General features: G+C 37.5%; 1 long non-coding RNA gene across 1 annotated transcript; it reads right to left on the bottom strand.

The window, feature by feature from the left end:
* Nucleotides 1-4067: 4067 nt before the first annotated feature.
* LOC107649295 (uncharacterized) lies at nucleotides 4068-114455 on the bottom strand. The gene is made up of 5 exons (XR_001622807.2): nucleotides 114393-114455; nucleotides 106071-106203; nucleotides 61170-61325; nucleotides 57597-59061; nucleotides 4068-6530 (listed from the first exon to the last, which is right to left on the bottom strand). It is a non-coding gene; the product is annotated as an uncharacterized LOC107649295 (long non-coding RNA).
* Nucleotides 114456-121896: the final 7441 nt, after the last annotated feature.

The raw sequence follows: 121896 nt of genomic DNA, 5'->3' as shown, positions 1-121896 counted from the left end.
TCCCAAATGGGGTCATGAAGAATCCGGCACAACTGAACAATAACAGCCATTTGGAGGGCATCTGGATAGACTGAGGATCAGTACAAAGAAGGAGTTCTTTTTGTCCTCAGGTCTAAACAAATAGTACAGTGGGCCATTGCCAACTTTGACTAAAACCTCTGAAACACCCAGGGATAGATCAAGGCTATTTGCATGTGCCTGGACATTTCTAAAATCAAATGCTGTGTAAGTGAACCCATGAAATCCAGTATTAAAGTTCAGCCTAATTTCGTTCCCTAAATTAGCATTAAGTTAATCCTCTAAACAATAGTTTCTTCATTTGCTCTAGTCAGTGTTGACATATCTGCCTGTGCCTTGGGTTGAGCAAAGGGCACTCATGGGCAATGTATGCCACTCTTGGTGACACGGAACAGATATCTGCATTTTTCTTATTGATCTCAACAGCAAAGTCTGGTAGGACACAGAGAAAGTTAGCTCTGGTTTACTGAAGGTTTTAGGGAAAAGAAAACCTCAATGGATTAAAGTAAAGAATGGAGATTTTGTTGAGGATCTGGGTTAGAAATGGTTCCTCTCCTGTTGTCTTCACTCCTACTCTTGGCACAAGATATTGAGTGAGACGCCACTGTCTCAGAGGCAGAAAAGCAAAAAAATTGCCAGCTCCTGGTCATCAACTAGAGCGCTGTGTGTGTCAATATGGATGGATAGACCTTTATACAGTATGGTTATTAGTTATATGATCTATACAGGAATAGAATCTAATAATAAAAATATTTTTATTTAATTATTAACAGATAAAATTTATATCTAATATATAAATATATAAAAATTAGTGAGATGTTTATTTATAGCTATAAAGGCAACAAGAGGTTCAGAGGGGCAGCTGGTTGGCTCAGTGGATGAAGATATGGTCTCAGGCACTTCTTAGCTGTGTGACCCTGGGCAAGGCTGTAGAAAAGTGAATGCATTTCAGCCCAGGGTAGAGTCTGTACAAAGCCACAGAGATGTGGGAGAGAAAGTTTGTGAAAGAGTTTAAAGTAGAATAAGCCTGGGAAGGTGGATTGGAGCCCACTTATAATGGCAAACAGAAGAGGCATTTGACTCTGGAAATAATAGGACTCACTGGAGTTTATTGATTATTGGAGCTTTGGCAGCTGAGGAGAAGATGGATTGAAAGAGAGAGGAGGCAGGAGTGGGGAAGGGCATGAGCTAGGGTGCTGGTTGAGTGAGAAAAGGGACAAGAGGAGATGGATGTTGGAGAGAAAAAAATAATAACTGTTGTGGGGGGCTTGAGGGGAACCCCCAGGGCCCTTTGGAGGAAAGCAAGTCTCCAAAACTTAGCTTAAAAATAAAAAGAGAAATGTATTGATTTGGAAAGTAATGTTGAATCTGGCCAGGAGGACAGCATAGGTGGAAGCCTGCCTCCTAGGTGGAACAGCATGGGTGGAAGAGCTGCCCTTCCCATGCCATCAATTCTGGGGATTTACAACAGTGAGGGTGGGATGGTTTGCCTGAAAGCATAGGGGGTGGTCCTAGATTTGGAGGACAGATGGATGAAGTGTCCATCTTTGTCCATATCAAATCAATGGGACCATCAAAGGAGGGTAATCCTCTCTGGGTCAGATGTTTGGGGCTGGGAGTTAGGAGGGTGTAAGGGAGCCAAGGCATTTCCCTGATAATAGTGTGCCTGGGGGTACAATGCCCAAGCCAGTCTTGGCATCTGAATGAAGAAATAGAATAAGAGGAAGAGAGATGGCCCTATTTCTTTGTAATTCTCCCTAGCACCTGGGGTAGAGCTGCATGTATATTCTATTTTCTATATAAAGATGATGCTGGTGATTGTATTGATGGTGGTGTCAATAATTAGACTAAAAGGACATGGCCCTTTGCCTATGAAAATTTAAAATGATAGCAGTTGGGAGCAGCTGGGTGACTCAATGAAATGAGAGCCAAGCCTGGAGTCAGGAGGTCCTGGATTCAAACACTTGCTGGCTGTGGGACCCTGGGTAGGTCACTTAATTCCCCTTGCCTAGCCCTTACTGCTCTTCTGCATTAGAACCAATACACAGTGTTTATTCGAAGACAGAAGATACAGGTTTTAAAAAATAATAATTATAGATGACATTTCATCCTCTGACTCCTGAGCTGTTCCTATACATTTTCAGAATGTTCTCTCTCTTCTTATTCCTCTTGGAATTCCCAGCTCCATTAGAGATGCTCATTTCAAGTATTGCTTACTATAAGAGACCTTTCCTAAACTTTCCCATTAATCACGCTTCTCCCATTAAGCTTGCTTTATGATTATTACAGACGTGTTTTGTTCTCTTGTGAACAAAGTAAGTTATATCTATTTGCTGTTTATAATATATAGATACTAATTAATTAATAGGTCATATATAAAATACAACATGATCTTTTTTGAGGGCAGGGATTGTTTTAATTTTTAATCTTTGCATCCCTAGCATAATAATTGGCACATATGTGTTTAATGAATGTTTATTGCACTTAGCACCTAGCACACATAGTACCTGGCACTGTAGGAGTCTAATAAATGCTTTTCTTCTTCCTTCCTTCCTTCCTTCCTTCCTTCCTTCCTTCCTTCCTTCCTTCCTTCCTTCCTTCCTTCCTTCCTTCCTTCCTTCCTTCCTTCCTTCCTTCCTTCCTTCCTTCCTTCCTTCCTTCCTTCCCAGAGTCACAGAACCTCAGTTCAAATCCTTTCTCAGCCACTTGTAACTTTAGGTAAGTTGGGTAAGCCCCTTAACCTCAATGGGCCTCAGTTTCCTTATCTGTACAAGGACCAAATGGAAGTTCCTTCTGGTTGTACTTATATGATCTCAACCACCCATCATTTTACCAGATCATTTTACCACTCTCCTAAGGCTATTAGGTATTTTCCCTTTAATCAAAGACTCCCTCCTATATCTAAAGATGGTAAAATATTAGACCTTCCCTGCATTGTGAATACCACAAAATGAATTTACTGTGTGAATGCTGGTCTGTGTTTAAAAAACAACAACCCAACATCTTGGAAATCTACAGGCTAGTACTCCTAGGGGAGTGCTAAAATGAGTCAGATTCTGGTGTTCCCTAGGGAAACCCTGGCGGAGACATAAGCCAAAGAAGTATGAGTATAACTAAATTCATTATTTAAAAGTCTTCAATATTTAAAAATTTGTGAGATTTTGTGAATTGATGCAGAGCAAAGTAAGCACAAACAGGAGAACAATTTATATAGTGACCACAATAATATAATGGAAAACGTCATTGAAAACTAATAATTCTTCCATGATTAATTGTGATTTCAGAGACTCAAAAGCATGGCAGAGAGATGGTAGACTAGGACCTCAAGAGAAAACAGCAATGGTCAGATATGGGATATTGATTTGTCAGGGGGAAGGAGGTTGGGGGGAAGTGTCATTCAAAGGAATAAAAGCAATGTTGAAAAGAAAAGCATCAACTAATAAACAAATATATAGTTTTGTTTTTTAAACCCTTACCTTCCCTCTTGGAATTAATACTGTGTATTGGTCTAGGAAGTGTCTGAGGTCATATTTGAACCTAGGACCTCCCCATCTCTAGGCCTGGCTCTCAATCCCCTGAGCTACCCAGCTGCTCCCTCATGTATGTAGTTTTTAAACATAATACCTGGAACATTGCCCTTTACATCTTCTAGAGTGGTTAAGTCTCTATGAACTGAGGAGTAGAAGGTAATTCATATTTGGGTTATGTTATAATGAATTTGTGGATAGAGTGCTGGCCTGGAGTCAAGAAGACTACTCTTCCTGAGTTAAAATGTGTCCTCAGACACATCCTAGCTGTGTGACCCTGGCCAAGTCACTCTTCCTCCCCCCCCCCCCCCCCCGTTTGCCTCAGTTTCTTCATCTGTAGAATGAACTGGAGAAAGAAATGGCAAAACCATTCTAGGATCTTTGACAAGAAAACCCCCAATAGGGTCAGGAAGAGTCAGAAATGACTGAACATCAAGAACCCCAACAGGGAAATCATGAGCACCATAGCCCTGTCTTGTGATTGCTCAATCGAGATAATACTTGTAAAGTTCTTAGCATGGGTACAGCGCCTGGCACATAGTAGGTGCCATAGAAATGCTTATTCCTTTCCTCTTCTCCTCTCCCATGTATAGGCTCAGACCCATTTCCCTGGGTTTCATCATGGATTATGACCACCTCTAGAGTTTTAAAATAGGGACCCTCTGAGGCTCAGTTCCTGAACACCCTAATGATTGGTGACTTGAAAAGAAGCCTCAGGAAGACCTAAAGCCTTGTTGGCTGGGGGCCATTGGTGTGCTGAAAGGTAAAGATCCAGAAACATTTGCCTTTGGAAACTCTCCATTGCCTGAGGAAGAAAACCAGTGTATGGGCATCATGTTCTTTTTGAATGAATGGTATCAGGTATATGCCCCAAAGGTCAATGCCTGTTCTAACTCCGCTGCACTGGATTATATCACAAGTGGCTGTGAAAGCCTGATCTAAGATAAAAGACCTCAGGAACCCCCCTGAAGAAAATTTAATTAATGAAAGACTTCCAAACTCTAGAAGTTACTGTGACCAATTATAACTTCAGTTGACTAATGGTCAGTTATACTTCTGTTTTTTTTTTTGTTTGTTTGTTTGTTTTCAGGAATGACTGGTTAGACCATGGATACAGAATAAGGAAAATATTTTCAGAAATGCTCAATGTATTTTGTTAAATGACTTATAAGTATTATCCATTTTGTATGTGCTATTATTATTTCCATTTTACAGATAAGGAAATCAAGGCATATGGCGACTCATTAACTCGGCCAGGGTTCGTTGTTGTGGTGTTCTTTCAGTCCTGTCTGATTCCTTGTGAACACATTTGGGGTTTTCTTGGCAAAGATCCTGGAGTGGTTTGTCATTTCCTCCTCCAGCTCATTTGACAAATGAGGAAAGAGAGGCAAACAGGGTTAGTTAAGTGATTTTTTCCCTGGGAACACACAGCAGTTAGTGCCTGAGGCAAGATTTGAACTCTCAGGACTTTCTGATTTCAAGTTCAGCTTGTGCTGTGCCACCTAGCTGCCTGAGGGCATGAGTGTGAGTGTACAGGTACATACAGGCACCTCTGGACTAACTGGCATGAGGACCAGTATTCTGTGCACTATGGTGCCACTTAGCTGCCCAGAGTGTAAACCTTAAAATTTCTTAGACTTATGAATGTTGGAAATTTCACCATTGGGAAATTTCATACTTGGAAAGAATTTCCTACTGATAGTAAGAACTCTATTGGAATGTGAACCCCCTTGGCATGGGAGGATCTTTCTCCTCCCTACCTAAGACTACTTTAGGAAAGAAACCTTTTGCTAAACAATGGAAAGGGCTTTGACCTATGCTTAAGCATAGAACAGGAAGTTCTTTGAGTCATGATTGATTTTAGAATTGATACAATAGAGATACTTGGAATGACAGAACCAGGTCTTAAAACTACAATCTCCACCCTACACAGAGTAAAAGGATTTAGGAAGGGCTGCAGCAAGGATCAAGATTTAATTATTTGAGAATATGACCTTCAACAGACATGTGCAAAGGGGCAGACCTCTGGGCAGTCCTGGGTTAAGCTAGAGCCACCATTGGCACAGGGAAGACATGGACAGTGATTGGTAGATGTGAGAACTGAGGGGAGGAAACTTAGATGGGTTCCTTAAAGAGAGAGGGGTCTGAGGACTGGAGAGGTCGAGAGGTTTTGCTCTGAGAGGTTGTGCTCTGGGAAGTTTTGGCTCTGAAGGAGGCTGGAGGTGGAGGCCGCTGAGACTGTTTCTCCATTTTGGTCACGTGAGTGATAGGGACTGATGATCTTTTTTCTTTGCCTCAGCTATCTAAGGGCTTGGGCCTTTTGGCCCAGCCAAACCAGAGCGGGTATTTAAGCCCTATTCCCTTCTCTCCCCTTTCTCTCTCTCTCTCTCTCTCTCTCTCTCTCTCTCTCTCTCTCTCTCTCTCTCTCTCTCTCTCTCATACCTTTCTCTAATACCTTTCTTCCTCCTGTTTGTAATTAAAAACTCCATAAAAGGTTGACTGCTGACTTGAGTTTTCATTTAGGAATTACATAGCTGAATTCCTTGGCGACCTTAAATTAATATATATCAGTCTTTTAAAGTGATTTCCTTGTCACAAGAGAGGACCAATACCTCCGGTGTGAGGGCTTGCTGGGACATTTTCAGGGATGCTCATTTTCTTTTGAAGTCCACATTTCACCCAACTCTCACCTGTGACTCCAAGATGCTGGAGCATAGGCAGAAACCACAGCTTAGTAAATCCATCTTAGCAGACTGGCTAAACTAGGTTGAGGGGAACTGATGGACCTCAGAGCTATTGTTGAGTTAGAGGGCTGTCTAATCTCAAACTTTCCCCAGCAGAATGGGTAGATGAGAATAATTTGTTCCAGCGACTGGCTCTGAAGGTAGCTGAAGCAGGCGTGTCAGACATCGAAGATGCCAAGGTCATCCACTGCATCATCAGCAGTCATCTTGACTTTTGTCTTGCCATTGGGCTTGAATAACTCTAGAAGAGAGCATGAGAATGACTTCAAGCAACTCTGCCTCACTTAAATCCATTTTATACTCATTATGTCATTTTGGCTCCAGTGAGTCCAAAAGACAACTCCCACCTCCTATAGATAACAATACATAATGACATTTGTGGTATCCTATATTGTAATTGATAATAAATAAAGCATATCAAGCCACATGTTTAAGGGATCTATATCATTTGTTCTAAGTGGTTAGACCTACGCAATGGTATCATCAGCTACTCCTAGTTTTCAACAAAGGAAAGAGCATGGAGCCTACAAACTAACAATGGCCAATGAGCTTGACTTCTACTCCTGGAAAAATTCCTGAACACATTATTAAAGTAATGAATTGTAAGCACTTAGCAGGGGACACAGTGATCACTAAAAGCCAGCGTGACTTTATCAAGAATAGCATGCCAGGCTGGGATAATTTCCTTTCTTTACAGGGTAGCTAGACAGACAGATAAGGAGCATAATTGTAGACATCCTGCGCTTAGATTTCAGCAAACCATTTAAGAAAGTCTCTCATGTTACACTTGAGGAGAAAATGGAGAGAGAGAGGTTATGTGATAGTAGACTTGGAACTGTTTTGAATGACCAGAGAAACTGAGTGACTATGAGAGCAGGCAATTTGGAAGGAGATTTCTAACAGAGTCCTAGGGTTCTCTCCTTGGTCTTGCTCTATTCAACATTGTTATTAGTGTCTTTGTTGAATGTATAGATGGCATACTTACCATTTTTTCTGATGGCATAAATCTAAGAGAGGTGGCTAGCATATTGGTTGTCAGAATTAGGACCCCCAAAGAAGAACAAGAAAAGACAGTTACCCAAACAGAATTTGATGAAACAATAGGAATAAATGTAAAGTTCTACACTTGAATTTCAAAATATTAGCTTCTAACTAACTAGTTTAACTAACTAACTAAATAAATAAATAATTAAAATTTTGGGGAAAGTGTAGCTTAACAACAGTATTTGAGAAAACTCATTAGGAATTGAAGAGGAGTGTGAATTTTAGATCTATTCCACCCTGCTTAGTCTACACCCCTACTTAAGGATTAAGTATTGAGAAGGATGGCCCATGACATGTGCTAGCAAATGATAAATCAGAAACAACTGACAGACCTCTGGGCTGTCCTAAGTCAAGCTTAAGCTACCATTGGTACATGTGAGACACAGGAAAGTGATGTAAAAATGGTATATATATATATTTCACATCACTTCCACTTTCGGGCCTCTTTTTTGGCAGAGAGGTGGCTCTGGTGGCAGCATGCTGAGCATCTTTGCATCTTGGCATGGTGGCATCTGTTGTCCAGGTTTGGCGGTGAGTTTCCTTGATACAATACTGGGAGAAGCTTAGTAGCCTAGTTCAGGTGAGGCATCTTCACTGAGCTCTCAGAGTTTAGGCTGATTCTTTTCTCCTTTACCTTCCAAACACTATCCTCTTAGGAAAGTCTCTAATCTTCTTCAAAGACCTTGTGGCAGAGGTTTTTTAACTCCCCCTGGCACAGGCCAGGGAGGAGAAATCCTATACCCTCTCCCTCTCTCTTCTCCTTAATTCCTTCCCTCTATATTAATTAAACCACCATAAAATTTCCAAGTGGACTTGGATATTTTATTTGGGATATTCTCTGGTGACCAAATTAATTTAGATTAAGTCACAACCCTAAAATTACCCTTACAGTCTGAACTGACTGAATGATAAAGAAAGACACTGTTTTTTATGACCTCTGGTCAGTCTCTTACCTATTCCCATAAAACTATAGTGGTAAAATGAATAAGAAAAAAAAAAAGATGTTTAGCAGCCAATGGCTCAGTGGTAGTTTAGTTGGCAACCACAGCAAAAGAATGTAAAGGCTTAAGAGACTGAAGGATATAACTTGAAGATATGCCCACTTACTGGTTAATAAAGCACTAGTATTTATTGCCCTTCCATAATACTCTATGCAGATTATCATCTCTCTGCAGATAACTCCTGGATCTATATTTCCAGCCATTCCTCTTTCCTGCGGTCCAATCTGGTTCTTCCTCTGGATCATGTCCATTTATTAGACATATGCTGCAGAGCTCTTTCCTGGACTCTCTTTTGTCTTCTCCCTTAGTGATTTCATCAACTCCTTGGGAACACTTATCATATCCATGCAGATGATTCTCAGATCTACTCATCTAGCATGTGATAGGACCAGAATTTCTCCCCTCAGGTTGTTTTTGCCTTCTTCATATGGGTCAGATTAGATTTTCTTCAAGTGTTGACAAAGCTGGCATTTGTTTAGTCTAGGAGTGGGACCAGGGGCAATTTGTGCCTCCTTGATACAGATTCTTGAGAGATTTTGGCTCTGTTGACATGGATTCCTGGCAGTCTTGTAAATGGTTAGCCATGGTCTACCCCCCCCCCCCCAAATGTATACTGGGCACACATTTAATTTTGTTCTTCATTATTAACATTTTCTCTATCACTTTCTTAAGTCCACATGATAAACAAAACAATCAATCAAGCCATGATTTATGGACATTTCCAATTTCCCAGATATAAATGCTCACCTTAAAATTTAACAATCATTTCCTGAGCTGCTCTAAGTTGGCTCTGGCACATTCCTGCTTCTTGGTCACCAGTAAGCATAAAGGGTCCCATCCACATGGGGTGCCCTTCAGAGTTGGCGAATGCCAGAAAACCATAAGAGTCACTACAACCAACACTGCTTAAGACTTATTTGTATACCTGTTCAGATGTGCTTACATATACATACATACAAGGATACACACATATCCTTGCTACAGTAGGGCTAAGTAAACTTCTTTTTGTTAGTTGTCCAGGGACTTACAAGTGCTTTATCTCATAAAAATATTGAACCTGAACTTCAAGCATCTAAGCCATTTCCTGACATGGCATGGTCCCTCCTAAGTTCCAGTCTTGCATCACTCAGTTAGGGTTAGATTTCGAGTTTGAGAACTTTGGCATCAATTATCAGACATGGGAGACCCTGGGACAGGATCATCTAGCATGGCATGTCCCCATTGTAAATTTTGAAAATTAATATTCAATACTTCAAGTATTATATTTAAAATATTTATTAATAATAAATCCTGAAGCAAAGGGAAATAAAAAGCTAGAGAAACAGAGGGAGCTATAACAGGTGGGTTAAAAGAAGGGTTCAAAACTAACTAACTATATATATTTTATATATATATATAGCATATATATATAACTATATATATATACACTAACTATATATATAAAATTAATAGGTTTATTTAGCTAAAGGGGGGGGGAGGGAATTAGGGGACATCTAACTTCTAACCCAAAACAGTAAAACCCTTATACCTTTTATAATTATTCTAAAGCAAATTCTTACAGTAGTAATTAAGGCTAGGGGGTTTTGTAGGAATAAGGACAAAAGTCAAAGAATCTCACAACCAGGAATCCTCTTTGAGTCAAGCAATAGTCCCAGTAACAGCTCCATTTGGCAAATTCATTTGACAGCAGCAGCAAGGGCAAGAAGAATATCAAGAAAGTCAAAGAAGAGGGAATCACTGGCTCTCTGGGTCCACCCCAGAAATACCAAGGAAAAACCCTCTTGGCTCTCCTGACTGTTAGGGAAAAAGCAGCAGCCTCTCTCTATTCCAGAGGAGTCTACCAACTGCTCTCAGAAACTGCCTGTGTGTTCAGTTCCCCAGCTCCTGAGAGTTCTGTGTGGAATGTTGGTTTGCAGGATCTCTTGCTTACCCAGTTAAAATCCCTTACTACAGAACTTACCAGCCTCACATGTGAAAAAGAGAAAGAGGGAGGTTTTATCCAAAACTTATATACAAACGTAACAAATGCAAACATGAATGAAGGGGAAGCCAAATGTAAATTTTAAAAATTAATATTCAATACTCCAAGTAGTATATTTACAAGATTTATTAATATTAAAACTTGAAGCAAAGGAAAATAAAAGACTAGCAAAACAGCTCACCAGCCTTGCATGCGAAAAAGAGAAAGAGGGAGGCATTACCCAAAACCTATACAAAGGTAACAAACACAAATATGAATAAAGGAGAAAAGGATTCTTGGGACAAGAAAAGAATTCTGGGAGATGGAGTTCAAATTTTTCTAATTATGCACCATCAAAGAAGGTTTTGTGCTCTATGAACAAAGCAGGATTGCAGTAGCCCAAAAGAAAAGTGAGATGTGCAAACTGAGAGACATATCCATCCCAAATGTTCACATAGGTTATTTGTGCCCAACTTATGGGAGAGCCTTCTGTGTGCTCTTATTGGTCTGGTCTGCCACAGTAGAACACACTGTACATTGACTTGGACAAGTGATGTCATTTAGTCCTCTTCAAGTATGAAGGACAACCACTATCACCACAACCATCATCGCCGCCACCAGCTGACTCTCCTGGATGTCCTATAAGCATTTCAAACTCAACACTTGTAGAACAGAATTATCTTTTCCCCTAAATCTCCAATCTCCAATCTCCTTATTACCATTACCATTACCACCACCCTCCCAGTCATATCCAATTTCCCAACCTCAGAGTTATCCTCAACACCTCTCCTAACCTGCCAAGGAGTGTTCCTATCTTACAACATCTCTCAACTAGCTCTCCTTTCCTCCACTTACTCAACCATCACAGGGGTACTGACTCTCAACTCCTGATAACCCATTATTGCACTAACCTGCTGGCTAGTGTCCCTCCCTGCCTTGTATCTCTGTGTCTACTCAGCTACCAGTGTGATCTTTCTGGAATACAGATCTGACCATGTCATTATCATACTTGTTGAATTCCAGTGACTTCCTAATACTCCAGGATCAAATATTAAATCCTCTGTTTGGCATTTAAAGCCCTTCATAATCCTGTCTTTCTAGTCTTACACTTGACTCTCTTCCATGTATGATAGAATCCATCAGCATCGACTTTCTTGCTGCTCTTTGCTCAAGAGACTCCATTTCTGTTCCTTTGCCATCTCTTGTTTTTTGACGTCCATGGTGTGGTAGAGACATGAAGAGAGAGAGGTTTTATAGGACAAGCCAAGATGCAAGAACCAAGGCTGGGGACCTGGCTGTCAATCAAGAAGAAAGTTCTAAACGGAATGTTCCCAGGAGTTGGCAGTTGAGCCTGACTGAAGGGGAAGAAGCTGAGAACTGATCCCTGTTAGTTTCTGTCCATGGGTGAAGGACCCTTGGAGGGCTGGCTTGGTTTTGGGCTCTCTGACAAAGGGAGAAACCTCTGCTCTCTCTCTGAGATTTGACTGACCAAGAGTTGGAGGAAAGCCAGGCTGAAGGAGAGACTTTGCTTGGTGGCTGGCTGAGGGGGAAGAAGCTGAACTGATTTTATTTAGTTTCTGTCCCAGACTGAAGGACCCTTGAGGGGAGACTTCTGAAATTAGGCTGAGAGACCTTGGTGGCTTGGTGAAGAAGAAAGATTTTAAACAGTTGTTCTCCATCCATCTCTCTAACTGTCCCTCTGAATCACAATTGTGACAAGACTGACTATTTCCATAACCCTCCTAAATTCTTATTATAGATTAGGGAAACCCTCATCCCTCTTTCCCCAATCCTCATCCTGTTTGTTTCCAATAAACCCCTTACCTGAGAGAGGAAAAAATAATATCTTTATAGTCCACTCAGGGGGGGAGGGAGGAAGCCAAAAGGCTTCCAGAAGTGGGTGGTTAAGGGAGGGAGGAGGAGGGTAGGAAATAGATTGATCCATTAGGCTCACACAGGGATCAGTAGCATCCCCCTGTGGCAACATCTCTCTATCCCTGTAGCAGCATCTCTCATCTGTTGCAGTATCTCTCCGTATCTCTCTATCTCTGTAGTACCTCTATCTCCATTTTAACTAAGCACCATCAGGTGTGTCCCCTGTTAGCAGCCTCTAGTCACAAGCCAACATTCCAGTTGGCAACAACAAGAAATAGTTCACAACAGATTACCTATTAATACAATGGCCACCTTTCAGATCAGATTCCACCTCCTGCATGGATCCTCTCCCACCACGCTCTCCCTGCTTTCTTCCTTCTGAAACTACCTTCCATTTTCATGTCTCTCCTACTGGTTTGCAAAGTTTTTGAGGACAGGCAACATGAGATTGCCTTTCTTTGGGACATAGCAAGCACTAATCTGCCTTGACTGCCAAAGTTGACATGATCAGACCTCTTTACAATCTGGCCCCTTCCTTCCTTTCTAGCCTTCTTACACCTTAATCTGTGTTCTGGCTTTACTGGCCTATGCATTTGCTTGAACATGACTCTGCTTTCTACCTCTGTGTTTTTCCTTTCTTTCTTTTTCTGAAACCCTTACTTTCTGTCTTAGTAACAACTCCAATACAGAAGGGCAAGGGATAGGGGGATGAGGGTAAGTGACTTGTCCAAGCTAGGAAGTGTCTGAGGCCAGATTTGAACCGAGGTCCTCCCAACTCCAGTCCTGGTGCTCTCTCCACTGAGTCACCTAGCTGCCCTTTTCTGCCTTTTCACTGGCTATCCCTTAAATCTGAAAATGCTCCTTCCCCCTTCATTTACTTAGTTGCCTTGGCTTCCTGCAACTCAGCTGAAATCTTATCTTCTTCAGGAGACCTTTCTCATTCCTTTGAAGTGGCAATACTTTAATTTTTCAGATTATTTTCATATTCTCTGAAGATATCGCATATGTTCCTACTTATTTACATGTTGTATTTCCCATTAGAATGTAATCTCCTTGAGGACAGGGAATTTATTTTTGCCTTTCTTGTACCCCTATTGCTTAGTTCAGTGCCTGACACACTGTAAGCATTTAATAAATGCTTGTAGGCAGACAGACAATCTGACTCAGGGTAGATATGCCTTGTCTTTATATTTCGGGAAGAGTGTGTATCCCAGGAGGGAGGAGGCAATTAGCCTTTGTGTAACAGTAAATGGCAGGAATGGGATTAGAGTGAGATAATATGATTTAGAGGCAATGGTAATCAGGATGCTGAATGGGCCCCAGATAGATTATTATCAAAGATTGTGGTTCTCTCCATTTCTACTTCTAATAAAAGGACCCTGGGAGAAGGAAGTGTTCTTGTCAACCCAGTACCTTGGCTATAACTTATCATTTCATTAAAAAGTCCTCTAGGGCCATTGAGAGTGGATGGAGAGACTCCAGGCCTGGAGTTAAGAGGACCTGGGTTTAAATTAGACTTCCTAGTTGTGTGACCTTGGGCAAGTCATTTAATTCGAACTGTTCTTTTGCCTTGGAACCAATACACAGTATCGAATCTAAGACAGAAGGTATGGGTTAAAAAAAAAAAGAAATCAGATTTAGAGGAGATTTACCAAAAGAGTACAAGAGATGTAATCATAATAACTTTATGGGTATACTATGTTTATGCTATTTTCAATTGCTTTAATGAAAACTATACAATCCTTAGTCTACTCAGTATCAATTCTAAGTAAGGGTAAAAAAAAATAGTCCCATGAAATGCCTTTCCATTTTGCTCCTGAGACAGAGAAATGAGTTTTGGGGAAAGTCAAGTTGCTAATTTTCCCTGAGAAAAGATCTCTGTGAATTGACTCACTATTATTGAATCTAGTTTTTTGAACATCAAAATAGCCATTGCATAGCCATCAATCTGTAAAGAGCTTATTTAGACTTCTGTAGTCACTGAATCCACGTTTTCAAAGAAGGAGGCATAGATATGTTTTTCTTTTTAAAAATTAATTTTTATTGATTCTTTTTGCTTTTACACCACATTCATTTCCAAATATATCTTTTCCCTTGCCCCTACCCAGAAAGCATTCTTCATAATAAAAATCTTAAAAGAAAAAGAAACAATTCAGAAAAACCAAACAGTAGCTTGACCATCACTGACAGGATATGAACTATTCCATATTTATACTCCTCCTCCAAGGAGTCCAGGAAGGTGCATATTCTCTATGTCCAAATTTAGTCATTAGGTAGAAGTCTCTTAAGTCATCTACCAAGGACTTTGAAGTTTTGGGGGGTTGAGAAGATTCTTTGAGAACAGAAGTGGGATGGGGACCAAGATTCGCAGACAAGTGTGATGTTCTTTGCAAACGTTGACAGTGACGTATGTTTACTTCGAAAGATTTAAATAAGTTGTTAGGATTCCATTCTTTGAGTTCTTGAAAACTAATTCCTGAGTGTTTTTAAATTAAGTACATGTTTCTTCTGAATATATTTGACCAGATTCAGCCATCTCTCCTAACATTATCTTTTAGATTTCTATTTCTACTTTCTCACATAAGCTGGGATTCAAGCATGGTACATTGGAATAAGAGTCCCCTTATTGGTGGAGAGAAAACTACTCTATAATTGTGCCTATGCAAGCTCCTCAATAAGTTCATTTCTTCCTAGTCTTTCTCTTCATCCTGTGATTTCTTTCTCAAGAGACCAGTGAAGACCTCTCTTGAAGCAAGACCTCTTGGTTCCACTCTTTCCTAATTTCTTGCCAACTTTGCTCCCCAAGCAGGCATGAATCTCAATAAGAAGAGCCTCATGCAGATATGCCAGGTTGATATTCATACTCACCGAGTACTAAGATGGTAGAGTCCCAATGTGATGCTGCCATGATAGTTGCCAATGGAAAAATATGACTATACAAATGGGATCTATTATATTTCATGTGTTCACTTTCCAATTTCATCTAGAAACACTTTCTAAGCCATCTGACATCTAAATTATTTATCAATCTTCATCCAGGCTTGTTTTCTCCTTCTCTCCTTTACCCTGATTTATGAGACAATATTGCTTTTTAAAAACAAATTATTTGGGGGCAGAGTCAAGATGGCTGAGTAGAAAGTGGCAAAAGTTCAGACCTTGCAGAAGACCCTTCCTTACTGATTACAGACTGAATGCTCCTAGGGCACTGAAATTCAAGCTGAGCAACAGGACAGAGGTGGGGAACCCTCCTTCTGGACTCAAATCAAAAGGTACGCCCCCCAAAAGCCCCCTAAAAGCTGGAACCTGAGAATACTCGGGTCTAAGGGGAAGACAGAGGGAAGGTCCCAGGACCCCTCCCCCCCAACCCAGAGGGCTGAGCCCCCAGCAGCAGCGGGAACCTCTGAGCTGGCAAAGGTGCTGGTTTGGAGGGTCTACCTTGTGAGAAGCAGGGCGCCAGGCACCAAGCATCCAGCATGGACAGCGGGGAGGAAGCCAGGGAAAGACCGAGGCTGTGGCTGGGTCCCTCTAGCAGGCTCCAGTCTCACCATTGCCTCCGGGCACATCCAGACCAATCCAGTTGAACATAATCCCATCAGGGCTCCTCAGAGCTCAGGGAGGCAGGCAAAGGCACTGGGGAACATTACAGACAGTGGAGAAGCAGCTGGAGAGAACTGGAGAGAGCCTGGGAGGCCCAGTCTTCCAGGAGTCACTCAGTTAAACTTAATCGATCAAAAGCCTCCAGAGGACAGGGAAGCTAACATTCCTCCCCTAGAGACTGTACCAAGAGATCTGACAGAGCTCCAAGAGGGGAGACTGACAGCCCCAAAACCAAAACCAAAAAAAAAAATGAGAGGAGCAAGAGCACAGACAAATACGGGGAGCAAAGAAGGGGTAAACCTGAGCAAACAACAGAAAAAGAAGAAAGAAATTACAATAGACACCTTCTGCACAGGTAATGAGCAAAGAGCGAACAAAAAAGAGGGGGAGGGATCAGCAAGGAAAAATCAGAAATCCCAGCGAATTGGATACAGGCTTTGGAAGAACTTAAAATGCAATTCAAAACACAATTAAGAGAGGCTGAAGACAATTGGGAAAAGAACTTAAAAACTAAGATAAGTCATCTGGAAACAGAGGCACTTGAACTAAAATAAGAAAATGGTGTCTTGAAAACCAAAATCAACCAGCTGCAAAATGAGGCAAAGGAGATGAAAGATGAGGTGAAGAAGATGAAAGATGACCTCCAAAGAAAATCAGACCAAAAGGAAAAGGACAACCAAAAAACTAAGGATGAAATCCAGTCTTTAAGAACCAGAATAAAACAACTAGAATCAAGTGACCTCACAAGGCAGCAGGACACTATAAAACAAAACCAAAAGAATGAAAAAATTGAGGAAAATATGAAGCATCTCATTCACAAAACAGAGGATTTAGAAAATCATTCAAGGAGAGACAATTTAAGAATCATTGGCCTACCAGAAGACCATGACAAAAGAAAAAGCCTGGACATTATTTTATGGGAAATTATTAAAGAAAACTGCCCTGAGATCCTAGAACAAGAGGGAAAAGTGGAGATTGATAGGATCCACAGATCACCTCCTGTACTTAATCCCCAACTGACAACACCCAGGAATGTTATAGCCAAATTCAAGAACTATCAGACCAAAGAAAAGATATTACAAGCTGCCAAGAAGAAGTCATTCAGATACCAAGGAACCACAGTGAGGATAACTCAGGATCTGGCTGCATCCACACTGAAAAAAAGAAATTGAACAAGCCATCAAAAAACTCCCTAAGAAAAAATCCCCAGGTCCAGATGGATTCACAAATGAATTCTATCAAACATTCAAAGAACAACTAATCCCAATATTAAACAAACTATTTGACAGAATAAGCCAAGAAGGAGTTCTACCAAATTCATTTTACGACACAAACATGGTACTGATCCCAAAGCCAGGCAGGTCAAAAACAGAGAAAGAAAACTATAGACCAATCTCCCTAATGAATATAGATGCAAAAATCTTAAATAGGATACTAGTAAAAAGACAACAGCAAGTCATCACAAGGGTCATCCACTATGACCAGGCAGGATTCATACCTGGAATGCAAGGATGGTTCAATATTAGGAAAGCCATCCACATAATTGACCATATTAACAAGCAAACTGAGAAAAATCACATGATTATCTCAATAGATGCAGAAAAAGCCTTTGATAAAATACAACACCCATTCCTATTGAAAACACTAGAAAGCATAGGAATAGAAGGGCCTTTCCTAAAAATAATAAGCAGTATATATCTAAAACCATCAGCAAACATCATCTGCAATGGGGATAAACTAGAAGCCTTCCCAATAAGATCAGGAGTAAAACAAGGATGCCCATTATCACCTCTATTATTTAACATTGTACTAGAAACACTAGCAGTAGCAATTAGAGAAGAAAAAGAAATTGAAGTTATTAAAATTGGCAATGAGGAGACCAAGCTATTACTCTTTGCAGATGATATGATGGTTTACTTAAGGAATCCTAGAGAATCAACCAAAAAGTTACTCGAAATAATCAACAACTTCAGCAAAGTTGCATGATACAAAATAAACCCGCATAAGTCATCAGCATTTCTATATATCTCTAACCCATTTCAGCAGCAAGAATTAGAAAGAGAAATACCATTTAAAGTCACCCTAGACAATATAAAATATCTAGGAATCTATCTGCCGAGACAAACACAGGAACTATATGAACACAACTACAAAACACTTACCACACAGTTAAAACTAGATCTAAACAATTGGAAAAAACATGGATTGCTCATGGGTGGGACGAGCTAATGTAATAAAAATGACAATTCTACCCAAATTAATTTACTTATTTAGTACCATACCCATTGAACTACCAAAAAACTTCTTTACTGAATTAGAAAAAACCATAACTAAGTTCATTTGGAAGAACAAAAGATCAAGGATATCCAGGGAAATCATGAAAAAAAATTCAAAGGAAGGAGGACTTGCAGTCCCAGATCTCAAACTACACTATAAAGCAGTGGTTATCAAAACAATTTGGTACTGGCTAAGAGACAGAAATGAGGATCAGTGGAATAGACTTGGCATAAATGATCTCAGCAAGACAATTTATGACAAACCCAAAGACTCCAGCTTTGGGGACAAAAATCCATTATTTGATAAAATCTGCTGGGAAAATTGGAAGACAGTGTGGGAGAGATTAGGTTTGGATCAACACCTCACACCCTACACCAAGATAAATTCAGAATGGGTGAATGACTTAAACATAAATAAAGAAAGAAACTATAAGTAAATTAGGTGAACACAGAATAGTATACATGTCAGACCTTTGGGAGGGGAAAGACTTTAAAACCAAGCAAGACATAGAAAAAAATCACAAAATGTAAAATAAATAATTTTGATTACGTCAAATTAAAAAAGTATTTGTACAAACAAAACCAATATAACCAAAATTAGAAGGGAAGTAACAAATTGGGAAACAATCTTCATAACAAAAACCTCTGACAAAGGTCTAATTACTCAAATTTACAAAGAGCTAAATCAATTGTACAAAAAATCAAGTCATTCTTCAATTGATAAATGGGCAAGGGACATGAATAGGCAATTTTCAGTCAAAGAAATCAAAACTATTAATAAGCACATGAAAAAGTGTTCTAAATCTCTTATAATCAGAGAGATGCAAATCAAAACAACTCTGAGGTAGCACTTCATACCTAGCAGATTGGCTAACATGACAGCAATGGAAAGTAATAAATGCTGGAGGGGATGTGGCAAAGTTGGGACATTAATTCATTGCTGGTGGAGTTGTGAACTGATCCAACCATTCTGGAGGGCAATTTGGAACTATGCCCAAAGGGCGACAAAAGAATATCTACCCTTTGATCCAGCCATAGCACTGCTGGGTTTGTACCCCAAAGAGATAATAAGGAAAAAAACTTGTATAAGAATATTCATAGCTGCGCTCTTTGTGGTGGCAAAAAATTGGAAAATGAGGGGATGCCCTTCGATTGGGAAAAACTGAACAAATTGTGGTATATGTTGGTGAAGGAATACTATTGTGCTAAAAGGAATAATAAAGTGGAGGAACTCCATGGAGACTGGAACAACCTCCAGGAAGTGATGCAGAGCGAGAGGAGCAGAACCAGGAGAACATTGTAGACAGAGCCTGATCCACTGTGGTACAATCGAAGGTGATGGACTTCTCCATTAGTGTCAATGCAATGTCCCTGAACAATTTTCAGGGATCTAAAAAACACTATCCACAAGCAGAGGATAAACTGTGGGAGTAAAAGCATGGATGAAAAGCAACTGCTTGACTACAGGGGTTGAGGGGATATGACCGAGGAGAGACTCTAAATGAACACTCTAATGCAGATACCAACAACATGGAAATGGGTTTGAATCAAGAACACATGTGATACCCAGTGGAATCGCGTGTCAGCTATGGGAGAGGTGGGAGGTGGGGGGAGGGAAGAAAAGAGAATGATCTTTGTTTCCAATGAATAATGTTTGGAAATGACCAAATAAAACAATGTTAAAAAAAATAAATTATTTTCCCAAGTACGTATAATAACAATTTTCAAGATATATTTTCTGAACTTGTAAGATCCAAATTCCTCTTTTTCCTCTCCTCTCCCAGAGATGGTAAGCAATTTGATTTGAGTTATATGTGTATTATCATGCAAAACAAAAAACTATATATTGGTCATTGTGGCAAGGGCATTATATCTTCAAGCAAACTAATATTAGGGAAATTCCTTTCCTCCCTTAGGCCCCACCCAAATCATCTGACTTTGAGGACTACCCACCCTCCTTTGATTGTCCCATTGATTTGAGATAGACAGAGAGATACACCTTATTCATTCGTCCTCCAAATCACCAGAACCACCCCCCCCCCATGCCCTCTGGTAAACCTTCCCATAACCCCTTGCTCCAGAGTCATTTCCTCACTGTTGTAAAGAGTATAAAACCCCCCAGAATTGATGCCTGCTGGGGGACAGTTTTTCCACCTATGCTGTCTTCCTGGCCAGATTCAACATTACTTTTCAAATTAATAAATTTCTCTTTTTATTTTTTGAGCTGCCTTTCAGAGTCTTGCATTCTTGCAAAAGGTATCCTTCCTGAACCCCAGGGGTTCATCCTCTTCATTCAACAACAATTGTTGTTAGGGAATACTCACATAAAAATGACAAATAAGCTGACGTGGAAAATAATACACTTTGATCTCTTTCTGACTTCAATAGTTGTTTCTTTGGAGATGGATAGCATTCTTTGTCAGGAATCCTTCAGAATCATCCTGATCACTGTATGAGTGTGAGAATTACTGCCTTTCACAGTTGATCAATATAGCTGTTATTGCCTGGTTCTGCTTATTTCACTCTGCATCAGTCCATGTAGGTCTTGCCAGATTTTTCTGAAATCATCCTCTTGTTATTTCTTATAGCACAATAGTATTCCATCACTAACATATACCACAATTTGTTCAGTCATTCTTCAATTAATGGTGTGAGGCAATATTGTGCAGAATCTAAGTGCATCTGACCTAGAGTATTCTTGACTTAGTCCAACTTGCTATAGCCCCTCTGGCACACTGTCTCAACCTCTTTTTAATCCTCTCCAAATGGGTAGAATAATCTCTTTGCTCATAGCTAAAGGTAAACATTTCATATCAAAATATTTTCAATTGAGGTAAAATACTGTCCATGGCAGGGTCCACATCATTTACTTTTTATGTTTAGGAAGAGGCAGATGAAACCAGAGGAAAGAATAATCCTAATCTAATAGTCTGCCAAGCCCTAGGATCAGATTATCCCTCCTTCTCACACTGGCAAATACATTCTCAATTTAAAGACGTTTTTGCTACCCACATCTAATGCAATGTCATTGTTGCCAAACAAGTGAAAAGATGGAACCTGGGTACAAAAGAAAAACAAAACTTAGGGATTAGAATTACCCCATACTGAGTCACCTCAAGGATTATGGCTCAGAAAATTTTCACATCCAGTTTAGATTGAAAATTCCATAGAGAGGATTAAAAAGTGTCTTGTACCTTCTTGTCTCTAGAAGAGTACAATCAAGGAAGAAGGTTGGTCCTGTTCTCTTGTTCTCTTTTCTTTCTCAGCTTGAATTGTTGCTTTTCTTTAATAAAAGTCATTCCCAACTGGGCCCTTTTCACCCTAATTCCCTCCTACCTTCATATAAGATTTTAGTGTAATGAACTATCAGGTGGCATTTATTTCCCCAGGCATTTAAAATGTGGTTTACACCTGATCTGGGTTAAATGTTGAATTTTTAGCAGGATTCAGGGCAGAAATTCTATCCTGTAGAAATATTCAAGGAACCAGTTCTCAATAGAACTTAAATGAGTATCAGCTCTCTACCAGTTCATGGTTTAACATTTAATTTTTACTTTTATAAATGGCAATAGAAATAAGCTTTACTTACTGTTCTGTGAATTAAGTATTCATATCTTTTTCAAGATATAGAGAACAATGGGAAGAAGGTAAAAGTCTATTGTATAACTAGAATTTGAAACCCAAGACTCTAAATCCCAGCTTCCCATGTTCCTTCTCACATTAGGTAGCTCCTCCCTCTCGCTCTATTTTCCCTTGAACATGGCTGGGAAAGCTTGTTTTACTCAGGTTTTTACTTTTGTTCTTGTATTTTTTTCTACCTCATGATTATTAATGAATCTTATAAAATATAATATTCAGAGTTATTGGATATTAATTTTAATCTTACACAAGAAAACGTCAAGGTCAGTGGCTCAAGTAGGAATAGAAACTGAGATGCAGGCGAGCCTGAAATGGAACAAATGGAACTAACAAAGGAGAATCATTTATGGAAGTCATTAGTGCTCAGAGGTTTGGTGATTATAAGGAAAGGCAGATTTTTGCATGTCAAGAATTTCTTTTTTCTTTTTTTTCCTTTTAAACATTATTTTATTTGGTCATTTTCAAACATTATTCATTGGAAAAAAATAATTTTCTTTTCCTTTCCCCCTCCCACCACCCCTCCCATAGCTGACACGCGATTCCACTGGGTATCACATGTGTCCTTGATTCAAACCCATTTCCATGTTGTTGGTATTTGCATTAGAATGTTTATTTAGAGTCTCTACTCAGTCATATCCCCTCAACCCCTGTAGTCATGCAATTGCTTTTCCTCGGTGTTTTTACTCCCACAGTTTGTCCTCTGCTTGTGGATAGTGTTTTTTCTCCTAGGTCCCTGCAGATTGTTCAGGGACATTGCATTGACACTAATGGAGAAGTCCATTACGTTCGATTGTACCACAGTGTATCGGTTTCTGTGTACAATGTTCTCCTGGTTCTGCTCCTCTCGCTCTGCATCACTTCCTGGAGGTTGTTCCAGTTTCCATGGAATTCCTCCACTTTATTATTCCTTTTAGCACAATAGTATTCCATCACCAACATATGCCACAATTTGTTCAGCTGTTCCCCAATTGAAGGGCATCTCCTTGTTTTCCAATTTTTGGCCACCACAAAGAGCTCAGCTATGAATATTCTTGTACAAGTCTTTTTGTCCATTATCTCTTTGGGGTACAGACCCAGCAGTGCTATGGCTGGGTCAAAGGGTAGATATTCTTTTGTCGTCCTTTGGGCATAGTTCCAAATTGCCCTCCAGAATGGTTGGATCAGTTCACAACTCCACCAGCAATGAATCAATGTCCCAACTTTGCCACATAGCCTCCAGCATTCATTACTTTCCTTTGCTGTCATGTTAGCCAATCTGCTAGGTGTGAGGTGATACCTCAGAGTTGTTTTGATTTGCATCTCTCTGATTATCAGAGATTTAGAACACTTCTTCATGTGCTTATTAATAGTTTTGATTTCTTTGGCTGAGAACTTCCTGTTCATGTCCCTTGCCCATTTATCAATTGGAGAATGGTTTGATTTTTTGTACAATTGATTTAGCTCTTCATACATTTGAGTAATTAGACCTTTGTCAGAGGTTTTTGTTATGAAGATTGTTTCCCATGTCAAGGATTTCTTAGCCTTGACTTCCTAGTGATGACAATCCAGGGCTTGCTGCCCCTACATCTTCCTTTTCTTCTTTAAGAAGCACTGGTTTATTGAAAATAGGATGATGATGTGATATAGTCACATTTTCCTTTCTTTTACACTTCAATTCCTTAAAAAATATTTTTTTCCAGTTAATATTCTTTAAAAATTTTTTTTTTTGATTCTGGGATGAAATCTCAGCAATACAGTGATCCAAGACAATTCCAAGGGACTTATGAGAAAGAATGCAGATCACAGCATACCATTCTTCACTTTAGTTTATTTGTGTTTTTTTAATTTCATGAGTTTTGGTTTTATAAGAGTATTTTCTTACAACAATTGTAAAAAATATCATTATTTTAAATTGCAAAGTTTAAATTCCTTTTGAGAAGAATTTTAGGTAAAGAAAGATGCTACTTCTCTGAATCCAGAAACGGAACTGTTGGAGAAGATACCATGAAGAAGCCTCTAGACCACAAGCTGCACCAAAATGAACTTTGGGTGTGGTTGATTGAACATTTATTTGTATGTATACTTTCATGCCAAAGGGGACTGCCCCCTAACTGGCTTTTTGTCTATGCGTCCAGCAATTATTGGTTTTGTTCTTTTTTTTTCTCTTATCCTCAAATTGTTGTAATGTTTAAGTTGATTATGTTTTCATGATCCTTTTTGGGGAAACTTCTTTCCCCAATAACAATCAAATGGAGAAATGTAAAAATGGATTTGAATCCAGGACTTCAATCCGCAGAAGTCCTTGCTCCACTTCCCCAAAATGTTTTGTAATCTCACTGAATTCTCACCTGGGCCGAGAGCAAATCATTATTTAAAGGGTCTCCACCCACAGTGGGCGCTCTTCTCTTCCTGGCTCCACTGGCAAACAGATGGGGCTCATGATGTGAGTGAAATTTGGGTGGGCCTCATGGCCCACCTAGCATGTGCTTTCTTATCCTGTATTTTCAATAAATCTTCAATAAACCTCTAAAAATATAATACTCTTTGCAAAGAGAAACTAATTTCTACCTGCCTCAGTTTTCCTAAATTTTAATCTTTACACAATGACCAATTAAGGAAATGTTTTGCATGTATAACACAGATCAAATTGCTTACCATCTTCAAGGGAGGGAGAGAGACAATTGGGATCTTATAACTTCAGAAAACCTGTGGAAAATTGTTACTACATGTAATTGGGAAAATAAAATATCTTTTCTAGGGCAGACCATGTTCTTCCACTCATACAACTGTTAACTTGGAAAATACCATTAGAGTAGTCAGAAAAACCAAATCTTTAATTAGGAAAGAGACCAGTCTTTAATAATTGGCTGCCAAGCACTAAATACCACACAGAGTCAAAACTCTGGGGCTCTGGGGACAGCGTCTCTGAGAGAATCACCACCAAAGATGATTCTCCAAATAATTGAACATAGGGATTTTATATACCTTTTGGGGAACTGAAGACAGGGAAGTATGATTGATTGGCTTTACAGTGGCTACTGGGAAAGGAGAAGTCCAAGACAGAATTATCAGGGAGAGGCTGATGCTTTACAATGAATACTAAAGAAAGAGTCCAGCCAAGGAGTGGGCTACCAGGGAGGGACTTTTATACAGTGGGAGAAACTTCTAAGACAAATTAAGATTTGATTATATCTACTAGTCCCACCTAAACTGGGATTATTAAATTCTTTAAAGTTTATCATTTAGCCATAGGGAAGGTCAGTCTGGAGCTTCCCTCAAGGCAAGTTCTTAAGGGATAGGGGTAAATTTGGGGTTCCCCAAAACCCAGTTGATACATGTAAAATGTTAATTCATCTGTTTTTTTTTTTAAAGCATTTTACTCCCAGAACAAAATTTAGTTTTATAGGCTTTATTCAAGCAACATTACCTACAAATGAGGAGATGACAGTCTAACCACAGAGATGTTTGATTATTAATTTCAAAAGAGGAATAAGACAGGGGAACATATGTTCATCTAGGGAGTTTATCGATGTCTTGGAAAATATCCTGAGTGAAGTCCAAATAGAAATATTCTTTGTCACAATGTCTAAGTACTCATGTTCAAGGATATTTTACTTATTGCACTGAGCCTCAATATACTAATTGGCCTCCTTAATGAATTTGATAGTCATTTGAAAGAAATAGGTTTAATCATTTACCCTTGGAAAAAGCAAAGTGGATGAAAGAGGCATTTCCCCAAATTGTGGCATTGTATAAATGGAGATTTTGAGCCTTTAGACTTCATCCCCCAGAAATCCCTCAGTATTTCCCGAAGTTCCATTTTCCTTCATCCCCGCATTTGCATGATGGTTTATTTAAGTGGCTGTAATTCCTCCCTCTTCCTCTCTTGGACCTGCAACCAGGCTGAAGTCAGGTAGTTCTTTTGTTTTAGTTATTATTAATAAAACTTTATAAAATATAATATTTAGTTACTGATTGTTAATTTTCAAACCCACATTTTGGCTTACCATGAAGCGATTACGAATTCTCAAAAATGTTTGAGCAGATAGCCTTACAGTAAAGATAGTAAGTTTGCCTGGTCGCTGCCCACCATGAGGTCCAGTGGCAGGGCGTGCCTGCAGTCCTGCCCCACCCTGCTGCCTGCTGTTTCTCCTGTCCATTTGCTTGGCCAGCATTCCTCACCTCTCTCCGCCCAGCTTGGAGCCTCCTCTTGTGGAGACCAGACCCGCCCCAAGAGCCTGCCCATCCCAGCCATTTTTTTCCACAGAGGGTCAGGTATAAAAATTTCAACACCCCAATCCCTTTCCACACTCTACTTGTATGTTTCTAGCCTGCCCTAGCCATTTTTTCAGCGTGGAAAAAAGAATCCCATTCAGCGTCTTTCAGGAAAAATGCTATTGCAAAGCATGCTTGAAACTCTGAAACAACAGCTTGATTTGATAGAGCTAAAAAGTACAGTTTGGATCTGCTTAATTTTTTTCCTGGGACTTTTTATTTTCATTGGAGATTTCCCACTTTATTTCCTCCTCCTCAAGAGTATGCCACAAGCTAGGCTGCTTATGCTACAAACCAACCTGAAATATTTTGACAAAGTTCTAAAAGTCCTAACTGCTCTCAACTTGCAGAGTGGAGATTCTGCCCTGTGCTTCTATGAGGAAATTCAGACCTCTAACAAAGGAAATCTAAGTGGATAATAAATATGGGGGGAGGGGAAAGAAACTTTAAAAGAGATGTGGAAGTTTCTTGCTAAATATTTTGAGTTTATTCTTCTTCTATAATAGTCAACAAGTCTGTTGGGATTGGTGAAAAGGATTTTGACTGCATTGCCTGCCTGCACCTTTGTTTATATTATTGTATTTACTGATTCCTTTAAGGTTTAAAATTTTTTTTTTGTTTATCTCTATTAATCTAGTCAATACCTTTCTGTAATATTGAATCATTTTAAGCTATTATGTTTTGCCTATATTGGTCTTTGATTTGTACCTTTACCTCTGCTGAAGAACAAAATATCACTGTATAAGCCTATGAACATCTTGCCTAAAACCCTTGTCACTAGATCCATTGAAGATCACATGTTGCCTTTGTTAATTGTCACATAGATGATGATGGATGGATTTCAACAAAACTGGTTAAATTGTGTGCAACCTTTGGAGAGTTTAATGAGCTAAGAATTTAAATGGTAATTCTAAGGGGTCTTCAGAAATAATTTTAGAAAATAATTTTAGTAACTAGTAGTTTTCTGAATGGATGATTTAAAACTATTTTTATATATGCATAATAAAGAATAATATATATGCATAGATATAATATATATGCATAATAAAGAATGTTACATTAAAGGTAGAGAAACAAAGAAATGTTCCTACCAAGGTGTTTCTGTGAATCAGGAAGCCAAAAAAAAAAAAAGAGCTCCTGCAAAATTCTTCAATTTAATTTACTTCTAGCAGAACAATCTAGATTTCTTGATGATGTTCTAGACCTAAATAAGTTTTACTTTGTTTAAAAACATGTTTGCCAAGGTTGAAAGATTTGCTACATCTGTAAAAATTGTGACAAATATCCATGAGTTCGTAAGTTTTTTTTTTTATGTCATACAGCAATTTATGTGAAATATGATAGTGGGTTTGTTTGCTATTATAATTAATTGGGCTATTGTGAATTTTGGAGACTTTGGTACTTCTTTGAATGTGCATTATCTACTGTGTTACTGTTTTATTCTAAAAATAATTTGTACTCACACAGCTGACACAGTGTGTCACTGATTTTATATTTTTGATTTTTAAAACTTTTATTATTGTTTTTCCTTGCATGTGTAATATAGTATCTGAGTTATTTTTTCTCTCCTTTTTTGTATTCGAAGCACATGTCAACAGTATTGAGAAGATTTTTCTTTAAGTTTGTTTTTATTTTGCAGTAATATAAGTTTTAAATACATTTGTTCTAATAGTAATGCATACCCAAAAAACTTCTCATTGATTGTTTAAAAGAATTATGGGGCTTTGCTTCATGATAAAAAGGGAATATACAAAATAGCCACTGTACAATGCTAAAGAAGCACAAAGCACCTGCATAGTGCCTATGGAGCACAAGGTTAAAGAGATCAGATCCCAGTAGGATTGATGAGATTTTGAGCCAAGACAAGAGGACTTGAACTTGTTTGGGCTTCGAGGTTGCAGCTGTTTTGACATATGTCAGAGGCTGGACTTCCTCTGAGCCACATTCTATAAAGCACCTACTTTTCACTGCCATCCTGGCTCCCATTTGCTGTTGAAAACTTGTCCCTTTTCTGTCTTTCATAGTGTGGCAACCTTCCTATAATCCTGACTACTGATTGAGTAGTGCATAATTTCTTAAATCATTTTAATTGGGCCCTGATTCAAGAACCTGTTATAGATTTGTTTTTCCTTTACTTAGATTTTTTTAGACATAAGACTTTTAGATTTTATATTTCATCCACAAGTTATTTTTCTCTTTTATTTGGATTTTTTCATGTTTTTGATTTTCTTTTGCAAATTGATTCATATACCTCATAACTCAGCCATGTATCCCTGAGTGATTCTTGTGTTTGTTATTATTCACCTCAGGGGGTGGGGCAAGTTATTGTTGTGTACTTTGATTTAAATTTGAGCAATTTTAGGATAAGAAACTTGCTACCTTCCAGAATCCAGAATGCACCATGAAGATAGATGACTGCAGAGACCACATGCTACACCAGAAGATCCAGAGTGAACTTTAGGATGTGAATTGAACTATGGGGGGTTGAATGCCTTTGTTTTAAGTGTATACTCTTATGCCAAAGGGGACTGCCCCCAAATTGGCTTTTTGTCAACCTAGTAATCATTGGTTTTGTTCTCTTTTCATTTTATCCACAAATTATTGCAATTTTTAAGTTGATTGTTTCCAAGATCCTTTTGGGGAAACTAGTTTCCCAATAGGATCACAGGGGAATATGTATAAATGGAGATTTTGAGACTTTGGACTTCATCCCCCAGAAGTCCCTTAGTATTTCCCAAAGTTACATTTTCCTGTGTCACTGCATTTTGCATGATGGTATTTAAGTGGCTGTAATTTCTCCCTCTTCCTGTCTTGGACCTGTGACTGGGCTGAAGTCAGGCAGTTCTTTTGTTTTAGTTATTATTAATAAAACTTTATGAAATATAATATTTAGTTATTGATTATTAATTTAAAAACCCACAACACGCAGCCCTATAACTCTTTTTCATCCCTGCCCATTTCTGTCAATTTGGTTTTTTCTTTCCTTTTTTTAATTAGACTGACTAGTACTTTGTCAATTTTATTTGTTTTTTCAAAGTACCAGCTTCTAGTCTTATTTATTAAATCAATAGTTCTTTGACTTTCAATTTTATTAATTTCTCCTTTGATTTTTAGGATCTCTAATTTAGTCTTCATCTGAGGGTTTTTAATTTGTTCACTTTCTAGTTTTTTAATTTGCATTGCCAATTCATTGACCTCTGCCCTTTTTAATTTATTTATATATGAACTCAAGGATATAAATTTCCCCCTGAGTACTGCTTTGGCTGCATCCCATAGGTTTTGAAAGGATGTCTCACCATTGTCATTTTCTTCAATGAATTTATTAATTGTTTTTACGATTTGTTCTTTAACTAGCTGGTTTTGGAGAATCATATTGTTTAATTTCCCATTAATTTTTGATTTATCTATCCATGTACCCTTACTAATTATTATTTTTATTGCATTGTGGTCTGAGAAGGTTGCATTTATTATTTCTGCCCTTTTGCACTTGTTTGCAATGATTTTGTGCCCTAGTATATGGTCAATTTTTGTGAATGTACCATGTACTGCTGAAAAGGTGTATTCCTTTTTATCCCTATTTATTTTTCTCCATATGTCTACTAACTCTAATTTTTCTAAGATTTCATTTGCTTCTCTCACCTCTTTCTTATTTATTTTTTGATTTGATTTATCTAGTTCAGATAGAGGAAGGTTCAGGTCTCCCACTAGTATAGTTTTTCTATTTTGTCCTTGAGTTCCTCTAGTTTATCCTTTAGAAATTTGGATGCTATGCCATTTTGTGCATACATGTTGAGTACAGATATTTCCTCACTGTCTATACTGCCTTTTATCAGGATGTAATTACCTTCCCTATCTCTTTTAACTAGATTTATTTTTACTTTGGCTTTGTCCAATATCATGATTGCTACTCCTGCCTTCTTTTTATCATTTGATGCCCAATAGATTTGGCTCCATCCTCTTACTTTCACCCTATGCTTATCTACCTTCCTCATGTGTGTTTCTTGCAGACAGCATATGGTAGGGTTTTGGATTCTAATCCACTCTGCTATTCGCTTGCGTTTTATGGGTGAGTTCATTCCATTCACATTCATAGTTATGATTACTAGCTGTGTATTTCCCAGCATTTTGATTTCTACTCCTGGTCCTGCCTTTTCTTCTTTCACTATTTCCTTGTACACCAATGTTTGCTTTTAAACAGTTCCCCTTGTTCCCACCCTTATTTTACTTCCCTTTCTACCCCCCCTTCTTATTCCTTCCCTTATTTTCCCATGTAGTCTTTTTAAAATTCCCCCCCACCCCCAACCTCTCCCTCCCTTATACTGCTTCCCTCCCCACCAGTCCATTTTTTACCCTTCTACTCCCCTATAGGGCACAAATCTATTCTTATCCCCAATGGATTGGATTGTTCTTCCCTCTTTGGGTCAGTTTCAAAGTATGTAAGAGTTGAGTATTTCCTATCTCCAACCTCTTTACCCTTCTAGTGTATTGATGTTCTCCTCCCTCCCACCATGAGCTTCTTTGTGACATATAAATTTACCCCCATTTGTTTCTTTTCCCATTTCTTTTAGTCATAACCTCTTTTTTTTAGCTCTAGTCATGTATATATATATATATATATATATATTATATATATAACATACACATGCATATGTATTTATGCATGCATATATCTATATACCTATTTATGTCTTGTCCTTTCATCCTATACAGTTTGTCACTGTTCCCTCTGAGTGTAATTCTTCTAGCTGCTCAGGTGATAGCAACAGTTTTTAAGAGTTACCAATGACCTCTTTTCTTATAGGGATACATATCATTTTAACTTATTGAGTCTCTTAAAAATTTTTTGTTGTTGTTTTGTTTGTTTTTCCCCTCTCTTTTTTAATTACCTTTTGATGATTCTCTTGAGTTCTGTGGTTGGACATCAAATTTTCTGTTCAGGTCTGGTCTTTTATTTTTGAATGCTTGGACCTCTTCTGTTGTGTTGAATGACCATACTTTCCCCTGTAAGAATATACTCAGTTTTGATGGGTATTTTATTCTTGGTTGTAGACCTAGTTCCCTTGCTTTCCGGAATATCGTATTCCATGCCTTTCAGTCCTTCAGTGTGGATGCAGCCAGATCCTATGTTAACCTCACCATGTTTCCATGGTATCTGAATGGCTTCTTCTTGGCAGCTTGTAATATCTTTTCTTTCATCTGATTGTTTTTGAATTTGGCTATAACCTTTCTTGGTGTTTTCAGTTGGGGATTAAATACAGGGGGTGATCTGTGGATTCTTTCAGTCTCCACTTTCCCCCATTGTTCTAGGATCTCGGGACAGTTTTCCTGGATAATTTCCTCTAGTATTATTTCCAGGCTTTTTCTTTTGTTGTGGTCTTCTGGTAGTCCAATTATTCTTAAATTGTCTCTTCTTGAATTTTCTAAATCATCTGTTTTGTGAATGAGATGCTTCACATTTTCCTCAATTTTTTCATTCTTTTGGTTTTGTTTTATAGTGTCTGGCTTCCTTGTGAGGTCACTTGATTCTAGTTGTTTTATTCTGGTTCTTAAAGATTGTATTTCATCTCTGGCTTTGTGGTCATCCTTTTCCTTCTGGTCTGATTTCCTTTGAAGATTGTCTTTCATCCTCTTTACCTCATCTTTCATCTCTGCCTCATCTTTCATCTCCTTTGCCTCATTTTCCAGCTGGTTGATTTTGGCTTTCAAGACACTATTTTCCTGTTTTATTCAAGTGCCTCTGTTTCCAGATGACTTATCTTAATTTTTAAGTTCTTTTCCCAATTGTCTTCAGCCTCTCTTAGTTGTGTTTTGAGTTCTTCCACAGCCTGTATCCAATTCGCTGGGATTTCTGGTTTATTGTTTGCCGATCTCTCCCCCTCTGTTCCATTTGCTGAGTAGTAGCTGTCTATTGTAGTTTCTTTCTTCTGTTTCTGTTGTTTGTTCAAATTCACCCCTTCTTTGCTCCCCTATTTGTCTGTGCTCTTGTTCCTCTCATTTTTTTTGTTTTTTGGGGACTTCTATCAGTCTCCCTTCTTGGAGCTTTAACAGAAGATCTCTTGGTGTAGTCTCTGGGGGAGGGTTGTTGGGGGTTTGAGCTTTCCTGTCCTCTGGAGGCTTTTGATTGGCTTAAAGTCCAGCAGTAAATGAGGATGGTTGGGGAGCCTGGGCTTCCCTGAGTTCTGGAGACTTTTGATGGAATTATGGTCAGCTTGGTTGGGCTGGGTTTACTCTGAGTTTTAAACTTCCTGGAGGATCTCCAAAGCTCTGGCCAGGCTGCCAGGTCTATGTTCCTTCTAGGCTGCCATCTTGACTCTGCCTCTAGGTTTCTGTTTTTTTTCAGAAGACCCTGCTCTCTAAGGGGGGAGGGGTCATGGCCTCCCTGGGCTCTGAGGGCTCTTGATGGGATTAGGTTCTGCTGGTTTGGGCTGAATGAGCCCTGAAGCAAAAAACCTCCTTCTCCACAATCTGTGTTGAATGCCCGGAGACTGGCCCAGGTTGCTTTCAAGGAATGCCCTTTGGAGCAACCCCTTTGCCAGCCCTGAGGTTTCTGTTCTTTCCAAAGACCCTGCTCTCTATGTGGGGAGGGGTCCTGGCCTCCCTGGGCTCTGAGGGCTCCTGATGGGATTAGGTTCAGCTGGTGTGGGCCGAATGATCCCCGAACCAAAAAAACCTCCTCCTCCACAGTCTGTGTTGAATGCCTGGAGACTGGCCCAGGTTGCTTTCAAGATAAGCCTTTCGGAGTCAGTCCTTCGCCGGCCCTGAGGTTTCTGTCCTTTCAGTAGCTCTGAGGGTTCCTGATGGGATTGGGTTCAGCTGGTGCCCTAAAGCTGGAACCTCCCTTGAGACTCAGATGGAAGGACCCAGCCAGGGGGCTACAGGCTTCTCCCTTCTCTCTATGTTTCCCTGCTGTCTGTGTTGGGTGCCCTGGAGACTGGCTCAGGTTGCTTTCAAGGCGAGTCCTTCAGAATAGCCAGCCCTGAGGCCCCTTTGCTGGCCCTGAGGTTCTTGCTGCTGCCATGGGCTCAGCACTCTGGGCTGGGAGGGATGGGTCCTGGGACCTTCCTTCTGCCTACCCCTTAGATCCAAGTGATCTAGGGTTCTGGCTTTTGGGGGGGCGTTACCTTTTGATCCAGGTCCAGGAGGAGTGTTCCCCAGGTCTGTCCTGTTGTTCAGCTTGAATTTTGGTGTCCTAGGAGCTCTCAGTTTGCGATCGGTAAGGAAGGGTTTCCGAGGTCTGAACTTTCGCTGCTTCTAAGCTGCCATCTTGACAGGAAGTCTATTTATCCCTGCCCATTTCTGTCTGTCTTTTGTGATTTATTTTTCTTAGGGACTTAACAGGGGGAGATGGGGCTTGATCTAATTCAGGAAATTGGGTAGTGTTTTATTCATTCAAAGCTGCTGCCAGGTTTTGAAAAATTCAATTTTCTCTCAGTGATGCTATATGACTGAAAATCATGGTAAATGCTACACTCTCAGAAGAACCATAATTTTGAGTGACCCCAAGGTAGAACTACTGAGTGAATGTCAGGAATCTGTAGCATATTAATTGCGTTAACTTTTTCATGAAAAATGGCATGAAGGGTGGCATTAAGGCTATATAGGAGGCTCAAAGAACAGAGATCCAGATCTGAAAGCAGGAGATCCTGGGTTCAAATCTGACCCCAGACACTTCTTACTTATAAGAATAACTGGGTATTTAAATCACTTAACCTTAATTACCTAGTCCTTATGACTCCTCTGTCTTACTTTTAAGACAGAAAGTAAAGGTTAAAAAAAAAGAGGATAAATATGACTAGAAAAGTAGGTAGTCATACAAGAAGAATAAGAGATAATAGACATTTTGCCCGAATGCAAAATTGGTACCTTCAAGATATTAAAAGAACTAGAGCAAGCTTTCCATCATGTTGTATAATTCTTCAATGGGGATTTACAGATTGACCTAGAATGAAAAAGTACAAAGGAGTTGTGCCTGGCACCATATGAAGGAATATCCATCTGTACCAATGCATATAGGCATCTAAGACTGGGTTGTAACTTGTCAATCAAATAAATGATTAGAGATTTTATTTGGAGCTATTAAGGTAGTTGGTAATTACAACTGGTTTTAGGAAAGCAAGGAGAAAAAGGAATAAGCTTTTAAATAGTGCCTAGTAAATTCCAGAGGTGGCTAGGTGGTATAGTGTATAGAGTGCTGGCCCTAGAATCAGGAAGACCTGAGTTCAAATCTAGCCTCAGATACCTAGTAGCTGTGTGGCTCTGAGCAAGTCATTTAACCCTGTTTGTTTGTTTGTTTGTTTGTTTTCCAGTTTCCTCATGCATAAAATGAGCTAGAAAAGGAAATGGCAAACTATTCCAGTATCTTTGCCTAGAAAAACCCCAAATGGAATCACAAAGAGTTTGGCATGGCTATAAATTGACTAGACAATAACAACACTACATGGCAGGCACTAAGCTAAGTACTTCACAGATATTAGTTTTCTTTAAGGAGGGTTTCATGCCTTCCAGGGCAATGCTTCTTTTTGTTTGACACATTTTATATAAACCAGGAGAATATATCTGAAAAAAAATGTCTTTCTTTGTTTGAGTCCCATCCCCTCCTCTAACCCCAAACTAATATGAATAGAAACATTTGGGACCGAAATGAAAAATTAAACTTTTCCCACATAAAATCTTCCTTGTTAAGAGTGATCACTTTATTTTCTTAACATAGTAGGGCTAGATAACAGGTAGTCCCTAAAGTCTTTGTGTAGTTTTAAGTTTTGAAATCCTGTAATACTTTAAATAGTTTAGATAAAAAGAGAGAATTGCATACAACTGAACAGTTCTTGTCTATTAATTATACTAATTGGAAATAGGAGATCATGTTAATAGGATGGATGAAACGTCATTCTCTAATGGAAAAGCTTCATGGGTAGATCAAAAGGAACCTAAGTTACTAAGTTTAGGAGAGTGGTAAATATAGTAGAATGACTGTCACATGAAGATAAACAAAATTAAGTAAAGATTGTTTTTAGCCCAGAAACAAAATGTCTAAGGATAACTCAGTGGAGAAAAGCTTCCATTGGTAGCCATAGAACCAGAATAAAAATTAAAAAATCTTCGAATTTCAGGAGTTGAAGGGATCTGATTGACTCTCTAGTCTCTTCCATTGTGGGGAAGGAATCCTGATTATAAAATAGCCCCTCAGTAATTACCTTGTATCAGTAAGGAGTCAACCATTCCTGTGAAAGTAGCCAGTTAACTTTGGGATAGCTGTCATTGATAGAAAGTTGTCATTTAGGCTAAATTTGTCTTTACCTGGCCTCCCCCATTTCTTCTAGTTCTATCCTTTGGAGCCAAACAGAATAATGACTCTATTGAACAACAATCTTTTAAATATCTGAAGATAGCTATTTTGCCCTCCTCCAGCCTTCTCTTCTCCAGTTAATCTTTTCTTTATTCCTGGAAGCTGTGTTTCTCAAAGCAGTTCAGGATTACATTGCCTATTCTTTTTTTTTTTTGGCTAGAATTATTATATTGATGACTTGTATTGATTGTTCAGTCCAACAAAACTTACTGATCACTTTCAGATAAACTGTCATCTAACCATACTCCCTTTATTTTGTAGGGATAAAGTCAATTTCTTAAGCCTATGTCTAAGATCTTATACTTATTCCCATTGAATTTTGTTTTATTATATTCAATCCATTCTAACCTATTGAAATCTCTGGGTCTCATTACCAGAGTCCATTATGTTAATCTAGCCCTCCTCAAATAGGGTCCTCTGCAAATCTGACTAGACTCCTTTCTCATGCTCACTTGCTTATGCAATCTGTGGCCAGATCTTATCATTTTCTGCCTTCTCAGCATCTCTCATATATTTCCTTTTCTCTGTACTCCCACTGCCAGCAATCAGCCCTATCTGTGATCTCCTCATTTCTGGAATATTGCCATAGCTCTCATGTTACCCTCTGGTTTATGGGTGATAGGTTACTTCTGTGCCAGGAGGGAAGTTCTGAGCTGAGCCAGAAAGGGAATAGATAGGGCATGGTTTTGCATTTCAGAAAGTCTACCTCGCCTGCCTGAAATGGTCTCTGGTCCTACCTTTACCTTCTTTCTGCCTTTCCCAGATTCCTTTAAGATGTAGCTCAAATCCTGCCTTCTCTAAGAGATGTTTTTTGTTTTCTCCCAATCCTGGGTGCTGGCTTTGCAAATACCTCCCCCTTCTTCAAGTTTGTGTTCTCTCTTCTTTTTTCTGTGTCCTTTCAAATATCAGAAGATTTAGGTCATCTGGATTGGGTGACTTGAATTGACTTAAGAGCAACTAAGATTATTCTTCCTATCTCCATACTTATCTTAGGTATCCAGCCCCAAAAGGGAAAGTTTTTGTTAAGTCTGAAAGGTCAACAGGAGCCAACAATGTGAAGCACTAGTCAAAGAACCTAAGGTGATCTTGGGCTTCCTGGAGAAGTAGAGCTCCCTGGAATAAGGAGAATATAATCTTGCTGAACTTTGTCCTGATTAGATGCCCCTGGATTATTGGGTATGGTTCTAGGTACCCTGTTTTAGAAAGGTTGTTGATAAGATAGAGCTCCATTTTTTTAGTTCTTTCCAATTCTCGAAAGGATAGGCATTCTCTTTTACAGAGAAAACAGAAACTACCAAAACGTTGCTCCATCTTTTCTCCAGTATAATCCCTCCCCGAGAGATGTATTTGAAATACAAGACAAATACAGAGAAAACACAAGACCACAGCAAGCCCTTGCTATCTGGCAGCCTTGGAAGGGGCGTCTTCAGAGAAGCCATGAGGCTGAGAGATGGAAGAAGACAGTGCTGCTTCCAGGATCCATGATGCCTTTCTCCATGGCTATTTGGGATATTCAGGCAGGAACGAGAGTAATGACCAGTAATTTATCTTGCTTATGGCTTTTTTAACTTAGAAAAAACACAGAACTATGAAGTAGTCAGAAAAAACAAGTCTTTAATCAGGAGATAGTGTTCATTATTCAGCTGCCACTGGTATCTCTGAGAGGATAACAGCACTAGATTATCCTCCCATGAACCATAGAACGTGGGGAATTTATATACCTCTAGGGGAACGAGGGACTGAGAAGTATGATCCATTGACATTACCATGGTTACAAGGAAATGTGAGTGTCCAAACCACACAGACAGAATACTATCAGGCTTGGGAAAGGAACCATAGGCAGGGGCAGGTGCATTAGGGAGTAGCTTACTTATAATGGGTACAAAGCAAAGGGTCCAGCCTAGGACTGGACTGTCTAGAAATGGACCTTGATACTTTTGGAGAAACTACCAGGACAAAAGGATATTTAACATTTGATTAGCTCCTGTTAGCCCCACCTACCTGGGACCATCAAATACTTTAAGGTCTAGAGTTAGAGATCTCACTCTGGGCAAATTCTCTTGGGACAAAAGGGCAAACTTGGGGTTTCCAGGTTCCAAGTTGACAGCTTCAATTTGGGGAACTATCTATCACCATTTCAGGCCATTGGTTTTACTGTTGTCATCTCTCTTGGGGTTTTTCTCTGATTATCTTGAGTTTCTCAACACAGCCTACATCGTAAAGTGGCATCATTGTGTGGTATTTAACCTGGCAGTTATGAGGGTGGTCTTCTCCCTTAACACCTGTCAACATGAAATCTAGGAACCCCAAACTTGTGGCCTAGTGGGAATCTGGTGAACCCCAATTTTCAGGACTAGCTTGTAGATTGGAGACCCCAAAACCAAACTAGTAATTTCAGACTGAGTGGCAGACCCTCAGGGGAAAGACTATCCTAGTTGGGTGAGATAAGCATATGCTAAGGATCCTCTTTTTTTAGGTTGTCTCCCCATTGTATCACAGACCTTTTCCGTAGAAGATCCACACCTGGGCTGGAACCATCCTTTAGTATCCATTGTGAGCAGCCCCATCTTTTACACCCTAGCCTGTAGCTATGATTCCTTTCCCAAGCTGGATTGTATCCTGTCCATGTAGTTGAAACATTCCCATTTTCTTTGTAGATATAGCAAAGTCAATCATCTTTCCCTGCCCCTGGACTCCCCAAACGGTATGGAGGTTCCCCAAATTCTTTTGTTCTCTGGAGTCCATCTAGCATTGTGGCACTCCCAGGGGTCAGTGACCAGAGTGGCTGAGTTCAATCCTCAGACTCTGTGCAGCAGCTCGTGCTGAACCCCTTTTTGCCCTTGAGTAAAGAGTGTTTTTTCCCAGTCAACACACCCCATCTTTTAAAAAAAAGTTAGAGGGTCATTTGATTAGATTTGCTTCTTTCTGAAAGTATTATTGCTATGGTTTATTTTCACATTGCAAACTTTTACAAATTGCTTCTATACCAGGAGAGGTTTCTTGGAACAAAGGAAAAAAGAATTAAGCAAAAGAAACAACACAAAAACTTCATTTGAAAATGCAATCCACATTCCACATCGGTAGGACCCCTTCAACTCCTCTTAATTAAAAATTAATTAAAAAATTGATGAACATAAATCTATTTTCTTTACTTTCTACTGTGCAAAGTGAGAAATTAGTATGTTATTCTCAAGTTATGAAAAGTTATTACTATCTAAAGGTTGGTTCCTCCTACTCCTTCCCATTCTTACCAAAGTTTGGCAGTCTTAAGGAAGTCTGTTTGGAAATTGCCCCAGGCAGGAGTCTGAGGCACCCGACCAACTCTTAAATCCCAATCTCGAGTATTCTTTTGTCCTATTCAATCCAGAACCCTTCCTCTCTTTGTCTCTGTCTGCAATTCCCTGGTCATTCCTATAAGATAGGGATTTGCTGATGTATCCATTATGAAGCTATTCTCCAATTTCTTAAAGATGTTAATGAGCTTGAATGTGTTCTTAGGAAAGCCAAGGTCAAATGATTCAACACTATTTTACAATGAAAGAATCCCTTTGGGGAGACTTGCTTAAATCTTGGCTCTCCTAAAAAGGGGATTTATCTGTGAATGGTTGGGCATTTGTTATTCACCATTAGAGGAAGTTCTCAGCATTTGTTAGTCACAATTTGAGGAAGTGCCCTGTAAGCCAGAAGGTAAAGGTTTACACAGGTGTGTATGTATGTAAGTATTCCATTTTCCCCCTCACTGTCAGGAAATAACCATTACATTTCATCTCTGATCCTTTGGAGTCCTGTTTGGCCATTACTTTGATCATTGTCCTTATAGCTTTGAAAGTTATTTGTCTTTACAATGTTGTGTTAGTTGTAGAAATTGTTCTCCCTTTTCCTATTCATTTCATTTTTCGTAAGATTGTACAATTATTCAAAATTCGTCATTTTTATAATACTGAATTTTAGCACAAATCATTCTTCTGATTCTGCTTACATTATTCTGCATGTATTCCGACAAGCCTTGTTGTTGTTCATTTCAGTAGCAAATACTGACATTCTGGCTAGATTATAGATCAGGAGGAGGGTAGTGATATATTAAGAATACTGTTGTGATACTTGTGTACTTTTCACCCCTGTCTGACTCTCATGAGCCCATTTGGGGTTTTCTTGGCAAAGATACTGGAGTAGTTTGCCGTTTTCTTCTCTAGCTCATTTTATAGATGAGGAATGTCAACTAGAAAAAACACAGAACTATTAAATAGTCAAAATCACTCTTTAATCAAGGGAAAAGGGGTTAGCGCTACTAATACGACAACAGAGCTGCTTTCCAAGACTGCACAGAGTCAAGACGCCCTGGTCACCAGCCCCTGGGAGTGCCACTGACTCAGGATGGACTCCGAGGAACAAAAGAACTTGGGGAACCTATATACCACTCTAGAGGACCTGGGGGGTTTAGGATTAGAGGGACAGTTGATTGACTTTACAATGGTAAGAAAGGAAAATGAAGAGTTCCAGACAGGAATAATAGTGAGGGGCTGATGCCCTACAATGGACACAAAAGGGAAAGACCAAATTTAGGACTGGGCCACCTTGGTAGTGGACCTTAGCCTAGGGGGAGAAGCCATTGGGACAAAGGGGATGCTTAATATTGGATGGGATTAGCTGTTCCCACCCAAACTACCAGGAAGTTCACTGTCTGGTGAAGAGGGACCTTCCCTCAGGGGGAAACCTCTCCTGTGACAAGGTCAAAACCTGGGGTTTCTACACTCAAACTAAATAAACTGGGGATTGCTAGATTTCCACGTTGACAGGAAACTGAGGCAAAGAAGGTTAAGTGATTTGCTCAGGATCCTGCAGCTAGCAAATATCTGAGGCTGGATTTCAACTCAGGAAGATGAGTCTTTCTAACTCCAGGCCCTCATAAAGTTTATTTACCATGCCTTTAAAATAATCTATTTCTTCATTTTCTCCAGCACAATAGTATTCCATTACATTCACATACCACTCCTTATTCTGCCATTCCTCAATTGATAAGCATCCCTTTAGTTTCCAGGTTTATTGACATCACAATAAGAGCTTCTGTAAATTATTTTAGGGCACAGAGGACCTTTTCCTAGTTCTTTTATCTGTTTTGGGGCCTAGGCCTAACAATGGAATAGCTTTATCAGAAGGTGTGTTCTTTTTAGTAACTTCTTGTGAATAATTCCAAATGGTTTTATAAATGGCATTTCAATAAAACACCAATAAATCTCCGAAGGGACAGAAAGAAAAGTGCCATTTAAAATAACTATAGGAAGTATAAAATATTTGGAATTCTATTAAGATAGCTACAAGATCCATGTAAATTTAACTATAGGGTTAGAATATGTAGAAATAAAGACAATATCAATGTAGAATCTGATTCCACATTGAAAACAGACATAAACAAATGGGGGGAAATCTATTTTCTTTTCAGCTCTGAATTCTTTTCCTCTCTCCTCTTCCCACTGAAAAAACGAAACCTGTTACAAATATTTATAACAAAACAACCATGCCCCCCCCCCCCAAAAAAAAAAGAAGAAGAAAAGCTTCAGTGTGTATTGAGTCCATCAGTTCTTTATCTGGAGGTAGGTAGTGTACATCATTATGAATCCTCTGGATTTGTTGTTCATTACTTTGTTGATTCTCAAGTCTTTCAAGGTTGTTTGTCTTTGTAGAATTTCTATTATTAATAGCTGATCCTTTTGGTTCTTCCTATAGATCTTCCCAAGTTTCTCTGAAATCTGTTCTGTCCAGCACAATCCTATTCCATCACATAACTTGTTCAGACTTCTTCTAATTGATTGACTATCCCCTCTGTTTCCAGTTTTTGCCACCACAGAAAGAGCTGCTCTAAATAATCTTGCTTCATGCAGAATCTTTTCTCTCCTTCTTTGATCTCTTTAGGATATAAATGTTGTGTTAGCATCATTGGTTCTAAGACTTTGTACAGGTTAGTAGCTTTTTTTGGACATAATTCCAAACTGCTTTCTAGATGGCTGTTTGAAATCTACAAATGGAGTTTATTACTCCAGCAACAGCTCATTATTTTAGCCTGTTTTCCCAAAGGTCCTCCAGTATTTGTCATTTTCCTTTTTTGTGAACTTTACCAATCTGAAGGGTCTGAGATAGTACTTTGAATTATTTTTAATTTGTATTTCATTTTTTAAAATATGGTTACATTCTTCATTTGGATTTTATTCTTATAAAAGAAGATATTCCTATCCTTTGACTATTTATTAGTTGGGGAGAAAATTAGTGCTTCTTAAAACAATTTAGTATTGGTTAAAAATAGAGAGATTGATCAGTTGAACTGATGGGGGTACAGTAGAATTGATCAATGGGACAGATGGGGTACATAGCATATAGAAGTCAATATGTCTAGTAGTCTAATATTTTATAAGATCCTACCTACCGGGGTAAGGATTCACTATTTGATAAAAACTTCTGAGAAAATTGGACAGAAGGTTAGACTCACTCTATACCAAGATAAATAAACTCTAAATGAAGATTTGATCTAGATATAAAGGGTCACATCATAAATACATTAGAAAAATAGAGAAAATTACCTATCATATCTTTGGTTAGAAGAAAATTTTATGACTAAACAAGGCATAAAGAAGATCATAGAAGACAAAATGGATAATTTTAATTATGTAAGATAAAAAAGGTTTTAGAGAAACAAATATAATGAAGCTAAGATTAAAGGAGAAGCAATTAACTGAGAAAATATTTTTAGCTAGTTTCTTTGATAAAGTTTAATTCCTAAAAAAAGTGATTCAAATTTATAAGATTAACAACCATTCTTTAATTGAAAAATGGTCTAAGGATATGCAGGAAGTTATCAAAGGAAGAAATCTAGGCTATTTATAGTTACATGAAAAAATGCTCCAAATCATTACTAATTAGAGAAATGTAAATGAAAGCATTTCTGAGATACCACTTCACATTTATTAGACTCGCAAAGATGATATGATAATGGTAAATATTGGAAGGGTAGTAGGAAAAATGGTCACATTGATACTCTATTGGTGCATCAGTGAATGGGTACAATCATTCATTTTATTAAACTTTCTTGATACCAGGCATATAAGAATAGCTAGATGGCAGAGTGAACGGAACACTTGCCTTGAAGTCAGGAAGACTCATCTTCTTGAGCTCAAATCTGGCCTTAGACACTTAACAGCTGTGTAACCCTGGGGTAGTCACTATTTGCCTCAGTGTCTTGATCTGTAAAATAATATGGAGAAGGGAATGGCAAACCTCTCCAGTATCCCTGCCCAAAACCCCCCAAATGGGGGCATTAACTGAATCAGACTGAACTTAAATTAACTGAACTAACTGATAGTTATTTTTAGATATGTAAATTCCTAATCGTTTTTATATTCATTCCATACCTGCCTAGGAAACAGTCATTCTTATAGAGCAGAAGCTATTGTACATATTCCTCCAAAGATAGTTTCTCTTGAATTGTTATTCAAAACTTACCAAGTGCTTGGATAACCTCCCAAAGGTCCAGTGTGACTTTTTTTTTTCTGGACTTCTGCCAATATGTTGGAAAATATAGAAGTAACATAAGAGGAAGGATAATAAAAGGGCTTTTTTGGGTTTCCAAATCTTTCTAGATCAGAAACGGATTAATTATAATTTATTCAAAGATGGCTAAAACAATGAGTTGTGAAGGAAATGTACTGCATTCACAGAAAGATAAGTTAAACTATTTTTTAATTTTTTGTTTCTTTTGTTTAACTGTGTTTTTCTAAATATTATCTATATTTACTATTTTTACTATATGTCAGACACTGTGTTAAGCACTTTACAATATTATCTTTTCAAGATGGAAATCTAGAAACCCCCAGTTTATTTAGTTTGAGGGTAGAAACCTCAGGTTTTGACCTTGTCACAGGAGAGGTTCCCCCCACCCCCACCCCCACCCCCTCAGGGAAGGTCCCACTTCACCAGACAATGGACATCCATTTCAGCTTTGGCACAGTAGGTAGCCTCTCAGTCTCACAAGCTAAAGGTCCCTAGTTCAATCCTTGGAAGGGGGGGTGTGATATACCCAGAAAGGCTTCTGGGAACAAAGAGTCACTTGACTTCAGATTGGGTTTATCTCCCACCTGAAGTGGATGTCTATTGTCTGGTGAAGAGGGACCTTCCCTCAGGGGGAAACCTCTCTAGTGACAAGGTCAAAACCTGGGGTTTCTACCCTCAAACTAAATAAACTGGGGGCTTCTAGATTTCCATGTTGACAATCTCATTCGATCCTGGGAGATAGATGCTAATATTATTCATTTTATAGATGAGGAAATTAAGGTTAAGTGACTTGCCCTGAGTGTTTATTGGGAAATAGACAAAAAACCATTTGATATAGTCTTGAAGTTCAGGAGAGACTATAGAACTGTTGAATCAGTTACATAAAGGTGAAAATTAAATCCACAGGAGTTGATGATGGTTCCACGTTCTAAGTTGCCTCTGCACTTATTTTGTATTGATTCCAAAAAGTATTTCATTTAGAAGGACAAAACACAGTTTTAAGGGCTTATCTCTATCAAGGAACCTTCTAATCACATATGGAAATGATCCGAGATTTTCTTGATAGATGTGAACACAGACATACTTATATTCATCAAAGCTCTGATAATAGGTATCAGTCAATGCATAGAACAAAGATATATATGCTTGCCAAAGCTTTGGAAGCTACATTTCACCCAAGAGGATTATAGATAATTATTCAAATGTGTATATCATTTTTGTGTATGCCACTATGCTGATAATGTTAAGTCCTGCAACATTACTACAGAATCTTGCAATAATAGCTATGGTAGACATAGGGGGCAGCTAGATGGTCCAGGGGATGGAGAGCCAGGCCTGGGTTCAAATTTGATCTCAGATACTTCCTAGCCATATGACCCTGGGCAAGTCATTTAACCCCAATTGCTTAGCCCATACGGTTCTCTTGCCTTGGAACCAATACACAGTATTGACTCTAAGAAAGAAGGTAAGGGTTTAAAAAATAATTATAGATTTAGTTCACACAAGAAAAAGCAAGTGGGTGATAATTACCTCACACCTAGCGGGTAGTTGTTTGGGTAGCCCAGTGAGTTAGTACATAGTAAATGTGTATATTTTAGACAAGTACTGCAAATGCTCAAGGGAATGGGCCACAGGAGAACTGACTGGTTCAGTTTGGTAAATTGAATAGTATCTTGAAAAAGAAAATAATTATTGATGCCTCTTGTCTTTATGCTGTAGTAATTTCTCTATAACCACCATCCATTTCTTCCTTCTAACAAGAAAAACAACTGTGCCAAATCCACCAATAGTGACTTCATCTGACAACATACATGTACTTTAAAGAGCAGTAATGTATGTTTAATCATCTATTTTCCGGTTCTGAGAATGAGCTTGAGTTCAAAAACCCTTTAATATTGATTTTGTTTAAATTATTATATATATTGTTCTGGTTTTGCTAGCTTTGTATCAGTTGATATATATCTTCTATATTTCTCTAAATTCCTCTTACACTAATCTAATTACATATTATCTTATTACATTCATATGTTATAATTTGTTCAGCTGGTTTGATACTCACTCTCTTCCCTCTCTCTCCAATAGGTTGGTTTTTTTTTTGAAAACAGAAAGAAAGTTGCTGCTATGACTTTTTTTTTTGGTATATAGAGGGTCTTTCTATCTCTGATCTCCTTGGGGTATGTGTCTAGTATGGTAGTGGGATTACTAGGTCAAAGGGTATCTACAGTTTGGCTAAAATCCTTAAATGATAAGAAATGTTTACGCAGAATAGGTGGACTAATTCATAGTTCTATACATCAATCTATATATAGGTATCTACTGTGTGTTGGAAATACTGAGACAAAATTAAATGGTCCCTGCTATTCTATTGTAAGATGTTAATAAATGAACACCATTTGAATGTGCCCATATTTCTACAGTACTGCCTCCAACTTTGTCTTCCATCTTTTATTATCTTCTCAAATTGAGTTTGAAATAAGAGCTGTGTAGTTTTAACTGACATTTCTCTGTATTAGTGGTAATTATTATTATTAGGGATTTGGAACTTTTTCCTTCTTATAAACCAAATTGCCCAGAAGGAGCAGGTTGTAATGAACTTTTCCTTTCCTCTACCACAGCCTCCATTACCTAGGTCCCATCAGATACTAGACAGCCCCCACTGGCTTGGATGCTGATCTCCTCCATTTTTACTATGACGGGAGAACAATGCTCCATTTTAACCCTTTGGCTGACTACATGCTTTCTAATAGCCATTGATCAGAGTCATGGCTGCTTACACTCTTGGTCAAAGTGTCCCTGAGCCTTATCATCTACCCTGCTGCTGAATCCTCTTATAAATACTGTCATCTAGCTTCCCCTGAAATTATTCTTTCTGAAACTTTGCTCTTCTCCTTTGACTATTTATCTTTTGGAAATGGATTTTGATTTTCTACATGTGAGTCCTTGTTTATTTGAGATAAATTAAAAAAAATCAGAGATATTTGATGCAAAGATTTCCTAATTGATAGTTTGTTTTCTTATGCTTATGGAATTGATTTTGTCAGTGTAAAAGTTTTTGATTTTATGAAATCAAAATGGTGCCTTTTTGTGATTGTCTTTATTAACTTTTTTTTGTCTGTTTCTTTTATATTTTATTACATGTAGAAACAATTAAAAAAAAAAACCCTTACCTACTATCTTAGAATCAATACTGGCTATTGGTTCTAAGGCAGAAGAGTGGTAAGGGCTAGGTAATGGGTGTCAAGTGACTTGTCCAGGGTCACACAGCCAGAAAGTGTCTGATACCAGATTTGAACCCAGGACCTCCCATCTCTGGCCTGGTTCTCAATCCACTGAGCCAACCAGCTGCCCCCTAGAAACAGCTTTTTCACAATATTTTTCTGATATTTTGTGATCCAAATTCTCTTTCTTCCTCTTTCTCCTCCCCCAAGACAGTAAATAACCTGATATAGGTTGTTCCAGTGCTGTCATATAGTACATATTTTCATATTCCTCTTGCTATGAAAGAAGGTATATACTGTACATACAAGGAAATGTCATGAAGGAAATAAAGGTGAAAAATGGGTGCAGACATTCCTGACCTTTTTAAACTAAGTAGGGTGGAACAATGTAGGGTTCCCAAGGCCTGATTCTGTTAGACCAAGAATCTCCATTGTTACAAATCAGGAAATAGCTAAATCAAATCTAAAGTACAGTCTGAGTAGGGTGGAGTAGTTTTAAAATTCACAGTGTGGAGAAAGAAAAATTCTGGTAAATATTAGTCTTATCATAGATGACAAACTGCTCTCTGTGTCAAAGTATCATTAAAAACAACAAAATTTTAACATGCTCCTTTGTTTTTGGAATGAACCTTTGATTGCAGTGGTATAATAAATTACTCTATTACAAAGTAGATCTGTTCTACTTTGAATCATGAAGTCTTAGAGATAACCTGGGGATGCCAAGAGGTTAAATTATCATATAACTAGTTTTTGCCAGTTTCAGGACTTTGATCCTGACTTCCCAATTCCAAAGCTAGTTCTCTGTCCACAATGTTTTAAGACCTCATTATGCTCTTAATTGTGTTCTATGACTATAAATCATGTAATGGCACAAGGTGAGAAGAAATGAAATCACAAGTTTCTGAAGGGCAACAGAAAGGACCACAATGGCAATAAGCCATTTGTGCCACATTATGAATGAGGGTGCATGCTATGGTACTAGAGACATCAATTTTGTATTGGTTTCCATAAAACATTAAAAGACTCAAAGGATAACATTTAGTACATTGGGTACAGTTTTGTGGAATGTTTGTCATAAGATTTGAGCAAGAGTCACAGAGAATGAGATGTGGATGATTTCTGATCTGGGTTAGAGAACAGCTAAGTTCTTCAACTACCACCTCTAAGATTATGACTCAGAGAGCCTTGTTGAAGGGTACATCCCCCATTGAAGTGATCAAACATTAATTGATATTTTGAAGTAAGTCCTTTAAAACTTAGGTTATAAATAGCTCTACCCCACACCGATACTCTTTCTTTAAAAATAAAAGATTCAGAAGGAAAAATGTAAAGAAAACTCACATAAAATAATTTTTGATAACATAGATAGAATGAATATCTAGATTTTTAAAAGTTATGACATTATAGAGGATATTAAAAGGTTTTTCTTTTCATTTAAAAATAATAGGGCTTTCTAGAAATAAAAATCTCACAAATTGACTGTCAAAGATCTATCATCTGAATTCCAGTCTTTGCCCTCCTTAACTTGACTAATTCCAACTGATGAAGGCAAGGAATGATATTGAACAGTTGAACTAAAAGTTTGAAATGGACACTGTCACCACTGAACTGAATTATTTGAGCACTTTCATTTATTTTCTTTTTTCTACTTCTTGTGGGAAGTTAAACAAAATGAGCAGTAAGATGGGCTATAAGAATTTATATGGCTGGGTTTGTACACCAAAGAGATAATAAGGAAAAATACTTATATAAGACTATTCATAGGGGGCAGCTGGGTGGCTCAGTGGATTGAGAGCCAGGTTTAGAGATGGGAGATCCTAAGTTCAAATCTGGCCTCAGACACTTCCCAGCTGTGTGACCCTGGGCAAGTCACTTAATGTCCATTGCCTAGTCCTTACCACTCTTCTGCCTTGGAACCACTACACAGTATTGATTCCAAGATGGAAGGTGAGGGTTTTTAGAAAAAAAAAAGAATATTCATAGCTACACTTTTTGTGGTAGCAAAAAATTGGCAAATGAGGGGATGCCCTCCAATAGTGGAATGACTGAACAAATTATGGTATCTGTTGGTGATGGAATATTATTGTGCTAAAAGGAATGATGAACTGGAGGAATTCCATGTGAACTGGAATGACCTCCAGGAATTGACGTAGAGTAAAAGGAGCAGAACCAGAAGAACATTGTACACAGAGACACTGTGTCACAATCGAATGTAATGGACTCCTCTATTAGTAGCAATGCAATGATCCAGGACAATTCTGAGGGACTTGGGAGAAAGAACACTATCCACATTCAGAGAAAGAACTGTGGGACTAGAAACACAGAAGAAAAACAACTGCTTGATCACATGGTTTGGTGGGGATATGATTGGGAATGTAGACTCTAAGTGATCACTCTAGTGCAAATATCAATAATATGGAAATAGGTTTTGATCAATGACACATGTAAAACCCAGTGGAATTGCTCATTGGCTTTGGGATGGGGAAAGGAGGAAGGGAGGGAAAGAACATGAATCATGTAATCATAGAAAAATATTCTAAATTAATTAATTACATAAAAATTAAACAAAAAAGAATTTATATGGAAATTATTCCAGTTTGAATTTTTGGTGACAACAACCTAGAGATGATCACATTTGATTTCTTCACTTCTCAGATGAGGAAACTGAGACCCACAGAGTTTGAGGCTTGCCCAAGGTGACAGAGCAACTTTCTAAACATGGTTTCAGTGTTTTGAGAGATACCTGAGGGTTGTTATCACATTCACATAAAATCCTTTTGATCCCATCTCTGCAAAAAGCTTTTCCCAGTCTTCCTTAAAGTCAATACCTTCCCTCTGGGATAATCTCCAATGTGTCTTGTGTTGTATTTATATACAGTTATCTGTATGTTGTTTTTCCAATTAGACAGTCAACTTTTGAGGGCACGGTCTGTTTTTCAGTCAATCACATCCTCATAAAATCCTTTTTGAATAAGGAAAAGCCACTTAGATCAGCTTAATATGACTTTAGATCTTTCATTGGTTTTGTGGAAACCTGGGAGAAGGAAATAATCTTTTTTACTTTATTGGAATAATTGTCTAATTATATATATTTTTGTATCTATTGAATTATTCTCTAAGATCTAAGCATTATAACACTCTTCCCCCATTTTTATATACATTCATTGACATTTTAATTGTTTAAATGTCTTCAAGTCAACAAGCATTTGTTAAGTACCTACCATATGCCAGGGACTGTGCTTAGTGAAGGGCATACAAAACAAAGCAAAAACAGTCCCTGCCCTCAAGAAGTTGACAATAGAATTGAAGTGACAATATACAAACTGTCTATTTAGCCAACTGTCCAAGACTGGAATATTATAATTTCAATGCCATGGAAGTAACTGTCCTTATATATAGCCTTACCTTCTGCCTTGGAATCAATTAATTCCAAGATAGAAGAGTAGGAAAGAACAGGCATGTATTTTTCTCCTTGATAGAAAAGGACTTTCAAGTCTTTATTTAATACTGCCAGATTTTAAATAAAATATTACCAGGCATGTGTGTATTACAGCTATCATCACCCTCTTCCTTCATGGAATTCACCATTACTATTATTATTACTGATTTATTTCAGACAAGTCGGAAACACCAATTTTGTTTTTTGTTTGTTTCCTTGTTTTTTTTAAATATAGGTTATGATGAACAATTAGCACACTAGTCATAGAGAATCCAGAAGGCCATCCTTATTTCTCAAATTTGGAAATGAAAACTGAGTTTTCCTGTGGGCATAAGCCAATATTTAAGGTAGTATTTTTGACTAGTGTGTATATTATTAAGATAAAATTGCTCCCTCAACAACAACAAAACACATGCTTTATTGAAAGCACTGTGCTAATACACTATCATTACCTATTGGTGACCCTTTATTGTTCAAGGCTATGCCAGTAGAAAGCATGCTTTGATTGGACTTCTTATTGTTCAGTCCTATATGACTCTTCATGTCTCCATTTGGGGTTTTCCTGGCAACCTCCAAACCTGGCAAACCTGGTAAAGATACTGGAGGGGTTTGTCATTTCCTCTTTGAGCTCATTTTACAGATGAGGAAAATGAAGCAAACAGGGTTAAGTGATTTGTCCAAGGTCAAACAACTAGTAAGTATCTGAGGCTGGATTTGAACTCAGATTTTCCAGCAAAGAGAACCTTGAAGTATAAAAGGTTTGAGGTACCAAAATATAAACTTTTCCTTTGATATTAAAAATGATATAAAACATTTCTTCAGTTTCAGGGGAATGAAAAATTCCTTTCTAATATTTTTAGATTTAAGTCATGTGAAACATTGCAGATTGCAGTTCTAAAGTAAGTTTAGCATTGGATTTTCCAACATCTAAAGCAAGGGGGGAAATGCATTTGGTAACTACTTGGCTTTAGAAACAGAATGCCATCATAGAGGGCCACTGAACTTGGAGGCTGGAAGAGCTGGTTTTAAATCTTGTTTGGGACACAGTGCCTGGGTGAACAAAAATAGCTACTTGAACTCTCTGTGCTGGAGGCAACCTCCTGAAGTTGTAAGTCAGAGTTGAGTTGCTGATCTAATAAGCTGCCCATCTGCATGCTTGGAGAGGTTTCCATTCCAGTTGTTGATGTCTGCTGATGCAATCACAGATCTAGACTCCAAACAACACTATCTCTTACCCCCAATTGAATTAATCTCATATCAATGGAAAAACTATCTCTAAGGGTTACTTCTTAAAAAAAAAAAAGATGTTCACTCAAATCAATAATCAGTCAATGTTTATTAAACACTTTCTAGGTGCCAGGCACTGTGCTAGGCAGAAAAAGAGGCAAAAGATGATCCCTGACATCAAGGAGCTCACAATCTCATGGGATTGTTATTTTTTGCTTGTGTGTTTAACAACATCCACCTCAACCCAAGTTGATGGCCTGCTTCTTGTCCTCCATTTCTGTATTTAAATACTTAAAGGGGTACTTAAAATGAGGTTGAAATCAGTGATTCTGAATGTCTTTTTTTGCTCCTTGTGCATTATTATTATTTTTGCTTACCATGAGGGGTAATTGGGATACTCTGCTTGTTCATGTGATTCCAAGTATAAGTTTCCAAGGATCTGTTATACATCTAACCTAAACTTATGGCAGGCATCTGACACCCTTTTTTAAAAAAACCCTTACCATCTGTCTTACTAAGTAATTATTGACTTATTATCAATTCTAAGGTAGAAAAATCATGAGGGCTTGGCAACTAGAGTAAAGGAACTTGTCCAGAGTCACATAGCTAGGAAGTATCTGCGGTCAGATTTGAACATAGGTCCTCCCAACTCCAGGCCAGGTGCTCTATCCACTATGCTACTTAGCTTGTCCTTTAGGATGCTTTTTGAGAAGCTCTGAATTTAGACATTTAACTTCATCCTTTTAAAAAATGAAGTTTATTGATGTTTATTATTTTTATATCACCTCCATTTCCTCATTTCCTTTCTTTCCCTTTCAGACCTTCATTCCAAGTAAGAAATAATATGTTTTTAAAAGAAAAAAAAATCAGCAAAGCTGATCAATAGATTTTTAAAAGAAACTGACAATATTCACAATTGATATTCTCTCTCTGGTCTCCAATGTCTGCAAAAGAGTGGAGGGAGATGTCTTCTGATATCTTCTTTGCAATTTTGTAACATTGTTTTTTTATTGTTTTGTTGTTGCCTTTTTAAAAATAACATTTACATGGATATAGTCATAAGAATTGTTTTCTTCACTTTACTTTGTGCCAGCCAGTTCATTCAAGTCTTTTCATTCTTCTCCTTTGTAAAAATAAATTGACAAGTAATGAAATAAACTATTTAGATGGAAAAACTGTTCCAATATAGGTTCAAAACTGTTCAGATACTTCTGATAGAGGTAATCAAAAGTATCCTCAGTGATATGTGAACTTCCCTTCAGGGCCAGGCGCAAAGATGCTAAAGAGACTCTCAGTATAAAAATAAAACGTTTATTGAAATATATAAGGATAAATAAAGGATTTCCAATTCTAATGGATTCTAAATCCATCAAAATAAACTCCCAGGTTCCACAAGGAACTGCTTCTTCTGTGTTTCACAGGCTACACTAATACTCCCTGATTTGACTAATCCAAATTTATACTATCTAAATAAAAAACTACCCCTATTATCCATATAAATCTTAACTTTGCCTTCAAATTATAAAATAGCAAAGGCTAGCTGGTTGAGAGAATTAGGTTTTTCTTTGATCTTCTCAGAGTTAAACAATCTACAAAAACCATAATAGATATTCAATAGTGATTCCCAAGTTGGGAAAGGAAAACACTGAGCTCCTTCAGATCTTTCCCTCAGACAGAGAGAGGCAAAGATGTTCCCTCCTCCAGCCCTGAGAGTCTCAGAGTGTGTGTCTGCCAACTGCCAGAGAGTAATTGACATAGAAAAATGGTTATAACTGTCACATCTGAAATTAACATGCTCTCTCAGCTCTTCTTCAAACTCCAGTTCTTTTCTCAAGCAGTCACTTTACTTCTTATCTCTAAACTAATAAAATAATACTTATTTTTCTAATATTATCCGTACACCTTATATAACATATTGACCCTTTCTTTTAGCACAGGAATATTCTTTTTTAAAATTTAGTTTTAATTTTTTAGAATTGAAACATTTTATTTAAGTGATTTGGAATATTTTTCCATGGTTACTTGATTCATGTTCTTTCTCTCTCCTCCCCCCTCAGCCATCGAGTAACATATGTCATTGATTAAGACCTATTTCCATATTATTAATTTTTGCATTAGGGTGATCTCTTAGAGTCTACATCCCCAATCATGTCCCCATCAACCCATGTGATTGAGCAGTTGTTTTTCTTCTAGCACAGGAATATTCTATTGCATTCATGAGCCACAATTTAGTTGTCATTGCCTTTTTGATGAGCATCAACTCTGCTGGCAGGTTTTTTTGCTGCCACAAAATGTGCTAAAAAAAATTAGTGTATATAAGCACTTTTTTTAAAATCAAGGACTTCTTTGAGGTGTACACAGTGGAAACTCTATAGCAAAGGGTATCCTATCTATTGGGAGAACGATCTTTGGTCACAAATGCCAATACATATACATACATACATACATATACACATATGCCTATATATACATACATACACATATCCATTGAAAGTTGGATCTTGGACAACAAATCTCTTAGTAGAGAATTTTGAAATGCTTTAATTTATTCTTAGGTTTATTATGGATTATGGTATATGGTACTGGTCCAAGTCTATTTATGCTAGATCATTTCCTAGTTTTCCGAGCAGATCTTATAAAAAAATAAAATCTTTCCAAAGTAATTTGTGTATTAGATTTATTGAACATTGGATTCTTGAGTTTTATTATTGGCAGTTCCTGAGTCACGATGGCAGAGAAGCAGGGAAACTTGAAACTACCATGAGAATCTTCTCCAACCAATCTGAAAATAACACTACAAAATGAATACAAAAGTGAAAGAACCAACAAGGAGACAGAGTGAAGGAACTTTCAAGAAGAGTTCTATTATTTCTGATTCTTCTTTGTTGAAATTTGTTCCATTGATTTATTTCTCTACTTTTTAAATAATACCAAATTGTCTTGGTGACTGCTGCTTTAGAACAGTTTGAGGTATATAAATGTTGTAGCTCCTACTTTTTGGAATATTTCTCTATATATTTATGTTCTTTTGTTCTTCCAAATTAATTTTGATATAATTATTATTTTTACTAAATTTTGTAAAGAATTTCTTTAATACTTCATTATTAAAACATTAAATTTGTTCATTAACTTTGGTAGTAATGTTATTTTCATTATATTGGTACAGCCCAGTCATGAGCATTGAATATTCCTCTAGCTATTTAAGTTATTTATTTCATTTAGGAATGCTTTATATGCATTGGTAAATTGATTCTCCAGGTATTTTATACATATTGTGGTTATTTGAAACAGGATATCCCTTTTTATTATTGCCTCTGATTCTGTTATTACAATATATTATATTAAATTGTTATTATATATAGCCTGTAACTTTCCTGTAGTTAACACTTATTTTGATTAATATCTATGCTTTTTTTCTAGTAAATTCCCTAAATAAATAATCCCATCAGTAAGTAGAGATTTTAAAAAAATCTACTTTTTGACTAAAACTTCATTCTTCCTAAAGTAATTAACTGGATAATTCTAGGGGGCAAGGTTGTTGTTATTTTTACTTTGCTTTAAATTTTAACAAACACAAGGATGACTTTCAAGAAACAAACAAAAACCCACTCAAACTCTTCCCTCAAGCTGTACTTGTGTCATTTCTGCCAGGTTAAAATTGTCTAAGAGAATACTTGGTGATTACTGGCAAACTTTGCCCTATACAAAAAAGGTGAGAACTTTGTGCTTAGCTGGTCTATTTAGTCTTTCCTACTTTATTTCCTACTTTTCAACAGTTGCAAAATGGCAATAGCCATGATCTTAGGACATAGTTATAAAGTTGAATCAAGTGATTAAATCCTCAGGGAAAAGATGCTATGTAACAGATAGGGCAAAGTATAAAAGAAAAATTGTTACTTAAGACCTCAAGTACAAATTAGATTAGTAAAATCATTGAATTGACAGCAGATGGTGCTGTCCCATCTCCCTTCTTCAGAACTAACACAAACTAACCAACCATCTTGGCAAAGATTGTCTAAGATTCTTGGCTTCACACTTGGTATATCTATCTTTAGAGGGTTGGTGACATCTAGGCTAGACCTTAGGAGATCACCTAGAGGCAGAGACTTTTCTGGAAGTATGTACTTTTTAGTAGGATTTCCCCCTAGAGAGGCAGGTAAGGGGTTCTTACTAAGAGTAATCTCTTACAGACATTGTATCGGAACCTAGGGAGACATCAGAGGTCTTCTATAAACTTCTCATTTTGCAATGTAGTAAATGACTCACTAGGAGTCAAGAGAGTGGAATTCCACTCTCCATTCTGTTATTGACTAATGCTGGGATCTTAGTTAAACTCAAACCTCTTTGCTCATCAGTAAAATGACAGGCCTGGATGAGATGGTTTCCTAGATACTTTTCAGCTTTTAGTTTGATTCATCTGGTTTTTAGAAGAGACTTGGTTAAATGGGATTTCTTCTTTGATTTCTAAATTTTTCTAAATACATTTAATAAATCCCTAAATACATCTAAAATTTCTTGTTGATCTATCCATGAGGATTAAGTCATTGCTTTAGTGATCCAGGGAAGGGCACTACAAATGTTGATGATTTGTATTATTATTATTATTATTATTATTATTATTATTATTATTAGTAGTAGTAGTAGTAGTAGTAGTAGTGTGTGTGTGTGTGTGTGTGTGTGTGTGTGTGTGTGTATTATAGCAATGTGCTATATCTATCTATGCCTACAGTGATCTCTCTCCCTCTCATTCTCAATCTCTCTCTCTCTCTAATCTATATATCTATCTTTTATCTCAAAGGATATTGGGGAAGGGAAAAAATACTTGACTTGGGTTAAAATGATTCTTTTCCTTTTCTTTAACCCTTCCCTTCCATCTTAGAATCAATACTGTGTATCAGTTCCAAGGCAGAAAAATAGTAAGGACTAGGAAATGGGGGTTAAGTGACTTGCCAAGGATCACATAGCTAAAAAGTGTCTCAGGCCAGATTTAAATCCCAATCTTCTCATCTCCAGGCGTGGCTCTCAATCAGTTGAGCCACCTAGCTGCCACAATATTCTTTGTTATTGGAAACTTCTTTGTTGTAGAATAAGGGGGCTGGAACATGATGTATGTTAGCTTTTGTAGACATTTTCTCTATAAAAGTATTGAAATTGTATAAATGATATCAAATCACGTGCATTCTCAGGGAGTGGGGAAGGGCAAGAAGGAGGGAGAAAATTTAGAATTCAAAAGATTTCAAAGCATGTTATCATGAGTAGGAATTATGGAAATGGGATCAACTACAAGAAGAGGTCAATGGACATGAATTAAGCATATCAAAATAGAAACTAAACTAAAGAGACCAACCTTTGATAATGCCAAAACAAAAACCAAAAAAACCACTAAAGAATGGAATTACTATTCAAAAAATGCTATTGAAAAAATTGGGCAGCTATATAATAACTATGTATGTGTGAATATACATGTGTATGTATATATGTTTAGTAGTTCCCATTTTATAACACATCATGATAAATTTTGCTTGGATAACTAGTGAGAAGTAGAAGGGATTCATGAAGTATAGAATACCTATCAAGGATTATATCTATTGAGACAGTGCATTTTAAAAAATCTAGAATGCAAAGAGAAAGAAAAAATAAATGTTTCTGTTTTCAAGTAAAATTGTAATATCTTTTGTAGCTATTGACATGTCTAGTTCTAGTATTAAAATGAAATCATAAAACTTTTGAAAAATTGGTATAATTACTTCAGTTATAGAGTAAGTTCTGATATGCACCAAAATATTCCTAATAGCACTTTTAGTGGTAGCAAAAAACCAAAATGAAATGGACAAAAGGCATCTTTGATTGATGAATGACTTGGTCAATTATAGTACAAATTTAATGGAATATTATCCTGACTTAAGGAATAAAAAATCTGAGGAATTCAAAGAAACAAGAGAAGACTTGTAGGTGTTAATGTATAGTGAGGAAATTTAAATGAGCACAATAACACATTCAATGACTAAAGTAATATAAACTAAATTGATGTTAAGATATAACTGTCCTCAGATTAAATCCAGTGACTGATCTTGGTTCCAGAGGATAGTTTGGGGGAAGGACAGGTGCAGAAAGTTATAGATATTGCCAGACAATGTCCTTTTTGGGTGGGTGGTATGAAGATTAAATTTAAAACTTCCTTGATTATAACAATGAAAATAATTAACTCTCCCCTGATTGTGAAGATGAAATTGTAACCACTGTCTATTTTTAGAACACAGTACTTAAAAGTTAAGTATGGAGATCTACCCAGTTTTAGATTTAATCACCAAAGGTACAAACACCCTATTTCACACATGGAGTGGGGAAGGTCTGTGACCCACGTATGTGATAATGGATGACGAAGCAGAATCGACTGACTGCCTTCTGGTATTTAAAAAAAATAAAAGAGAGGGAAGGGATGTACCCCTGAGGGAGGCTTGTACCCTGAGGTATAGAGAGAGAGAAAGAGAGGAGAAACCCCTCTTTCACAAAGTGGGGTTCAGAGGAGACAGCAGATGTAATGGGTTGGCTCAGAGAGAGGAGAGGGGGTTTGAAGATTTTCCCCCTTCTGCCTTCCCTCCTTAGCTAAAGCTGCTCTCCCCAATTCACTCTTGTCCCTCCTCCATTACTCGAGACCCCAAAGATCTCCCCTCGATCCATTTTCTCACACTCAGCTTGGGGAACAGATAACTTTTAATGTTAACTCAATCAGGTAATACAAAAGGAATAAATGGGCAGGGAAGAATGGAAAAGGAAAGTGGGAAAAGGGGGTCCCTGTCTCTATCTAAACCCTTTTCCTCCCTCCTCAGGTTTGGGGGGAACTCAGGCCTTGGCAGCCTGAGGCCCCCTAGAGAAAGTCAGGTTGACTCACCCCTGGGCAACAGGAGCTGAGGTAAAGTCTGCTCAGGTTTCTCTTCAGAAAGTCCCTTCAATTGGGAAGTGTTGGGGGCAAAGATTTCCAGTCACCAGCAGGAAAAAATGGGTAACCCTCAGGAGAAAGTCTTTATCCACCTTCTTGATGGAGAGACCCTCACTGGTCTCCCAGCCAGAGTCTTCTCTCCTCTGGAAATTCACTCCTGGGGCCCCACCCCTGTCTAGGTGATCAATTTCACATACTCTTCAGCTTGGCACTTTTTCTCTAGTGCCAACCTCTGTCAAAAGTCCTCCATTTCCTGTTGTTCACATGGTGCCACCTTGGCACATGCCAGTTACTTAACTTCTATGTCTATTCTAATTTATCTATACTACTTATTGTTCTCATCTAACCTCTCCCCTCCCAAAGTAATAAATCTTATCCTAATCTGTCTATTTGCTAATCTAAATTCCTATCTTATGCTGAGACTGAGTTGTGGGAAGAGGGTTAGGATTATGGACCAACAAAAATTTTCACAACATAACAATTTCCTAATACAAAGTCATTTCTATTGCAATCAATATAAAATTTAAATCTTAAGTAAAATTGAACTATCCTATGCCTTATATAATGCTAATTCCAATGTAACAATTCATAACATTTATAGGTGTATATATATATATATATAACTTGTATCAAATGAAATCTGATTTATCCTGTTACCTCTCTAGTTACAATATTCCCTTTTCCACCCTAAACTACTCTGTCCCTGTTTATTAACAGTTAGTATTTTGGGGGTAGCTGGGTGGCTCAGTGGATTGAGAGCCAGGTCTAGAGATGGGAGGTCCTAGGTACAAATCTGGCCTCAGCCACTTCCTAGCTGTGACCCTGGGCAAGTCACTTGAGCCCCATTGCCTAGCCCTTACCACTCTTCTGCCTTGGAGCCAATACACAGTATTGACTCCAAGACGGAAGGTAAGGGTTTAAAAAAAAAAGCCAGTTAGTATTTTAACTCTCCTTTCTATCTATATTACTGGATTAGATCATTATTTTAGGCTATATATATGTACACATGTCTGCTATTTTTACACATTCACATATTTCACATGTTATTTATGTAAATATATACATATATATCTTCTGGATGCAGAGATTTATTGACAGACATACAATTTATGGGTTGTCCTTATTTACGGCACAGCCCCTAATGTCAATGTGAAATTTGTTCGTGTTCTAGATATGTCATGGTGGATGCATATTTATTCCAATGTATTTGTGGATGTACTTTCCTATATGTGAAGTTAATATGATCGGCAACTAATCTTACATGACCCATTTTCCTGAAGTTCATTTCCCATAATGTCTTTGATTCAAAGATCTTTCCATTTGTCCGTGTGTGAAGTTTGTCCAGGGTGCCTTCTCCTTTTCAGGATACATACTTGCCTGTTGTCTCCCCTTGAAAGAAGATCTCAGATATCCGGAACTACAGGATTATGCGTGTGTGTAAGATTAACGTGTGCATTGTAAACCTCAAAATTTCTTAGACTTATAAATGTTGGAAATTTCACCATTGGGAAATTTCATACTTGAAAAATTTCCTATTGATAGTGGGTCTTGATTATTGGAATGTGAACCCCATTGGCATGGGAGGTTCCTTCTCTACCCTTCTTAAGATTACTTTAAGACAGAAACCTTTTGCTGAACAATGGAAAGGACTTTGACCTATGCTTAAGCATAGAACAGGAATTTCTTTGAGTCATGATTGATTTTAGAATTGATACAATGGAGATACTTGGAATCAATCTCCACCCTATTCAGTCCTAACAGGATTGAGTAAGGGCTGCAGCCTAGATCAAAATTTAATTATTCCAATCTCTACCCTACTCAGGTTAACAGGATTTAGAAAGGGCTGTAGCAAAGGAGCAAAGATTTAATTATTTGAAAATATGACCTTCAACAGACATGTGCAAAGCCTCTGGGCGGTCCTGGGTTAAGCTAGAGCCTCCATTGGCACAGGGAAATTGATGGACAGGGATTGGGAGATGTGAGAACTGAGGGGAGGCAACTTGGATGGTTTCCTTAAGGATAGGGGGGTCTGAAGACTCGGAGGAGGTGGTTGAGGAGTTGGCCGGGGTGGTTGTGGTGTGCTCTGAGAAGCTTGCTCTGAAGGAAGCTGAAGGTGGGGGCCTCTGAGACTGTTTCTCCATTTTGGTATAATACTCCTTGCAGAGAGAAACTAATTTCTACCTGCCTCAGTCTCCCCATCTCCCCTAAATTTTAATCTTTACAGCATGCATGTAAGAGTGAATAGTTTGATGCATGTGAGTGAGACTTTTTATAGGATATTTGTGCCATCCACATGTGTGCACGTGAGATTTTTTTTTATGTAATGAAAGTAGGTAACTTCATAGTGTGTGATTGTAAGGCAATTATTCTATTCCTATGTGGTTGATTATAGAGGTTAATGATATTTTAGTCTAGGTTTGAGATTGAAATTTGTATATAGGTTTAATAATTCTAAGGGATTCTAAATCCATCCAAATAAACTACCAGGTTCCCTAAGGAAATGCTTCTCCTGTGTTTCACAGGCTATGCTAATCCTCCCTGATCTAACTAACCCAAATTTATACTATCTTGGGCATTATTCTATTTTGGTTCCATGTAATATCTTTTGTTTGTGTAATGTGCTCCAATAGCATCTTGAATATTTTTCATCTGCATTTACTGGGGTTCATGGACTTGTCTCAGTTTGTTTTTTTTTTTTTTCAGCCAGGGGTTGTCATTATGGGCTCAGGGGTTTTTCTGATTTGATTAAAGTTTCTTTGTCAATCACATGTCAGATCTTATGACTAGTACCAGTCTGGGTTTTTATAAGATTTGTGCTGTTTGCTAAGCTATAGAACTCAAACCAGTCCTGGTACCAAGTTCTCTATCATATTACTTCCAATTCAGTGTCACTGTCCCCTAAGTCATATTTCTTACAAAATTCTTCAAAACTACTGACTCCTGTGATATACAGTATTTCCTGAACTGATAATGAGTTATCTATATTTTCAATTGCTGAATCAGAATCAGAATCAGAAAAGCTTGTTTGTTTTGAATTCAGGTGTTCACTATGCCAATTTGTGACCCATTCATCTAAATCTTTATGAACTTTATCATAAAGCTTAATGTACTCATAAGGTTCCTGTTCTTCATTACTGTTTTGTTCAACTATTATTGTACCATTTGGTACTGTATCATCTGGGTCTGAGTCTGACTCTAGGTCACTGATTTCTGTACTTTCTAGGTCTTTCATTAGCTTTTGTTTAGTGACCTGTTGTAATTCAGTGTCAGATGTTGTTAACCCAGGTTAAACCCAGGGGTTGGTCATTTCCTTCTCTTGCTCATTTTATAGTTGAGGAAACTGAGGCAAATAGGGTTAAGTGACTTGGCCAGGGTCATACAATTCGAGTCAAGAGGCCAGGTTTGAGAAATTCTAAATCTCATTGTTGTTAGGATGAGAATTTAATTAAACATAATTAAATTAATAATTAAACATAATTAAATTCTTATACTAACATTCTATCCTTCACATTTGCCATTTTTTACCTTATTGCTTCCATAAGTCTGCAGGGTCATCAGCATATTCTATTTTTCTTCTTCCATTAATGAAGTTTGTGGCCCATTCATGCCTTCTCATTCTGTCTGATTCTTGTCCATGCTTTTCCATAAACTCTTGCACCCATAGCCAGGTAGGGATGCTTCCTGTAGCACAGAATATACCAGAAGTCATGGTTGTTATATAGCAGATGTATTTATCAGAGAGAGAAATACAAGCCAGAGGACAGGGCAAAAGTAGTGCCTTGGCCTTAGTTCTTAATCATTTAGGTCTATATGTCAAGTAATGAAGAGCTCAGGAATGATCAAGGATTCTTAGTCCCAGCCTACACACAGTTCCTGTGGATTATTTTATGAGTTTGTGCCACTGAGATTTGTCAGAAAGAACTGAAGATTTTTGGCCTGGAGAAGAAAAGACTCAGTGGGGACCAATGGCTGTTTGTAAGACTTTGGAAGGTTGTCATGTGGAAAAAAGATGACTTTTTTTTTTTTTGTGGCCAAAGAGTACAGAATCAAGAAGTGGTGAGTAGAATTGCAAAGGGCCAGATTTCGGATGCATACATTATGGATCCCTCCCAGGAGTGTTATATATTGGCAAATATTTAACAAACAAAAAAAATGCATATGGGACCCACTTTTAAACTTAATTTGTATTATTAGCATTTTCTTTATCAAGTTCTTAAGTCTAAAGATTCAACAAAACAATAAATCAAGACCTGATTTGTTAGAGTTGATGATTTCTAACATAATTAGTGATGGATTAGCTGGTTCCAGAGAGCTCCTGAAACTTTCCCCTCTTTGGCAGACCTTAAGCAAAATCTGCCCAAATAACCACTTGTTTGGTTGGATAAAGTGGAAATTCCTTTAGGTTATGAGCTGGACTACTCCAACATCCTGGCCCCTTATAATCTCCAATTGTATGATTCTGTGAAGAGGGTTGGATCATTTGGATGCTTTAGTATTGCAGGGATCCACTGAAGATTCCTTCCTGTCTCCCTTTTCTTCCTGAGTTCAAATCTGGCTTCAGACATGTACTAGGTATATGACTCTGGTAAAGTCACTTAACCCTGTTTGCCTTAGTTTTCTATCTGTAAAATGCTCTGAAGAAGGAAACAGCAAACTACTCCAATATTTGTCAAGAAAATCCCAAATGAGGTCATGAAGAGCTGGACATGACTGAAAATAACTAAACAATATTAAAAGGTAAAATTGCCCTATGACTTTTGGGAAATATTGTATACCTCTCTCTGTGTATACACATGTGATTTTTAAACAAATAAGAAAAGACCAAAAATATAAAAAGACAGACTATTCTGATGGCATAAAAATGATAAAATCTTTAAATGAACAAAATCAATTTAGCTAGAATAAGAAGAGAGATTGGAGTTTGCGGTGTGTGTGTGTGTGTGTGTGTGTGTGTGTGTGTGTGTGTGTGTGTCTAACTTTTGTATCAATAAATCAATCTAGGCAATTAACACAAATATATGACTTAGCCAATCTCCATGAGGCAAATGGTTAAGTGATAGGAATCAATAGTTTTCAAAAGAAAGAATCACCAAATATTAGTGGTCATATTACTACTAAGAGAAATGCAAATTAAGATTATTGTGAGATTTCACTGAATAATCATTATATGAGCAAAAATGCTAAAAGACAGAATTAGTATGAAGGGATTATGGCAAGACAGTTAATACTAATAAACTGTTGGCAAATTGTTTTAACCATTTGGGAGAACCATTTAGAATTATTTGGTAAACGTGACTCAATTTTGATACTCATTTGCTGCTTATTGTATATGATATTAGCATTGGATATGAGGTCAAAGGTAGGAGGAAAGTCCCCACACATACCAAATTATTCATAACAACATTTTTTTTTGTAGAAAAGAAATGTAAGGAAAGTGAGTGCCAATAAATTGCTAAGTGCCTGAAAGACTCCACTATGTGAATGTAATGATATATTGTATACCTAAGAAATAATGAATATGTAGGATTCAGAGGAACACAGAAAGACTTGTATGAACTGACACAGATTGAAAGAGAACAGAACTAAGACACGCTATATATGAGGTCTATAATAATAATAATCAAAGAAATATTAAAAGGAAACAAAAGTGAATAACAGTAATGACTAGTCAGTACTTAAGAACAGATAATAATAATGATAATTATTGTTATTATTGATAGCATTTTTATATGGTACTTTAAAGGTCACAAAATGTTTAAAATATTATCTCATTTGATTCTATCTACAATCCTGGGAGGTTGATGCCATTATCCTTATTTGAAGATTTACTGGGACAAATAGAAGTTAAATGACCATTTCTAGGTCATACAACAGGTAAGTGTCTGAAATAGCATTTGAACTTAGGTCTTCTTCACTCTGAGTCTAGCATTCTATCCACTGCTTCACCTAGTGGTCTCCCAGCTAAAGATACATACTTCTTTCTTCTCTGTGATGAGCTGGTAGACTATGCTTACAGTGTTGTATCCATGTTCAGAAATTGTTATGGTTATTTTGATTAATTATTTTTCCTGATTACATGGGAGGGTCCCATGTTGGGAGTGGGTAGGATGATATATCTATCAATGACTTGGATATAAAAACAAAAGGCAACAATAATTTTTTTGGAAACTCATTAGACTTTAATTGCAAGTTGAGGAAAATTGGTTTCATGGTTCAAGCCAGAAAAAAAAGAAACAAAATCCAAATGAACAAAAAGCATCACTACTCATTGGAACCCCTTTAGCCTCTCAGAGACTTCTGTAGTCTTAGTCTCTTACTAGGTCACGTGCTAGGTTAAGCTTCCAACAGTAGTTGTTTCAGTGTAGAGTTTTTCTGCAGTTTTCAATAGTTCCCCCAAAGTGGCATCCATTGTCATAATGATTCTCTAATTATGAGCCCTGACTGGATAGTGCCCAGGGGACTTCTTCAGAGTTTCTTTGTTTTGACATGAGATGCTTTTTTGACTTGGTGAGAAGGCATCCAATCTGTATGGTTCCCATTGAACTCAGACTCTGCAGATATTTCCCTAGGTCTCAGAATATTGTACACGCCTCTCATTTCCAAAGCACCTTTGGTCACTGTTGGGATATTGTGCCTCCAAAACTGGGTGATTTTTCCCCAGCCTGCATTTTCCCCATCTCATCGTTGTACAAAGAATAAAATATTTTTTAAAAGAAATGATGAGACCAACCAAAATGGTGAGGTAAGAGGCACAGTAGCCACACAACTAGTCCAACAAAAATCTTAGAAAAGTACTTAGAAAAGACATGCTATATATGAGGTCTATAATAATCTACAATCCAACCAAACACGTGATGGGAAACTCAGAGGAGAAACCACAGCGGCTCATTTTTCCTTCAACAACATCACATATATGACCCATTGGCAAGTGATCAGGGCAGGAGCTATGGAACAGAAGCCAGACTCTTTGAAAACAGGAAGGAGATCTCAGACCCATACATAATAGGGTCAGAGCTCTGTCTCTCTGAGCTAGAGAAGAGATGGTAGATTCATCCTATGGGCTTAGGGTACACAGAAGGGTTGGGCTAACCAGGAGAGGGGATTGCAGGCTCAGCTTCTGACAAAGAACCAAAGTAAGCAGATTGCATTGTCACCAAATCTGCATAACCTTTCAGTTAGTTGACAGGGGCTGAGAACATCAATGGTCTATTGAAACTCCACCCAGAGGCAAGTCTGAAGTTGTGTTGCCTAGCTATAAATCTAGGTCTGTAGCCTTTTAAGACCAAAGGTGTAGTGATCAGACTGCCCTTCATCAAATTCACAGTGAACTAAGAACACAAAAGAAGTAAAGGAATATCTTCAAAAATATAAATTACTTAAACAGACCTAAATTACTCAAACAATCTTATCTCATAATAAGGAAAAAGACATGTACAAAAATATTCATAGCTGAGCTCTTTGTGGTGGCCAAAAACTGGAAAATGAGGGGCTACACTTCGATTGGGGAATGGCTAAACAAATTGTGGTATATGTTGTTGGTGGAATACTATTGTGCTAAAAGGAATAATAAAGTGGAGGAATTCCATGGGAACTGGAACAATCTTCAGAAGTGATGCAGAGCTAAAGGAGCAGAACCAGGAGAACATTGTACACAGAGACTGATACACTGTGGTACAAGGGAACGTAATGGACTTCTCCATTAGTGGCAATGCAGTGATCCTGAACAACTCAGAGGGATCTACAAGAAAGAACACTATCCACATCCAGAGGAAAAATTGGGATTAGAAACACAGAAGAAAAACAACTGCTTGAATACATGGGTGGGTGGGGGATATGATTGAGGATGTAGACTCTAAATGATCATCCTAGTGCAAACATCAACAACATGGAAATAGCTTCTGCTCAAGGGTACATGTAAAAAACCCAGTGGAATTCCATGTTGGCTACAGGAAGGGGTGGGAGGAGAGAAGAGAGGGAAAGAATATGATTCTTGTAACCAAGGAATAAATTGACTAAATAAAATTTTCAAAAAAAAAAATCTTATCTCAGAAAAGAGAGAATTAACTCTAGAAGAACTACCAAGGATTTTACTTTTTTTTAATCTTAGTCCTATGAACAGTGAAATGAGTAGAACCAAGAGAACATTATACATAGCTACAGATTGACTACTTGAAGAATAACTTGAGAATGTTACCTCCAGAGAATAAATTGAAAAATAGAAACAAAATACATAATTTATATGTACATGCCTGTCTCTCAGACAATGTCTTCTGTGATGTGGGGAGGGGAAGTGAGGGACTGAGACACTTAAAAATAAATTTTATTAATTTAAAATGGAAAAAATATAAGTCCTTGAAAAGAAAATCTTCCTTCTGATGAATTTACAGGAGAATTCTTCAAACCTATAAAGAACAATGAATACCAATGCTACATACATTATTTTCAAAAATTGAGAAAGAAAGCAACTTACCAATCTACCAATCTCAACAAAACAAACATTATTTTAATATTTAGTCCAGGGAATTATGAAGCAAAGAAGGAGAAATATAAAGTAGTATAATTTGTAGACATAAATCCAAAAAATTTTAATATAATCCTGTTGAACTATAGCATTTCAGCCAAGAAATCATTTACTTTAACCAAACTAGATTTATACCAGGGATGCAAGGATGGTTTAACATTAGGGGGACAGTCAACAGAATTTATCATATGAAAAATAAGAACATTCCAATAACTACATAATTATCTCAACAAATGCAAAAAAAAAAAGCCTTTGACAAAGAACAGTACTCATCTATGTTAAAAACTCTACAGAGTAAAAGTATAGATTATTTTTTACACAGTAAAAAACTATATCTACACTGATCTTGAGTCTTCTGCTCAAGGAAAAAGAACTTTTGGAGTTATAGGCATTGGGAGAAGGAAGAAATTGGGAAATTAATAGATGAGTCCTTCTTGATTGTAGGTCCAACATTCTCTCCACTGTACCACCCACAATAAATATTATCAAATCCAATTTAGCTAAGTGCCAAATTAGTTTCAATGTAGGTAATTCATAATAATTGACAATTATAAAATAGCATTATTAAGAAGCACTTTACGGTCTGCACACCTTAATTATATTACTTCATTTGATATTTACTGGGAAATCCATGTTGATGAATCTTAATGTTGATGGAGAGAATGAGGCTTAACAAAGTAAAATCTTTGGTCTAGCAGCCCATTTCTAGGGTAATAAACTCTGTGGGAATGGATTGTAATCTGAAATCAAAGTAGAACTCTGAAGGCTCACTCTATGAAGGCTCTAAGTTATCTAGCATAAATATTTACTTTATTTCCTTTATGAGTTTTCTTCTTGTATAAGCAACATAATATTTTCTTTTATAACATGATGAAGAGGCAGGTGGATAGGCTGAGTGGATAGGAAGCCAGGTGTGGAGATGGGAAGTCCTGGGCTCAGATACTTCCTAGCCATGTGGCCCTGGGCAAGTCACTTAACCTCAATTGCCTAACCCTTACCACTTTTCTGGCTTGGAACTGATATGTAGTATCAATTCTAAGAAAGAATATGTTTTTTCTAAAAGAAACATAACATGATAAATATAGAAATATGTATCACATGATAGCACATGTTTATCAATATGACATCACCTGCTATCTTGGGGAGGAGGGAGGAGAGGGGAAAAGGAAGAGAACATGGATCACAAAATATCAGAAAACAATGATTAAAAAGGCTATCTGTATATAATCTGGAAAAGAAAAATAGAATATTTTTTTTAAAGGGACAGTGATTCCCAAGTCATAAGTGATTCCATTTTAGAAAGAAATTCTAGTTTAAGGAAAATGTAGCTCTTGGAATTTCAGCCCATCTCACTCCATTGTTCCATTCTCCCAAAGTCAATTCCAGATAAGGAACAAGTCTCGGTTCCTGCCCTATTTTCTTGGATATAAAAACCTACTTGTGTGGTCTGTTGAGTATTCCTTCATCTTGTTTTCCTCAAAGTATATGTTTTTCTGCTTAGTTGTCATTATCAAAGGGAGGCGGTTGTGTTGCTTAGTTATTCTTTCTTCTTCAGTTATTTCTGCTGTTAGACACAATTGGTACTACAGAATGTGTTATTAGTCAGAAGTCTGTTGACCAAGTTGAAGAAAGTTTTATCAACAATTGCCAGCTACTGGTAGGCTACTGTTTGCCTCTTAATTCTTTGTGCTCCACACATGGATATATGTGAATTTCACTTCCCGTTTCTGAAACCAGCATTTCCTTAATCTGATGAACCGCTCGTGCTGGCATTATTATTGGCTAATGGCTTGGATCAACTTAATCTGATATGGTCTAGAACTAGGAAATAGATGCAGTCAATGTTGTTCTGGAGTCAGATTGTATTGGCTCATGGGATTAGATATTTTCAATGTGGGCAATTTACACTACTGAAATTGGAAAAAATCTCAAAGCAGAGTTAGTTGTATTGTTTTATTGATTGTCTAGACTTAAGAAAGTGACTGAGAAAATGTCAAATAATTTGTTTAAACTAAAAAGTGTGTCTTGTGTATATCCCTCTCCTTAACCAGAGTTGGTTGTTAGGTATTCCCTAGCACATATCTGGGTATAATGATCGTTTATAGAAGTCACTACCCCTTGGTCCAACAAGTCTTGGAACACTAGATTCACAGACCTCTGAAAAAGCTATATATAAGCTAACTAGAAAAGTCTGGCATTCAGACAACCCACTTTGAGTCAGGATCCTAGGATATCAATTTGGTGAATATCAGCATTTAGCCAACTAGTTCATCATCTGACACACCAGGAAAGATAGAATGAAATAGTTATTTTCAGACATAACCAATGTATTGACTTGTTTTGCTGGTCCAGATAAATTTGTAACAAGAGAGGACTTTTCCTGGGTAAAGGAGGGTGGTGGTTAGATTAGTCTAAAGTAATAGATATGTAGAAAAAAAGAACATTAATAACTAAGTAAAAATTTACATTGAAGAAGAAATGGTACAAGGGAGCATTTTTTTTTTTTACTATCTTGTTAGATTTAATGTTATGCATATTTAAAAAACAAACTATACATAACATATTTTGAGTTCTTTTAGCAGGTCTTTTTCTTAGTTTTCTCTCCATATTGAAATGCTATGTTTGTAGGTAGTAAAATTTACAATTAAAAAGTTGATTTCAAAAATAAGTGAGAAAAGGGGAAGCTAGGTGGCTCAGTGGACTGAGAGCCAACCCCAGTGGTTATGAATGAATAATTCTGGGATTCTGGATGGTTCCTTTCTAAGAAATCATGTAGGATGTCCATCTTTGTGAAAGTCAACAATTGGATATTTGTCTAGTTTGGGAACTTCTGAAATGGAGTAAATTACACAACTTAGACCCTTGGGTGAAGAGCATGTCTCAACATTGATTGTATTAAATATGTTATTAGGGAAGGGGTTAGTAATTTCATAGTGGGTGAAGCAATATTCTCAGTACTTCTCAGAATTGGTATCTGAGACTCCTTTGTGATGTCTGCATTAAGTTGTGTTAGCCAACTAATTTGTATTATCACAAAGAAGAGCTGTAGCTATAGGCTTTTCTAATATTGATTTACTTGGAGAAATATTACTAGATCAGTTGAGCAGGTTGGCAGACACATTCTCCTATCATAATGAAATCTTTGGCTGCATTAAGATTTCTTAATGTTTCTTTTCTAAGAGTAGAAAAAGTTAGTTGGCTGGCACCACTTAATCTGAACATCATGCAGGAAGCCCAGTCACCTACTCTCAATAGTGCCAAGAACATAGTCGGCACTTAATAAATGTTTGTTGACTGACATCTATAATTATAAGACCATACATAGCACATTAAAAGGGACATCAGAAGCCATCTAGTCTAATCTCATTTTATAGACGATGAAACTGGGGCTTAGGTGACTGACTCACCTAAGTTGAAAGGTGAGTTGAAAAGGTAGTAGAAATCAGAAGTTGTATTTGAATCTAGGTTCAATGATACCCTTTGTTATTGTTCGGTTATTTCAGCATAACCCTGTTTGGGATTTTCTCAGCAAAGACACTACAGTGTTTGCTATTTGCTTCTCTAGATCATTTTTTTTTACTGGAGGAAACTGAGGCAAATAGGGTTAAGTGACTTGTTTAGGATTACCCAGTCAGTAAATAGCTGAGGATAGATTTGAATTCAGGAAGAAGAGACTTCCTGACTCCAGGCTCAGTATTCTATTTACTATGCCATTTAGCTGGTCCCTGTGACTTGAAAGCCAGTGTTCTTTCTACTCTTCAATGTTGTTTCCCTGCCTATCTCAAACTTTACCCTCATATCTTTAGATATTTTCTTCTCACTCCCTTCTCAGTGACATGAGTTCTTTCTCCTATCCAGAGTTCACCTTTCCATGCAATTCCATCCCTTCTTGCTTCCTTTGGAATCTCATTCTAACAACTGCCTTTTTTTCAACATAAGTCTGTGGGTTCATCCCTTCCCAATTTATTACAGAAGGGCCAGACATCTCTATTCAATTAATTAATCAAATGTAAATATGAATAAGTCCTTAATCAATTTGAAAGAATTAAAGGGTCTTTGGCTAAAAGTAGATAATGTGACACAGAAAATATTGGTTGAAGAGAAGTAATCAGATATAGTGAATTTCTGTATGATAATAACAGGCTAGTTCAGAGGTAGCAAGTTTAAGTGTGAGTGGATTCCAAATTCTGGAGCTGAGAATTCTAGGCTCGTGAGAAGGAATTTTCTTTGGGGAAAGGTCACAGGAAATATTCTTTTCTTTTTATTCCTTCTTGTGTCTCCCTTTCTCAATGACCATGTTACTAGAGTGATTAGACTAGAAGGTAATGACCTTTATATTTAGGAATAGAGAAAGAGAGAGGAAAAAAGGTCTCCTGAAAGAAGGCAGCCAAGAATCCATAAGTAAATTGAGCAAGTTTCTACCTTGTGAATTATGAAAGGGTGGAAGATTTAGGGGTTCTGTTAGCATCAAGAGCAGTGAATACCAGAGCCAATACTAGCCTCTTCAGAACAATGACTTGCATTGAAAGCTAAAAGATAAACAAGATAGACTGAGGAAAGTCATCTTTCAGATTCTAAAAAGGAGCAGATTCTCAGAACTCAGGAAATACCTCTATTTTTTATCAAATGGGAACTTCACGAGAACTTTACAAAAGGAGAAAAAGACTTGAAGGAGACCATGAATTTAATCCTTTGCCATATCTGTGTGCTTTGCATGCATGTCTTATCATCTTTGTACTTTGAATTTTAACTTAATCTTCCCAGGCACCTTGTGTATAGGAGGAGAATCTATGTTTCCATTTTGCAGGAATGTGGCATTATTTTTATGAGTTGTGCTATAACCATTTAATAATACTCTTTCTGAATGTTAATCGAGGGTACGGGCTCATTATCAGTGGGAAACAAATTTGTGGGGGCTTGTGTGAGACACTAGCATTCATTGGAATCCTTAGAACCTTGAAGGACTAGTAGTAATTTTCTAAGTATCTGGCCTAATAATAAGATGAAGGAAATAGACCTAGAGAGGCTGTATTTCTTTTGCATCTCTCTTTTCCTACTAACTCCTTTTTCTCTCTCTATAAAAAATGCTCAGGGCTTCCCTGTACTAAAAAGGAAATTCAAAAACTTTTATGGCATTAGACCATATTCAAAACTATTACTCACATATTCTGTTTCCTATATTCTTGAATACAAAATCCAATAATCCAGAAAAGGAGGCAAGGTGGTGTAGTATAATTAATGCTAGGGTAGAGTATATATACCAAAGCCATCACTTCAGTTGAATTTGACAATGCAACCTAGGAAAGTATTCATGTTTTTAGCCACTATTTTATGTTGCTGTCACACATTATGCTTGTCATCCCCTAAAATATCCAGAAGTTTTTCAGAAAAAACTGCTATCTAGCTCCATTTTGTATTAGTGAAATGGATATTTTGGAATCCCAATGAAGGATTTTATATTTAATCTTAATAATTCTCATTTCAATTAATGTTATAACTATGAGCTGTTGAGATAATTTCAGAACTGGACTCGATTCCATAGTATTTTAGCTTTCCCTTCAAGGTCTATGTTTGTATGGTGGTAGCCAGAGTGAGAATATAACCTGTGACTCTGCAAAAAATATAAATTACTTGAGCAAATGTAAGTGTAAATAACAAAAGAAGTTCTAGCTATCCCATGGGAAAAACTTATATGTAATGCTTGCCATCTTGTGTAACAGAAAAATACTGGAGGCAATCTTATGAGCATTTGTCTCACATAAATCAGTGGTCTATGGAATTATAAGGATATAGAGATTAACTCCTTGCTAAAAAGCCAGAGCAGAAATCTTGCAGGGCAGAAGGAAAATTCTGGAACTCTGAAGAGGACACAGGCAGTTTCTGCTCAGGGAGAGACAGTTAATCATCCAGGAGCTGAGTCTGAATCTAGTCTTTCTAGAGTGGACCTAGATAGCTAGATACTCTCTATCCTGTGGCTTTTCCTTGTGATCCAGCCTATCCCTGTGAATCCTGCTGAAGCTGAGAGTGTTTTCCTACAGAGCTGCTCAAGACTACAGAGAACAATTATCAGTGAGACTTCCTTTGACCCTTGTTCCTGCTACCTTCAAGTCCTTCCCAATTTTATATTAACTAAGGGGGTTAATTTAATAGTTGTAGGAACTACATTTGTAGGTAGGAAAATATTAGATAGAGTGGGTAAACAACTAGGGTTTTTGGGGTTTAGGTAGATCATCCCAATTCCTTTTCCTTCCTTCTCTTAACCTAAATTAAACTATTACTTAGTTATATTTATAGTTTATACTCATTATTTAATATACTTATTTCATTTGGCGAGCCAGCTAGTTCAGAGCAAGGAAAGAACATGGAATATATGTTGTAGACACTGGAAAACCGCTGTTACTAAAAGATTTATATGCTATTTGTGCCAAGCCAATCACACAAAATATCTTTTTGGTACTCAAGCTGTAGTAGATTCTGTAAAAAGACAATGTGTAGCACTAGGAATAAATACTGTTGCAAATAAGATCTGTAGTAGTTGTTCTGTTTGCTAAAAATTCAATCAAGATGCATTCAGAAAAAAGATTTAGGTAGTAGACCTTTGACATACTGTCCATTCGAGAGTTTGCAAATAGATTATACAAGCATGCCAAAAGCTAGGAGATACAAGTTTTGTCTTGTAATTGTAGATAGATTAACAAAGTGGCCTGAAGCTTTTCCATCTAATACTAAAATAGCAAGTTTTGTGGTGAAAGTGTTACTTAAGGAAATTGTTGCTAGGTTTGGTGTACCAATTACCATAGATTCTGATAAGGGATCTCATTTTACCCAAGATATCCTGAAAAGAATCTATGAGAACCTAGGAATAACACCTAAGTATCATGTTCCTTATCATTCACAAAATTCAGGTCAAGTGGAGTGTGTGAATAGGGAACTCAAGACTATAGTGGGAAAAATTTGTGCTGAAACTCATCTAAAATGGACAGATATTTGTCCCAGAACTGTGTTTTACCTACATGCAAGACCAAGAGCAAATTTACATATATAATCTCATGAAATGCTCTTAGAACATGGAGGAGATTGTCAACTTGCTTCATATTTAAGTGCATTAAAACAATGCTTAGAGAACTGAATGATATTGGAATATTGATCCAATCTAGTCCATTGGATTATTCTCTTCATAATTTTTAACCAGGTGATATGGTGTATGTGAAAATTTTTGCAAAAACATCAGCAACACAAGAGAGTTAGGTAGGTCTTTATACAATTTTACTAGTTTCATCATCTTCAGTGAAAGTATTAGGAAGAGATTTGTGGTATCATTGTTTGCATATTAAATTAGCTCATGGAATTGATAATGAAAATGTAGAAATTGTTGAAGAAGAAAATGAAGAAGAGTTCATGAAAAGCTGAGATTCATTAGTCAAATAGAGTCAGTAGTCAAAAAACTCAGTAAGGAGAAGACCATTCTAGTGGAAGAGTACATTCGGATAGAAGAGGACATTGCTGTTGAAGAGGAGGATTAATAAAATTGATGGACATTTTACAAAGACTGAAAGACTTCGATATTAAGTAGAGACAGACTTTAAAGAGAATTTTCAATGAAGAGGCTCAAATGATTAATGGACTAATGGTTCTAAAGAATTTGGGTAATGTAATACAGCAACATAACATATATTTATAAGCATTCACCAATACATATTACTACCATGGATTTGGAGAGGAAGAATTCTTCAAATAAGGTGAGAAGAAAGAAAAATCTGAAGCTTTGGTAAGTATATTGCATGCAACAGTAACATTAACATAACACAACATAACATAGCATGAATAACAACATAATAATAACATAACATAATAGTAAACAAAAATATAAACATAATAATAATCCCAAAACATATACACAAAAACATAAACATGGTTAGGATACATTGATTCACTAGTTGAATGAGTGAAACAATATATAGCTAGGTACAAACAATGTTATAATTAGTTATAAAGTAGTGAGTTACTAACAAAGAATAGTCACTTAGTATAGGATTTAGTATAGGATTTAGGTAGTTTAGAATAGTAATAGTATAGGTAGATAGGATTAATTTTAGGAGATTTTATTAATATAGGGCTGTAGTTTGATAGATTGGAGTTTAAGGTTGATGATAAGATAAGATTCTGAATTACATTACAAAATATATTGCAACATACATAACAACATACATTACATAGCACATATGACATATAACAGATTACGAATTGCACAAAATTGTAAATACATATGTAAATATATGTAAGTAGTGTGTATTATGGTTAGGATTGTAGAATTGTATTATTATGTATGTATATGTATATATGTAACCTGTAAATGTGAAGTATATGTGTGTATATGTATAGCATATGTGTATATATTGTATGTATGCATTATATGTATATGTGTGTAAACCTTATGTAAATAGTTCATATTTGATAAGTTCTCAACATAGAATAAGATTATGTTTAATTTTCATCTATTGTCAAATGTATTTTGCATAAGTAAGTTTGATGGCTTGGTTTAATTTTTTAAAAATTTATGCAATGTTGTGTTCATTGTATTTTTTCAAAAAATTTTTTTTCTAAGTTTTCTGTTTATGCATTTCAATAGTAATAGAATTTTCTGTATTAGTTGTTAAGAGTAGTATTTTATGATTTTGATGTTTTGCATGAAACTTGTGTTTTTATTTTTATTTTGATGTCATTTGCTTGTTTTGCTTTTGCATATGTTTGATCTGTATTTTGAACTTTGTAATTGTTTATTGTATAATTTCCCTTTGTGATTCTGATTCTGATGAAGCAATTGAAAACATTGGAAACTCTTTATCAGTAGAGGAAATACTGTATATTGCAGGAGTCAGTAGTTATGAAGAATTTTGTAAGAAATATAACTTAGGGGACAGTGATGCTGAATTGGAAGTAATATGATAGAGAACTTGGTACCAGGACTGGTTTGAGTTCTAGAGGGTAGCAAACAACATGAAACCTTATAAGAACCCAGACTGGTATTAGGCATAAGATCTGACACATGATCCTCTAAGAACTTTAATCAAATCAGGAAAATCCCTAAGCCCATAATGACAACCCCTGGCTGAAAAAAACAAAACAAAAAACTGAGAGAAGTCCATGAACCCCAGTAAATGTAGATGAAAAACATCCAAGATGCTATTTGAGCATCTTACCCAAACAAAAGTTATTACATGAAACTGAAATAGAATAATGCCCAAGACACATAGTATAAATTTGGGTTGGTTAGTTTAGGGAGGATTAGTGTAGCCTGTGAAACACTGGAGAAGTGGTTCCTTGGGGAACCTGGGAGTTTATTTGGATGAATTTAGAATCCCTTAGAATTATTAAACCTATATACAAAGTTTAATCTCAAGCCTAGACTAAAATATCATTAACCTCTACAATCAACCACATAGGAATAGAATAATTGCCTTACAATCACACATTAAGAAAGATACCTACATTCATTACATAAAAAAATATCTCACTTGCACTCATGAGGATGGCACAAACATCCTCTATAAAGTTTCACTCACATGCAGCAACATATTCATTCTTACATGCACGCACACATTAATCTTACACACACGCATGATCCTGTAGTTCTGGATACCTGAGATCTTCTTTCAAGGGGAGACAACAGGCAAGTATGTATCCTGAAAAGGAGAAGGCACCCCGGACCTGAGACAAACTTCAAGCAATACCAAAGGTTGGAAGATACACGGGCAACTGAAAAGAACTTTGAATCAAAGACATTATGGGGAATGAACTTCAGAAAAATGGGTCATGTAAGATTAAGTGCTGATCACATTAACTTCACATATGGGAAGTACATCCACATGCACATTGGAATAAATATGCATCCACCGTGACACATCTAGAACACAAACAAATTTTACACCGACATTAGGGGCTGTGCTGTAAATAAGGACAACCCATAAATTGAATATCTGTCAATAAATCTTTGCATCCAGAGGATATATATATATATGTATATATATATATATATATATATGTATGTATTTAAATAACATGTGACATTTAATGTGTACAAATAGCAGACATGTATATATATATATATGTATAGCATAATAATGATCTAATGCACTAATATAGATAGAAAGGAGAGAGTTAAAATACTAACCATTGTTAGAGACAGAGTAGTTTAGGGTGGAAAAGGGAATATTGTAACTAGAGAGGTAACATATGGACAGAATAAATCAGATTTCATTGGATACAAGTTAATATATATATATATATATATATATATATATACCTATAAATGTTACGAATTATTATTACATTGGAATTAGTATTGCATAATGTATAGGGGGGTGTATGGGGTGCTCAGAGAGGGGTAGTATCTCTGGTTTGGAGGGCTTGTCGTGCCCTCCTAGGGCAGCTCTCCAATCTCTGACCCTCACCTGACATCCAGCTCTCACTTGTGGCAACTAGTAGCTGCTAGTATGCGGCAGCAGCCACACCCTGGGCAACGGCTTTGACAGGCCAGCTAAACCTTGTGAGGGTAGCCATCGGGTCATAGATTCCTGGTGAATTAAGGCTTTGCTCACCCAGCATGTGAAGACTGCTTCACCCAAACAGACGGAAGAAACCAATAAGAAGGTTCAACAGCTGAGAGGGCGACGCAGCAAAGCACTGTGGAGTGCTTAGGGCGTGGTGGAGCACAAAAGACAGCATGGCCATCCAATGCAGCTGAGGAAGTCTCCAAGTGTAACGATTTTTCATGCCAATGGACAAGAGAGTGGGACTGTCTTGTGCATCGGCTTTTCCACTTAAATCTCCTTCATGTATAAGTGTTTTTGTGCACACTCATCTACATCACAGATGAAAGTGCCCAAAGACAATCGTCATCCTCGGTTACCGAGAGACTACTACTACTAATGTATAGGAGAGTTCAATTTTACTTAAGATTTAAATTTGTTATTGATTGCAATAGGAATGACTTTTGTATTAAGAAATTGTTATATTGTAACAATTTTGTTGACACATAATCCTAACCCTTTTCCCACAACTCAGTCTTAGCATAAGATAGGAACTTAGATGAGCAAATAGACAGATTAGGATAAGATTTATTATTTTGGGAGAGGAGAGGTTAGATGGGAACAATAAGTAGCATAGATAAATTAGAATTGTAGCATCCCAAGCATATTCACATCTATGAAATATAGATGACTGTATTATTACTGTGTCTCCAAGCATGAGGCTTTACCGATAAGGTTTGTGAAGGTAACCTTGACCTGATCAGGAGACCTATTGCCCAACACAAGTCCATTAACATGTTCGGAGACTTGCCCGGGAAAGCGCGGTTATGTCCTACACGCCCAAAAGGTGTTCCCTCCACTGTACCACCCAATCATGATTGTCTGAGATATGTGATGTAATTGTTACGTGATTAGAGGCATCCCTCTGCCTCCTCATCAATAAAAGCAAGGCAACCCCTGGAATTTTCTCTTTTTAGGAAGGTTCTTTACCTAGATAGGATTACCACCTCTCTCTCTCTTTCTCCTCCAAGTCCTTTCCTTCCCCGAGGCTGTGACCATCTCGGCCTGCATTCTCTATCTTAATCTCCTCAACCACCTTGCATTCCATTATCCTCATTTTCCGCCTTAAGGAAAATCATAGGGGTTGCCTGCCCTATCCAATCACTGATTTGTCGGTGTCTTTCATTTCCACCCTGGTTCTCGGTTCCTACCTCTCCTCGGGTCCCATCACAAAGGTGAGCCCCTTCCCTTGTGGGACCCTGCTGGTCAGGGAAGTCCATTAAGGAAAACCCAAGAATAGACATAGAAGTTAAGTAACTGGCATGTGCCAAGGTGGCACCATGTGAACAACAGGAAATGGAGGACTTTTGACAGAGGTTGGCACTAGAGAAAAAGTGCCAAGCTGAAGAGTATGTGAAATTGATCACCTTGATGGGGGAGAGGTCCCAGGAGGAAAAATACAGATGATGAGTTGACTCTGGCTGAGAGATCAGTGAGTCTCTCGGTCTTGAGAAACCGAAGAGAGAAGTTGGGAAAAAAAGACTTTCTCCTGAGGGTTACTGATTTTTCTTGCTGGTGACTGGAAATTCCCCCCCCACCCCCCACCCCCAACACTTCCCAATTGAAGGGACTTTTTTTTAAATTTAATTTTATTTTTTTGGTTACAATACTTACTTTATTTCCCTCCCTCCCTTCCACCCACACTTCCTCCCAAGCCGATGTGCAATTTCATTGGGTATTACTCGTGTCCTTGATCAGATCAGAACCTATTTCAATGATGTTGTTTGCACTAGGATGTTCATTTAGAGTCTACATCTCCAACCATATCCCTTTGATCCATGTCATCAAGCAGTTGTTTTTCTTTGGTGTTTTTACTCCCACACAGTTTTTCCTATGAATGTGGATAGTGTTTTTTCTTATAGATCCCTCCGGATTGTTCCGGGACATTGCATTGCCACTAATGGAGAAGTCTATTACATTCAGTTGTGCCACAGTGCATCAGTCTCTGTGTACAATGTTTTCCTGGTTCTACTCCTCTTACTCTGCATCAATTCCTGGAGGTTGTTCTTGAAGGAACTTTCTGAAGAGAAACCTGAGCAGACTTTACCTCAGCTCCTGTTGCCTAGGGGCGAGTCAATGTGACTTTCTCTCAGGGGGCTCAGCCTGCCAAGGTTTGAGTTCCCCTCAAACTAGAGGAGGGAGGGGAAAGGGTTTAGATTGAGACAGGGACCCCCTTTCCCAACTTTCCTTTTCCCATTCTTCCCTGCTTGTTATTACTTTTGTAGTACCTGATTGAATTAACATGAAAAGTTATCTGTTCCCCAAGCTGAGTGTGAGTGAATGGATCAAGGGGAGACCTTTTAGTCTCGAGTAGTGGAGGGGGGACAAGAGGCACAAGAGCGAATTGGGGAGAGCAGCTTTAGCCAAGGAGGAAAGGCAGAAAGGAGGAAAATCTTCAAATCCTCTCTCCTCTCTCTGAGACAACCCATTACATCTGCTATCTCCCCTGAATCCCACTTTGAGAAGGGGGTTCTCCTCTCTTTCCCCCTCTCCATATCAAAAGTCCAAGCTTCCCTCAGGATACAAACTCCCTTGTTTCATCTTTTTCTTAATACACCTTTTCCTTTCCTTGATTAAATCCCTAGAGTAGGATAAAATTAGATAGGATAAGATAGATGAGTGTAGGTTGTTTGTTATTTTGGGTAAGAATTTTAGTTTAAGGGAAACACAAGTTTGTTAGTGCACAAATGCTAAAATAGTGTTTTCAACACAATTTTGACTGTGCAAAGGGCGGGGGGGAAGTTATAAGGATATAGGGATTAGCTACTTGCTATAAAGCCAGAGCAGAAATCCTACAGAGCAGAAGGAAAATTCTGGAACTCCGAAGAGGATACAGGCAGTTTCTGCTCAGGGAGAAACAGTTAATCAGCCAGGAGCTTGGTCTGAATCTAGTCTTTCTAGGGTGGACCTAGATAGCTAGATACTCTCTATCCTGTGGCTTTTCCTTGTGATCCAGCCCATCCCTGTGAATCCTGCTGAAGCTGAGAGTGTTTTCCTACAGAGCTGCTCAAGACTCCAGAGTACAACTGTCAGTGAGACTTCCTTTGACCCTTGTTCCTGCTACCTTCAGGTCTTTCCCAATTTTATATTAACTAAGGGGCTAATATTTAATTAGAGGGTTAGTTTGGGTATAATGGAGAGTTGATGATAAATGTCCAGAAGGTAGAAGGAGGGTGAGATGGATTCCCCCTTCAGTCTTCTTCAAATATGTCTCCCCACTAACCCTGCCTTTACTCCCCTCCAATAATTGGTTTTATAGATGAACCTCTTTCCTTAGGGGAAAAAGAGAAATCAGCTCTCTCCCTCTTCCACTATGACAAGGAAGTCAATTTAGGATAAATGACAAACTTTATTCTAATAATTGTGGTTAGGGGCAAAATAAGAAAGATGCCTGAAGGTTAGGGTCTAGAGGAAAGAGAGGAAAGGAAATCCCTTTCTGTCTAAAATCTCCCTTTCCCTCACTCCAAAGTTGAGAGACTCAGGCTAGACAGCCTGGCCTCTGAAAGGCTCAAGTCTGTGATCCCTGGTCTTTTGTCACAGCAGAGCCAAGGTCCAGACCCAGGGTGTCACAGAAGCTGTGTGAGATTTTGTTAGGCTTTTAAAAAACTATTCACTGGTTTTTGCCACACTTCTTGGTATCTTTGGGGGGAAATGGTGGTGAAGTTCAATGAGGGATTTTATATAGCTCAGAATACAATCTCTGATCAGATCTTCACTATTGCTGAAAGAGAGAGAGAGAGAGAGAGAGAGAGAGAGAGAGAGAGAGAGAGAGAGAGAGAGAGAGAGAGAGAGAGAGGAGAGAGGAGAGAGAGAGAGAGAGAGAGAGAGAGAGAGAGAGAGAGAGAGAGAGAGAGAGAGAGAGAGAGAGAGAGAGAGGAGATCAACTGCCTCTCACCTGGAATCTCTCTTCCCTCAAGATTCCAAGCTTTCTCAACCATGCTCTGCTATGGATGGAACCTTTGCATTTCTTCCAGGCTCTGTCATTCAAAGTCTTTGAATTATTCCTCTATCACAGGGGTTAATTTAATAGTTGTAGGAAGTAGATTTGTAGGTATGAAAATATTAGAGTGGGTAAACAACTAGGGTTTTGGAGGTTTAGATAGATCATCCCAATTCCTCTCCCTTCCTTCCCTTAATGTAAATTAAACTGTTACTTAGTTATATTTATAGTTTAAAAATCACTATTTAATATACTTATTTCAATGGGCACCCCTAGTATAGCTTGAGACCCTGAGTCTTTGACCTGAAACAGTGTTTATACATGAGCTAGATCACACAAATTCAGTTTAGAGGGGATCTTCGAAGAGAGAGCTTTCTTGTGAAGGTTGGTCTTCCCTTGGAATCAGAATACTTTTTGGGGCATCTGCCAAAATATGGTCTTTCTTGGCAAGAAGGTCAGACTTGTCATATTTCTTTTCTATAGGGGAGATAATGTAGTTCTCTATTGTGTAATGATAATGAGGCTGGCCAAGGTTATTCTGTAGCTTCAAAACCAAATGAGATAATCTCAGAAACTCCTAGATATATTTTGAGACACTAACAGCATCCATAAACTCCCCTTGGTCAAGGTATCTATAGGGAATTCTATATTAATTTTAAGTGCACTACAGTCATTGATTACTGGTTTTCATACAGAGTTAATCAATTAATAATTGAATTATTCCTTATTATTAAGTCAATTTTGATCTCAACTTACTGGCTATAATACTGAGTATCTAATAGGATTACATAGAGAGAACATAATGCTATACAGAACCATGAAATACTAGAAACTAAAGTTGCTTACTTAAATTATACTTTAAATCTGACACTATACTTTCTTTGTTCTGTTTTTATATAATATCTGACCTGGCCTGGGTTGGTGCAGAGATCCACCATGTTACTTTGTCCTACTTCCATCCAGGACTTGCTTTTAGTGACTAAACTCCCCCAAATGGGTCCAGTGAACCCAGTTAACCTAATTAACCAAAATAAAACCAATAATGCCTCTTAATAACCCAGCTGGCATGGGCTCCTCTTTTCTTTGGTATCAGAATTTTCTTGGCAGGTATGCCACTCTAGAGTTCGTGTAATTACGGCAGAACAGATCTTCTCCCTGACAGAGCCATCTTACTTTTAAATGTAAAAAGCTATCAATGCCTCTCTTATAGGATAAAAGAGATATGTAAATCAATAATCTAAAATAGATGACAAAGTCACAGAATTTAATTCAATTCAATTCTACAAGTATTTTTTAGACACCTAGTATATAACAAGCAGCTAAGTCACTCCATGGATAAAGTGCTGGGCCTGGAGTCAGGAAGACTCATCTTCTTGAATTTAAATCTGGCTTAAACACTTCTTAGTTATGTGACCCTGGGCAAAACCCGGAACCTGTGTCAGAAGGGAATGACAAACCACTCCAGTATATTTACCTAGAAAACCCCATGGATAGTCTGGTCCACAGAATCATGAAGAGTTAGATATGACTGGACAACATTGTAACAAGCATTGTCCAAGGTGCTGAGAACACAAAACTAAAGGGGCAACAGTTGCTGCAAACAAGAGCACGACTTCTCCTAGTTGGGTATTACACGTGCACACATGCGTAAATACAAAGCTCTCAGAAGGTAATTTGAGTGGAAGTGCTAACTGAGGAGAAAATCGGTTAATGGCTCATGAAGTAAATGGCCCCTTAGCTGAACCTTAAAGAAAGCTAATGACTCAAGGTAGGATGGGGCGTTCCACACGAGGCAAAACCTTTGCAAAGACAAAGAAATGAGAGAGGGACCATTGTGTATTATTGTTGCTGTTGTTCAGTTAGGACTGACTCTTCTCCATGCCAATGCTGTCCATGGGGTTTTCTTGGTAAGTATACTGGAGTTGGTTTGCCATTTCCTTTTCTAGTGGATTAAGACAGAGGTTAAGTGACTTGCCCAGGATCACATAGCTAGTGAGTGAGGCTGGATTTAAATTTAGGTCTTCCTAGCTTTGATACTTAACTAATTGGAAACAGGCTACAATTAATTTAAATGCAAAAAATCTTTGAAAGCCATTGAATCGAATAAAATGATAACAGATAGAAAGTCTGTTTCCATAGGCTGGGAAACTTGGTCAAACTTCCAGGTAGGGAAATTCTGGGAAATATTTAATATCTGGCTTTAAAAAAAGGATGCATGACACACTTTTCTTTATCACTTTCTTAATTCTAGATAATAAACAGAATAATAACTAGAACCAGGATTAGTAGCTCTTACAGATTTCTGAGGTATAAATGCTCACCTTGAAAATTTAACAATGACACTTGTGAGTCTATATGAGTTGATTCTGGCTTATCCCTCTATAGGGATTAACTATAAAATACTGAGCCAGTGGCTTCCCACTAAGGCTTACCTTAGAGGGCATTCCCAGGATAGGGAAGAAACTGTTGCAGAGAAGGGAGATATCAAGGAGGTTGATTAGCTCTATAAGAGTTGTTGTTTGTCTATTGTTTTTGAAGAGGATCAAAGTGACATTACAGGGTCATGACTTGGGTGTGCATTGGGTTTAAGTGTTTTCATCTGCCTATTTCACCAGGGGAAGTCTTCACATGCTTGGGATAGACACCCTCCTAACTCACCAATGGGTTTGTGGTCCATAGGTTAGCTTTAATCTATTGAGATGGTTTATCAGAGTGTAGCCACTGCCCATTCTATAGCTTCCTGGAGTCATAGGAAATAGTTGGGTACAGGATGGACACTAAGAGTGGATAAGCAGCCCCAAAAAGGGCTTCACAAATCTTCACATCAGAAGTGTTAGTCCTCCCTGAACACCCCATCCATTCTGGCTCTCAGAGTAGAAGACCCAGGTTCTTCTCAAAAATTGTCCTTCTTGTCCTTTTCTATACATTGGCACTGATATAACCTGCTGCTTCATTACACAAAAGTTTCTAGTTCTCTAAAATGAATTTTGAATCAACCACAAAAAGTCCAGACATAGGTAATTTAAGGCAACAGAGGGCACAGCATCTGCCTGAAATGTTATGTGTCTTCCTAGTTAGGGGCTTGGAGCTGTTGTAATGGATCTCATAACTTTTCATCAAAAACAAATTCCCTAAAGTCAAAGAAGAAGGGACTATGTGGACTCAAGAGTCATTATATTGCTCCCTAAGTTTTAAATGTTAAAATCATTGTAACAAGATGTTACATTATTTTTCCAGCTAAGTGTAATATAAATTGGAGAGGAAAGAGAATGGAACCAGTGAGAAGATTAATATAATTGTGTAGATAAAAGGAAGCGAGGACCAGAACAAAGGTGATGGCTCTCAGGAACCATCTGGTATAAGAGATGTATAAGATATTGCTTTATCTCTTTCTTTCTTTTCTTTTTTAAAAGTTTTACTGATGTGTGTGTATTTTTTACATTACAAGCACTTCCAGATCATCTTCACCCCATGAAAATTTTCCTGTAACAAAGTAAAAAATTAAGCAACTAACAGTACAAGTGATTTCATCTAAAAATGCATGGAAAATTCCATCCCTGTTGCCCCTTCAACATTTTTTAAAAGAATATTTTTAATTAATAGAAATATATTTTTCTCCCTCCCATATCCTACCCCAATTAAAGAATGAGAAAAGAAAAACAAATTCTTTATAACAAATATGCATAGACAGAAAAAAAAAACAAATTGCCTCTTTGGTTGTGTACAAAACAAATGATGAAATGAAATACTTATTTTTATAAGTATTTCATTTCATCATTTGCTGAATTCTGTCACCTCTTTGTTAGGAAATGGATAGCATACTTTTTCACTGGTCCTCTGGAAATATGGATCATTGATTCCACCTCTTATAGCTTTCTAAGCTGTTTGTCTTTACATTGTAATTGTTACATAAATTATTCTTTATTCTACACCAGTTCATACAAATTTTCCCAAGTCTCTTTGAAATCATCAATTTCTTCATCTCTTATAACACAATGGTGTTCTATTACATTAATATATCAAAATGTATTGATTCTTTTTTCACTTGATGGGCATTCTTTTGGTGTTCAGTTTTTTTGCCACCAGAAAAATAACTGCTTTAAATCTTTGTGTAGATACGGAATCTTTTCTTCTTTCTTTGGTATCTTTTGTGTATAAGTCCAAAGGCAGAATAGTTGGATAAAAGGGCATACAATGTTTAGTAATATTTGTTATAATTAATTTCAGATTCTTTCCCCCAATGGTTGTAGCCATTCACAAGTTCACTATCAATGTAGCAATATACCTGATTGTACACAACCCTTCCAGCATTTCTCATTTTCCTTTTTTTTTTGTCACACTTGCCCCTCCAGAATATGAGGTAGGATCCAGGATTAAATTAATTTGAAATTCTCTAGTTAGTGGTGATTTGGAGCACTTTAAAAAAACTATAACTATAGATAGTCTGGCTTTCTTTTCTTCCCTTGAGAAGTCTCTTTATATCCTTAGCTCATTTATCAACTGGAAGAGGGATGTTATTTGAATTGGCTTTTTATCTATCTTAGAAATAAGATCTTTATCAGAAAAATATATAGTAAAGATTTTCCTCATTGTTTCCTTTTAATCATAGCTTTATTGAATTTATTTTCATAAAACTTTTTTATGAGGACATGTCCATGCAAGGAAAGTCATTACAAGGTAGGGAGGGTTCTCATTTGTATAAGAATCAAAGGCAACAGTAAAATGATAATATAATGGTGAAACTGGTTCACTTGGACAAAATGAAGAAATAGGCAATGGGTTTAGATAAGATATTACAAATTTGGCATTGCTTCCTGTTGATTATTTTAGATTTTTTTTTGACTCTTTACCTTCAATCTTAGAAAATCAATATTGTGCATTGGTTCCAAGACAGAAGAACAGTAAGGGCTAGGCAATGGGGGTTAAGGGACTTGGCCAGGTTTACATAGCTAAGAAGAATCTTAGGTCAGATTTGAAACTAGAACTTCCTGTCTCTAGACTTGACTTTTAATTCACTGAACTATCTAGCAGTCCTTTATCTTAGGTTTCTAAAAGAGATAATTCTTTAAGAATAGTGTCAGGAGTATTGAAGTACAGTATGAACTGAGACTAGCGATGAACACTCAGGATGACAAAAGAGTTATTTTTGCTGTTATTTAAGCAGTATTTGAGGTTACTTTATTGCCCATGAGTAAATGGTATTTTAAAAGTTGTATCAAAAATACAATAACATTTCTTTGCTAGAACTAAAGAGTTGGACTTCAAGAAGGTCCTCAATTAAAATCCCTCTTCATATACTTGTTTCCTATGTGACACTGGGAAAGTTTTTTTTTTAATCCTTTTTGTGATTCTGTTTCTTTATATGTAAAATGTGAGAGATGTACTCAATTACCTTTAAGAAACTGTGGATTTTAAACTTGTGATCCTATAATTCTTTGATTTTTTAAACTCTGAATTTCAAATTGTTTCTCCTACTGAATGGCAAGTAATTTCAATCAATAGAGTATATGTAGTATTCAGGAAGAACTAGTGTTTTCTGGTGTGAGGCCCCTTTCAGTGTAGCCCATCCACCTTTCGTGTCCACTTTTCACCCAACTCTCATCTGTGGCTTCAAGAAGCTGATTAATGTGGACTTCTTGGCTAAGATGGCCACAGAGTAGAAGCAAGGGTCTTCTCACCATTGATTGATATAAAGTGCCTCAAAAAGACAAAAATCAAAGTGAGATGAGTGAAGGGGCTCTACTGTAGGGCACAGCCTTGAAGGTAGACAGGATTTGGGCATTTCCATGATATAAGGGGGTAAAATTACCCCTACCAAAGCGTGAACTGATCACCCCTCCCCCACTCCACCTATGGTGCCAGAGTCAGAGCAAGTGTGGGGCAATCTCTAGGTTCTAGGGAGGCTGGCTGAGGACACCACAGATTTAACCCTAAAAGCAGTGAGAGTTGGGATCACAGGAGGCTGAGGAAAACAGAGCTTGGGTGCAGAGATAGACCAGAGAAGGGCTGCCCATAGATGCAGAGGAAACTGAAAATAGCTTCAAGGCAAAAACTGCTCTGTAGCTTGATACACAGAGACTTGTCTACCCTCCTCACTCAGATTTCTGGCTGGGAAGGGAAGAAAAAACTAACACAGCAATGGCCACCAACAACCAAGAACTATAATCTTCAATACCCCCCCCCCCCTCCCGGAAATTGGTCACCAGCTCTCTAGGAACTCAAATTGGAGTTTTAGAACCAAGTAAGAAAATTGGAAGACCCTTGGCAAGAAAAGTGAGAAATAGTTCAAAAAGAAAGCAATAATTTAAAAGAGGGAATTTAATAGACCCTAAAGAAAAATAAGAGGAGAATAAGAAGGGAGAGGTTGGGAAGGGAATGGAAAAAGTAAAATAAGGGTGGGGATTAGGAAGACTAATTAAAATCTCCTATTTAGAAAAAGAAGCACAGAAATCAAATGAAATGATAAGCATATTGGAAACCTGCTGGAAGCCATGTGAAGCAGAATAGAGCAAACTGAAAAGGAAAATCAAAATATCATAGCTGAAAACCAGTATTTAAAGACTAGAATTGGGCAAGTAGAAGTTAATGATCTCACAAGACAGCAAGAATTAATAAAGCAAAATCAAAAGAATGACAAAATAGAAGGAAACATGAAATATCTCATCGAGAAGATGACTGACTTGGAAAACAAGTCCAAGAGAGACAATTTGAGAATTATAGGTCTACCTGAAAACCTTGACATCATATTACAAGAAATTATCCAAGAAAACTGCCCTAATATTCTTGAACAAGAGGGCAAAATAGAAATTGAAAGAACCCATAGATCACTTTCTACATTAAATCTTCAAAAGACAACCCCCAGGAATGTGCCAAATTCAAGAACTTCCAAGATAAGGAGATAATATTGAAAGAAGCCAGATATCAAGGAGCACCAATCAGAATTACACAGGATCTGGCAGCCTCCACCCTAAAGGACTATAAGGCTTGGAATATGATATTCAGAAAAGCAAGAGAATTGGGTCTATAATGAAGGATCACTTACCCATCAAAACTAACTATATACTTCTAGGGATTTAACAAAATAGAAGATTTCCAAGTATTTGTAAAGAAAAGAATAGAACTAAATGGAAAATTTGATGTCCAAATACAAAATTCAAGATATATATATATATATATATAATAAAAAGGTAAACAAGAAAGAGAAGGAAAAACATTTTTTTTAAATTTTTTTAAAATATATTTTATTTGATCATTTCCAAGCATTATTCGTTAAAGACATAGATCATTTTCTTTCCCCCCCCCCACCCCCCATAGCCGACGCGTAAGTCCACTGGGCATTAGATGTTTTCTTGATTTGAACCCATTGCTTTGTTGATAGTATTTGCATTAGAGTGTTCATTTAGAGTCTATCCTCTGTCATGTCCCCTCAACCTCTGTATTCAGGCAGTTGCTTTTTCTCGGTGTTTCCACTCCCATAGTTTATCCTTTGCTTATGAATGGTGTTTTTTTCTCCTGGATCCCTGCAAGTTGTTCAGGGACATTACACTGCCACTAATGGAGAAGTCCATTACGTTCGATTATACCACAGTGTATTAGTCTCTGTGTACAATGTTCTCCTGGTTCTGCTCCTCTCGCTCTGCATCACTTCCTGGAGGTTGTTCCAGTCTCCATGGAACTTCTCCACTTTATTATTCCTTTTAGCACAATAGTATTCCATCACCAACATATACCACAGTTTGTTCAGCCATTCCCCAATTGATGGGCATCCCCTCGTTTTCCAATTTTGGGCCACCACAAAGAGCGCAGCTATGAATATTTTTGTACAAGTCTTTGTGTCCATTATCTCTTTGGGGTACAGACCCAGCAGTGCTATGGCTGGGTCAAAGGGTAGATATTCTTTTGTCGCCCTTTGGGCATAGTTCCAAATTGCCCTCCAGAATGGTTGGATCAGTTCACAGCTCCACCAGCAATGAATTAATGTCTCTACTTTGCCACATCCCCTCCAGCATTCATTACTTTCCTTTGCTGTTATGTTAGCCAATCTGCTAGGTGTGAGGTGATACCTCAGAGTTGTTTTGATTTGCATCTCTCTGATTATAAGAGATGTAGAACACTTCTTCATGTGCTTGTTAATAGTTTTGATTTCTTTATCTGAGAACTGCCTATCCATTTCCCTTGCCCATTTATCAATTGGAGAATGGCTTGATTTTTTGTACAATTGATTTAGCTCATTATATATATGAGTAATTAAACCTTTGTCAGAGGTTTCTATGAAGATTTTTTCCCAATTTGTTGAGGAAAAACATTTTTAAGGGCTTCAGTAATGTCAAATTGTTCATATTCCTATATGGAAAAATGATAGTTGTAATTCTCAAAAACTATATTCACTATCATAGTAGATAAGAGAATCATTCATAGGTAGAGATTGGGGTACTAAGTGGTTTAAGATGATATGTAAAAAAAGAAAGGAGGGGGAATAGAAGATGGCACCAAAAGAAACTTGAAGGAATAAGAAAAATAGGATAAATTATACCACATAAAGAGGAGCATAGGAATACTAGTATAAGAAGGAAAGGAAGAGAGTGCTAATAGGTAATGCTTAAGCCTTACTCTCAGTGGAATTAACTCTGAGAAGAAAGAACATCTAGATCCATTGGGGTATGGAATTCTATATTACCCTAAGGGGAAATTGAGAGGGAAAAACCAAGTGAGTGAGTGGGGTGGGGATTACCAAAGGGGAGAGAAAGAGAGGAGGGAGGGAATTCAATAGACCCTAAAGAAAAATAAGAGGGGAATAAGAAGGGCGAGGTTGGGAAGGGAAGTAAAATAAGGGTGGGGAATAAGGGGACTGATTAAAAAGAAAAAAACTTGCATAGAAAGAAATAGTGAAAGAAAAGTCAGAAATAGGAGAGGAAATCAAAATGATGGGGAATACAGAGGTGGTAATCATAACTCTAAATGTGAATGGGATGAACTCATCCATAAAATGGAAGCAAATAGTAGAGTGGATTAGAAACCCAAATCCTATCATATGTTGTCTACAAGAAACACACGTGAAGCAGGAAGACACACACAGGGTAAAGGTAAGAGACTGGAGCAACACTATTGGGTATCAACTGAGAAAAAGAAGGCAGGAGTCATAATCATGATATCTGATAAAGTCAAAGTAAAAATAGATCTGATTAAAAGACATAGGGAAGGTAATTGTATCCTGATAAAAGGCAGTAAAGACAATGAGGAAATAGCAATTCTCAACATGTATGCACCAAATGGTATAGCATCCAAATTTTCAAAGGAGAAACTATTGGAGCTTAAGGAGGGGATAGTAAAACTATACTAGTGGGAGACCTGATCCTTCCTCTATCAGATCTAGATAAATCAAACCAAAAAATAAATAAGAAAGAGGCAGGAAATGTGAATGAAATCTTAGGGAAAAAAATTAGAGTTAAAAGGTATATGGAGAAAAAAATATATATGGACAAAAAGTAATATACCTTCCTTTCAGCAGCACATGGTACATTCATAAAGACTGACCATGTACTAGGGCATAAAAACATTGTAAACAAATGCAAAAAAGCAGAGATAATAAATGCAACCCTTTCAGATCATAATGCAATAAAAATAATAATTAGTAAGAGTCCATGGAGAGGCAAATAAAAAATTCACTGGAAATTAAATAATATGATTCTCTAAAATTGGTTGGTTAAAGAAGAAATCATATAAACAATAATTTTACTGAAGAAATGACAATGAGAAAGCATCATATCAAAATTTATGAATGCAGCCAAAGCAGCACTCAAGGGAAAATGTATGTCCCCGAGTGCATATATTAAGATATCAGAGAGGGAAGGGGTCAATATACTGGGTATGCAAATAAAAAAAACTAGAAAGAGAACCAATTAAAAATCCTCAGATAAAATCTAAATTAGAAATCCTAATAATTAAAGGAGAAATTAATAAAATTGAAAGTTAAAGAACTGTTGAATTAATAAATAAGATTAGAAGCTGATACTTTGAAAAAACAAATAAAATAGATAAAGTGAAGATTAATCTAATAAAAAAAAGAAAGTAGAAAGCCAAATTAACAGTATCAAAGATGAAAAGGTCAACCTCACCTCTAATGAAGAGGAAATTAAGGTAATTATTAAGAACTATTTTGCCCAATTATATGGCAACAAAAACATCTAGGTGATATGGATGAATATTTACAAAAATATAAACTGCCCAGATTAACAGAAGAGGAAATAGAACACTTAAATAATTCCATATCAGAAATAGAAATCAAACAAACCATCAAAGAACTCCCTAAGAAAAAAATCTCCAGGGCCTGATGAATTCACAAGTGAATTCTATCAAACATTTAAAGAATAACTAATCCTAATACTATGCAAACTATTTGACAAAATAAGCAAAGAAGGAATTCTACCAAATTCCTTTTATGACACAAATATGGTACTGATTCCAAAGCCAGGCAGGACAAAAACATAAAGAAAATCCCAGTCCAATCTCCTTAATGAATATAGATGCAAAAATCTTAAATAGAGTACTAGCAAAAAGACTCCAGGAAGGGATCACAAGGATTATTCACTGTTACCAGGTAGGATTTATACCAGGAATGCAAGGATTTTTTTAATATTAAGTACTCTGCCTCACTTAAATCCAATTTATGGATAAGTCAAGACATCATGGAGGGATGTCATTGGCATATTTGAAAATGAAGGATGAACAATAGCAACAACAATTTCAATCAATCAGCAACCATTTATTAAGCCCCTACATGATAGGCAATATCCTAAGTGTTGAAGATACCAAGATAAAATTAAACACCTCTAGAAGTTTATATTCTAATGAAGAAGATATTTAATAAGAAGTTAATTCCTGCTTTTGTGGTATTTTCTTCAGCTAATGTTTACATGGTATTGTGTAATTAGAATCTGTTACCCTAAAAACTATGATTCCTAGTGTCCCACTCTCCTCATATTTGGTGCTGACATAGGGAGGTTATAAATTTTGGGTAGGCCTGCTCTGCTCTCACTTGATCAGATTGGTTTGGTGGAGGTGGCATGAGGTGAGTGGCAGGAGAATCTCTTCACGTGACCTTATAGTTTGTTAGATAATTACTTTCTTATTCTTTTAGTTCGAGTGATTATTAATAAATTTTATAAAATATAATACTTGGAGTGTTGGACATTAATTTAAATCTTACACAAATGGAAGAAATGTCCTTGGAATGGAAAGAAATACAAGTCTAGCCCACAGTTCTAAATGTCATTTTCCTTTGAAGTTAAATGGAATATACTTTTAAAAATGATCAAGTCTATTTCCTTCTCTCCTAAACATACTTGATGTATCCATTTAAAAATTATTTTTCATCTGAAGAGATGGAATGATTTTATCTCTTGTCCTTTGATATCAAATTTATATATTTGACTTGAAAATTACTTTAGTCATTTGTGGAAATGCTCCTAGCAGAGTGATGTACCCTAAAAAAATGACATAAGGCCTATTCATCTCTAAATACATTTCTATCACAAATGTCAGGAAGAGCCAGTCTTCTCTCACATGACATCCTGGGCACAATAAAAGGTCAGAAGTAATTTTATTGCATTTGGAAATCTCTTTGAACAGTAAGGCAGTGTCTGGAGACCTTAGGGGAAAACATGATGCTAGAAACAGAAACCTATTTATTGAATTTGATTTAGGAAAGGACACAAGTAGACAGTATTCTCTTGGTCAAAGTAAACAGGGTTTCGAAATTTGATATTGATCCAAGGAGTGGAATCATGGGGAGGAGCATGCTAGAAGGCCAGCTAGAATCACCAAAAGCAGCAAAACATAGAAAGGTCAAACCAATTACAGCTCCCAATGAGTTCATTAACCTTTGAAATTGATGTCCCCTCTCTAAAGTAGCAAAAAAACAAACAAACCACCAAACCTCTCCCTTCTAGAATCTCAATTAGTCACAATAAGGAAAATCTACTGAATAATGAATTATATTTATTTTACTTTTAACCCCCCCCCCTTAAGTCTTGGAATCAATACTGAGTATTGATCCCAAGTTAGAAGAGCAGTAAGGAGTAGGCAATTGGGGTCAAGTGACTTGCCCAGGGTCACACAACTAGGAAGTTTCTAATGTCAAATTTGAACCCAGGTCCTCCCATTTCTAGACCTAAAATTTTCCCACTGAGCCACCTCTCTTCCCCTAGTGAAATATATTTAAAGGAAAGCAATTAGAATGTGTAAAATTAGCCAAAATATGTGATATTGAACAGATTTTCCATTCTCTGTCAACTTGTGACAGATATGTATATAAGATTCATGTTCATATCCACAGCTCTCATGGTACATCAGTGATGTCCTTCCAGTATCACATCTATCTATTGAAATAATGTCCATCGGATTTAAGAATCAAAGTTCCTATCTGCAGAGTTCCAGAAGCCTATTTTGGACTTACTCTCCATTTATTTCCATGCTTCCAGGCTTTTGCCTTCATATAAATGTCCAAATTATATAGACTTGGGTCTGATCATGGCACTCCTCAGCTCCAAAACCTCCTATGATGTAGTATACCCTTTAAGGCTACCCACAATGTGGAAACAATTTAATTTTCCTATGTTATTTAATATTATTACCTTTGACATGCCCCATTCCAACCAAACTGTTCTATTAGCAATCTTGATCTCAATCTGTATTCTCTTCACAAAAAATCAGTCATAAGGGCAGCTATGTGGCACAGTGGAAAGAACTCTGGGCTTGAGTTTGGAGCGTTCTGGGTTCAAATCTGACCCCTGACACTTCCTAGCTATGTGATCCTTGGCAGTTCTTTTAACCCTGTTTACCTAGTCCCTACCACTCTTCTGTCTTAGAATTGAGACTGAGAGAAGACAAAAGTTTAAAAGAAAGAAAGAAAGAAAAGAATCAGTCATAGTAAGAATTTATTTGGTTCTTATTAGGTGTCAGACTCTGAGCTAGGTGCTGAGTATACAATGACAAAGCAGTTCTTGCTCCCAAGAAGCTTAGAATTCTCTTTCTTCAAGGCTCAACTCAGGTTATTGCCTATGGGAGAGTTTCCTTGATGACTCAGCTAAAGATCTTTTTCCCTTTTCCTGCCTCTCCCCCTATTATTTTTTGGTTTTCAGTCTCTTCAGTTGTGTCTGACTCTGTGACTCCATTTAAGTTTTTTTAGAATCCCTGAAGTGGTTTGCCATTTCCTTTTCCAGCTCATTTGACAGATTAGGACATCAAGGCAAATGGGATTAAGTGACTTTCCCAGGATCACACAGTTATTAAGTGTTTGAAAGTGAATTTGAACACAGGAAAATGATCCTTCCTGATTGCAGGCCTGTCACTCTATGCACTATGGCATTACATAGCTGTTGTTTCCTCTTCTGTGCTCTTATTTTTATCATGTGTACATGTTATTTTCACCTTAGCTGACTGTGTGCCCCTTAAGAGAAGGGATGGTCTTCTTTTGATCATTATGTTTCTTCTACCTAGTACCTTGTACAGAATCGGCTTCCAATAAGGTTTCTCCCCCTCCCACCCCCCCAACCCTTTCCTTCCGTCTTAGAGTTAATACTGTGTATTGGTTCCAAGGCTGAAGAGTAGTAAGGGCTAGACAACTGAAATTAAGTAATAGTCAGGAAGTGACCCAGGCCAGATTTGAATCCAGGACCTCCTGTCTCTAAGCCTGGCTCTCAAACCACTGATGACCCTACCTGGCTCCCATCCAATAAGTTTTGAGAGATTAAAGAAGATGGAAGAAAAATTAATATGATGATGTATTCTCCAGTGTAAAACTTTACCCCTTCAGGTCTCCAGAACTTGGAAACTGCGGCAGAAGACTATAAATTCTCTCTCCTGGGAGACTGGGGAGCCACCCTAATTCTGAACCTAGCTTGTACTCTGCCCTCCATTTTTGACCTTCCTATACTGAACTACAGGATGTGTTTCCTTTCCCGTCCCCAATCTCCTAGCAGCTCATTCCTCATTGAAAGCAGCTTTAAAGAATTAATTATGTTTGTAGATGTTTTTTGATACAGCCTGTGTATGCATACTCTTCCTTCTCTAACCCCAGCCAGCTTGAAATATGTGCAAGAGCATCTCTGGAATTTAAGCAGAACTCTTTAAGGGAGGATCTGGGAACAGGTGTGAGATTCCCGAAATAACCTGAATTTTTACAAGCAGCTTTTTTGGAACTGCTACCATTTGAAAAGAAGAAAAAAAGACCAAAAGGAAATAGAAAACAACAACAACAAAAAACAGGATATGAAGGGTCCCCGGGGAGTCTCTCTCTTTTTAGAGGCTGTCAATGGAAAGAGTGTTTTTTGTGAGAAGTTCTACATTTTTCTCCTACAGTCATTTTTCTCATCGAAGCAACCAAACTTAGCCATTCATCTCTTTTTTTTTCTGCAATAATTCTGCTATGTCAAATTGAATGTAATTCAGTCCAGAATGAATTAATCTAGGGATATGTTTTCAATAATGTTTTAGAACACATGACAATATTTCTTGCAACATATTTGGGTAGCCTTCACATTTTTAATTAAAAACATAAATTAACCTTCACAAATTCACTTAAAGTTAGACATGTCAAAGGAAATTTAGAAATTGCTGCTAAGTAAATCTTTGTACTTAAAAAATCGAGCACCTTCCTAGTTTTAAACTTTATGCTGCATGAGAGGGATTTGTATAGTACATCGGGCTCTTAGTAAGTGACTCTTGAATGTAATCATTTCTTCCTGTAAAGATACATGGAAACAGCTTTCCTCCTAGGAATAAGAGAACCCATTAGGAGTGCCTCCAAGATCAAGGGATGAGGGTTTTATGAAATGGAAGTTATAAATAAATAAATTGGCTCCAATATAGCCAAGGACTACCTACCAGCTATGTGACCTAGGGCAAGTCATTTTAACCTGTCTGCCTCAGTTTCCACAATTGTAAATTTGTAAAAGAGTTATAGGCTGACCCTTTTTGGAATTTGATAAATGGAGAATAGGTTAGTAGCATTACTTTCTGTTCTAATGACACACAAAGGCAAGAGCCAATCAGAAAGATCAATCTCACACTTGTCAGAAACGCTTCTTTGCAGGTGGTCTGAGAATGAAATCAATGGAATACTGACAAAGACTTCATTTTGGGGTTGGTCAATGATACCCGTGAGCTTGACATTATATCACAGTGGATTGTAGATCAATTTGGGGCAATCACAAGAAATAACTTGACAAAGAATAAAAGGGTTCGGAGATTATGCTCCACATATAATGAGGTGCAGGGGTCATCCAGCCTTATTTGCTTATCCTCCTCAGGTAGGAAATGCTACTTACTTAGCTCCTTCCCATCTTTAATCTTATCATAAACTCTAGGGTAAAGGCAGTAAGGTGGCTCACTGGATAGAGCACTCAATTTGGAGTCAGGGAGACGAATTCAAATCTAGTGTCACACTTAACAATTGTGTAACACTGGGCAAGTCACTTATCCTCTGCCTCATTTTCCTCAAATGTAAAATGAAGATAATAATGGCATCTATCTATCTCCTAGAGTTGTAAAAATCAGGTAAAGCTTTTAGCATAATGCTTGGAACATAGTAAGTTCTCTTTAAGTGCTAAAATATTATTATTGTTGTTAATCCAAAGGAATATTTTTGACCATTTCCTCATTAATTTCTAAAAATTAATTCTATTTCTCAATTAATAAACTAAGCTCAGAGCTTCTACTCCGGCATCTGAGATGCTGCTATAAGACCCTAGGAAAGTTACTTCTCTGAGCTTGTTTCCTTTGTCATAGAATGAGGGTATGAATACTTACTGGCTTCATGGCACTATTAAAGCTTTGCAAATCTTAGTGTATATAAATGTTACTCAGGGTTTTTGAAAGCCTCAGCTAGATTACCATTTAGCTGTAATCTCTGTCTCAGGTCATCTGGCTATTTGTCTGAAGACGGCATGGAACAATGAATAGAGAATCTCTTGACAATTGGGAAGAACTAGGCTTTGAGTTCTTAAATACATAGTGGTTGTATGGCCTTAGACTGGTCACCACACTTCTTGGGGCTGTAGGTAACTCTGTAAGACTAATAGTTGTGAAACACCTTTCCATTGGTAAGTTAGTTTCCTCACAAGAAGTTTTCTACATCAGTAATATCACAGGTCTCGTTTAAAAAAAAAAAGACCAAAATAATTTCTGGGGTTTAGATTGTATTTTTGCCTTTACCCACAAGATGAAATCATCTCTTGCCATTCCATTTCTCTGTCTGCCTTATAACCCCAGACCTCTTTCTTTGAGCTCACAGCTACCCCTTTCCCTTCACTTCTTTCTCAGGCTAGTCTTCCTCTGTCCCCTTCTCTAGCTTGATGCCTTGGTAACCAGTTCAACTTTATAGTGTCTACTTCTCTCAAGTGCCCTTTTGTCCCATCAAAGATCTGGTCTACTGCCAAACTCCAGTCTTGAATTACTCCCAGCATTCTCTACCTTCATTTCCATTAATGTGCTCCTGAATGAAGCTAGACAAAATCTGAATGAGTCTACCATAGAAATATGTTACATAATCTCAACTGGAACCCCAAGTCAGCAAGTCCTTTTACATTTCCCTAACCAACTCACTATAGCACTTAAACACAGCAACTTTCAGAAACTTTTTCATCCATCCCTCAAGCCTCCTCTAGCTCTTTCCACCCTCATCCAAGCTTAACTCATATAAAACTGAAAATATGGAGGCTTTTTTTCTTTTCTGAGAGCTTCTTTGTCCTCCCTTTTAATTCCCATCATTCACTAGTGATGATCACATAGCATCAGAAGATGCCTCCCACCCACTACTTTTTCTCTCATCCACTCTTGTTCCACTGGAAGAGGTGAATGTTCTGGCCAAAGCAAATTCTTCAACATACATACACAAGCAATTTCATTTGATCCTTTATTCTCCATCAAATTGGCTTCTCCCTTTTCCCACTCTCACTAGATTTTAGTCTCTCCTTTTTGCTGGCTGAATTTTTACTGCCTACCAATGCCTGTATCTTTTTCATCTTCAAAAAAATCCTGACTTCACTCACCATCCCGGTCGCCATTATCCCATAGATGATCTGTTTCATTTTGTGACTAAACTGTTTGAGAAGACTGTCTATACTCCCTTTTTTCCTGCTCTTAACACTTAGCACTCTGGCTTCTGGTTTCAGCACTCAATTGATACTGTTCTCTCCTAAGTTACCAATGATTTTTTTTTTAACTCTTACCTTCTGTCATAGAATTCTGTATATTGGTTCAAGGCAGAAGAGTGGGTAAGGGCTAGGCAAGAGGATTAAGTCACTTGCCCAGCGTCATACAACTAGTGTTTGAGGCCAGAATTGAACCCAGGTCTTCTTGACTCTAGGTCTGACTCTATCCCTTGAGCCATGCTTTCTCCACAGATTTCTTAATTGTTAAATCCAATAGCCTTTTTCTCTGTCTTCATTCTTCTTGAGCTCCCTATAGCCTTTGGTACTATCAATTATCCCCCATCCCCTTTTTTTAATATCCTCTAGGTTTTCATGAAACTGCCCCTTCTGGTTCAGCTCCTACCCATCCAAGCATTCTTGCTCAATTTCCTTTTCTTGATCTCCATCCATATCTGCTAACCATGAATAAGTGCTTTTTTCCTCTCCTGTCTGGGGTAAGGCTCTATCCTAGCCACTCTTCTTTTCTCCTGAACAATTCTGTGTGGTGATCTCATTAGATCCCATGGAATCATCATCTCTCTGCAGACTCATTCTCAGATCTATTCGTCTAACCTGAACCTCTTTCTTGACTTCCAATCAATCAATCATCAATTGCCTAATGGATATCTCAATTAGAATGACCCATGGACATGGTAAACTCAACATGTCCAAAACTGAATCCATTATAATTTACTCTCAAACTCTCCCCTCTTCTAACGTCTCTTCTACCATTAAGGATACCAACATCCTCCCAGTCACCCAGGCCCACAAACTAGGTGTCATTCTTCACTCCTCACTTTTTCTTAACCCCAATATCCAATCTGTTTCCAAGTCTTATAGTTTCTGCCTTTATTATATCTCTCATATATGTACTCTCCTGTCCTCTGATATTGCTGACACCCTCATCATCTCATTCCTGAACTATTGCTATAACCTGTTAGTGGGTCTCTCTGACTTAAGACTTTTGCTAGTTTTGTCTATCATCCCTTAGCCATCAAAATGATCTTCTTAATGTTCCATTCTAACCATGTCATCCTTTGTTCAATAAACTCTAGTGGCTCCCTATTACTACTGGTAGTAGATATAAAACTGACTAAATTTTGAAGCCCCTTATGACCTGACTCCTTCCCATTTTTCCAGAGTTCTTTTTATACCTTATTCTTTTGTGACCCAATGATATTGGCTCCCTTCCTTTGACATGTCATCTTCCAACTCCAGGCATCTTCACTGACTGGCCCCATTTCTAGTACTCTTCCCTTTTCCACTTATGTTTTCTGGTTTCCCCAGATTCTTCCAGGTCTCAGATCAAGACTTACTTGATGTAAAAAACCTTTCTCAGTTCTCAGTGCCTTTTCTCCTAGATCAGTGATGGCAAACCTTTTAGGGACTGAGTGCCCAAATTACAATCCTCACACCACATGTGAGCCTACCCCACTTCCCCCCACCTTACCTCAGACAAGAGAGGGAGGAAGCACTCCCATTGGACTGCTAAGAAGAGGGGCAGGTTATGTGAGAAGTGTCCTCAGGAGCACACAGAGTTGGGGAAGGTAGAAGCCCTAGGAAGCTCTGGCATGCTCAGGCACATGTGTCATAGGCTTGCCAACTTGATCCTAGATTACTCCCAAGTTATTCTGTATAGATCTTGTAGAATTATTTGCATACTGTCTTCCCAATTCAACTGTGATATTCTTGAGAGAAGAGATTGTTTTTTTTGTGTCCCCAGGACTTAACATAGTCTTTTTTTTTTAAACCCTCACCTTCCATCTTGGAATCAATACTGTGTATTGGCTCCAAGGCAGAAGAGTGGTAAGGGCTAGGCAATGGGGGTTAAGTGACTTGCCCAGGGTCCCACAGCTGGGAAGTGTCTGAGGCCAGATTTGAACCTAGGACCTCCCTCTCTAGGACTGGCTTTCAATTCACTGAGCTACCCAGATGCCCCTTCAACAAGTATTTATTAACCACTTATTGTATGCAAAAGACTATGTTAAGGGGGGCAGCTGGGTAGTCAGGCCTAGAGATAGGAGGTCCTAGGTTCAAATCTGTTCTCAGACACTTCCCAGCTGTGTGACCCTGGGAAAGTCACTTGACCCCCATTGCCTAGCCCTTACCACTCTTCTGCCTTGGAGCCAATACACAGTATTGATTCCAAGACAGAAGGTAAGGGTTTAAAAAAAATACTTGTTGACTGACTGGTATTATTATTACTATCTATTAATGCTGATATAACATATTGCAAAGGAAGATGTTATCTAAGAACATTGTCTCATTAAAGAGAAGACATTATAAGAGAAGAAAATACAAACATATAGATGTTTTTAATGTGGCCTCTCTTTTATACATACATATATATGAATGAAATCATTACCAAATAAATGAAATCACAGGATTTATCACATACATGCATGTATATGCATGTGTGTATACACACACATATATAATATGTACATATATTTATATATGGGTTAAATATGGAGAGCTAAATATAGACAGTGGAAGAATCACTGGCTTTGAAATCAGGAAAATATCTACATGAGTTAAAATCTAGCTTCAGACACATTAGCCATGTGACCCTGGGTAAGTCATTTAACCCTGTTTGCCTCTGTTTCCTTATCTATAAAATGAGCAGGAGAAGGAAATTGCCAACCACTCTAGCTAGTATCTTCGTATCAATATACTGTAAGTATCAAGAAAACCCCAAAATGGGATCATGGAGAATTGGACATGGCTGAAACAAATGAACAACAACAATATATTATATATACATATATAGTACACATATTATAACAACAATATACCATATATACATATATATTACATAGCCTCAGATTCTTCAGATGCTATTAAAATTATCTCTTTTTATTAGAACTAACTTGGTTAATTGTGGGTGATGCTATTAAGAAAAGGATATAAAAGAGAAATTTGCCAAGATATTGGAATCCCAAGGCCATAGTTTAACTAGGTGATGGTCTTTAAGCCTTTGGTGATCAGAGGCATTAGTGTATATTAATTTTTAATCTTACAGAACCAACATACAGTATTGATTCTAAGTAGTTTTTAATAGAAAAGAAAAGGAAAGTATATTAACTCTTTTTTTTTTTGTTGTTATAAAATTGGTTGTTGAGAGAAGGCTTAGGATATAACACTTGTACTAAATGACTAACTGGGATAGCAATATCAAAGCAGGATGTTGTTTTATTTAACTGTTACTGGATACTATGAAGAAATGTTTCACAGACAGAATGCCACAGGAAATAATCAGTATCTATATTTTAGGTGAGTTAAAAAATACAACAAAGAATTATTTAAAAAATACAGAACTTAGCCATGGGAAATAAGTAGATTTTCAAAAACACACATGCACAAAAATATACTGTAAGGTCCATCTATTATTATAGGCATGGCAGAAAAATAACTTAATTCTCCAGTGCTATTTCTAATCCTCATTTTTAGCCTATAACTTCAGCCTCCTATTCTACTTAGCCTTTTACTTTTACCAGAGTTGTTAACAAGTTGTTGTATAGATTCATTGAGTTTCAGATCTTCTCTAATAGATGTTGGATCATTGATTCTTTACTCACAAATATTTTAATAGGGTAAGGATTATAGTAATATAGGGTAATATAGTAATATAGTAATATAGGGTAAGGATAATAGTAATAAGGATTGTAGTGGTGAAGACTTATTATAAATAATAATTTTTAATTGGTAATTTCCCCCTTCCTTTATTCCTACCTTTTCTGTATTGTATCCCTTGAAATTTTAGACTTTTTGTTCCTCCAAATGAATTATAACAAGTACTTGATAATAAAAATTTTAACATAACTATTTAATAAGAATTATTATGATGAATAAGAATTAATTTAACATAATTATCTATTATTTTGATGACTTGTTTGACTCACTTGTTTATTCCCAATGTAAATACTTAGTCTCCATTTAAAACTTAATATTTTTTCCTGCACTAATTACTATTTTATTGTCTTATGCTATCATTTATAAAATGTTTTAATATTTTAGCTTTACAACATTTATTATTGATTTCTTTGTGCTTTAATTCTTATCTAATACTTATAAATACTACTACTTATAAAAACTAATAATTTTTATAAAAGTTTGATATGATGTTGAGAATAGTCATAGTGTCCAATATTCTAAAAATATTTCAAATCTAATTTTCATTGCAATCTATTAAACAATATTTCCCTTTTAAAAACAGGTTTTGTATCATAATTTATGTAGATCCCTGACCAAATGTCTTGCCATCTCTAGTAGTGGGGAGGGAAGGGAGACATTTTTGATCTCATAAGTTCCAAAAACACATGTTAAAAATTACTATTATGTGTATTTGAGAAAATAAAATATTTAAAAACCAGTTATTTAAATGAGAGAAAAACTCCAAGAGACCAACATGATCCTTCATGATATTAAATCTATCTAAATCTTTTGCAGATCATTTAGACTTTTCTTAATAAATACAGGTGCTGTACTAATTGATGCATATATAAAATAATGATATTGATTTGTTTTCTATTTCACTTTAAGTATAATATACTTTCTTTGTATACGTTGGTGCTGTGAATTTTTATCACTACTGTATTTGCAGTCATGATTAGAATGCCTGCTTCTTTAGAATCACCTTAAACATAGAATATTTTGTTCTAGTTCTTCATTTTCATTTGCATGTATTCACTTTTAAATGTTTATTCTATTTTAAATTTATAAGAATTAGGTCCAAGTTTTCCTCCATTTAATTTTTTGTTTTGAGTTTCTCCTCCTGTTCTAAGTTCCAATTAAAGAAGAACCAATTAAAGAAAGGGAAAGATTTGTGTGCCATACATCCAAGGACTTATAGTCATAGATCCTGAATTAAAATGTGTGCTCTGCTTCATACTTCTTGTGTGATGTTATACAAGTTACTTCCCTTTACTAAGTCTCAATTTTCTCATGTTTAAAATGGGAGGCTTAGAAAGCTGACCTCTGAAGAATTTCCAGCTCTCAAGTTGTGATCCTATGATCTATTCTGTGTTCTAAATTCCATTCCCTTGATAATCTTTTTTTTTTAAACACCTTTACCTTCCATCTTGGAATCAATACTGTATATTAGTTCCAAGGCAGAAGGGTGATAAGGGCTAGGCAATGGGGGTCAAGTGACTTGCCCAGGGTCATAAAGGTACGAAGTGGCTGAAGCCAGATTTGAACCTAGGACCTCTGTTCTCTAGGTCTGGCTTTCAATCCACTGAGCCACCCAGCTGCCCCCTCTCTTGTTAATCTTATTGATTTCCTTTCTAAGAGTTCTGATTCCTACCCTAAATTCTGCCTTCATTTCCTCCCTTATTTTTTCTTTTCTACTCTTCTTCTACTAGTTTACTAACTCTTGTATTCTCTTCTGAACAATTTTGGAGTTTCATGCCAATGTTCTGTTATTTCTGGGGGTTCTATAGAGTCTATTATTTTTCTTTTTCATTCAGAGATATTTAATTTGGCCATTCAAAATAGCAAAATATTCATGCTATGTATTACCTTTACCATTATTATTATTTATTAAATTATTATTACATATTTGTTATTTATGAAATTATTATTAAATATTTGTTAATATTTATTCATTGTGTTTTATCCTTTATTCTTTTTTTTAAATTTCAACAGTGCAGATGTTTTTTTTGGCAGGGTTGAAACTACACCCCTGCCTTACAATCTTTTTTTTAACCTTCCTTCCTCTCAAAGAGGCAGTCATACTGGTCTTGTAATGATACAGTCTCTGTTCTAATCTTCTCTCATACCACATACTTGAGACTTTGTCCAAGTCAAGTATCCTAGCTTCAGTTTCCTAATCCATAATATGATAATAAAAAATCAGCTAGTTTTTATATATTTGGAGATTGCAAAATATTTTATCTTATTCTATTTGATCTTTACAGCATCTCTGTTGAGTTCTCCATTATCTCCATTTAATGGAAAAGAAACTGAGAAGAGATTAAGGGATGTAAATGGAATTACACAATTTTTAAGTGTTTAAGTCAGAATTTGAACTCAAGTCTTCCTAACTCTACATGCAGTGCTCTATCCAACCTGCCACCAACTACCTTGGAATAGTAATAGCACTTGTATTACATGCCTCACATATATATGTTATATATCTTACAGCATTGTTGAAATGTGAATGATTAGACTTATATCTTCCTCCTTGGTTGAGGTTTTACAATCTAGGTTGACTATTAAAGAATTAATTTGGAATACATTTTCTTCCTTTCCCTTTAATCTTCTTCTATCATTCTTGTTGAAGGAGAGAAGCAAGGGAACTCTTTTTAATCATTCATACTACCCCCATTCTCTCAAGCATGATTTAGACATCCTATGGTCACATCTTCCTTTGCTATTTCTTTTGTTGTTCAGTCATTTCAGTTACATCTGACTCTTTGTGATTCTGTTTTGAGGTTTTCTTGGCAAAGGTACTAGAGCAATTTGCTGTTTCCTTCTGCAGCTCATTTTACAGATGAAGAAATTAAGGCAAACAGGGTGAAGTGACTTGCCCAGGGTCACACAACTAATATGTGCCTGAGGTCAGATTTGAACTCGTCTTCCTGACTATGATCAGGGCAGTCCATTCTATCCTGACTGGCAAGTACATGTCATCATGGTTCATGATACCTGGCAAGTCCCAGACATGCTTCATATTTTATGCCATTTTCTCACTATTGACCTCTCACCGTCTGTTGTATCCTCTAGACCACCATACTTCTTTCTACTCCCCTCCCATTTCTAACTGTGACTGTAAAGATATCAATAGAGATACTGATACCAGAAAAGGAATGTTAGTCAACTCCCTGCTGGCCTCACACATTACCTCAAACACCCTTCCTCTACCTAGCACTCCCTTATATATCCGTTTTTAGACTATAATCTTTTTGAGGGCAGGAATTGTCCTGCTCTTGTGTTTGTAACTCCAGCACTGAACATAGTGCTTAACAAATGTTTCTTCATTCCAGTTACACCTCTAATGTGTTTTTTAGAGAATGTTACAGAATCACATAATTCTGGAACTGCAAAAGTACTTAGAGATCATTTAGCCCAATTCATTTTGTAGCTGAAACTTTTTACTTATGTGACTCTCACTTACGTCACCTAATCTCCCTGGATCTCAGTTTCTTTATCTCCAAAATGATGGGGTTAAGCTAGAAGACCTTGAAGGTCTCTTACAGCTTTAATCCTGTGATCCCATGACCCTAAGCTTTCTCATGAAACAGGTTTGGAGAACTCATATGAAAGTGCATGTAATATTTCACATTTGCAGCACCCCTCACACCTCTTTAAAAATGAACAGAAATCTATTTTCTCTCTGTCACCCTGGACTCACTAAAAAAAGAAAATAAAAATGCATTTCTTGAAATGAATATTATAGATAATCTATATTCAAAATACAGTTAAGCTGTATTAAAAATAGAACTATAGAAAATAAATACACACATTCATGTCTGTCCCATGTCATATCCCAAACCCCATCAACTCTCTGTGATGGATAGTATGTTTTGTCATTTGGAATCCTCAATGGTAATGATATTTCATCATTTTACTATATTAATATTAATGATATTAATCATTATTCTTATAAACCATTTTTACAGTGTTATTAAATAAATTGTTCTGGTTATATTAGTTTAATTCTCTATCAATTTAGAAAGTCCTCAAAATTGTTCATTTTTATTATATTGATTTCGTAGTATCAATTATTCCTCAGTCTGCTTACTTCATTCTGGATCCGATTATATAAAACTATCCAGATCTCTCTGAAATCAAGAAATTTCATCATTTAAGGAACGATAATGCTCCATCACATTCAGATGCCACAACTTATTGGAACATCCCCATCTTGATGGACGTGCTCTTTAGTTTCCCATTTTTACCACCTTACAAAGATAGTTTTTGAATATAAAAGTACTTTTCCTCTTTTAATTTCTTTAGGGCATAGGCCTGGCAGTGCTGGGTCAAAGGGCACATGCTCTTTAATAGTTTTTGTGTATAATTCCAAATTTCTTTTCAGAATGGTTATAGTCTTTCAGAGGTCCAACACTGAATCAGTTTATTTTTCCCACAGCATCTCCACCAGTTATCATCTTTCTTTTTAATCATCTTCCAAATCTCTGCAATGCAAAATCTTAGAATATTGGTCACTGAGAGGTTGTTGCTTACCCTGCATGGGACAGAAGGTCACATAGACAGGAGATGTTAGACAGAGGTCTTGAATTCAGGTCTCTCTTCTTCTGAGGATCTGTTGTTGTTGTTCTTAAATCCACCCTGATATTGCTTTTTTTTTTGGTGGATTCTATAAAGTGAGAATAAATGTGAGAGAAGGCATGGGTGACTAAAGAGAAACAATGACCAGTTAGGCAACAATTAAAAAAAAGTTTGGACTTTTATCAGTTCATACTATCTTAGTCAACTCTTTCAGAATTGCTCAGTTGTTTATCAATTGTGTCCAATTCTTTGTGACTCCATTTGGGGTTTTCTTACTTTCTTTCTTTTTTTTTTTGAAAAATTTATTTAGTAAATTTAGAACATTCCTTGGTAACAAGAATCATATTCTTTCCCTCCATCCCCTCCCCCACCCCTTCCTGTTGTCAATGCGCAATTCCACTGGGTTTTACATATGTCCTTGATCCGAAACTATTTCCATGTTGTTGATTGCACTAGGATGATCATTTAGAGTCTACATCTCCAATCATATCCCCATTCACCCATGTATTCAAACAGTTGTTTTTCTTCTGTTTTTCTACTTCCAGTTTTCCCTCTGAATATGGATAATGTTCTTTCTCATAGATCCCCCCCTAGTTTTTCAGGATCATTGCATTGCCACTAATGGAGAAGTCCATTACATTCAATTGTGCCACAGTGTATCAGCCTCTGTATACAATGTTTTCCTTGTTCTGCTCCTCTCACTCTGCATCACTTCCTGGAGGTTGTTCCAGTCTCCATGGAATTCCTCCACTTTATTATTCCTTTGAGCGCAATAGTATTCCAGCACCAACATATACCACAATTTATTCAGTCATTCCCCAATTGAAGGGCATCCCGTCATTTTCCAACTTTTTGCAACCACAAAGAGTGCAGCTATGAATATTCTTGTACAAGTCTTTTTCCTTATTATCTCTTTGGGGTACAAACCCAGCAGTGCTATGGCTGGATCCAAGGGCAGACAGTCTTTTATCGCCCTTTGGGCATAGTTCCAAATTGCCCTCCACAATGGTTGGATCAATTCACAACTCCACCAGCAATACATTAGTGTCATTTGGGGCTTTCTTGACAAAGATATTGGAGTGCTTTCCCTTTTCCTTCTTCAGCTCGTTTTCCCGATGAGGTAACTGAGACCGACAGGGTTAAAAGACTGACTTGCCCAGAGTTACAGAGTGTCTGAAGTCAGATTTGAATTCAGGAAGATGAGTCTTCTTGATTTCAGACCTGGCACTCTATCCACTGTGTTGCCTAGCTGTCCTAACTACACTTCTTCAGAGACTATACTCTTAATTTTCTTTTCTAATTATCAAAAACAAAACAAGGGGCAGCTAGGTGACTCATTGGATTGAGAGCCAGACCTACAGAAGGGAGATCCTGGGTTCAAATCTGGTCCCAGATGCTTCCTAGCTATTAACTCTGGGCAGGTTCCTTAACTCCATTTTCCTAGACTTTACTATTCTTTTGCCTTGGAACCAATATGCAGTATTGATTCTAAGATGGAAGCTAAGGGTTTTTTAAAAAAGCCCCCAAAAGCCTCTACATCCCCAAACTAGCAGAAGCACTATTTGCTCACTAAGAATGACAAAGCAGAATGAATTATATAACCCAGGAAAATGACAACAAAAGGAGTTATGGGACATTTTGAACAGTTTTCAGAGCTATTTAAAGAATGAATCACAGAATTTGAGATTTGGAATGGACCTCAGTGGCCATCTAGGTTAACCCTCTCTACTGTCTCTGACCATTAGTTGTCCAGCTTCTCCTTGAAGACTTCTCTGGAGGGGGAGCCCATCAATACCCCCCTCACCATCCTTTTTGGACCACTCCTGATTTTATTATTTATGATATGGACAATGAACTTGGGATCTGTGTGGACTTGGAATTGACAGTGTTTCCAGAGCTTGAAATTAAGGGAAAGGAGAAAAATGGGGGGAAAGTCCTGACATTTGAACAGCATTAAGTTGAGATGTTAGAGGTTGTTGCCATTGACTATCATTGCCCTGGGAGCAGGAAAAGTCCTAGGCCTTTTTTATGAGTAATTAAAAATTGGCATTCTCTAGTAGGGCATCTTTTTGTCTTTTTTTTTTTATTCCTAGGCACTGGCATCTAGTAAGTACATAATAAATACTCACTGTTGCTGTTGCTGATTAAATGATATCAAGAGCACCTGTTGGAATAAAACTTTCTACTTGGAGTGAGGTTAAAGCATTTAGCCAAGAAATGGAGTTGGAATTTCCTGGAGGTACACAATGTTTTTAGGCTTGGCAAGGAAAATCCTCTATTCTTTGAAACTTCCTCTTTCTGACCTACATGAACTGATACAGAGTGAAATCAGTAGAACCAGGAGATCATTATATACAAAGACAGTAACATTATGGGACAATCAAATGCAATTGACTTTGCTATTAATAGTAAAGTAATAATCCAGGACAATTCTGTGGGATTTATGAGAAAGAATTATGAGAATAGAAATCCAGAAGAAAACGTGATTTACCACTTGTTTATATGAGTATATGATTTGAGATTTTGGTTTTAAAGGATTACTCTTTTATAAAAATGAATAACATGGAAATGGTTTTGAGTGATAATATATATAACTCAGTTGAATTTCTTGTCAACTCTGGGGTGGGATTAGGGAGTGATGAGGGGAAGGAGAAAACATGAATTATGTAATCATGGAAAACATTAAAAAATAAAACATTTAATAGAAAAAAAGGAAAGAAACTCCCTCTTTTTCAGAATAGAAAACCTCTAGGCCGGTGATGGTGAACCTAAGGCAATGATGCCAAAGATGGCATGCAGAGCTCTCTATGGGCACACAGCTGCTCTCACCTCCAGAGTTCATTACTAGAAAGGCAGAGGGACTTGGGTGGAACTGCTCCCCTCCCTCTTTCCGCTGTGCTTGAGGACATTTTTTCACATTCCCTGTTCCTTTTCCCAGGGGGTAAGGTGGGTGGCTCACAGGAGGCATAGCTGGAGGGGAGAAGGGGGAGAAGAACACTCCCTTCCCCTTCTCTGCATTCTGAAGACATTCCTTACTTCACCCACCCCTCCATACAGCAGCCCAATGGGAGTGCTTTCTCCCTCCCCTGTATGGGGTAAGGAGTGGTGTACCCAGAATGTGGTGGGGGTGGGGCACAGCACTTGGTCTGGGGGATGGGGTGGGGCTTGGCACTATTTCTAAAAGGTTCGCCATCACTGCTCTGAGCTCACATCATTTTTTTTAACCCTTACCTTCTTTCTTAGAGTCAATACTGTGTATTGGCTCCAAGGCAGAAGAGTGGTAAGGGCCAGGCAATGGGGGTCAAGTGACTTGTCCAGGGTCACACAGCTAGGAAGTGACTGAGGTCAGATTTGAACCTAGGACCTCCCATCTCTAGTCCTGGTTCTCAATCCACTGAGCTACCCAGCTTCCCCCATCATTTTTTTTAAAATCCTTAATTTCTATCTTAGAATAAGTTCTATATATATTGATTCTAAGGCAGTAGAATGGTAAGATCTAGGCAATGGAGGTTAAATGACTTAGGACTATATAGCTAGGAAGTGTCTGAGGCCAGATTTGAACCTAGAATCTCCCATTTCGGGGCCTGGCTAGTGAATAAAGATGCACTGTGCCACCTAGCTGTCCTGTCCCTAAGCCAACATCTCCATCTTTTTCTCTCATAATTATTCTGACCTTCTAGTTTTAAGTTAACCATAAAAAATACTTCAGGCTTTGATCCAGTACCCTTCTGTCTAGCTCAATAGCCATCTTTACAGGAATCCTTCCTTGAGCTCACCAGCTGCAACTGCCTTAACCCTTAAATTATCTTGCAATATTTATTTTGCAGTTTTATACAAAAGAACTAAGTAGTTGCTAAATGTCCATGGCCATCTTTGTTGCCCAGAAATCTACAAGAAAAGGAAATCTGCTGCTTGACCTTGGGCAAGTCACTTAATCCTAATTGCCTAGCCCTTATTATTCTTCTGCCTTGCAACCAATTCTTCTATGGATTCTGAGACAGAAAGTAAATGTTAAGAGAAAGAAAGAAAGAAAGAAACTTGTAACGTTCAAATCTTTTTAAAAAATTGCATACATAGTAAACACATATATATTTGGTGTCATATATGTCTTAGCATTTAGCTGTTAAAACTTAAATTGTAAGACATTTGGGATACCCCGTGTATAAATATATATAAATGCATTTTAATAAATTCATATGTATTGAACAGAATTATATTTGTGTCTATTTAAGTTTTAAAAGTTTAAAACTGCACTAAAACATTTGGGATGCTGTGTTTGTACAAATACATGTACGTGTATACAGATAAATATATACAGTATGTACCTTGCAAATATGCACAGTATGTACAGTGTGTTCATGTATCTATGCAGGCTTATTTGCATATATACATATGTGTGTATATACACACACACATATTATTTATGTCCATATGAGCTTCCTTGGTAGAATGATAGAGTGTAAGCTCCCTCAGATCGAGGTCAGCTTCATTTTTGTCTTTTTCCCTTCTTGTCCTTAGAATTTAGCACAGTGCCTGGCCCCTGGTTGTCACATAATTAATATCAGTTGATGGATTAGCTGATTTATCCAAGCCCTCCTTTTGTAGGTTTTTTTTTTCAGCTAAAGACAAGCAATTGTTTGCGTTTGGGTTCTATCAGAGTATAGCGTAATGGAGTTTACAAAGGATAAGTCAAACTACTGGTCATTTTTCTACTTTTGTTCCCCCAGGAACTGTCTAGCAAGCATCCCTCCTACTTCCTCCAGGACTGTTTCTTTGTTTGGGAAGACAGAGGGACTCTTAGCTGTTTCCTAATTATGTATTTCCCAAATAATTTAACCACTCCCAGTCCCTTCTCATGTTGTTCTAATTGAGATCAAGTTCATATCCTGCAAACAACAACAACATAACCATGGGTTTTAAAAGAAAATTATTTACCAGGAGAAAAAGTTATAGCAATGAAAGTTTCTAGTGCTCAAATTGGCTTGAAGCTCCATGCCATTTCCCCTTTGATCTCCCTGTCTCTTCTCTCCCATAATGCTGAAGCAGGAAACAAGAGGAAAACAATGTTTGTGCAGTTCTAGAGATTTCCTCCACCTTCACAGAGAGAGGAAGGAGTTAGCTAGCTCCTGTCTTTGTTCAAGCCACAGTTGACAGAGCTTACCTTGAAGACTTGGAGTTCCTTTTCTCAATGCTTTGGAGTCCCTTTTGTAATGCTTTTAGTTTCTGCACAATATCTCAAGTAAAAATTCTGAGATCTTTCCCAGAAACTGGTTTCGGAAGGACATTAAAAGAAAAGATTCATTCCCCCATCCCCCAACTCCCCAGAAAACATTTTTAAAAGAAAGCTTCAAGAATTTGAATTGCATAGTGCCAGAAAACAAATGTTAAAAATTGTTTCTACAAGTAATTGGGGGAAAATATAATAAAATATTAGTGTGTGTGCATGGGGGTTGGATGGGAAAGAAAGCTTCAGAGGTTTTGGAAAAGATTTAAAGGGGTATGTAAGAATAGAATAAAGCTTGCGCAGAAATAATCATGAAGCATTTAAGATTGGGCAGGGAGTGAGACTTCCAGCTGGTGCCCAGTTTATGATGTTATGTTTGCAATTAAGCAAGGCTACACTTCTCCTACCACCCGAGGTGATGGATTGCTCTTCTTTGAGGTTGCCCTCTCTACTGGATCACCTTTTAACATTCTTCAATCTATAGGAGGTCTCTGAAGTCTTTTAAATTATTCCTTCAATCATTCCATTTGCCAATCAACAAGTAAAATTTCTTAAGTGCCTCCTATGACCCCTGGTGTTGTGCTTTTGGCATTCAAAGGCAAAGGAGAAGCAGTCCTTACTCTCAGGGAGCTTACTGTTCTAATGGCAGAGTTTTAATAGCTTAATATTTCAATAAGGCTTTTGGGATACTTTCTCTATATGCAAGATAAATATATATATACATACATATATATATATATATATATATATATATATATATATATAATGCAAAAAGGCTAGGGGATAGGACATATAGTATGGAGATGGCCTGGAAGGAAGGATATAGTGTAAAAGAGTTTACAAAGGAATAAATCAAAGCACTAGTCATTTTCCCACTTTTGTTCCTTTAGGGATAGGGAGGTGGAGGAGAGAGACTGGGTATGAAATACTATACCTATTGTGTGACTTGCATAATGCATTAGCTATTTTGGCCAGATTGCTTTTTTTTTTTGAATTCTTTTGTTTGTTTGTTTGTTTTGTTTTGTCCAGTCCTGTCAGTGGTGTTCAGCTCTCCCTGATCCTATTTTGTTTTTTTTTTTCTTGCCAAAGATTCGGGAGTGATTTGCCATTTCCTTCTCCAGCTTATTTTATAGATGAGTAACTGTGGCAAATAAGGTTGTCAATGTGAATTTTTGGATGATTCAGTTTATCTTTACTTTTGAGTAAACCCCAGTACCAAGCACACCTATTTTGATTTAAATGTTACGCACATTTTTCTCTTGGAAGCTTCTCTATTGGTTGAAAGTTTCTTCTCTGGAAGCCCAGCTCCTGAGTTTGACCTTTGTCTTCAATTTGTTACAACTTACCATTTTCTAATATCATTCTAATGTTGAGCGTTTGGAGGTTTATGCACCTTTTTGTAGTTAGGCTTTGTAGGCTTCCCAAAGGTATAAAGAAACTTTCAGGTTCAATAGCTTTTTGGAATTTGGCACTAAGAGCTGTATCTTCTCCCAGGGATATGGTTCCCAGAGTCTCAGAGCTTTTGGTTCTATATGGAATTTGATTTATGACTGTGTGGTACACAGATTAATGAGCCTATTCCTTTATTTGATTAAAAAGTGGGTTTTCTGACTACTTGGAAGTTCTACATTTATTCCAAGTTAACAGGTGTAAGAGATTGGAATATGCAAAAGAGAGAAAATGCAAAAGAAGGAAATCTGATCCAGTAAAGCAAGAAGCAGCCCACATTGGGGAGGGGCAGAAGGAAGAGACCTAGGATTCCAGGGTGAGAACAGAGGCTGGGTAGAACTCAAAACTGCCACTTCAACTACCACTCCTCCAGCCGAAAGCCTAACCAGAGGATCTCAGAGGCTGGAGATCTCTCTTTGGATACCAACTGCTTCCTAGGGATCCCTGGAAGTCTTTTACTCACCTTGACACAGTAGATTGTACTTTGGAAGAAGCCATCTCCTGAGAAAATACTTTCCAAGGATTTTCTCCACCTCTCTCTCTGTCTCTCTCTCTGTCTCTCTGTCTCTCCCCCCCCCCCCCCCCATTCTGTCCTGAACTCCATCAATTAATCAGATTAGCTCAGGAGTAGGGACTGTATTATTGAGGGGGAACATTGAACTGAATTGAACATTGGTTCCACTGTTGGGGACTGAATACTACGTGACACTTCCTCCCCCTTTCTCTAAGCTGAGCTATTACCAATGGAGTCAGTCAATCTAGACTAAAGGGTAAATCTGTTTCCCCCTAGCCTCCTTCTTAACTGATGGATTTGAAGTTCTCCTCCTAACATAGACTCTGATTCAAGTTTTATTATAAATCAAGATATCTAATTTATTTGGGTATAATGTTGTTGAAAGAGCAATGAAAGGACAGAGGGAAGAGGAAATCCCTAAAGTATTTTTCCCTCTATAGCTTTTGAGGGTTTGACCTACATAATCTTTTTCAGGAATAAATTCTGGGTTCCCCTAAGGGAAAAAGAGTCTTTATCCCAAAGATTGGATCCAGTTGAGAATTGAGATCTTCTGCTCAAGCAAAGGCTTTAGAGATAGCAAATATCTAAATCCTTTTTTTTTCCCTCCCTGGGCCTCAGCAGTTTTAGTGGTAATTATAAAGACAAATAAAGCAATGGAGAGGCAGAGACACCTTCCAGATACATTGTTCTCAAGTAACTAGTATTTGGTAAATTCAGAACGCCTCCAAATCTAGTTTTCAATAAATCACCACAAGACAAGGATGCTGGTGGGAGGAAGCTTGGATGGGAAGGATGCCCAGTCTCGGTCATGGGGGCCACACCTTGGATCCACTTGGTTTGCAAGAAGCCCTCAGAACTAAGGGGGAGTGGCGATGTTCCATAGATACCTCATGAAAGAACCATTTGGGGTTGATGGGTCACTGTCAGCTTAGATGCTGGAGGATGTGACAGAAGGCCTCAGGGCTCTGGGCCCCCTGTGGCCCTTTTCCCAGCAGGGCCACAATCTGGGCCCCCAGGCTCCTTGAGGAAACAGCCATCAGTCAGCTCTGCAGTTCTAGGGGAGGGCAGTATTGCCAAAGTACTACAGTACCTGTGAAAGCTGGAGTGCCCCTTCCCGGAACTGGTAAATGACCTTCTCCCTCCCAGCTCCAGAGTCTAAGATTAGAAGAACTTTGATTTTTCTCCAACTGCTTTTGAGCCTGGATGGAATTCTATCCCATCCCCCCAGGTCTTGTGAGGTTCCACTTGGTCCTCTTCTGAAGCATTTCTTCCAAATTCAATATTTCTTTGCTTCTGGATCATTCCCTTGTATGCAGGACAAATCAGCAGCTGACCAGAAAAGGGGTTAAGGCTGAGAGCCTGGACCCCCAAGAGTTGGGGGGGTCAGTCTGCCAGTCATTAGGGACTCCTGCCACCTACTTTCCTTACCCAAACCTCCAATTTTCCCTTCCCTGAGTGATTCTCTACTAAAGTGTTACTATCTACATCGGGTCTGCCTATTTTCTGACACCAAAGAAGGGGAATGAAGATTTGGAAAGAACCACACCTCTCCCCAAAGAAGGAGAATTAGCTCAAGACCAGGGCTGAGGAGTGAACTCAGATCTCAAAGGGAAAAGTGGCATTGGGTTATTGGGAGGATCCAGAGACAGGCAAATCTATTCTGCCTCTCAACAACAGCTAAGATCAAGAAGGGAGGCAGTGGGTCATTTCTCTTAAACCCTCTCCTCCAGTCCTTAACCTCCACCTCCCAAACCAAATCGTACTCTGCCCCTCTGGGAGACAAACTCAGGTTCTCTTCACTAAGGGGAAGAGAGGGGAAGATCAACCTCTTCTCCCCTTTTTCCTTCTCTCAACCCTTTCTCTCCCTTTTCCCAATTCACCAGTGTAGGTGGGGATAACCTTTATTGGCCTATATACTGACTTTTCCAGGGTTAAACAGCTAGTATGTATCTGAGGTAGGATTTGAACTTTTGAAGACGTGTCTTACTGATTTCAACCTCAGTGCTTTATCACTGTGCCACCTAACTGGCACAAATTCTTTTGTTACAAAGATTAATTTTCTGATGGGCAAATGATGATATATTGGGCAATTAAAGTAACTGAAAAAGAAAAAAATATCAATAAAATTCTAAGTGAAAAACATGCATAGGGCCCTCCTTTAGAGAGAAAAGCTGCTTTTCCTAGGTCCTGAGTTTATTTCTGCTTACAAATACTGCTTATACAAATCTATAGTGGAGATATCTTATAAGAGCCATCTAATTCTATCAGATCATCAGCTCTCAAAAGAGGCTCAGTATTTTCTTTAGTACCAGCATGAATGTTCCTGTAATCAACATAAGACCTTATTGTTCCATCTGGCACCAGTATCAAGCCATCTGGAGAAGCCTAATGGCTTACAAATAGGGGAATTTCTCTCAACCTGGCATCTCAATCACCTTCCTCTTAATGTTTGTTAAAGCTTTGTGGTTCACCGGAATGTAGGTTTTCTGACTAGGAAGGTAAAAGAGGGGATTCCCTAGGTCCATGTTGGCAAGCGTATGGTAAGTGTGCCAGAGGGGGTTATTCCTCTCCCCTTCTCCACCACACCTGAGGACATTTCTCACATCACCCACCCCTCTGCCCAGCAGCCCAATGGGTGTGCTTCCTCCCTTCTCTGTCTAGGGGAAAGCCTGGAGCTCACATGTGGTGTGAGGGTTGTAGTTGGGCACTCAGTCTCTAAAAGGTTCACCATCACTGCCTTATATCTATCCTATGGAGGGAGGACCTAATCTTTCCCTCCATTTCCCCCAACTTTCCCTGAACATACAGGTATCCCTTCTATATTGCATAGTGTCCCCATGATGTGGAAAACTCAAGTAAATTTTTTTGGCTTTTGTGTTCTTTTTGCAAACTTAATTTTTTTATTATTTCAATTATTTATTTACTTATTTTAATTTAATTAATTTATTTATAAATATTTTATTTAAAAGAATAAATTACATATATTTATAATATTAAAAGATAAAATATATTGATATTATGTAATAATATGCATGTGTTTTATTCATTTCTGAGTTTTTAAACATTTCCTGTGTTGTGTGTTGGCTTCTGTGTCATCTATAGCTTCCACAAAACTCCCCTCCAAAATTTCCATTTAACTTTTTATACTGACCCTTGATATATCAAAACTCTGATAGGGAAGATTGTGATGTGGAACTCCTACCTGTATTTTGAAAGCAGGTTAGAACAAACATCAGCTCATCTTTAGTTGTATGATCAGATACCTGATTGACTTACTTAATCTTGTCCAAAGAGAATATTTTCCTTGACTTCCCAAATCAAGTCCAAACGCACTTATATCTCTCTCTTGTGTCAAGATGCTGCCAAGTCTTCAGTCCTAATGGCAGTCCCAATGTCCCTTCAGTCATGACTCAGGTTTATTCCCTTATCATTCTCTAATCTTTCTGGGTTTAAAAGCAAAAGGTCTAGGAGAATGTTGAACTTGTGTGCTCTGAAAATTCCATGCACTCTTGTTGACAATGTGGAGCTTCAGCTCTTCTTCCTCTCTGCTATAAGCAGTGGTCACTCTTCAGATTCTTAGTTGACTAATAGGGGAACAAGGTGGCTAACAGTCACGTGCCTCTATCTTCATACGTTCTATCCCTACTCTTCTCTTCTCAATTTCTCAACTCTGTAAGTAGAGAAAAGTGTTCTTCTGATAGATCTTCAATAGGTGATTTTATGAGTTTTTTGCTTCTTAAGATATTTTTCTCTTCTGTTTCTAAGAGTCTTAGTTTGTTAGTTTTCTTGTCCTGGTTTCTTTGAAAGAGAAACTCTTTCTTCCATATGAAATTCTTGTGGAAGATCCTGCCTGCCTCCTCTTCAGGACTATCTTGCTCAATTCAGGTTAATAAATGGAAACCAACATCCTAAATAATTCTCTGGTTGCCATTTGTTGAATGGCCTCAGGGGAATGTCATTTTATGTCACACTGTCATGCAACATTCACAACAGTTGTTCATATGAAGAATGTTTTGGAACATTCCTGAACTTTCAGAATGATGATGGAAAAATAAATGAGTCATATTTCTGAAGAGGTTAATTTTCATCTTGGAAATTTTGGGGCAATTTCTTTTTGTCCTGAAACACCAAACAGGGGTTCTTAAGATAATTGATTTAGAACTTATTATAGTCTTTTAGAGATCATTCAGTACAAGTCCTCATTATGTAGATAAGGAAATTGAGGCTTAGAGAAATTATGTGACTTTTTCTAGGGTACATAGATAGTAAGTGGAAGAACTAAGATTTGAACCCAAGACCTCTGAATCTAAATCTAGAAATTTTTATACTATACCACATTTACCCATGACATTTCATCTTTTGAATCCAAATTCCTTTGTGTTCTTGGGACATGTCTACAGAGGGAGTGGTATTTGACATCTAGAAGCAGTTGGTACATCTGTTATCTCTTAGGATCTCAGGTATTAAGTTACAAGAAATGTAAGAGACAAATGTAGGAGAGAGCTGAGCAACTCAGACCAGGAGCTTTTGGGGATGTCCTTCTTGGAGTTTTTTCAAGGAAATTGCCACTAAGTGAGATTGGTCTACTTCACTTTGCTTTATAAGATATTGCTTGAGTGAAGGCAGAACTTACATTGTTTTTCATCATTGTAGCCCTTAGGGCCCTAGACATAGTAGTCTCAACAAATGTTTGCTGGATTGACTTGATAAAAAGTTGAATAGTATGTGTTTAAGGAGAAAATCTTAGGGCCTACCAATAAAGTCCACTTTAAAATGGCATTGCTCCATTAATTAAATATTCTTTGGTCCAAAATCCAGGACTCTTCTAATGAAAAGAATCTCAGAATTTCAGAGTTGAAAGGGAACTCAGTGGCTTACCAGTCGAACCCAAACCTGAAAAACAAACCTCAATATATCATTCTCAATAGGTGATAGTTTTGTGCTTAAGACCCCCAGGGAAGAGAAACCTTCCTCTTCCTGAGGTTGTCTATTCTATTTTGTGACAGCTCTAATGGTTGGGAAATTTTCCCTAGAATCAAGCTTAAATTTGTCTCTTTGCAACTTCTATCCATGACTTCTGAATTCTGCCCCCTGGGCCAAACAAAACAATGATGATATTTTCCATGAGATTTCAAGGGATATTTTAAAATTTAATGTTTTAATATGACAATATAATATAGAATTCTAATGTATACTTTGGATATTTATAATATGTTATGTAATTTAATATAATATAATAAATGTTTTAATCAATTTATCATGTTGTCCCTGAGTCTTTTTTTCTCCAGGCTAAGTATTTCTAGTTCCTTCAGTCTCTGTTAATAGTATATGGAAGTGGGGCAGGTAGGTGTATAGAGCACCAGTCCTGGAGTTTGGAATATCTGGATTAAAATCTAGCCTCAGACCCTTCCTAGCTATATGACTCTGGGCAAATCACTCAATCTCCCTTACTATTCTTCTGACTTGGAACTGATAGTTCGTATTAACTCTAAGATAAAAGGTAAGGGTTTAAAAAATTCAGAGAAGACATGATGAGAGCCTAAACTTAGGTGGCAGCTATATGAATCAAGAGAAATGGAGTAAACCCCAAATCTTGGCTCATCAGCTGAACTAAAGTGCTTGATACATCGTGCCATTGTTATCATCTCATAAGTTCATATAGTTATGCAGGAAGGGATCCTAGAAATCATTTAGTCATTGGGTCATAGATGCAGAGCTGGAAGAGTCTTTTAAAGGGTCATTTAGTGCAACACCTTTATTTTACAGATGATGAAATCCAGGGCCAGAAAGATTAAGGGACTTTACTAGTTATACAAGTTATAAGTGGCAGAACTGGGATTTGAATTCAGGGCATTTGACTCTACACCCAGCACTCTTTCCTCTGTATCATGTTATCTCTTGCACACTTTCCTCATTCATTGTCAATGTTTGTTCCCTCAAATGACAAATGCTCTCAAAAAACCCATCATTACTTATGGAGGCAGTCTGATCAGATTTGGGCTTTTGCCCAGAGGAGAAAGAGGGAATCTTTTTCTCCATATATTCTCTCATGGATTATGTCTTCTGTCCTCTCAAGGAATTCTTTATCCTATCTAGTGAGTAGGAAAGGCAGCTAGGTGGTACAGTGGATAGAGTGCTAGTCCTGGAGTCAAGAAGACTCATCTGGCCTCAGACAGTTAGCTGTGTGACTATGGGCAAATCACTTAGCCCCCTGGTTGCCTCTGTTTCCTCATCTGTAAAATGGGCTATAGAAGGAAATGGCAAACCACTCTGGTTTCTTTGCCTATAAAACCCAAATGGGGTCATGAAGAGTCAGACAAAACTGAAACCACTAAACAATAACGACAGAAGGGGAGTAGGGACATAGAGAGCTATTGCCCAAACCTTTTCACTTCTTCACCCAAGGAGATCAGCTTGCATTTAACACATTTTTAGTTAATGAACCCTCTAGTTGGGATGATAACGCAAATCATTGTGAATCTTAAAACTGCTCAGACTCTACTTCAGAAGATTTGATTAAACTATTCCTCATTTTTAACAATGGAGGTACTTGGTCATGTGATATTTAAATCACTTTAAAAGACTGATATATATTAATTTAAGGTTGCCAAGGAATTCGCTTATGTAATTCCTAAACGAAACACTCAAGTTAGCTGCCAACTTTTTTTTATGGGGTTTAATTACAAACAGGAGGAAGAAAGTATTAGAGATATTAGAGGGGGGAGAGAGAGAGAGAGAGAGAGAGAGAGAGAGAGAGAGAGAGAGAGAGAGAGAGAGAGAGAGAGAGAGAGAGAGAGAGAGAGAGAAGAAAAGAGGGTTTAAAAACCCACTTTGGCTCAGGCTGAGCAAAAGCCTGCTTTAAGGCCCTGGATAGCCAAGGCAAGGAAAGAGATCAGTCCTTATCACTCATGCGACTAATCTGGAGAGAAACAGTCTGTGGGCTCCTCCAACTCCAAGCACCAGCCTCCAATTGACTCATGCCCTCTTCACAGGAAGTCCCAAGAACTCCTGAGGCTGTTCTCTACCTCATTCCCTGCATCTCACATGTGCCAATGGTGGCTCTAGCTTGACCTAGGACCACTCAGAGGTCTGTCCTTTTTGCACATGTCTGTTGAAGGCCATATTCTCAAATAATTAAATCTTGAGTTTGCTGCAGCCCTTCCTAATCTTGTTACCCTGAGTAGGGTGGAGATTGTAGTTTCTAACACCTGGTTCTGTTATTCCAAGTATCTCTATTGTTATTGATCAGGAAATAGCTAAATCCCATCTTCTAAAGAATGGTCTGAATAGGGTGGAATAGTTTTGAAATTCAGAGTCAGGAATGTATTGAGAACTTTAAAATTATTCTACCCAGCTCAGACAGTGCCTTAGGGGAAGACAAAGTTGCAAATTCCTGATTGAACAATGAAAAGTTCCCAACTCATACTTATAGTGAAGCAAAAACCCTAAGCTCAGTGGTCTATTTTTAGATCTAATACAAAAGGGTGCTAAGTACCTATAAAGGTTAAATTAATCACTAAAAGGTCAAGCAACTTACAAAAGGCAAGCTTAGCAAAAGAGATGTGAAGTACTCAGAAGATATAATATACCCAGAGAAGGTGAGAACTAAAGAGTGATGAGAACTAAGAATGGGCAGTCCTGGAAAAAAGTGTCTACTGTGATTGGTAGATGTGAAAATTTAGTGGAGGTGACATAAGAGAAAATTCTCTTTAAAAGGAGCTCTCTGAACTCAGTTCAGGGTTGAGTTCAGTGAAGGACTGGAGCTTGCTTGGGACAATCTTGTGGTGAGTGATAAAGACTGATTCTCTCTCCCTTAAGACTCAGGTCTAGGCCATTTGGCATAGGCCCTTTCTATTATTTTCTCTCTCTCTCTCTCTCTCTCTCTCTCTCTCTCTCTCTCTCTCTCTCTCTCTCTCTCTCTCTCTCTCTCTCTCTCTCTTTCTCTCTCTCTCTCTTCCCTTAATTCCTTCATTGTATTAATTAAAATCTCCATAAAACCCAGCTGACTTGGGTATTTTCATATTTGGGAATTTCCCCATGGCAACCACTTATTTTTAATTTAAATCAAGACACTAAACATTATCTTTACAGTTTGGCCGAAACCTTTACAATTTTTGGCAACTCACAGTCTTGGAAAACCACATTTTCGTGGTTATACCACACAGGTTGTTGGAAAAGTTCCTTTGAATGCTATGTCTCTTGATCTCAACCAAAATGTCTTTCCTTTCCTTTCCTTCCAAATAGATTCTTTCTTTGCTCTTTTGATTATCAAAGTTGATTCTGCTCAATGGGATTTAATAAAAATTATGAGAGAATTATTTAAGGGAGAAATGTCTTTTAGGGGTCTGGGGATGTGAGATAATTTAACAAGGAGAGCAGCAGTCTTTATGTGGTAGAAAAATTACCAGATATTCAGAAAGCTCTGGGCTAAAAACCTGTCTGTTACTTATTGACTATGTGATCTCCAGCAAATCATTTAATCTTCCTTGGGCTTCTGTTTCTTCATCTTTGAAATGAAATCACATGGACTCTGAGGCCCAAATACATTCATTATCCTATAAGTTGCCTAATGACCCTGGGAAGGGGTCCAATAA

Source organism: Monodelphis domestica, chromosome 6 (genome assembly GCF_027887165.1).
Source record: "Monodelphis domestica isolate mMonDom1 chromosome 6, mMonDom1.pri, whole genome shotgun sequence".
NCBI lineage: Eukaryota > Metazoa > Chordata > Mammalia > Didelphimorphia > Didelphidae > Monodelphis > Monodelphis domestica.
Note: the sequence above shows the minus strand (reverse complement) of the source record. Positions and strands in the feature narration are given on the sequence as shown.